Below are 144,179 nucleotides of genomic sequence, written 5' to 3'. Positions count from 1 at the left end.
TTTAGGGTCCTAGGAGGACAGCAAGATTTGGTAAGTTGTTTACCCAGAAAGCAATGGCTGAAAGCAATGTCATTAAGAGTACAAAGTAAAAATTGTGATCAAGAAGAAAAGTAGAATCGAAACCCAGTGAAGCAGTTGCAAAACCTTAGGTATCTGTATCTCTGAAGATATAAGTCAAGAGTCAAAAGCTGAGGTTATCAAGAACAGATTTAGAAGCAGAACGTTAGATAGGTCAAGGGGAAGGATTTCGACTGAGGCCATGAGCAAGGCAAAGGTGACAGGGGCTCATTTTGTAGTAGGCTAGTTTCATGGCTATGGTAGCAATTATTTCACCAACTACATGCCAACTATTTCTAGGTTTCCCACTCCTGGGAATATGATGAACTGGACTTGCTGGCTCCTTTATGGTTGGGTAGAGTCATTTTTCTAGTTCTGAGCCAAGACTTTTAAGCAAATGCCATATATTTCCCTTCTGGGTCAGAGTTTAATTGCCATTGCAAGACTCATCAGAGCTTTTTTCCTCTGGAATGGGGATTAGCAACATCCAAGATGGTGACTGCAACATCAGCCTGGGTCTTCAAGTAAGAAAATGTGGAGCAGAGCACCCAACTGGCCTGCAATGAATATGTAATATGAGCAAGAAATAAGCCTTTGTTGTTATAACATTGAGATTTTGGAGTTATTTGTTACCACAGGAGAATCTTACCTAATCATCTAGTACCATGCAAAGAGATAATTCTGCTGGGTTCAGAGATGAGTGTACCGAATACTACTCACACTTATAAAAGTGGAATCATGGTGTAGTGAAAATAACACTGGATGTGTGAATAGATGCATGGTAGAGATAAAGATATATAAGATGGTTAGGCACTAATGGCTGAAGCATAGGACTAGGACTTAGGGATGCTGGGTTTAATCTTACCTCCTATTAACTGTGTAGTCCTGAGTATCAGTTCATTTAACCTCTCTAACTGAACATCAGTGTCCTCACCTGTGTAACAGAAGAATAAGCATCCACCTGGCCTTCTCAAAGGATTGTGTTGATAATTGTGATCAACAGACTCCAGGTGACCCATTATGATCCCTTCTTCCTGGTGTCCATGCCTTTGTTTAATCCCCCTCCCTTGACTGTGACCAGGACATGTGACTTACATCTAACCAATAGAGTATGGTGAAAGTTACAGGAGGTCATTCTATGATTCTATTATGTTGTGTAAGATTCCATCGTGCTACTAGACTCTAGAAACTCTCTTTGCCAGCTTGATGAAGTCAGCAGCAACCTGTGAAAGCCCATGTGCCAAGGAACCATGGGAAGCCTCCAGGACCTGACTTGTTCAGTAGCTGAGGGTCCAGCACAAAACCAGGGCTCTCAGTCCTATACCCACAGGAAATTAATTCTGCCAGTAACCTGGGTGAACTTGAAAGCAGATTCTTTCCCAGTTCATCCTCCAGATGCAGCCTAACTGAACCTTAATTACAGCCTGTGTCACCTTAAGTGGAAGATCCAGCTAAGTTCTACCCAGAATTTTAACCCATAGAAACTATGAGAAAATAAATGTGTGCTGCTTTAAACTGTCAAGTTTGTAATAAATTATGTAACAGCAGAAAATGAGTACAGTGATTAAAAGAGCTAAGTTATGTCAAAGCACTTAACAAACTAAGAAGTGCTAAATACATGTTATGACATAGCCTCAAAGTACACCAAAAATTTCATGAAGACTTTACTTGGTACAAAGTGAAACAAGTTGTTCATATGCTTTGGGGAGTACACAAGTCATTTTTTAACCAAGTCTTCACACAAACTTTTCCAATTTTCCTTAGTATTATAGCATCTACTCTTTTATTCTGACCTTGAAGTTCTGACATCTGTGTCACTGATTGCTTTTAGTCTATGCTATGCATAACTTCTATATTACTGTCAATAAAGACAAAATCTGGGGTTTAACTGCTCCTCCTTAGAGAAATATGAAAAGCCCAGGCTGTTTTAACCATGGACCAATTTAATAGATATGCTTGAACCCCACATTTCAATAAAATTGCCACTTTCATCATTTTTATTTATCACTCCACATGTTGCTCTGACTATTGAGAGCTCAGTGACTGCTTGTACTTTGTGTCTAAGTTTTTCATCTGGAGGCTTTTAAAAGGGATGTTAGGGAGATACTGTCCATGTCAATGTGCCAAATTTCATCTCAATCACAGGGGTATAAGCGATATGTTCCCAATTTCTGTTGAGAACCAATAACAACATTCCTTGCCTTCTGAGGCAGATCTTCCAAGAATCCCTGCCCCATGTGTAATCAGTGTTGTTACTCTGGGATAGGGCAATATCAAGTTTTTCCCTTAATCATTCCAAGTCTGCGTACGATGATTAAAATAATGCTCAGGACTGAGTAGCCCACAAGTACCAGACTCTTTGCAGACATCCTATCTCATTCTCAGAACAACCCTGCAAAGTAAGTACTTTTATTTCCATTGTACAAATCTGGAAACTCTGGCTCAGGGAGAATTCCTGAGGTCACACACCTAGAAGCCACTCAACCAAGATTTTAAATCAGGTATGTCCTTCCTCTACACCCTACCAACACCTCTAACTCTGAAAACAGAATACATCACAGCATCACTTTAAGAATATTTCCCAATATTCTTCCAATCATTAACATTCCTTTAATGTTCCAGTCCTTTGTGTGTGGTATCTGTATAATCGTCACTTCAGAAAGGGAGTGATGCCTGATGCTGTAAGGGAAGGAGGAAGAAATCTTCTATCAGCTAGTGTTATACTTGACTGTGATTTGGCTGTCAGGCAAAAAGTACAGAATGATGTTGGCTTAAACAAGACATGGATTTACTTCTTTCCTGTTGGCACTGTATGGATTTGGAGACGATTATATCAGGACCAGACCCTCAGGGAATTTACAATATAAAGGAAAAATAAACAACTGCTGATAACAAGAAACTGAATGAGCATTTTGCTATAATAAAAGTAGGAGAAAAGGGCTGGGAAGCACAGTAGTTCTAATTGGTAGAGTCCAAGAAGACACTGAATTAAGCTTTGAAGGCAAGAAAAGTTCCAGGAGACAACAAAGGAGTTAGGGAGACATGTGAGATGCAAGAGGGAAAAAAAGGACATTCCATAAATAAATAATATGAACAACAGAGTCATAACAGTACTAGTCCATTTCCCATTTATAGGCAGAGGTATCGGTCTAGAAGAGGCTCCTTTTTTTATTTTCCCAATATCCATTCTTCCTTTCTTCCATACTAGTAGAATCCTCAGCTAAGTACATGGACACTCAAAATAAAAACTGCATTTCCAGATCCCATATAGCCTGGTGGACCATGTGACTAAATCCTGAATAATGGGATATGTGTGGATGTATCATACAGCAGCTACTGAGAATTATTCTTTAGAAACCAGCTAGCACTAGCCTTGGCCTCCTCTACTTCTTCCCCTCTCTTCCTTCCTACATGCTGAAATGTGAATGTAGTGGCTGAAGCTTAAGCAGTCATCTTAGAACAGGAGATGACCTTGGACATGGGGGTTCCAATATACTATAATTTCCATAGTACCTTTCCACAAGTCTAGACTGGATTTTCATTTGGACTGGGATCAGTGGGGAGATTACTATGCCTATCCCTTGAGATCAGCAATGAGAACGTGCCCTACTCTCTCAGTGTTGAAAAGAGAGCCATAACTTTCAATGTTGAAATGAGACACAGATTGCCAAGCAGACATCAATTCTAAATTAACCCACATTTTTAGTTGTGCTTTTTGAATGCATGAAGGGGATGGGAGTACCTGCTCACCATAACACCTATTTAAATCCTCTTTCCCTCTTATCTGCTTCCTCCCCAGTCCTCTGCTCTCTCTCAATCCCAAAATTTTCCTGAATTTTTCTTCCAAAAAGTTCCTCTAGGAATGTTAGCCCTCATGCCATTTGTCTTGCCATTGGGTTTCAGCCCCAGGCAAGTTCACTATTGATTCAGTGTGACCAAAGAAATGACAGTAGAACATTCTTGGGGCGAAAGAGTTTATTACCCAGCTTGTTCTCCTGGCTGTAGGTCGAGCACTAGAGTTTCATCTTCGTCCAACAGTCTGCGGGTCTGTAATCCTGCTGCCTCTGCCCCCACCCGGAGCACTGGGCAGAGCTCTTTATATAGTGACTCAGTCAATAATAGCTTATTGCCCATGGGGGCGGAAGTGGTAGCCTAGCAACAGGCCAGTTACATCAACAAGTGGTGTAGGTTCAGTGAGGATCCTGGCCATAGGGACCCCAACTTTCCCCACACCATTTCTCCTTCTGTCCCTCTGAAGAACCCAGGCATGTAGCAGTGTGGTAGAGGCATAAGCTACCATATGGCGCTGAGCTGAGGACAGGAAATTTTCCATTTCATAAATAACCCAAACTAGCAAGAAACACAACTTGTCCCACAAAAGTACTTTTATACTTCTGTAGAATTAACTAAGAGGTAGTTTTCAGCCTTAGTCTTAGAAATTAACCCTTAATGTGTCTCTGTTTCAATTAATAGGCAATGAAAGAACCCATAAACAATAGAAAATATATGCATCAGACAATATTGCTTGCCTCCCCAAAAGCCATTTCCCTTTTTTCCTCATTAATAATACTGACTTTATTCATATTTGAGGAAGCAATGTACTTAAGGAAGTATGGACCCTACCTCAGCCTTAGAACATTAAACATAATTAGCTGGGCCAGTCATGCTAATCCCATTTCCTCTACCAGGGACTGGTGTGTGTGTGGGCATATGACCCACTTCTAGTCAAAAGGGCCTGAGCAGAACTTACCAGGGACAGCTCAGAATGATTTTTTTCTCTGTGAATAAAAAAGGAGGAAGCATAAAGGAAGCACTCCTCCCTGCTTGAATTCAGATACGTGATGACAGGATGCTCAAAGCTGTGGCAGCCATTTTTGTGACCATGAAATGAAAATCAACAGAATCACAGAAAAGCTGATCTAGAACCCAGATATCAAGTGTGCTACAGAATGAATAAACCTCAGAACCACTTATTTCCATATTTGTGTTATGTAAACAACAAACTCTTACTTTCAGAGTCTATTAAATATTCTATTTCTTATAGCAAAAAGCATTCTGATAAAATATTCATGAGTGACATCCATTTGCTTCCCTTTCACTCAATATTTCAAGGTTATTGAAGTATAAGCAAAATTATTGAATATTATTTTAAAAAGTCTTCACTTTTTATTTAGGTATAATTATAAATTGGACATAATTCATAATCTCTATTGATAACATTTGAAAGATATAATTAGTGTTCACAGGCATATAAATCTAAATCTTTATGAAAATAATCATGTCAGGTCATTTTACAATGCCTGAAGAAAGTCTTTATCATCTCATTTTCATTTTTTTTTATCTGACTGGCAGAACACATTGGCTGTCCAGTGAAAGAGGGTGGCAGTCCTTAAATCAAGGAATAGTTTAAATGGAACTATAATGTGTCCTTTGTGTATGAGCCACACTCTTGGTGCTTCACCTGAGAGTGGGCATATAAATGCCCCAAGGCTTCTCAACAGAATGAAAGGCCAAGTGATCAAAATAGAAGACCTGCACAGAGAGTAAAGGTGTTCATAGAAACTTTGTTGAAACATTTCAACATTTAATTTAAACATGAGAAATTAACAGTGAGTCTGAACTGCCTTTTCCTAGCTAATGCAGAGTTTATCTGAGTGCCCTAGGACACAGATATGTTTATATGTAAACTTCTTCATAGTCATTTTTCATTATCATTAGCTCTAGAATGTCATATACCCAGCTGTACAATGTACCTGCCCTGATGTGCAACACATTTATTTTAAAATGCCATTTGTAGATTCTCTCAAACCTGCAAAGGACATTATGAGATAATGTGGTGAAAAGTACTTTGTCAGCTGTGAAGTACTATAAAAATGTTTCTATTTTTATTATAACTATAGATTTTTGTTTTAATTTTAAAACGTTAGTGAGTGGTGGCTTTATAAAAATCCTCTCATGGTCCCAGAGAGGCTGCTACTAAGACACAGGGACACGTACCTAAAGGTTGATCTGTGCTAATGGTTTCTACCATTTTTATAGGCTAATATTATGTCAGAGACAGAAACAGTTCAGGAATCCTACCTTCCTCGTTTTCTTAAAACAAGTAAATACATAGTGAGCATTTCCAAACCTGAACAATTAAAGCAGATGTGAAAGGAATGTTAAGGATGTTAAGATGTTAAGGAAACCTACTCCAAACTGGAGTCAGGAAGTCATGAAGGGAGGGTCACCTCATGGCACAGCTTGCATAATCCATCAGGAAGGAGGAAGCTTCCGTCTAGGCCTGGCAAGGGCAAGACGCAGGTAGGGGCCACAGTGAGCTGCCCTCACCTGCAGCCAATGATAGCTGCCACCACTTCAAACTTTCATTTTCCTCCAAAGAACTTTTGTTCAAAGCAATGCCTCCCAGCTTCCTCCTATCCTCTGTAAAAGGACACTCTCCTCCCTTGTTCTCTGGACTTGCCTATGGTTTGCCATAGTTTGCTTGTTCTGAATTGCAATTCCTCTACTATTCCCAAATAAACTCAATTTTGCTGACTGAATGACTTACCTTTTTTTAAAAAAAATTGGACATTTCATGGTGTCAGAAGTCGGAGCCAAAGGAAATGAACCCCTAAGGAACTAATGACCCCTGGAACTGTGTGCAGTACTCACTTGAGCCCCTGGTGCTTTCCACTTTGGTGAGTCATCATCTTCCTTCTGGTTTTTAAGTCTTCTCTCAGAGTTGAGCTCCCTACTTTTGATTGAGCTCTCTAGCTTTATTTGTGATCTGTTTTCTTATGTGCATTGTCCTTTCAGTGAGTACTTTTTGTTTTCTGAACCTCCGGTTTTGAAATAGAGACTTCCAATCCTCTAAATTCTCTCAGGAGGATCCTCCTTCTGGAACCCTGATTAGTTCAATGTTCAAAAACTATGATCCCTCCTCATACACATTCTTAACCAAGTGAGCCAACTAAAAAAAAAAAGGTGATTTAGAACTCCAATGGCAATTACAGGGGACTTTCAACTTCACCAAATTTGTTTTCTTTAGAACCAAATTAGAAGATTGCAGCTCTAAAATTAAACAGACTGAATGGAGCCTATTTTAATTGGTACCTGCAGGCTTCCAAACATATACAAGATTCTAAAATCACCTCTTTACAAAATACCACTTCTGAATTAACTGAAGTGAACAATTGAAAGAAAACAAAAAAGTACCTGAAGCCTGTGTTTCTTCTCCATTGTTCTCTTTCTTGTGCCAGCTTCCTATTCCCCTTCTGCACCACCTCCACCTTCTCTGTGTCCTCCACTGGCTCATTCTAGTCCCCTCACTGAACTTTCCTTTTCTCCCAGCCTCTCTCCCTGCTCCTCCTCCCCCAAAACTATTAAAAGCTGCCCCTTTAAAATCAGACACCCTGAGGATCTAAATGCTAAACCCTGAATTTCTTATGTTCCCTGCACTAAAGCTGAACTTATGAGCCATAGTCAAAGATTCCCCCAAAGTAACTGAGGATCCCCATTGATTTGCTGAGGAATTTAATACAGTCATTCAAAAGAATCAACCTGGCTTCTCTGACTTATATCAGCTAATCTATATGGTTGTCAATGAAAGCCAGGCCCAACTCTGGATAAAAACTGCCAATTGGAATGATTCCAAGAAGTCTTCAGAATGACAACTCGGTGGAAAAGAAAGCCCTGCTGTTTTAATATATAATCAGGCTTGGGGAATTGCCAAGCAACCTCATTTGGCAATTCTTAGGCCTTTCCCAAAGCTAGTCGATTAGAATAAGATTCAGCCTTGTACCCAGAAAGCCAATGAGCCACAGCATGATTATTATAGCCAGCTCCAAATGGTCTTTAAAGAAGATTCTGGTCTTCCTTTGGATGTTGCATCCACTCAGGTAGCCTTTAAAGCTATGTTCATTAATGGGCTGAACTGAGATCTTTCTCTTCTAGTTAAAAGGACTGGGGTGAATGGGAAATTATGTCTGCTCCAGATTTAGTTTATTTAGCAAACCAGCTCACCTGCACCCTAGATGAGTCAGCTAAAAGGAAGGCCACTAAAATCCTTAACTTTCAACTCCAGTAAATGGAGGCCTCTAAAGAGAAACAAACCCCTCCTGGTCTCTGCCATTTTTTTAAAAGTCCAGGACAATGGTTGAAGAGCTTTTTGGAGTTGTCTTTTCTAATAAATAAAACCCCCATGGTTGCAGGGTATGGTGTTAGAGGTCTTTCTCTCCCAGGAGCATGCTGTGAAAAGACTGCTCTACTAGAGCATGATTATTTTCAAGGGATGGAATTAGGCCTTCACAATACTAAAGTATATCTCCTTTATTAGGGAATTCAACCACATGGCTTCAAATTCTGGTTCTACCACTAAGCTCCTGGGCCTCTATATACTCAACTGAAGTATCAGGATATTATTATGATATTCGGTTAATCGCTACAATTTCATGAGGCTTAGTGCAGGGCAAGAGAGCACATCTAGGAACCAGGGTCTCTGGACTCCAGGTCCAGGGTTCTGTTCAAGATGCTTCTCCTAACAGTGTTGTTAGGAGCTTTAAGACCAACAACAAAGCCCAACAAGTTATAACATTAAACTAAAAACTCTACCTCACACTTTTGTTCCTCAAACCTAAATCACTTTGATTACAACCAATTCATGACAATTCACACTAATGAAAGGGAACATTGACATAAATAATTCAGAACCTCACTAATAACTGGCCCAGCTGTAAGGCAGTCCTGCCAAGGGAAGCATCCCAGGAGGCCACCCCAGCTGCACTGGTGGCAGGCGTGACTCCCAGTGAATGCGGATGATCTGCAGTAGAGAAACCGTCTGTCACCAGCCTCAAGACTGAGTCTAGGAGAGCATAGTCACTTTCAGACCCTTTAGCGTGGGGACTGAGGAGCCCTTCAGTATGTGTGGCAGAGACCGAGAGGGTAGCTGTGGGTTTTCAAAAGCTGATGTAACACACAAGTCTGTACAAGTTTGTCTGCTTCTTAATCAAAGCACATCACTCCTTTGTTCCAGGAGCTCTGACAACAGCCACACTCATTCCACACAGCCCCTCGTGGCCTTGCATATTGCTTCAGGAAGATGAACGGAGGAGCACAGTGAGAAAGATGCCAGCGAGCCCTGGAAACCCCAGCTAATGGGCAGTTCTGGGTATTCTCAAAGAAAACGGCTGGGGCATTGTAGAATTGCCTGTTGAACCTGTCCAAGCGGCACGTGGTCTTCCCCTTTGATCCCCTCACATCTCTCCCTGCTAGTGACATGATGTTGTGGGAAAAGCTTCACAGGTGGATCTGCCCGACATCACCCCATCATCAGAGCCACACATCTTTGCTCTCACAACTTGGAGTTCAATTAAAATGATTTCTACCTTCCCTCACCCATAGAGGGGCACCTCTCACACCACAGTCTTTGAAAGCATTGGCAAGCACATCAGTATTACATTAAAAATGTATCCATGTGTGTGGTAATAGCCACAGGAATGCAGTTAGACATTAATTTAGATAAATTGCCAAGTATTTGTGTGCTCGATGTGACTGTGAGTCTGTGCCCCAGCATTTGTGAATGTTGATGAGAGGGACTGAAGAGGGACTGGAATGTCCCAACCAAGACAAGGCCGTTATTGCCCCCTATGTGGGGTGATTTGAAACTGATTGATCCAGACTATAGAAAATGTCCTATTATTTCATTATTATGTAATGATTTCTTGGAGCAATATATGTAGAAGATTACAAGGTTATATATGTATGTAACACCTCTTATGCCCAGTTCATATCCTCTCAGCCCACTTTTTTACCCACCATCTCTGACACAATCAACAGTGCTGAGAGGAAACCTAAACACACATTATATCAACTGCCCCAAACACACTGTCCACTTTCTGCCCCAAGGCTCCTCTGCCAACCATGTGAGATGCCTGCAGACCAGGCACTCTGATCACACAAATGGCTGGAAGTGGGAGGAAGTTAGCAGCAGGGAGCAAACATGGTCAAGGGGACAAGACCCACAACTGTTCCTCAGATTTTACATAGCCTTTCAAAGGGCCCCTGGAGTGATCAAGCGCTGGCATCCCTTACTGGAGACCAGAATGCACCCTTGGACTGGCTTCTCCCCTTCCAACTTTCATGCTTCCCAATATAAACATCCTGAATGTAAGACCTTGTCTCAGGCACAGCTTTTGGGAAGAACCCAGGCCAAGATAGTACTTACCAAAAGCAGCTCTAGAAAGCAGACCTCAAGATAGGATTTATATCCAGTTCTCTTGCAGTCAAACAGGTAAGGACAACAAAAGTGCTGTGAGTCCGGAGGTAGTGACCCCTAGCATGCCGTCATATTGTGGCCGCTGAGTTGTCCCCGTGGTGGATTGAGGAAAGAAGCAAAAAGGAAGTGAAGCGGTGTCTGTGCAGTGGTGACACCTTAACAGTAGGGGGCCCATGGTCATTAAAGTGATTGTGAAGCTGTCTGGTTTGTTTAATTGATTTAGAAACTCTGACAAAAGAAACTGACAGGCTCAGGTAAGCTAACTAGCAATTCAGGGCACAATGTGAAGGTCAGAAAGTCCCCCTTGTTGACTTCAAAGGGACCCTTAAATCCTGCAGTGTGCTGAAAATCAGGAATGCAATTTAACTGTAAGGATAGTGGAGCTACAGAGAAAAACTGAATGTACAACCTCAACAGTCTCCTATGCCCAAGTCAGGGCCCTGATGTGAAGAGAGTGGGACCTAGGCATATAGAAGAGCCTCAGCATGGAGACACTGGCAGGAGGTGGGAGCAGGAGGACTGTGGGTCCTTCTCTGTTCCTAAGGACAGTGAGGCAGCCCCAGGCCACTCAGAACTCCCTGAGCAACACTGTGACCTTGACCATAAAGCCCACAGAGGCTCCTATCACTGAGGTTTGAGTTCTATTTTGTAAATACATCATTATCTTCATCATATCCAAAAAATTACCCTTAGGCTTCATTATATATATAAATATATTCAACCTGTATATTTTAATTTTTGAGGAATTATTTTAAGGGGGGGAGAACTGACAGGAGATAATTTGGGAGATTAGAAAGAGCAAAGGCTTTAACCATACAGAAGAGAGTTCAAATACAAGCCATGCTACTTACTGTTAACCTTAAGCATGTGTTTCCTCATCTGTAAAACAGGGATGATCTTGTTGTGAGTTGTTGGGGTGTTAAACAGCATAAAGTATGTAAAGCTCCTAGCACATAGGAAGCATTCAATACATGCTATCTGTATCACTTTTTCCACTATGTAAACAATTGAGCCATGTCTTTCAATATAAAATGAGCACTGACATTATCAATTATCAATATGATATGTTTGCTATAAATCTGGGAAGTAATTCATTTTGCTGGCCTAGATGAAAAATTTCTTATTTTGAGAATAAAATAAGCTAATTCTCATAGTAAAATGATAGCAAGTCCAGCCTGGCTAATTTACATATAATATGTGAATCAGTTAAACTCATTCTTTAATAACAAAGCTAGCACAGAGAAATTATATTAAAAATCCTTGATTGAAGGTTTGGCTTAATTTTTATGGAATTAACTGCTGAAGAATTTGGACTGTTAACAGTTTTTAATAATTACTGTGAAGGTTTCAAAGTTCCAAAATTGGCAGCAGTATTATTTTACCCTTGAATTTTAGTTCTATAGCATAATGTGGAGTGGAGATATGGCTCCTGTCCAGGGAATCTGATCCTGTTGACAGCTACAAGGCCAAAAACATCTACTTCTGTAGCTAACTGTGTGGCAGCAGACTTTGAATTGGCCACTTCATACTGAAGTTTTCTGGACAATTTTCATGCCCAGGAACATGGTTGAGAAGAAGGCTTGGAGTAGCCCAATCAGACAGTCAGAGATAGCTGCATAATTCAGTCCAGAAACCTTTCTCAAGACAGATCTACAGCGGACTAAATCAGTAGCCTCCAGTTTAGAGGCTCCCCTTCAGAGAAACCATGTGTAGAGCATTTCTTTAAGGGGGATTCTCACTGAGAAAAGTCTTCCAGAAGGACTGTGCAATTCAACCAGCATGTCTCATCACTTACAGGAATTGAGTTTTGAGTATTCAAAAACCATCTTAAGTGAATATTTCTCCCATCTAAGAAAGACAGTCCAAAGCACAAGTTATTTAAAAAAGCGATAGTGGTAGGTTAGAAAAAGATCACAGACTAGGTGATAGACAGGAGATTATAATATTATAAAAACTTTCTTTGCTTGTATCGAAAATGTAGTGCCATTCGTTCTTTCTTTCATTCAACATGTTTAGGGAAAATGTATGCACCAGCATCAGGAAGATAAAGTAAAACATAGTCCTTGCCCTCCAGAACCTCATAGTCCACTCTATCTAAAAATAAACTGATAAAATATCATATAACTATATATGTGTGTGTCTATATATACATATATGAATAGAATGTGAGATTATTGGGAAAATAGAGAAAATAAAGCTATTGAGTTTAATTGAGTTTTGTACACAAAGATGGAAACCATAAAAGGTATATATATTGGCCCAAAGCCAGGTGACTTCTCAGAACACCTGGATTGGGAACAACCTCAAATAAAATAATTGACCATATTGCCTTATTAAATTAATAGCCATGGCATGATTATGGAGCAGCTAAAGTATTTTTTAAGTTATTTTGAGAAGCAGAGGAGTTGAGGAAGTTACCCATATATGATAGAAAAGCAGGTAAAAAATACAGAGGCAGTTATTTCTGCAGCACTCATATTATTTAATTTGTGTATTTTGACTTATTCATTGGACTAGGGGAGAAATTAACCAAAGCTCAGCCAACCAGGTTTCCTCCTTGGGGAATTTTGAATAGGGACCCAGCAATTCCAGTCAATCAAGTGTTTTTCTACCATGTGCTTGGAGAGGCAGAATAAATGAGTCAACATAGAGAAAGGGCAATAAAACAGAGAGAGAAACTGAGTTGTGGCACTAGGCAACTCCAGGAAATGAGAAAGAGTGGACCCTTTGTTCCTGGTGGGTTTCAAAGCCATGGTTCCAGTCCCACCAGAAACCCAGCTTGTGTTGCAGGAGAGAGCCTTGCATCCATCCAATAAATTCCCTTTGGGCTGAAGCCATGGTGAGTGACTAATTTGTAATAAATGATCTCTGCCTATGACACATCCCTCCAGCAAAACTGATCTGTTCACTAACCTCAAAATCCCACTGACATTTTTCAAGAAATGCAAATTTATCCTATCCTTTCAGAGTCCCACCCCCAACTCAAGTCTCTTGCATTCAACAAAGTCTTGTCCAGTCACCGTAGCCAACTTGCCTCAATAATTTTTATATGAACTCCTGGAAAGAGATTAAGGCTGGAAATGAGGTTTTTAAGTCTTACTTCACAACACAGCATCTCCCAGATACACCACAGTGTGAAAAGTCTTTGAAATCTGGTATGCATTTTATACTTACAGCATGATAATTCAGATTAGCCACATTTCAAATACTCAGTCACAACATTTGGCTAATAGCTACCCTATTGGCCAGTGCAGCTCTAGAGTTTGAATCTGGGCTCTACCACTTCCCTACTGTGTGGTGCTGGATAGATTACTTAACCTCTCCAGGCCTCATAAGTTGTTTTGCATATTAAATGATCTTTCACCTGAAAACCCTTTAGCATAGTGTCTGGCACATAGAAAGATCTCAATAAATTTTTAACCACTAAGTTTATCACAAAATACAAGGGTAAACAGAAGGAAAAGAGAAAATTCATACTTCAGTGGCAATAAAATAATTTAGAATAAAGTAGCAAATAAAAATCCTATTATGACTGTTAGAACTTTTGTGTGTTTTGTAGTGCTTAAGAGCTAGTATGAGATTCAGATCCTGGTTCTGACACAAACTGTATGAAATGGGGAAATGTATTTAACCACTTGATATCTCAGTGTCTTCATGTGTAAAATGGGAATAGTAACGGTATCTATAACATATTGTGGTGAGGATCAAATGAGTTAGTAAATATAAAGCATTTAGAACTGGAGTGAACAGTTAAGACAAGCAGTAGTTATCATTATTGTCACCAGCATTATTTTCATCATCAACATCACTATCGTTATTGTTATTCTACCATTCCAAATAGTTAATGCCATTGTGATCACATCAGGTCCTCAGCTTTCACTAAATACGTGCTGACTTTTAGTTGACCCCAAATTAAACAAACTATTGTGTATAATCATGAATTTTCTCTACTCAGTATATACAGACACACAAAATCAAAAGCGTAATTACAACCAACTAGTTAGAAATGTCTGGTTCACAAACTTCAAAATCCAGTTTACAATTATAAGTGCTGAACAACAAAACTAGGATGCTGGGGACTGAACATATGAAATGAAGGCTGACCAGATATCACCTATTGGTCCTGTACACTCCTCTATCCTCTTCTCTGCTCTCCCTTCTACCACAAGGGCTGGAAGCCTGGGAACTAAATGTCACCTACTCAGTGGTCAGCAGGGTACTGGGTATGGTTTAGCCTACAAGAAGATTCAATCATGCAAAACTTAGAAGACAAAAGGGGGATAGAATTACTCTTCTTCCTCTGCTAGCCTTAGTAGATAGGTAGGCATCCCAAAGGGAAATTTTTAATAACAGCTTTCATATTCTCTTGAAATTCACCCCCTTAGGGCTAGAAGGAGCTATGAGGCCGGCAATAGTTACCCAATAGTTTCTGACCTTTGCGTGGCATTAGAATCTCTCTGGCTCCTTGGATGGACAACAGCTGTGGTTGTCCTTCAGTTGACTTTTGCTCCTTCAGTTCTCAATGATTTTTGCAGGCACCTTATTCCCCATATTAAATCTTTTTCTGTTTGAGATACGTAGAATGATTTGTTTTCCTGACTGAACACTGACTGATATTGCTGCCTTTCTATGAAAATTGATCTTGACTCCCAACTCTAGCTGTTGCCTTTAAGAGGTAGTAAAATGTTAGGAATTAACTTTAAAAATTCTAATTCATTGGTAAAGTTTCATTTCAACAGACTAATAACAATGAAAAGCAGAAGCCATCACCATTTCCAAATGGCAAAGTAAATAACTTTTACAATAAAAGAGACTACTTTTTCATGGCTATCACCCTGCCTCAAGAGTCAACCTAAAACCATCTGCTATGGATGAATGTTTTTACCTTCCCCAAAATTTATACATTGAAGATCTCATCCCCAATGTGATGACATTTGGAGGTGGGGCCTGTGGGGAGGTAATTAGGTTTAGATGAGGCCGTGAGGGTGGAGTCCTCACAGTGTTGACTCATGCCCTTATAAGAAGAGGAAGAGACCAGAGCCCTCTCTCTCTCTCTGCTATGTGAGAACATAGCAAGAAGGAGGCCCCTGAAAAGTGAAAGAGAGCTCTCACCAGATACCAAATCTGCTGGCACTTTGACCTTGAACTTCCCAGACTCCAGAACTGTGAGAAATAAATGTTTGTTATTTAAGCCACCCAGTCTATGGTATTTTGTTATAAATGGCCATACTGACTAAGACACCATCTAACACCAAAGCCTATGCTCTTAACCATGAGATCATATCCACTACCCTGCACTATAACTGAGAACCACTGTCACCCATTAGGAAGATAACATTTGACCACATTGACACCTATGCTCAGACTCCAGCATTGGTGTCATGACCATGGAGAAATACCACATCCCATAATGACTTTACTTAAAATCTTGCTTCCTTAATCACAAAAAATATTACACATGAGTTAACATAATCATTCTCATTTCTGGGAACAGAGAGGCTAATATTGAAAGAATCTGTGGTCTCAAAATAAAACTGCATCTAAGGTGGACCCATTTGATCTCAGATTAAAATAAATATGTGATGTGTGATTCCAAGCAGTCACTTTTGACAACCATGCAACACAGAAGGATTTTGTTTCCATCTAATTTAGCAAATCTTACCTAAAAATATCCCAAGAAAAAATTCCCACTCACCAAGAAAACTTCCAGGGGTGAGGGCCCTTCTCTACAGAACTGGGTTGAACAGAGATGAGGTCAAAGCCTCCTGTCTCACTAGGCTCCTTCTGCTAATGAGACACAAAGCAGATGGATAAAGCAGATGGGATTAGAACAGAGTGTTCTTTGAAGCTTCAGGCTTTGTGTTTCCACAGCAACAATATACCTGGAGGAAAGCAGGCTTGTGATGAAGACCAGCACGTCTGTCTCCATAGCAACAAGATCACGGCAGCTTGGCCATGACTCCTCCTTCCTCCTCAGCAGTGACCAGAGTGACTACGTTACACACCCTCATATCCCAGATAGGCAAGTGTCCACCTCTGAACTTCTTTGATGGATGTCTTAGGTTCCCCCAGTGCAGACCTGAGATGAGGATTTATGTGCAAGCAACTTGTTAAAAAAGTGCTCCCAAGAGAAACCAGGAAGGAAGAGGGGGTGAAGTGGGAACAGGGAGAAAGTCAAGCAGCAATGGCATCCCAGGCACAGACCTGCAGAGGGTGGCCAGCCTATGCCCTTGGGCGAGCTCAGAGTTTAAGTTACACCACAGAGTTGGCTGCTCTTACCTTTCATTAGTTAAGGGCCACCCCAAAGGGATGTAATTCCCATGTACTTTCAGCTTTCTGCCTTTTGGGAAAACGAGGTTCCAGGAGCCAGAGAGTTCCAGAGAAAGGCTGTAAGTACTGTCTTTGGAAAGCACAGCAAAACCAGGTGATGCACAAAAATAGTAAAGTGGTATCCAAGCAGATTTGAGCAGAGCACCACCACTAATCCACTACATTTGAGAAGACTGGGGAATGTGGCAAGATAGACATAAAAGGAAAAGTAAAATTGGCAATACCTTCTTTCTCACACATCTCAGACACTGTTTGCCTAGTTACCCATGTTGGGCTTGAAGTACCAAGGTCAACTGGCATCTACTGATTATCGACATTCTGCCTTGCACAGGAGTGGGAATTATAGAAACATCAAATAACAGGATATATTATCGCATACAGTAATCTCAGATTTATGCTACCCAGCGAGGGACCATGTTTTGGTGCAAGCAGCAGGAAATTAGGAACTTTCTTGCATGGCCTCAGTGATGATCAGTTGGATAGGGACACTCGAAAGAGGTTTCAAATGATCAGAAAAGATACTGGAAACTGACATTCAGTACTTCAAAACCTGAATTTGATGCCACCCTAACCCTCAATTTCTATGTGAAATTAGATAAGGTCATTAACATCTTTTAACATCAGATTTTTTTCTGGGAAGATGGAGTGGGCATTATTGTTCTATTCCTTCCATTAAACGCAAATAAAACCTGAACATTAGATATAAAACTAATGTAAGAAGATTCTACAAGGTAGAGAAAAGAAGGAAGACCAACTAGAGATCTCCATGACCAAAAGTATGGCACAGCAGTGAATTCCATGAGTTTTATTTTTGTCTCACATGTCCCAGACTTGGAGGTGAAGATGAGAACTTGAAAACACCAATGAGCACAGACAAAAGAAACAAAAACAAAAGCTTTCTCACTCTAGCCAAAAGACCAGGAAAAGAGTAATTAAGTAAGACAGAAAACTTTCAGACAATGATTACTCTAGTATAGCCAAACACCACAGAAAATACTGTGGCCCACCACCATTTATGCTAGCAAAGGTAAAGTTGGGAGTCTAGACTTTCACACTTGCAAGGTTGTACTGAGGCACTCCAACACAATCACCAGGGGCAGAAACCCAACCAAGAAGAAAGAACTTTCATCATCACCAGGCAATAACAAGCCCTCTCCCTCACTGTGTCTATGCAGATCATGGTATGAATCAGAAATTCCACTAGCATTAATAAGATATCGCCCCCCATCTACTGGGGTGGTGTCAGAAGAGGCCTAGTGGAGAATCAGAACTTTCCTCATCACCCACCAATAATAAGGACGGCCCACCAATGTATCAGTGGAGACCATGTGGGAAGATGTAACTCCCATGCCCATCCAGGAGTAAAGAGGAGAGCCCCATTGCTAAGTTGGGTGTTATTGGAGGCCATTTGGAGAACCTGGACTTCTACCACCACTTAGAAGCAATGAGGTACCACCATGATACTCGTGCCAGAGAACTGTCAAAAAAAGTCAGCTAAAACAGGATGTTTAAATAAGATCCAGGGTCATATAACATAATATAAAAATGTCCAAGTTTCAATTGAAAATCCCTTTTTATGTAAAGAACCAAGATCTCAAATTGAATGATGTGAGATTTTAAAACAGCCATCATAAAAGTGCTTCAATAAGCAGTGATTAACATGCTTAAAACAAGTGTAAAAATATGCCTCAGCAGAAACTTAGAAGATATAAAGAAAAAACAAATGGAAATCTTAGAATTATAAAATACAAGAAACAAAATAAAAAGCTCATTGGATGGTTCACAGAAGAATGGAGGGGACAAATAAGAAACCACAACTCATCCAGTATTAAATAATTTAAATAGCCCTGTAACTGTTAAGGAAATTGAAGTCATAATTTTAATTTTAAAACTTCCAAAAAAGAAATATCAGCAATTTGGTGATTTCTTACAAAACTAAACATATTCTTACCATATAATCCAGCAACTGCAGTCCTTAATATTTGTCCAAAGGAGTTGGAAACATGTCCACACAAAAACCTGCACACAGGTATTTATGGGAGTGTTATTCATAATTACCAAAATTTGGAAGCAACCAATTTTGGAAGTTATTCTACAGTAGGTGAAGGGATAAACTGTGCTAATCAAAAAAATGATAAATAGTATTCAATGCTAAAAAGATGTGAGGACATAAAAAGACATGGAGGACATTTAAATAAATGCATATTACTAAGTGAAATTAGCCAACCCCCAAACTTTACATATTATATGAGTCCAATTATATGACATTCTAGAAAAAGTAAAACTATGGTGACAGTAAAAAAAATCAGTGGTTGCCAAGAGTTGAGCGGGATGAAATGATGAAAACCTGGAGCACACAAGATTTTTAGGGCAATAAAACTACATATGACACTATAATTGTTGATACATGTATGAATTTGCCCAAACCCATAAAGTGTGCACACCACGAGTGAACCCTAATATAAACTATGAATTCGGAGTGATAATGATGTTTTATCAGTTATAATAAATGTACCACTCTGTTGGGGGATGTCAATAATGCAGGAGCCAAAGCATGTGTAGAACAGGGGATATGTAGGAATCTCTGTACCTTCTGCACAATATTGCAGTCAACTTAAAACTGCTCTTAATAATAAAGTCCATTTTATGATAAAGTCTATTTTAAAAAAATATGGGTTTGCTGAAGAATTCCACCAAACATTTAAAGAAAAATTAATACCAACCCTATACAATTGCTTCCAGAATACAGAAGAGGACAAAATTCTTCCCAATTTATTTTAGAAAGCAAGTATTATCATGATACTAAAAACAGTACAAAAAAAATGTCAGACACCAATTTTGCTCATGAAAATAGACATAAAAGTAAGCAATATGTAAAAAGAATTAGACACCATAGTTAAGTGGATTTTATTTCAGACATACAAGGCTGGTTCAATAGTCAAAAATCAATCAGTGTAGACCAAAAGATTTATAGGCTAAGGAAGAAAAACCAGATGATCATATCAATCAGTGTATAAAATGTATCTGATAGTAATATTCAACACACATTCATGAAAAAAACTCTCTGAAAAATAGAAATAGGGGGAACTTCCTCAACCTGATAAAGAACATTTAACAAAAACCCACTCCTAATATTATACTTAATGGTAACAAATTGGATGCTTTCACCTAGGACCAGGAACAAGGCAAAAATTTCAGTTCTCACTACTTTTATTCAACAGTGCTGGAAATTCTAACCAGCAAAATAATACAAGAAAAGGAACTCAAGAGCATACAAATTGAAAAAGAGGAAATAAAATTGTCCCTATTTGAACAGGACATCATTATCTATGTAAAAATCCCAAGGAATCTACAAAAATAAAAATACAAAACAAACCCTCTTAGAACTAATAAGTTATTTCAGCAAGGTCACAGAATACAAGATAAACATAAAAAATCAATTTTATTTCTATATACTAGCATGAGCACATAGAAACCAAAATTTTAAAATACAATACCATTTACAGTCACTCAAAAAATTAAGCATTTAGGTATAAATCTGGCAAACCATGTCCAGGACTTGTATGCTGAAAACTATACAACATTAAATAAAGAAGTAAAATACTTAAAGAAATGTAGAGACATACCATGTTCATGGATTGGAAAACTCAACATAGTATAGATGTCACTTTTTACCAAATAGATATACAGAAATACTTCACTTTATGTACTCTACACATACTGCATTTTTTTTTAAAGACTGAATGTTTGTGGGACCCTGCATCAAGCAAGTCTATTGGTGCCATTTTTCCAACAGCATTTACATACTTCATCATTTCTGTGTTACATTTTTGGTTATTCTCACAATATTTCAAGCTCTTTCATTACTATTATATTTGTTATGGTGATCTGTGATCAGTAACTATGATTAATTGAAAGCTCAGTTGGTGGTTAGTGTTTTAAAACAATAAACTATTTTTAATTAAGGTGTATACATTTTTTAGCCATAATGCTATTGCACACTTAATAAACTACAGCATAGTTTAAACACAACTTTTATATCCACTGGGAAAAACAAAACATTCATTTGAATCACTTTATTGCAATGTTGTGGAACTGAACCTGTGATGTCTCCAAGGTATGCCTGTGTAAAGAACACACAAACCTCAACAATAAAAAATCTATCCAGTTAGAATATGGGCAAGAGACAAGAAGATACATTTCACCAAAGGAGATTTACAAATGGCAAATAAACAGATGAGAAGATGTTCACTATCATTAGCCGTTAGAAAAATACAAACCTAAATCACAATGAGCTATCTCTACATACTTATCAGAAAAGATAAAAATTAAAAAACAGTAAAAACATGAAATAAAATTACAAGAATGCATTCCAAATAATAACAATTAAACAAGTTGAATATTTGTATAGCCTATGCTTTAGCAGTTCCACTCTTAAGTGTATTAAAGTGAATGAACTACAGCAACACAGAACATGGATAAATATGAGTAGCATAATGTTGAGTGCTGAAGTCTCAGAAGACTATATACAGCACATACACTCTTTTTAAAGTTTAAAAACAACTAATAAAAAACAACATATTGTTTATATATATGTGTACACACACATACATGATAAGCAATTTTTTAAAGCAAGGCAGTGATATCCACAAAATGTATTACCTTTGAGGAAAATAAATGAATAAGGAGTGACAGAGAAGCACATAGGTAGATGTAATTGTTACCGTTTTAGTTCTTGAGTCAGGAAGTAAGTTTAAATATTTTTAATCTGTTTTTAAAATCCCACTTAAAAAGGGATGAAAAAGACAAACTAGTTAAATATAAACCAGAAGAAACCCAATATAGCAAATTTAATATTAGACAAAAGTATATATAAAATGAAAAATATCATAAGAAATAGATAGGAGATTATATATTGGCATTAGGAACAAGGGACCTGGACTTCCAGGTGGAAAAGATGGTGGAGTAGAAAGGCAAGGTGAATACCTCCTCCCATGTACAGCCAAGGAAGCAACTACAACAAATACAACTAATCCTAAAAAATGACCTGAAGGCTACAGAACAGGCCATCTACATCTAGTGAAGACAAGAAGACCACATTGAGAAGGGTAAAGTGACAGAGCTGAGATCTATTAGAACCCAAGCCTTCCTGCATCCCAATCCACAAGCAGGAGGGAGAGGAATGGAACAGGGAAGGGATAAGTGTTCAGGAATCCTACACACCTGGTCCCAGAAATCTGTTCTGGTAACATGAGTCCACATTGCACTGGGCTTTGGTGATTAACAGGGCTGGATGCAAGGGTGTGTTGGAGTATTCTGGGAGGCTGAGACTCCTGTTACTTGTGAAGGACAGGCATAATCCATCAGTCCCTCTGAGACCCAACACAAAGACAGCAGTTTGAAAGATTTACCATCAGCAGGAAGTGTGCCAGTAAGGTGAGGATTGGATGGATGCCTGTCCAGAAGAGAAAGAGTAGGTGGATGACACTTACCCATCACTTCCTCAGCTTGGCTGTTTGGATGCTTGCAGAAGCCAGCTCCAAACACACCATCTTCCTTGCTAATGGCTCAGCCCTGTGGCATGCCTCCACACACACACACCTATCTGGCACACTCAGCCAAGCAGCAGTCAAACTTTGTTGGCTGCAGACAGACAGAGACTTTCCCAGCTTTCCTAACCCTCCCTCAGCCCAGCTAGTTGAGTGCCAGGAGGAGCCAGCTTCAAAAGCTGCATCCCTCTCACTGGCAACTCAGTCCCGCGTTAGGCTCCCATGCCCACCCATTCCCCCCCCACCCCACTGGTCCAGAAGCAGCCACCATGGCTGCCCCACAGGCAGAAAGGTGGCCCTGCCCAGAGCCCTCCAACAGCAACTGCAGCTCCACTGCAAAGGAGAACAAGGAACAGGAGAGCAAAGAGTCTTGAGCTTCTGGGCCCCACAGGATACCTTCTTCATAAAGCTATTACTCTCTAGATCAGGAAGCATAGTAGATCTATGCAAAAGAATATGTTCCAAATAAAACTATAGATTACAACACCAGAAAGAGGTCATATACAGAAGAGGAATATGTTCCAAACAAAAATATATACTATGACACCAGAAAGAGGGCTAAATGAAATGGAGACCACCAATCTTCTTGATGAAGCTTTCAAAGTAACAGTCATAAAGATGCTCACTGACCTGGGGAAAAGAATGGATGATCGCAGTGAGAACTTCAACAAAGAGATAGGAATATTTGAAAAAGAGCCACTCAGAGCTGAAGACTACACTAACTAAAATGAAAAATGCTGGGATTGAAAAGCAGATTGTTGGAGGAAGAGGAAAGAATCAATGAAATGGAAAATGGTGGAGTAGGAAGGCGAGAGAACAGGAGAGAGTAGGAGAGGAGGAGAACAGGAAAACAATCAAGCTGAGGAACAGAGGGGAAAAAGAGTCTCTAAAAATGAGAAGACGCTAAGAGAACTGTGTGACTCCAATAGAAACAATATTTGCATAATAGGGGTACCAGAAGGAGAAGAGAGAAAATTAGTAAAAAGACTCTTGAAGAAATATTGCTGAAAACTTCCCTAATCTGGGGAAGGAAAGAGATACATGTGTCCTACAAGCACAAAGAGCCCCTAACAAAAAGAGCCCCAGGAGGACAACAATAAGACATATAGTAATTAAAATGGCAAAGATTAAAGATAAAGAAAGAATCTTAAAAGCAACAAGAAAGAGGCAGACACTTACCTATAAGGGAAATTCCATAAGGCTATCAGCAGATTTCTCAGCAAAACTTTACAGGTCAGAGGAGAGTGGCATGAAATATTTAATATATTGAAAGGGAAAACCTACAACCAAAAATCCTCTACACAGCAACATTACCATTCAGAATTGAAGAAGAGATTAAAAGTCCCAGACAAATGAAAATTAAAAGAATTCACCACCACTAAACTGGACTTAAAGGATATGTTAAGGAAATTCTGTAGATGGAAATGTTCTTAAGCCTAAGTATTTCTCATCAGTGAAAATAAAATAACAATAAAGCTAGAAAATTGATTACTTATCAAGCAAGTATGAAACTAAAAAAAACAAAAGTAGTAAATCAACAGTACACAAAATCAGTCAAGGGATACACATCTTATACATAAAGTATGGAGGAGGAGGAAAAATAAAAAAGTAGTACTTTTATGTGTGTTCAAAATAGAGCAACCACCAATTTAATATACACTGTTATATAAATAGAAACTACCTATGAACTTGATGATAAGCAAAAAATTAAAAAATTTTAAAGAAATAAAAGCATAACACTAAAGAAAAGCATCAAATAACATGAGAAGAGCATAAGAGAAGAAGAAGGGACTAGAGAGGAACTACAAAAACAACCAGAAAACAATTAATGAAATGGTAGTAAGTACGTACATATCAATAATTACCTTAAATGTAAATGGAAAAAGTATACCAATCAAAAGACATGGAGTGGCAGAAGGCATAAAGAAAAAGACCCATCTGTATGCTGCATACAAGAGAATCATTTCAGACCTAAAGACACATAAACTGAAAGTGAAAGGATGGAAAAAGATATTTTATGCAAATAAAAGGAAGTAAAAACAGGAGTAGCACTAGTTTTATCAAATAAAATAGACTTTAAAACAAAGAAAGTAACATGAGACAAAGAAGGATATTATATAATGATAAAGGGGCCAGTCCAACAAAAGGATATAACAATTGTAAATATTTATGCAGACAAACTAGGAGCACTTAAATATATTAAAAAATACTAACAGACCTAAAGGGAAAATAGAAAACAGCACAATCATATTAGGAGACATCAACACCCCACTTACATCAAAGGATAGATCATCCAGACAGGAAATAAATAAGGGAACAGAGACACTAACAACACATTAGACCAGACTGACTTAACAGATATATACAGAACATTACATACAAAAGGAGTAGAATACACATTTTTCTCAAGTGCACATGGAACATTCTCCAGAACAGATCACATATGAGGATACAAAAAGAGCGTCAATAAATTCAAAAAGATTGAAATTGTATCAAGCATTTTTTCAGATCACAATGGTATGAAACTAGAAATCAATTACACAAAGAAACAAAAGAAAACCCAGAAAACACATAGAGGCTAAACAACACGATCTTAATAATCAATGGTTCAATGAACAAATCAAAGAAGAAAGCAAGCAATCCATGAAGACAAATGAAAACAGAAACACAACAGTTGAAAACATGTAGCATGCTGCAAAAGCGGTTCTAACAAGGAAGTACCTGGCAATATATGCCTTCTTCAAGAAACAACAACAATCCCAAATAAACAGTCTAGACTCAATAATTGAAGTAATTAGAAAAAAGAACAAATGAAATCCAAAGCTAGTAGAAGGAGAGACATAATAAACACCTGAGCAAAATAAAATAGAGAAAAGTAAAATAGAAAGAAAAATAAAATAGAAAAAATCAGTGAAACCAAGAACAGATTTTTTGAGAAGATAAACAAAATATACAAACCCGTAGAAAGACTTATCAAGAAAAAAAGAGACAGGACACAAATAAACAAAATCAGAAATAAAAAAGGAATAGTCACAATGGAAATCACAGAAAAACAAAGAATTATTAGAGATTTCTCTAAAATATTACATGACAATATATCAGACAACCTATAAGAAATGGACAAATTCCTAGAAAAGTACAACCTTCCAAGATTGACCAAGAAGAAAAAGAAGGCCTGAGCAAACCAATTACCAGTAACAAAATTGAATTGGTAATCAAAAACTTCCAACAAACAAAAGTCCAGGAGCAGATGGCTTCACAACCACAATTCAAAATGCTCGAATTCTGCCAAACCTTTAAAGAAGAGCTAATAACCACCCTTCCTACTGTATTCCAAAAGTGCAATAGGAGGGAACACTTCCAAATTCATTCTATGAGGCCAACAACAATCTGATAAGAAACCAGGAAAAGACACTACAAAAAAAAGAAAATTTTAGACCTATATCGCTGATGAACATAGATGCAAAAATCCTCAATAAAACATTAGCAAACTGAATTCAAAAATACATCAAAAGATACTCCATTATAACCAAGTGGGATTTATTCCAGGGATGCAAGGATGGTATAATATTCCTAAATCAATCAATGTCATAAACCACATTTAAAAAAAAAGAGTAAAAACCAAATGATCATCTCAATACATGCTAAAAGAGCATCTGACAAAATTCAACATCCATTCATGAAAAAACTCTAAATAAAATGAGTATACAGGGAACACCCCTCAACAAAATATAGTCTATATATGACAACCCCATAGCTAACATTATAGTCAGTGGCAAAAAGCTGAAAGCCTTTCCTCTAAGATTGGGAACAAGACAAGAATGTCCACTCTCACTTTTATTCAACATAGTCCTGGACCTAACCATGGCAATCAGACAAGATACAGAATTAAAAAGCATCTAAAGTGGTAAGGAAGAAGTCAAACTGTCACTGTTTGCAGATGGCATGATAGTATATATAGAAAATCCTGATTCCACCAAAAAACTATTATACCTAAAAACTGGATTCAGCAAAGTGGCAGGATACAAAACCAATAAACAGAAATCTGTTGCTTTCTTATATATTAACAATGAACTAGCAGAAAAAGAAATCAGGAAAATAACTCCACTTACAATTACACCAAAAAGAATAAAATACTAAGGAATAAACCTAACCAAGGAGGTGAAAAAACCTAATACTCTGAAAACTATAAGACACTGATCAAAGAAATTAAAGAAGACACAATAAATGAGTATATATCCCATGTTCATGGATAGGAATAATTAATATTGTCAAAATGGCCATCCTGCCAAAAGCAATTTACAGATTCAATGCAATCTCCATCAAAATACCAACAGCATTTATCAATAAACTAGAGCAAATAATCCTAAAATTTATATGCAAGCACAGAAATCAAAGCAATCTTGAGAATGAACAAAGCTGGGAGGATTACACTTCCTGACTTAAAGCTATAATACAAAGTTATAGTAATCAAAACAGTAGAGGATTGGCTTAAAGATGGCGTCCTGAGAGGTAAGACAGAAACCTCCTCCCAAAACCACCTATAATATGAAAATACAACTGATCCTGACAAAGCAATAAGAAAGAAGGCTACAGCAGACTGCCTACACCTGGGAAAAACAGCAGACCTCACAGAAAAGGGTAAAGTACCAAAGCTATGATCTGGTGGGACCCAAGCCCTTCCCCCACCCCAGCTCACCAGCAGAAGAAAGAGAAATGGAGTGGGGATGGGGTGGAGGCCTAGGACTGCTGAACACCCAGCCCTGGACATCTGCTCTGGGAACACAAATCTACATTACATGGTGCTCTGGAGATTAGTGGGGTTGGAAGGCTAAGACAGGGGAAATACTTGGAGAGACTGAGATTCCAGCCACTTGTGGAAAACAGGTACACAAAACTGGCTGCTCTGGAACAAAAGAAAGGTGGGCACTCTGAGAGACTTCCTAACAGCAAGAGGGCTGCTAAAAGGGAAAGGATTGCAGAGAGCTTGCTGCTCAGGAGAAAGGACAGGTGGACAAAATTGTCTTGGCACACACAGCCCAGCAGGTTGGGAACTTTCAGGAGATTCAGACGAGCCATCCTGATGACTGTCAACACAGCTACAGGCCCACCACCACCACAATGTAGAGCCTGTTGCTCCTTCCTCCTGGTTGGCACCAGGTCACAAACTGGCTGCCCCTACCATCACACCAGGTCAGCCAGAGCAAGGCCCAACCTACAACAGCTACAAGTGTAAAACATAGAGGCTCCTCCCTGGGCAATTGGCCCACTGGCCCTGGTACTGGAAGCAAGCATTACAGCCGGGAAGCAGGAAACAGCTCTTTCCTCCCAACAGGCAACAGCACCACTCACCTGCAACCCCACAATCACTCCAGAGTCTGAGCAGCTCCAGAGAGTAGAGCTTTTGGGCACTAGAGGGCACCACCTACAAATACGAAATGTCAAAGGAACCTGGCTCAAACCAAAACCCCACAAACACCAGAAAGATGGCCAAGTGAAACGGAACTCACCAATCTTCCTGAAAGAGATCTCAAAATAAAAATCATAAACATGCTCACAGAGCTACAGAAAAACATTTAAGACCTCAGGGAGGAATTCAAGAATGAAATATAAACTTTGAAAAATAAAGTATCTGAAAAGAAACATACAATGGAGGGACTTAAAAGCAGATGACATGAAGTACAGGAGACTGTAAATGAAATACAAATTACAGAACAGGAATTCAAAGGAACTGAGGCACAAACAGAAAAAAGGATCTCTAGGAAGGAAGGAATATTGAGAAAACTGTGTGGTCAATCCAAACGGAACAATATTCTCACTATAGGGGTACCAGAATAAGAAGAGAAAGAGGTAGAAAGTGTTTTTGAAAAAATAATTACTGAAAATCCCCAATCTGGAGAAGGAGATAGTCCCTCAGACCATGGAAGTGCACATAAATCCCAACACAAGGGACCCAGGAAAGACAACACTAAGACATATAATAATTAAAATGGCAAAGATCAAGGATAAGGACAGGATATTAAAAGCAGCCAGAGAGAGAAAAAAGATCACATACAAAGGAAAACCCATCAGGCTATCATCAGAATTCTCAACAGAAACCTTACAGAAGGTAGTGGCATGATATATTTAATGCAATGAAACAGAAGGGCATCGAACCAAGAACACTGTACCTGGCAAGATTATCATTTAAATTTGAAGGAGGGATTAAACAATTTACAGGTAAGCAAAAGCTGAGAGAATTTACCTCCCACAGACCATCTCTACAATGTATTTTGGAGGGGAGGCTGGGATGGAAGTGTTCCTAAGGCCAAATAGCTGTCACCAGAGGAAATAAAATCACAGTAAAGAAAGTAGACCAATAAATTATTAAGCAGATACAAAAACAAATCAACTACCCCAAAGTAAGTCAAGGGTGAGACAAAGAGTACAGAACATGATACCTAATATGTAAAGAATGGAGGAGGGGAAAAAAAGGAAGAAAAAACAAAACAGAACCTTTAGACTATGTTTGCAATAGTGAACTAAGTGAGTTAAGTTAGACTGTTAGATAGTAAAGAAGTTACCCTTGAATCTTTGGTAACCATGAATCTAAAACCTGCAATGGCAGTAAGTACATATTTATCGAAAATCACCCTAAATGTAAATGGTGTGAATGCACCAATCAAAAGACACAGAGCCACTAAATGGATAAAAAACAAGACCCATCTAAATGCTGCCTACAAGAGACTCACTGCGAACCCAAAGATGTACACAGACTAAAAGTGAAGAGATGGAAAAATACATTTCATGCAACTAATAGGGACAAAAAAGCAAGATTTAAAGTCCTCATATCAAACAAAATACACTTCAAAGAAAAGAAAGTAACAAGAGACAAAGAAGAACATTACATAAAGATAAAGGGGTCAGTACAACAAGAGGATACAACCATCATAACTATCTATGCACCCAACACAGGAGCAAAAACATATGTGAAACAAATACTAACAGAACTAAAGGGGGAAATACAATGCAATGCATTCATTTTAGGAGACATCAGCACACTACTCAATCCAAAGGACAAAACAACCAGACAGAAAATAAGTAAGGAGACAGAGGCACTGAATAACGCATTAGGCATCTACAGAACATCTCCAGAACACCCCACCCAAAAGCAGCAGGATACACGTCCCTCTCAAGTGCACATGGAACATTTTCAAGAATAGATCATGTACTAAACCACAAAAAGAATCTCAGTAAATTCAAAAAGAATGAAATTGTACCAACCAGCTTATCTGACACAAAAGTATGAAATTAGAAATAAATTATGCAAAGAAAACAAAAAAATCCCACAAACACATGGAGGCTTAACAACATGATCATAAATAATCAATGGATCTATGTCCAAATGAAAACAAAGATCAAGCTATATATGGAGACAAATGAAAATAGTAACTCAACACTGCAAAAAATCTGTTGGATGCAGTGAAGGCCATACTAAGAGGGAAGTATATTACAATACAGGCTTACCTCAGGAAAGAAGAACAATCTCATATGAACAGTCTAAACTCACAATGAAGCTAGAAAAAGAACAAATGAGGCCCAAAGTCGGTAGAAAGAGGGACATAATAAAGAGTAGGGCAGAAATAAATAAAATCAAGAAGAATAAAACAATAGAATCAATGAAAGCAGGAGCTGATTCTTCAAGAAAACTAACAAAATACATAAACCTCTAACCAGACATATCAAGAAAAAAAGTCTACACACATAAACAGAATCAGAAATGAGAAAAGAAAATCACTATGGACACCACAGAAATACAAAGGATTATTAGAGAATACTATGAAAAATTATATGCTAACAAATTGGATAACCCAGAAGAAATGGACAACTTTCTAGAAAAATATAACCTTTCAAGGCTGACACAGGAAGAAACAGAAAATCAGAACAGACCAATTACTAGCAATGAAATTGAACAGGTAATTAAAAAACTACCTGAGAACAAAATCCCTGGACCTAATGACTTCACTGCTGGATTTTATCAAACATTCAGTGGAGACCTAACACCCATCCTCCTTAACATTTTCCAAAAAGCAGAAGAGGAGGGAATACTTCCAAACTCATTCTATGAGGCAACATCACTCTAATACCCAAAACAGGCAAAGACACCACAAAAAAAGAAAATTACAGACAATATCCCTGATGAACATACATGCAAAAATACTCAACAAAATATTACCAAACCAAATTTAAAACACATCAAAAAAAGATAATCCATCATGATCAAGTAGGATTTATTCCAGGGATGCAAGAATGGTGCAATACTTGAAAATCCATCAGCATCAAACACAACATCAACAAAAAGAAGGACAAAAACCACATGATCATATCCAGAGATGCTGAAAAAGCATTTGACAAAATTCAACATCCATTCAAGATAAAAAGTGTATAGAGTGCAACAAATGTGTATAGAGGGCAAGTTCCTCAACATAAAAAAGGCCATATATGAAAAACCCACAGCCAACATCGTACTTAACAGCAAGAAGCTGAAAGGTTTTCATTTAATACTGAGAACAAGACAAGAATACCCACTCTTCCCACTTTTATTCAACATAGTTCTGGAGGTCCTAGCCATGGCAAGCAGACAGCACAAAGAAATAAAAGGCATCCAGATTGATAAGGAAAAAGTTAAGTTGTCACTCTTTACAGATGACATGATACTGTACATAAAAAACCCTAAAGAATCTACTCTAAAACTACTAGAACTAATAAGTGAATTCAGCAAAGTTGCAGGATACAAATTAATACATAGAAATCTATTGCATTCCTATATACTAACCATGAATTAGCAGAAAGAGAAATCAAGAAAATAATTCTATTCACAATTGTATCAAAAAGAATAAAATACCTGGGAATAAACCTAACCAATTAGATGAAAAACCTATGCTCTGAAAACTACAAGACACCCATGAGAGAAATTAAAGAACACACCAATAAATGGAAACACATCCCATGCTCATGGATAGGAAGAATTAATATTATCAAAATGGCCATCCTGTCTAAAGCAATCTACAGATTCAATGTAATCCCTATCAAAACACTGACATCATTCTTGAATGAAATAGAACAAATAGTCCTAAAATTCACATGGAACCACAAAAGACCCTGAATAGTCAAAACAATTCTGAGAAGGAAGAATAAATGTGGGGGGATTATGCACCCCAACTTTAAGCTCTACTACAAAGTCACAGTAATCAAGACAGTTTGGTACTGTTACAGGAATGTACCCATAGATCAATGGAACAGAACAGAGAGCCCAGATATCAACCCAAGTATATATGGTCAATTAATATATGATAAAGGATCCATGGATAAATGGGGAAATGACAGCCTCTTCAACAACGGGTGTTGGCAAAACTGGGTAGCTACATGTAAGAGAATGAAACTGGATTATTATCTAACTCCATACACAAAAGTAAGCTTGAAATGGATCAAAGACTTGAATATAAGTGATGTAACCATAAAACTCTTAGAAGAAAATATAGGCAAAAATTTCTTGAATATAAACATGAGCAACTTTTTCCTGAACGCATTTCCTCGGACAAGGGAAACAAAATAAAAAATGAACAAATGGGACTACATCAAGCTAAAAAGCTTCTGTACAGCAAAGGATACCAACAGTAGAACAATAAGGCATCCTACAGTATGGGAGAATATATGCACAAATGACATATGCGACAAGGGGTCAACATCCAAAATATATAAAGAGCTCACATGCCTCAACACCCAAAAAGCAAATAACCCAATTTAAAAAAAATGAGTGGAGGATATGAACAGACACTTCTCCAAAGAAGAAATTCAGATGGCTAGCAGGCACATGAAAAGATGCTCCACATCGCTACTTATCAGGGAAATGCAAATTAAAACCACAATGAGACATCACCTCTCACTATTTAGGATGGCCAACAACCAAAAGACAAGCCACAACAAAAGCTGGCATGGATGCTGACAAAGGGGAACCCTCCTACACTACTTGTGGGAATGTAAGCTAGTTCAACCATTGTGAAAAGCAATATGGAGATTCCACAAAAATAAAAATAGAAATACCATTTGACCCAGGAATTCCACTCCTAGGAATTCACCCTAAGAATACAGGATTTCAGATTCAGAAAGACATATGCACCCCTGTGTTTATTGCAGTACTATTTACAATAACCAAGATATGGAAGCAACCTAAGTGTCCATCAGTGTAGATGAATGGATAAAGAAGATGTGGTAAATATACACAATGGAATACTATTCAGCCATAAGGAACAAATCCTACCATTTGCAACAACATGGATGGAGCTAGAGGGTATTAGATTCAATGAAATAAGTCAGGTGGAGAGAGACAAACACCAAGTGATTTCCTTCATTTGTGGAATATAACAACAAAGCAAAAATGAGGGAACAAAATAGCAGCAGACTCACAGACTCCAAGAAGGGTCAAGTGGTTGCCAAGGGGAAGTTGTGGGGAAGGGTGGATGGGGAAGGAGGAAGAAGGGGATTGTGGGGTATCATGACTTGTGCACATGGTGTGTGTGTGGGGTCAGGGGGAAGACAGTGTAGCTCAGAGGAGACAAATAGGGACTCTGTGGCATCTTACTACACTGATGGACAGTGGCTGCAATGGGGTATGGCAGGGACTCGATAATGTGGGTGAATGTAATAGCCACATTGTTTTTCTTGTGAAGCTTTCATAAGAGTGCATATCAATGATATATTGTTTTTCTTATGAAGCCTTCATAAGAGTACATATCAACAATACCTTAATAAAAAAATGTAAATGTAAGACATGAAACTATAAAACTCTTAAGTGAAAACATAGGCAAAAATCTCCTGAACATAAGCAAGAGTAATTTTTTTCTGGACACAGCTCTCCAGGCAAGAAAAACAAAATGAAGATGAGCAAGTGGGACTACATCAAATTTAAAAGCTTCTGTAGAGCAAAGGACACCATCAACAAAACAAAAAGGTAATCTACAGTATGGGAGAATATATTCATAAATGATTTATCAGATAAGGGGTTAACATCCAAAATATATAAAGAACTCATATGGCAAAAAAAAACAAATAACCCAATAAAAAAATGGGCAGAGGACCTGAACAGACATTTTTTCAAAGAACAAAGACAGATGGATAACAGGCACATGAAAAGATTCTCCACATCTAATCATCAGGGAAATGCAAATCACAGCACAGTGAGATACCACCTCACACCAGTTAGAATGGCTACTATCCAAAAGACAAGAAGTAATGTGTTGGAGAGAATGTGGCAAAATGTTATCCCTCCTACACTGTTGGTGTAAATGTAAGTTGATGCAGCCCCTGGGGAAAGCAATATGGAGGTTCCTTAAAAAACCAAAAATAGAAATACCATAGGAGCCAATAATTTCACTTCTAGGAATTTACTCAAAGAAAAAAATCTGTGATTCAAAAAAAATATATGCATCCCTATGCTTATTGCCACCTTATTTACAATAGCTAAGATATGGAAGTAACCAAAGTGTCCATCAATAGATGAATGGATAAAGAAAAGGTCGTAAATATACATGATGGAATACTATTTGCCATAAAAAAAGAAAGCAATCCTGCCATTTGCACCAACTCGGATGGACCTAGAGGGTACTTTGCTCAGTGAAATAAGCCAGGTAGAGAGAGACAAGTACCAAATGATTTCACTTATTTGTGGAGTATAAATACAAAGTAAAACAGAATGAACAAAACAGCAGTAGACTCATAGACACTGAGAAGTGACTGGTGGTTGTCATTGGGAAGGGGTTGGGGTGGGGAAAGAGGAAGAGGTGATAGAGACACTAAATTTCAATAATAATATAACTTGGTCATCAGGATAGAAATGCAGCATGGAGAATATAGTCAATAGTTATATAACATCTTTCTATGTTGACAGTTACTGCACTAGTTGGGATGAAGATTAATGTATTTAACAACTGAGTCACTGTGTTGTATACTTGAAACCAAAGAATATCATAGGTCAACTATACTTAAAAAAAAAAACAGGAAAAAGGGACCAATAAGATTAATGATCATAAACATATATGTACTTAATAATACAGTCTTAAAATATATATGAAGCATTAATTAACAGAACAATGAAATACATTAATTAATCTCCTACTTGGAAATTTTTCTGTCACCATTTTCAGAAACCGATAGCCTAAGTAGGAAAAAAAAAGAGCAAAGAGAAAAGATGGAATATTTAATTCCCAAACTCAAACTAAAAAACACATCACTAAAAATAGATGCAAAATTTATATAACCCATTCCAAACTAAATTTTGGGTCTTTCATAGCTGCCTCTTTTTCTTTTCATAAATTTCACATTTAGCCTTGAAAAACCGGAAACTCTTCTAACTGTGGTAAAAAGTCTTTGCAAGATAAGGAACAAATATTTCCACTTCCCCCTTGATACTGCCAGAAAAGCACAGAATATTCTGCATCATAAAACTGACGTGAGAACTTTAATCCTAACAAAGATTTGTAAGACATCCAGACTTCAGAAACCATTGTTATGTTCTGGGGAAATCATTCTTCATCTCTAAGAGGCTCATAAAGCAGGTTAGTTGTTTTACAACGTGTTGCCTTTGTGATATTATTTTAAGTGGCATCTTAAACATAGTTGTTGACTTTCATTGTTAAGCCAGAAAGATCACTGGCATTTAACACGCTTAGGGAATATAAGCAAAATGACTTTCAGATTTCCATTTTACACAGAGTTTGATTGAAACTCTCATCTTATTTAAATAAATGAATAATGCTTGAGTTAAATAGAAAATCACGGGTGGAATTTAATTATAAGCTACTTAGCACTGAATGGCAATGGAAGTACTATATATTAAAATCTGTGAGATGCACCTCTAAATAGTAATTAGAGGGAAATATATTTCCTTGAATATATTGAAGGAAAATTAAAAACAAATTCACTATTTCTCTTTTTCTTCCTCTTCCTTGCCTTTCCATTCTTTTTTCTTCCTTTCGGTTCTAAACATGTTGGATGAGCCCATTTTGAAGAGATGCAGGCATCCACACCATAGGAATGAGGAGAGGGTGAGCCATGGCAGCCGAGAGCACAGAGATGGCATATGAGGAAAGTAAAATGGGCACCCACATGGGGCACTGGCCCAACTTAGCCAAGCAGGGTAAGAGGTCCCCTCTACCCTGATGGTACAGAGGTCAGAGCCCCAGTAGGGTGAGCAAGGCATCCCCACTGAAGGATAGCCAAGTGTGGGAAGTTGGCAGAAGGGGTACAGTGAGGAGGGCATCACACAGGGAAGACATGGTAGAAAAGATGAGAAATTGATTACATAATAGGGGATTAATCAAATAAGTAAATAAATGATGTCCCCAAAGTGTTTGTGCAATTTTAAGCTATAATAACCATAAATTCTACAAATTTATTACAAATTAATTTGAATATTTGAGTATTTCAATTTCTTCTATAATTATATAGATTCATATACTTTGATGAATGTTTGATCTAAAATTTTGTTTCAGTCTCTCTGACTGAAGATGGAAAATATTGACTAAAACAGGATAATATTTAAAATGTATTATTCAAAGTTCACAAAATTCAGTAAGTGTACAATAAATTTAAATAATTAAATTTTCAAATGATGATGGAAAGGAAAAAAGCTAGATTATGCTTTTGATAGAAAATGAAGATATTGGTGCAAAATCAAGGCCTTCAATTTATAAATACAGAAATTAATAGAACTGTGTGTGAGAGAGAGAGAGAGATACAGTTATGCCCTAGCACTGTCCATTAAGTAGGCTGGAAGCAGTGTTACCCCAAATCAGTGGGTACACAGAGCAACCAAATGGTACCATTCTCCAGTACAAGGAACCAGGACTTCTTGGAGAAATGGCTGAGTCAGAGCTGGCACAAGGTAAATGCAAAGATGACCCTAGATCATACAGTTGTGCCAAATGCAAGGAAATACTCAAAGAATGTTAGGGACGTGTTAGGAGAACACATAAGCTATCTTGAGAGGGCTTCTACTAACCAACTGGGAACACTTAGAACATCAAAATAAATAATGATAGAGACAAATTATGTCTCACTGAATGAAATATACAATGAGTCCATATTGATATTAATAAATAAATTGAAAATGTGATGAGAAATGGGCTATTTGCATAGCTTCAGAGTATCTCCGTAAAATATTTATCAAATACAATGAGAGAAATAATTACTGCACAGTGGGGAAGTAGGGCACACACCACATTAATCAAGCCATCAAAGTTTACATCATTAGCAATGGGACAAATATCATGCATGCCCCACCTGGTAGGACACAAGGAGAGCACACCACCAACACAGTGGTGTTCCTGTCAAAGATGCACAACCTGAATCTAACCATGAAGAAACATCAGACAAATTCAAATTGAAGGACAGTCTTCCAAAAACAAACTGGCCTCTAATCTTCAAAAGTAATAAGGAAATTCAAGGAAAAACTAAGGAACTGTTCTAAAGAGACATGACCATTAAATGCACCCCATGATTTTGCACTGGATCCTTTGTTGTTTTAAAGGACATTATTGGGATAATTTGTGAAACTTGAATGAAGCCTGAGGTAACTTGGGAACTTGAATAGTAGTAATATATCAATGCTAGTTTCATGAATTGGATGGTTGTATTGTGGCCATGTAGGAGAATTTGCTTGTTTTTGGAAATAAACAAATAAGACTATTTCTCTGGATCTGTCAGCAATAGGTGTTACTGATGTTACACTCTTTTCCAGTATGGTAGATACTAAATGATATCTCACTGTTACTTTAATTTGCATTCCCTGACCACTTTTGAGTTCAACCATCTCCCATATGATTGCCATTTGGGAAAAATATGCACGAGTACATACATATCCAATACAATTTCTGGATTTCCAGTCCAACTTGAGATGTTTGCCATACCAAGAATGTAGATCATTTTCCCACAATTCTCTTGCAGAATTTTCATTGTGGTTTCTTTTCTTTATTTACATTATTGAACTGTTTTAAAATTCTGTTTGTATATACTGTAATATAAAGGTCAAACCTTATTTCCTCTAGATTTCTTCTAGGCTTAGTATTTCATAAATAATTCTAACTTGTCCCAACATAATAAAATACCAGTTTCTTGCATTTAAAAATCTCTTACATGCTAAGATCTATATCTGTTTTCTCTACTTTGACCCATTTGTGTATTTGTCTATTCCTATGCCACTGTCATATTGTTTTGAATTGAATAGCTTTGTAGTATGTTCTAGTATTTGATATGGAAGTCCCTCCTTTGTTGTTTTCAAACTTTTCTTGACTATTACTAAGCACCTGTTCTTACTTATAAACTTCATGGTAATTTTACCCAGTCCCAAAGAGATTTTTCTAAATGCCCTATTGGTATTCTAATCTAAATTTCATTAAATTTATATTAATTCAGGAGATACTTTCTACTTTATTGCCTTCTCATTTAAAAACATTGCCTTACCATTTATTCAAATCTTATTTTATGTCATACAATAAGATTTTATACTTTTTTTCATATAGTTTCTTTGCTTTTCTTTAAAACTTACTCCTAAGTACTTTATAGTTTTTGTCACTTACGTAAATTCTATTTTTTTCTATTTTCCTTACTTAGTGCTTATTATTAAAATAGAAGAAATGACCAATTCTTGTACCATAACCTTGTAGCAGTCATCTAACCAAATTTTATTATTAATTCTTACATATTTTTATTTATGGGTATCTTGGGTTTTTTAAATATAAAATCATATCATCAGCAAAAGGTGAAAATTTCTATTTTTTTCCAATATTTATACGAATTGTTTTATTTTATTATTATGCTACATCACTAATACCACCCAATCAGTGTTAAATAACAGTGGTGATAGTGGACATCCCCAAGTAGTCCCCAGTTTTAATAAAAATAGTTCTTATGACTTCACTCTAGGATATTTACTGTCAGGTTTTGGTACATAGTCTTTATTTTAGTTAATTCTGTATTAGAACTGGATATAACCAGTCACATTGGTAATTCATGTATAAACAAAGACATAGGACTACAGAGAAGTTACATCAGGATTACACAGGACCAACACAGGTTGGGCTGCGTTCATCCCCTTGACCTTCAGTTTGGACTGTGCACAGTTCTCTACTGTCAGACAAACATAGAGAAGGAGGTCTCATGACATCTCATGTTACAGGAATGAGGGGAATGCCATAAGCATTTTGTAACTTTGGCGATGAAGTAAAATAAGGCGAATTTGTCTGACTAACTAGTTCACTGGGTTTTTATGTAATTAGCTGGTCAGCTGTTTGCAGTCAGCTGGTTAGCAAGTTCAGAACATTTATATTTTATCATAAAGCTAAGAAAACTTAACTTTTTAAGTAATGGGACAAATAATGCTTGTCAGCTAAATGTACTACCCCAAAGAATTCCTTTCTGCTCCTATTTTACTTTAATTTGAATGAATGTTAACTTTCATCAGGTACTCATCCATATCCATTGAAATGATCATATGAGTTGCTGATAAGATATATTGCTAGATTTCTTCCTATTATCCTTAAATTTCTGAAATAAAAATACTTGGTCAAAATGTGTTCTATTGAGTCATTGCCAGATTACTTTTGCTAATACTTGATTTATAATTTTACATCTATATTCATAAATGACACTTGTCTATATTTTTCCCTACCTTTCTCAGGTTTCAATATTAAAGCTAGGATGAGTTCATAAAATCATTTGGAAAGATATCTTTTTATATGGTCTGGAATCATTTGAAAAACAATGGAATTATTCATTCTTTGAAGATTAGATCATTGCTCTGAACCCATCTGTCCCTGGGTTTTCACAATTGATCTTAAATCACCTTTCCATTCTCATCAATAGTAGTTTTCCATTTAATGAAATTGCCTGATCATGAGTTAAACAGTGAAATAAAATGAGAGTCTGCCTCAGAAACTCAGCAGCTTCTCTCTGAGCTATAAACTCTGTTCTTCTCTATCATCAGTCTGAGTTCCTAGATGGCCTTAGGTTGTTGCTCTGGACTGATCAGGGAATGGGTCAGACATAAATGCATTTCTATCTGCCACCTCCTGGCATGTGACCCTCTGTATGACCCCAGTTGAGGACACTCTAATCTCCCCTCTGGACTACAATAGCCTTTTAACTGGTCCCTCTGTGTCTTGACCAACTATACAGTTGATCCTCCAGGCAGCTATGAGAATATTCTTTAAAAGTATAAATTAGGTCAACTATCTTTCTTTAAACTTTCCCAAGTTTTCCACTGAACCAGTAAAAATGTCTACACTTCTTACCACAACATTCAAAGCCCAACATGAACTGACCACTCCCTTTAAATTCTCCAAGTTTCTTACCCAACTTGTACCCCAGCCTCCATGCTCCAACCATCCTACCCCCTTGCTCTGTCCCTGAAGGTCTCTTGCATCTCCCATGCCTCATGCTTAGAATGTATTTCCTCCTTCCTATTTTTCAGTTGTCACCGCAAATATCGCCACCTCAGAGAGGACTGACCTGGCCACCCTAAGTGGAACAATGTTCCCCAACCACAGGCACTCTCCTTGATGATACTCTTCTTCCTAATGCAAACCACCATCTACTTTGGTGCTTATCTGTCTTCCCCACTAGAATATAAGCCCTTTCAATGTAAGGAACCTATCTGACTGCTGTATCCTTAGTGCCTAGAACAGACCTGCCCATAGTAAATATTCAATATTTATTTACCTGTGACTAATAATCTGCTTCTTTCTAGGTAAAAGCTGAATTTCTTATTATGCCAGTCAAGAGCTAACATCATCTGACCCGCTGGTATCCTCAGGCTCAAGTTCTGCTTCTCCTCCCCCTACCCAGATGCAACTGGGAGTCCATGTGAGGTGGGCTGGTCTGATAAGCCTGAAGGAGTATCTCTAAGTAATGGTTTATATAAAATCTTTATCACAATCCAAATACAAGGAAAGAAGGAAGAAAGTGAGGGAGGGAGAAAGGGGAAGGGAAGCACACTTGCCATGTGGTGGGCATGTGCCAGGGTGGGTGAAGGATACAGGAGCAACAAAATAAAGAGTTTGCCTCTCATGCAGGAAGAGTCAAATAACAAGAAGAATTAGAATAAAGGTCAGGGGAAATTTCTATTGCACGTGGAAAACTACAATGCAAGATAGAAGATGTTATGCATTACACACAAGAAAAGCATTCTGAGACTGATCATTTGCTATGCAAGTTTTACATATGCATTTTATTTCTCTAACTAGATAACTGCTCTTCTTGTCATAATATCAACTGGTGATTCAAAGACAAGAATCACCTTTTATCCTTTCTTCCTTTATGTTTGTGGAGTCTCCAAAGCCTTGAGTATAGCATTCTGCATTTAGCAGAAATTCAGTAAATGCTTACTGAACAATTAAAGGAATAGATGAATGTCCAGGGTTCATGGTGGGGAGAGTGGATGAGAGGTGGTAGTGGATGGCCAGGAAAAACTGATGCCTCCTTCTGCAGCATTGAGAACATCTCCATGGAGGTAGTCCAAGGACCCATCCCAAGGCAGAGTCAGAACCAAGAATCATGCTTTAGCCACAGAGGAAAATGCAGTGGAAAATCTTTCCTCATGAGAAAAAATATGACCACACAAATGTACCCATCGATGTATAGAAAAAGAAATCTGTACCTGGCCTGCTAGCTGAAACTACTGCATGCTTTTGGGACAGAGCGATAATTTTCAAGCACCAAAGCTGAAAACACTTTACATAATGATGGGCTGAGAAGCACAGTCATCTCCTTTCTCCTTCCTGTCCAGGGCAAGCAGGAAAATGGCTGCCAGGGTCAGCTGGGAGTGTGAGGAGGCACTGAACCTGTCTGCTTCACCATGTTCCATGGGAATGCATTCCCATAGCATCTGACAAATGATGCTGAGGGCTGGGAAAGACAGGAACTGTTCTGCGCTGGCATCTGAGCAGCACTTCCCTTTGGGCATGTCAACAGCATTCGTCTCCCTGTAGATGAGAAGTATGGATGTTCAAAAAGCAAAAGCATACTCTCAATTTAAAAGTGAGGGAAGGCAAGGGAAGATAAAGTTATTTCTTTAAAAATAAGGAGGAAATCATCCTGTGATCAACCATGTGTGTTCAACCAAAAGGGTTTCATGGACTGAAATGGTCCTGTCCCCAAACTCCTAACATCTTTCATCTCACGGAGGTCACCCCCCCTCAGGGAGGCAAGAGAAGGCACAGGTGCTAATGCCATCCCTACAGCACGGAGTACCAGAGATATCATGATGTGAGGAGGAAAAAGCCAAGCTCCAGGACAGCAATAATGGTGCCAAATCAAGCCAGCATTTTTTAAAAGAGATGATGAAAAGAATAGAAGACATCTGAATACAGCTAGCACAGTAAGGGTATTGCTTCATGAAGCTTTTCTTTAAGTCATATATACACGTGTGTACTGAATTGTCATATAAACTGTATTTCTTATAGGGTTTGCAAGCCACAAAACTTTAAATGTTATGGTCAGGAGGACAAAGATGGTTAAACCACCCAAAAGGGACTGTGAACTCCCATCCCAAACAACTTTGGGCTTTCATCTGAAAGCTTAGAAACTTACTTTCCCTGTTCTTCACATGAACAATAGACATTCACTACGGGTCCTATCCTTAGTGAGACGCCCAGGCCAAAAACATATTTTAAGACCATATAAAGCCATTTTAAAGTTTCACATTCTATCGCTGGTGCTCCCCTCTCTGTCCCAGAGGAAACCAAAGCATGCCGGCAACTCCCTAGACCCCCACTCTGGATTGTCTGTTGGTATCTATAGGCTACACATGCATCTCGATTCATAAGTGTTCATGCAGGAGGCAAAACTTGAGAATGTATGGCAAGAGGTACAAACTTCAAATTGTAAAATAAAATGGTCACAGGAACGGAAGTACAGCATAGAGAATACAACCAATAATACTGTAATATCTTGGTATGGTTACGGGGTAACTACACTTAACCATGGTCAGCATGTAGTGATGTATATAATCATTGAATCACAATGCTGTTCATCTGAAACTAATATTATATATCAACTATTTCAATAAAGAAAGAAAGAAAGTTTTTAAATGCATACACATGGTCTGAAAAGTGTGCTGCTTTCCTGTGGCAATAGTACTGGGATAATAAATACCATGGGTGAAAAATAAAGTGCAAACATTTCTCCATTTGTAGCTGAAGGTTTATTCTCTGCTCGCTGATACAACAAAAGGTTCAGTGCTGAAAGGGGACAGCCTTGTCCCTTGTGAGGATTATGCCTTTTGCCCCCTTCTTGCTTCATCAAAATGAATGGGGTGTAAATTACTTCAAGATCTTGTGACTTCAAATTCCTCAGACTTGGTATTCCCCCTTTTGCTAACAGGTACTCTCATTCTGTCAGGGTGTCTCTCTCTCCTTCCTTTCCTCTCGCCATTTTTTTTAAAACACAACATGAACATACATAATGCTTACTAAGCATGGGACAGCATTCCAAGCACTTTGTGAATCCTAACTTCATTTAATCCTTGTAACATCTCAATGAGGTAGGTGCTAGGTGCCTTCATTTTACAGATGAGGAAACTGAAGTATAAAGAAGTTGCATAGCTTTCCCAGGGTCACACAGAAAAGCCAGAATTCAAAATATGGTAGACTGCCTCCAGAGGCCAGCCTATCAACCAGACCATTCCAGCTGTCAGGGTTATGACCTGCTAATAACTATCTCAGAACCAAATATCTCTAAATGTTAATGTTAATTATGGAAAATATCAAATATATAGGAAAGTGGAGAATAGTATAATGAAACCCCTTGAGCCCATATCTCAGCTTCAACAATTATCAGATCATGTCTAATCTTTTTGAAGCAAACTCCAAGCATCATATCATTCTACCTGGAAACATTTCTTGAGTGCAGTGCCAGCATATCTTTAATAAGAGCTTTATTGAGATATAACTCACATAACATAAAATTTACCCAATTTAAGTGTACAATAGTTTTCAGCACAGTACCATGTGTTACTCTAATAGGAAACAAAAATAACTTTTAAGAAAAACTACCCATAATCTGCATAGTACTCTTCATAACAAGGAAGTAGGTGTTTTTACTGATTTTTATGCAAGTTTAAAGCAGTAATTTATGAAATGACAACATCAAGCCACAATTATCATTAGCATTACCAAACTGATGTAGGGAGCTTCCTCCTAATAGTAATATTCCTGATTTTAAAAAAGTGAATAATAAAATAACCCACAACCCTTAATAAAGAAATGAATCTAAGACAATGATCACCAGTGGCTGCCAGTCATTATGTGTCTCCCAATGGAAGAATACTACACAAACTACAAGTAATCTTGACAAAATTTCTAGGTCTGATCAAGCTTCTAGAGCAAGCCGTTTGTTTATAGGAAATACAGGGACTAGAAAAATATGGTAAATGATACTACAGGGATGCAAAGCAGCAAAATCCAGAATGAGAAAGACTCTTTAGACAAACAACATGGTATCTTCAACAAATAAATTACAAAGGAAAAAAGGAAGAAGGAGGTGGAGGGAGGGATCCTATAGATTAAAAGTAACATAAGAAACAGATTGACTAATTGCAATGGAAAGATCTGCACTGTCCAATTTGATCATCGCGACTAGCAATATGTGGCTAAATTGAAGCACATAGAGTATACATCAGATTTCAAAGACTTAATGTGAGAAAAATCATGTAAAATACCTTATTAAAATATTTTGTGATGATAAATGTTGAAATGATAATGGTATTATTATTGATACACTGGATTAAATAAAACATCACAATTAATTTCACTTTTACTTTTCTAAGAATTCAAAATTACACATACATTACATATTTCTATGATGTACTGGTATTATTGATATTATTCAGACTGATTTAAACACAAATTGTTACATATATGTGTATGTATGTGTATATATATAATTGTCCATTTGTTCCTTTTTTTAAGTATGATAATGGTATTGTGGTAATAAATGTTTTTTAAAATAGTCCTTATCTTTTAGACCTATATCTAAAATATGTAAGGATGATGTATGATAACTGGGATTTTCCATAAAACAATGTAAAGGAGGAAAATTAGTAGGGATTTAGATAAATAAGGTTGGCCATGAGTTGATCATATTGAAACTGGACAATAAATACGGGGCTCATTGTACTAGTTTCTTCACTTTTGCAAATGTTTGACATTATCCATGATAAAAAGTTGGGATGGGGGCAGGCAGGGGAAAGGATACAACTGTGGGCTTACCTTTAAGAAGAGCAAGATGGTAAATAGTCTGCCACAGAACCATGACCAGTCATGTTTCATTATAGGCTCCGTTAAATGGCTACCCCATCCTTTATGTCCAATCCTTCTACAGCGCTCAAACTCTTTTCTGCTTTTAGCTTTGACTTTGGAAATGCATCTGTCACCTAATTCTCCTATCCCAGACCCTCTGACTGATGAACCTTAATTGTATTTCAGTTACTATTGCTGGGTAACAAATCATCCCAAAACTTGGTAGATTAAAACAGCAATCATTTTTTTAGTATCTCTCATGGTTCTGGAGTTTGACTAGGTTGAGCTGGGAAGTTCTCACTCACAGCCTGTCACATGGTTACAGTCAGAGGTGATTGAGACTAGAGCCACCTGAAGGCCTCCTCACTCCTAAGTCTGGTGATCAGTGCTGCTGTTGGTTGGGATGTCAGCTTGGGCTGTCAGCCCCAGTACCTACACATGGGCTTTCCATGTGACCTGGGCCTCAGGTTCCAAGAACTAGCATCTCAGTAATATCCCAGGGAGCAAGTCTATCACCTTTATGACCTAGTTTAGGAAACATCACTTCAACCATAGTCACCAGCCACCCACATTCATGGGGAGAAAAATCAGTTCCCACCTCTTGATGGAAGGAGTGTTTCATTACACACACAATGAAGCACACACAATGAAGATCTTTTGCAGCCATCCTACAAAATTCAATACATTAGATCCCCCTTGGTATGCACATTTGTTTTCCTGGCTCTGACCAGTTTCCAATTATCAACAAGCCAAACAGAACTTTGATCTGCTTAGAACTGTGATCCATCTGGTTCTGCTCAGCTTGTATAGTCCCCATGGCACCAACATTATTCATACCAGGACCAGTGCTGCCTTCACCCAGACTCTGGCCTCTACCCTTTGACTGTCACCACCCCTCCTCCCTCCTCTCTTGTCCATTCAAAATGTATGAGGACATAACATTAGCAGAGAGCATTAGTCATACCTCCTGAAAATACACCTTTACAAACCTAACCCAAGGAATATAAACAAGCAGGTAAGAAACATGGTGGTAACAGGCATGACTAAATAGAATTTAAAATTATTCAATGATTGCACATTCTTGATGTTGGTTTGTGTCTTTATATAATGGACAATAAAACTCCTCAATGTCAGTATCCAAAAAAACCTCTTTTTTTCACCTTTTTTTTCTATTAAGGTATTATTGATACACTCTTATGAAGGTTTCACATGGTAACAAAAACAATGTGGTTACTACATTCACCCATATTATCGAGTCCCCACCAAACCCCAATGCAATCACTGTCCATTAGTGTAGTAAGATGCCACAGAATCACTATTTGCCTTCTCTGTGCTACACTGTCTTCCCCGTGACCCCTTGCACCATGTGTGCCAATCAGAACACCCCTGAATCCCCTTCTCCCTCCCTCCCACCCGATGTCCCCCACCCTTCCCCTTTGGTAACTGCTAGTCCCTTCTTGGAGTCTTGAGTCTGTTGCTGTTTAACTCCTTCAGTTTTGCTTCAATGCTATACTCCACAAATGAGGGAAATCATTTGATACCTGTATTTCTCTGCCTGAGCATAATATCCTCCAGCTCCATCCATGTTGCTGAAAATGATAGGATTTGTTTCTTTCTTATGGCTGAATAGTATTCCATTGTGTATATGTACCACCTCTTCTTCATCCATTCATCTACACTGATGGACACTTAGGTTGCTTCCATATCTTGGCTATTGTAAATAGTGCTGCAATAAACAGGGGTGCATATGTCTTTTTTAATCTGAGAAACTATATTCTTTGGGTAAATTCCTAGGAGTGGAATTCCCAGGTCAAATGGTATTTTTATTCCTACTTTTTTAAGGAACCTCCATACTGCTTTCCACAATGGTTGAACTAGCTTACATTCCCACCAGCAGTGTAGGAAGGTTCCCCTTTCGCCACACCCTCACCAGCATCTGTTGTTCTTAGTCGTTTTGGCGCTGGCCATCCTACCTGGTATGAGGTGATACCTCATTGTGGTTTTTATTTGCATTTCCCTGGTAAGTAGTGATATAGAGGATCTTTTCATGTGCCTGTTGGCCATCTGAATTTCTTCTTTGGAGAATTGTCTGTTGATATCCTCTGCCAAATTTGAATTGGGCTATTTGCTTTTTGGGTGTTTAGGCGTGTGAGTTCTTTATATCTTTTGGATGTTAAACCCTTGTCAGATACGTCACTTACAAATATATTCTCCCATACTGTAGGATGCCTTTTTATTCTGTTTAATCTTTGCAGTACAGAAGCTTTTTAGTACATCAAGTATCATGTGATCATTTTTCCTTTTGTTTCACTTGTTCGAGGAGATGCATTCAGAAAAAACTTGTTCATGTTTATATTCAGGAGATTTTTGCCTAGGTTGTCTTCTAAGAGTTTTATTGTTTCATGACTTACATTCAGGTCTTTGATCCATTTTGAGTCTCTTTTGTGTATGAGGATAGACACTAATCCAGTTTCATTCTCTCACATGTAGCTATAAAGTTTTGCCAACACCAGTTGTTGAAGAGGCTGTCATTTCCCCATTGTATGTCCATGGCTTCTTTATCATATATTAATTGACCACATATGCTTGGGTTTCTATCTGGGCTCTCTAGTCTGTTCCATTGGTCTAAGGATCTCTTCTTGTGCCAGTACCAAATTGTCTTGATTACAGTGGCTTTGTAGTAGAGCTTGAAATCAGAGAGCAAAATTCCCCCAGCTTTATTCTTCCTTCTCAGGATGGCTTTGGCTACTCAGGGTCTTTTGTGCTTCCATACGAATTTTAGAACAATTTTCTCTAGTTCAATGAAGAATGCTGTAGGTATTTTGATAGGAATTGCATTGAATCTGTAGATTGCTTTAGGCACGATGGCCATTTTGACAATATTAATTCTTGTGTGCTTCCATTTATTGGTATCTTCATTAATTTCTCTCATGAGTGTCTGTAGTTTTCAGAGTATAGGTCTGTCACTTCCTTGGTTAGGTTTATTCCTAGGTATTTTATTCTTTTTGAATCAATTGTGAATGGAATTATTTTCCTGATTTCTCTTTCTGCTAGTTCATCATTAGTGTATAGGAATGCAACAGATTTCTGTGTATTAATTTTGGATCCTGCAACTTTGCTGAATTCAGATATTAGCTCTAGTAGTTTTGAATTGGATTCTTTAGTATTTTTAATGTACAATATCATGTCAGTTGCAAACAGTGACAGTTTAACTTCTTCTTTTCCAATATGAATGCCTTTTTTTTGGTATCATTAATTTACAATTACAAGAGCAACATTATGGTTACTAGACTCCCCCCATCATCAAGTTGCCACCACATACCCTGTTACAGTCACTTTCCATCAGCATAGTAAGATACTATAGAATCACCACTTGTCTTCTCTGTGTTGTACAGCCCTCCCCGCATCCAGCACTACATTATGTCTACTAATTGTAATGCCCCTTTTCCCCCCTGGTCCCTCCCTTCCCACCCATCCTCCCCAGGCCCTTTCCCTTTGGTAACTGTTAGTCCATTCTTGGGTTCTGTGAGTCTGCTGCTGTTTTCTTCCTTTAGTTTTTTTCTGTTCTTTTACTCCACATATGAGTGAAATTATTTGATATTTGTCTTTCTCTGCCTGGCTTATTTCACTGAGCATAATACCCTCTAGCTCCATCCATGTTGTTGCAAATAGTAGGATTTGTTTTCTTCTTATGGCAGAATAATATTCCATTGTGTATATGTACCACATCTTCTTTATCCATTCATCTACTGATGAACACTTAGGTTGCTTCCATTTCTTGGCTATTGTGAACAGTGCTGTGATAAACATAGGGGTGCATATGTCTTTTTCAAACTGGAATCCTGCATTCTTATGGTAAATTCCTAGGACTGGAATTTCTGGGTCAAATGGTATTTCTATTTTGAGTTTTTTTGAGGAATCTCCATACTGCTTTCCACATTGGTTGAACTAATTTACATTCCCACCAGCAGTGTAGGAGGGTACCCCTTTCTCCACATCCTCACCAACATTTGTTGTTGTTTGTCTTTTGGATGGTGGCCATCCTTACTGGTGTGAGATGATATCTCACGGTGGTTTTAATTTTCATTCCTCTGATGATTAGTGATGTGGAGCATCTTTTTATGTGTCTGTTGGCCATCTGAAATTCTTCTTTGAGAAGTGTCTGTTCAGATCCTCTACCCATTTTTTAATTGGATTATTTGCTTTTTGTTTGTTGAGGTGCTTGAGCCCTTTGTGTATTTTCTATGTCAATCCTTTATCAGATATGTCATTATGAATATATTCTCCCATACTGTAGGATGTCTTTTTGTTGTATTGTTGATGTCCTTTGAGGCCTTTTATTTCTTTGTGTTGTCTGATTGCCATGGCTACGACCTCCAGTACTATGTTGAATAAAAGTGGGGAGAGTGGGCAGCCTTGTCTTGTTCCCGATCTTAAAGGAAAAGTGTTCAGCTTCTCGCTGTTAAGTCTGATGTTGGCTATGTGTTTTTCATATATGGCCTTTATTATGTTGAGGTACTTGCCCTCTATACCCATTTGGTAGAGAGTTTTTATCATGAATGGATGTTGAATTTTCTCAAATGCTTTCTCAGTATCTATGGAGATGATCATGTGGTTTTTGCCCTTCTTTTTGTTGATGTGGTGGATGATGTTGATGGATTTTCTAATATTGTACCATCCTTGCATCCCTAGAATGAATCCTACCTGATAATGATGATCTTCTTGATGTATTTCTGAATTCGGTTTGCTAATATTTTGTTAAGTATTTTTGCATCTATGTTCATCAGGGATATTGGCCTGTAATTTTCTTTTTTTGTGCTGTCTTTGCCTGGTTTTGGTATTAGGGTGGTGCTGGCCTCATAGAATGAATTTGAAGGTATTCCCTCCTCTTCTACTTTTTGGAAAACTTTACAGAAATTGGTATTAGGTATTGACTAAATGTTTGATAAAATTCAGTGGTGATACCATCTGGTCCCAGGATTTTGTTTTTCGGTAGGTTTTTTATTACCAATTCAATTTCATTGCTAGTAATTGGTCTGTTCAGATTTTCTGTTTCTTTCTGGGTCATCTTGGAAGATTGTATTTTTCTAGAAAGTTGTCCATTTCTTCTAGGTTATCCAGTTTGTTAGCATATAATTTTTCATAGTATTCTCTAACAATTCTCTTTACTTTTGTGGTGTCCATAGTGATTTTTCCTTTCTCATTTTTGATTCTGTTAATGTATGTAAACTCTTTTTTTCTTCATAAGTCTGGCTAGGGGCTTATCTGTTTTCTTTATTTTCTCGAACATCAGCTCTTGCTTTCATTGATTCTTTGTTTCATTCTTCTCAATTTTACTTATGTATGCTCTAATCTTTATTATGTCCCTTCTTCTACTGACTTTGGGCCTCATCTGTTCTCCTTTTTTTTTGTTTTGTTAATTGTGAGTTTAGACTGTTCATATGGGATTGTTCTTAATTTATTTCTAGTTTCATATCACCTTTGTGGTCTGAGAAGCTGGTTGGTACAATTTTCAATCTTTTTGAATTTACTAAGGCTCTTTTTGTGGCCTAGTATATGATCTATTCTTGAAAATGTTCCATGTGCACTTGAGAAGAATGTGTATCCTGCTGGTTTTGGGTGGAGAGTTCTGTAGATGTCTGTTAGGTCCATCTGTTCTAATCCATTGTTCAATGCCTGTCTCCTTTCTTATTTTCTGTCTGGATGATCGGTCTTTTGGAGTGAGTGGAGTGTTGAAGTCTCCTAGAATGAATGCATTGCATTGTATTTCCCCTTTTAATTCTGTTAGTATTTGTTTCACCTATGTAGGTGCTCCTGTGTTGGGTGCATAGATATTTATAATGGTTATATTGTCTTGTTGGATTGACCCCTTTATCATTATATAATGTCCTTCTTTGTCTCTTGTGATTTTCTTTGTTTTAAAATCCATTTTGTCTGAGACAAGTACTGCAACTCTTGATTTTTTCTCCCTATTAGTTCCATGAAATATCTTTTTCGATCCCTTCACTTTTAGTCTGTGTATGTCTTTGGGTTTGAAGTGAGTCTCTTGTAGGCAGCATATAGTTCGGTCTTGTTTTTTTTTTATCCATTCAGTGACTATATGTCTTTTGATTGGTGCATTCAGACCATTTACATTTAGGGTGATTATCGATAGGTATGTATTTATTGCTGTTGCAGGCTTTAGATTCATGGTTAACAAAGGTTTAAGGGTAACTTCCTTACTATCTAAGAGTCTAACTTAACTCACTTAGTTTGCTATTACAAACACATTCTAAAGGTTCTTTATTTTTCCCTCCTTTTCTTCCTCCTCAATTCTTTATATATTAGGCATTATATTCTGTACTCTTTGTCTATCCCTTTTTATTACCTCTAGTGACAGCTATTTAACCTTAGGAACACTTCCATCTATAGCAGTCCTTCCAAAATACACTGTAGAGATGGTTTGTGGGAGCTAAATTCTCTCAGCTTTTGCTTACCTGGAAATTGTTTAATCCCCCCTTCAAATTTAAATGATAATCTTGCCAGATAGAGTATTCTTGGTTTGAGGCCCTTCTCTTCATTCATTAAATACATCATGCCACTCCCTTCTGGCCTGTAAGGTTTCTGCTGAGAAGTCTGATAGCCTGATGGACTTTCCTTTGTATGTCATCTTTTTTCCCCCCTGGGTGCTTTTAATAGTGTCCTCATTGTTGATTTTTGCCATTTTAATTATTATATGTCTTAGTGTTGTCCTCCTTTGGTCCCTTGTGTTGGGAGATTTGTGTACTTCCATGGCCTGAGAGACTATCTCCTTCCCCAGACTGGGGAAGTTTTCAGCAATTACTTCCTCAAAGACACTTTCTATCCCTTTTTCTCTCTCTTCTTCTTCTGGTACCCCTATAATGCAAATATTGTTCCATTTGGCTTGGTCACACAGTTCTCAGTATTCTTTCATTCCTGGAGATGCTTTTTTCTCTCTGTGCCTCAGCTGCTTTGTATTCCTCTTCTCTAATTTCTATTTCATTTATCCTCTTCTCCACTGTATCCAATCTGCTTTTAATACTCTCCCTTGTGTTCCTCAATGATTGGATCTCTGACTGGAATTCATTCCTGAGTTCTTGAATATTTTTCTGTACCTCCATGAGCATGTTTATGATTTTTATTTTGAAATACCTTTCAGGAAGCTTTATTACTTCTTTCTCACTCAATCCTTTTTCTGGTGTTGTTAAGATTTTGCTTTGAACCAGGTTCTTTTGAAGTTTCATATTTGTGTGTGACACCCTCTAGTGCCCAGAAGCTCTACTGTGTGGAGCTGCTCAGCCCTGGAGTGATGTCTGGAGTCACAGAGGAGTGGTGTGGTGCCTTGGGGGAGGAAAGAGCTGTTAACTGCTGCCCAGCTGCTATGCCTATCTCCACTGCCAGAACCAGTGGGCTGGACACACAGGCGTAAGCCTCTATGCTTTGCTTTTGTAGCTGCTGTTGGCAGGGTTTCCCTCTGCCTGGCCTGACGCCATGGCAGGGACTGCCTGTATAAGAGCCAGGTGTGGGCTGGCTGGGTGGAAGGTGCAGCAGGCTGGGTATAGTGATGGGGGGCTTTGGAGCTGTGTAGCCAGCCAGGGAGATGGAGTGCCTGAAGACCATTAAAGTTCCCAAACTGCTGGGCAGAGTACACCTGGACAATTTTGTTTACCTGTCCTTTCTCCTGAGCACTAAGCTCTGTGCAATCCTTGCACCTTAGCAGCTTTTAGGAAGTCTCTCAGACTGCCTGCCCAGTTCAGCCGGATATGGATCCCTGTTTTCCACAAGCAGCTAGAATCTCAAGTCTCTCCAGGTATTCTGCCTTAGCTTTTCAACCCCACTAATCACCAGAGCACCATGCAATGTAGGTTCATGCTTCCAGAGCAGATCTCCCGTGTTCAGCAGTCCCACACCTCCACTCCCTCCCCACTCTGTTTCTCTTCCTCCCACAGGTGAACTGGGGTGGGGGAAGGGCTTGGGTCCCACCGGATCATGGCTTTGTTAACCCTGTTCATCAAGTCAGTTCTTTCCTCCAGGTGTATGCCGTCTGGTGCAGCCTTCTTTCCTGTTGCTCTTTCAGGATTAGTTGCATTAATTATATTTTCATATTATATGTGGTTTTAGGAGGAGGTCTCTGTCTCACCTCTCACATTGCCATCTTTAATCCTTTCCTATTCTCCACAAGCTCTTATGTTTAAGTACCAGGTCAGAAAAAAAATCGTTTTGCACAGAAGATTCCTCTCACCAGAAACACTGTGGCACCCTCTGCTGTTAGGAAACAAAGATTAAAGTCACCCTTCATTTTCCCTGCATCCTTGTACCATAGGCTGCCAATGATCTCATCCAGATGTAAAAACATAAAGCAGAGAGGGGAAAAAAATTATATGACTTAATTCAGGCAATATAGTAAAAGTGAAGAATGGAAATCCAATCAGTGTGTGCAGCTGAATGGCATGAAGTATGAAAGGAAAGGGGAGATAGATCATTTCAAGAGTTAGCAGGTATCAGAGGCATCACAATACAGCTTTGTCCAAACCCTGTACAAAAGTTAATCTTAAGAAATAATGCATGATTACAATTAGCACACATAATGTGGGGTGGGGGCACGGGGAAGGCAGTATAGCACAGAGAAGACAAGTAGTGACTCTATAGCATCTTACCGTACTGATGGACAGTGACTGTAATGGGGTATGTGATGGGGACTTGATAATGGGGGGAATCTAGTAACCACAATGTTGCTCATGTAATTGTATATTAATGATACCAAAATAAAAATAATAACAGAAAAAAAAAGAATGCATGAAACACAGAAAGGTTAAAGAAGTTGCCCAAGGTCACACAACAAGTAAATGGCAGAGTCAAGATACAAATCCCAGCAATGTCTCCAGAACCTGTGTCCTTAACCACTCTGCTCTCTACTGCCTAGTAAATCACTGACTGTTAATGGAAAGGGGTCTTTTCTTTAAACATATCCAGAATTATTATTAGGTATTATTGCTCTTACCCAAAGGAAAACTGATTGCCAGGAAAATTAGTTGCCCTATACTAAGCAGAGAAATTAGGAAGTTAATAACTGACCCAAGGTTACACACCTGTGTTAAACTGACAGAATTTGAATTTCTTTCTCTGCTTCCAAAGTCCAGGCTACTTTATTATATCAAGCTGCCCATGCAACAAACAACTGATGACATGGAATATGCAAACTAACACACAAATACACCTAGATTGTGATGCACAGTTGTGACATGAGGAAGTATAGCTTGGAGAAGATACCACTTCTGTTCTCCTCCCATGTTTCCATTCTTTTCCCACTTTGGTGTCTCCCTTCCCCCAACCCAGATCATCTCTCCTGCTCTGTATGTCTTGGGTAGGTGTTTATTTATTTATTCCAACCTCTAACATATATACAAATGCAGATCCTCAGAGATAACAATACAGAAAATAAGGAGAACCCCTTCTTTTTCAGGCCTTCATAGAAAGCTTGGGCAAGTAAATTGAAGTTTGCTGGACTTCTGTTTGATCAAGCAAAACCAGAGTGGGTTGGACTATATGGTCCTTTTGAAGTCTATGATTCCATTATTTTAAATAAACCTATTAATCTTCACAATGAAATACCCCTTAAGAAATGTATCAATTTACAAAGAAAAAGGTCAAAGGAGATAGATTAATTCTAACAAATACTGCTCTTTGCCTAGGTCATCAACATTTGATTAAAAAAAAGAAAAATTACACAGACTTACACCAGCCAGTGCTGCTTCACTCTCAAGATGGCAGAGTGGTTGGTGCCACCATTCTTGAAGGTCAGGCCAATTTTAGAGTCTGTATCAGGAAGAGGTTAGTTATCTCATGCTCTGCAAATTACACTCAACTCACTGTCTGAACAGATTCAGATTACCTTCCATTCAAAGGATGCCAGGACACCAGAGCTCTCTCAGGATCTTTGGGACAGGGATTTCTCTGTATTCTTGCCTCAGCTAATCATGTTCGCCTCCTTTGGAAATATTAGGAAGAAAGCCTCCAGTGGCTTCCCCACTCATAACAGAGGAAGGAGTTACCTAACAGTGGTGAGATTTGGGGAAAAGCCATTGTATATGCATGGTCTAAGCCCTTCTTGGAGAGGCTCTAGTCTTGCCCTAGGAAAGTGCAGTGTTTAGGAGTCACTGCTCCCTACCCCACGGCAGAAGCTTCACTGTGGAGGGAGGCCTGCCATCAGTTACTATATGAGCAAATTGAAGTTAGAACAAGGAAGAGCATCCTCAATTTGGCCTTGGTTCCAAGCCACAAATCTCCTTCCCAACTTTAGTAGCAATATCTGACTGCATTTACTTCTCAACTGATTGAGAACTTGATTCAGAAGTCCAGATACATAACCCTTTAAAACTTTAAGAGAAAGCATAGATCATATTAAGTTCAGTATCAGGCACTATAGAGTTGCTCTAAAGGAAATTGGACTTCAGCAAGTAAGATTAGTGTGTAAATAATCTAAGCTAGGCAAACTGGAATACATGCCAGAGATTTCAAGCACATGCTCTTTCAACACCAAGTGGGAGGCAGGGAGAAGTGGGTGGTGATAACAATCCAGGGCAATCAGGGATGGGTTTCCAGAAGAAATATTTCAATGTTGTGACCAGGCCCTTGGTGTCCCAAAACTGCCTTCATTTCAAAGCTCTCCAGGTTCTGGCCAGCAGGCTCAGCTTCTCAGCCTCCCCCACACACAAGGGGGAGGAGCCAATCACCAAGCCCCATCTACACCCTCTGATGGCAATAATCGCAATTATAGGAGCCTCTAGACAGACTAAAGGACTGTTTACCATATTAGCCCATTCTGACTCTAAAAATAGAAGAGGAAAAACACGAGTGAAAATGGAACAGAACAGTTGGAAGTAGGCAGGTGATTAAAGGAAGTTTTGACTCCCAATTTGAATATATGTTGTTTGCCTCAAGGGGAAAAAAGATGCAACCAGCCTGATAGATGCTTTGATCCTGATCACAGGTTTACAAAAGTAGATGCTTGGCATGTCCACGCAATAAAATCTGGGCAAGGACAATCCTTAATGAACTAGGAAATGGCAAGTGTTACACCAGGGACCCTTTGTATCATGTATCACACACTGGACCTGTTAACAGACACCCAAAAGGAATTTGAGCTTAAACTGCTTATTCTAAAATAGAGAACCTGTAAGTCACAAGTGTAAACATCTCCCAAAGACCATACTTTTGTAGTTGCAATATGGGAGATCCAAGCCAAAAAGTTGGCTGTTTCTAAGAGTTCCTTACTCATTGAGCCACTTAACACTAATGTAGAAATCAGCAAAAGCATTCCTATCACACTATGGGTCACCCACCCACCTCTCCTACGCCAGAACAAATTGAGGTCATTTACTGTCTTCACTCACTTTTTTTTTACGACCTGTCTGTACATATTTACCTGGCACAAAGCCAGTGCAAAGTAAGCATTTGTGAAGTAGCATAAATGAATAGATGAGCCTAGCAACCAGATTGCAGCATGACTTGATATTGTCTTCTAATTTGAGAAAGGTGTGATACCACATTTCAAGCAGTATGTTCTAGTCCTGAACACTTCAGGGGTTTGTCAAGGAACTTTTGCACATACATGTACACACACACACATACTTCCACCAGACTCGTATATATGATGAAAACTTTAGAAACAAGATTTTTTTGTCTCACTTGAAATTCAACAAATTCTTATGAGCAAAGTATTATGAGATGAAAACCTCCATCACTGTCTTCAGCAACAGGCACTCACCTCTGACCCCTGGGTTAAGGTGCTTCAACAACTGCTCACCTGGCCTATCTCCAGCCTTAGCCCACCCCACCCCCATGCCAGCTTTATCCACAGGAAGCCTTATATACATTGTTTCTTCTAACAACTTTGAAGTGAGGGGAAAGGGAAAAATTGCACATAATAAAGGAAACGCTGTCCTTTAACACTGGTACAGTGTTAAATTTAATTTAATAATGTAAAGGAAGAGATACCAGAATTATGACTATTAATTAGCATTAATGGAGAAAGTAAACTTCAAGCTGGACTACAAAGAAGAGGTAGGCCTTTGTTAACAGTATTTTTCCAAGAATGATTGTTCCATGAGGGAACCATGTGTGCAAAGGTAAGGAGCAAATGTTCAGGGTAGGCGTGTTTAAGAATTATATGTAACGAATGAAAAACAAAACTGAAAATATAAAGTTGCAACAATACTGTGAAGACTACAAAGTGAGGAAGCTGGGCTTAATCAAATACACAAGAAGGGAAGCTGTATATTATTCTGACCAAACTTACAAGTGTAAACTTAGGAAAACTAATCTGGCAGGACAGAGAGGGGAAGGGAGACGGAAAGTGAAATCATATGTAAGGCAACCAGGTGGGTATGAGACTATTATGGGAGTGAAAAAGGGGGTAAAAAAAACAAACAAAGCAGACCTGCCCAAAGGTAGCACATAATCCAAAAGATTTACAGGACAAACACAAGGGAAAATACCATATGGAAATGACACTAAGAAAAAGTCCACTTAGTAAGAAATAAACTACTTTCAATAAATATAATGCAACCAGCAAATATTTAAAGAGAACTTAAGCAGAGATGATTTTTTAAGCAAATGGCATAGAGTTTTGAACATATACCATTCCAAATTAATTTATTCACTATTGAATACCTGTTAAGCATAAGGCACTTATAAAACAGGACTTGGTTCCTTACTACTCACATTCATTTTTGATTCATGACCAATATTGTTTTAAATTAAAAGAAAATTACACAATATGAAAATATTTTAGGTAAGAAAGCTTTATTTTAAAATCTTTAACGTCATAAATATACTACTTCTTTAAACATGAGCTAAAGTTAATATTATACAGAGCCCCATGTACTTTTTATGAAGACTCTAGAAACTACAAAAGAGAAAAAACTTGAAAGACATTTCCTTAATGATAAAAGGAGCCAATGAGCTTCTGTGCACCAGGTATTCAAAAACATATTGAGTTACTGTTTTTTAAAATAAGTACTCTATAGATACAGATTTTCTGTGGCAGGACAACCTGACTTATTTTAGGGACAGTCTATCCTACCATGTGTAAGATATGACTAAGAATTTAACATTCCTATAAGCTTTTTTAAGTCTCTAAGTCTCTATGAACAGAAAGAGAAAAGAATTGAGTCGTCTGTTAAAATGTTAACAGTATTATTCATTTCTGGGAGATGAGATTTGTGGAAGTTTTTTATCTTCTTACCTATTTCTGACAATAAACATATTTTTGAAATCAGAAAAAGCCAAAAAAAGATTATCCATTTTAAGTATTACATACTGAATGCTAAGGAACGTACTGTGAATGAGAACTGTAAAGATTTTAAGCATTGAAGAAACCCTGGGTATTACAGCCTAGACTTCAAGGGCATTTAAAAACTGCTTCAAACACATGACTAGGTATCATTAACAAGCAATTACATACTAATTCCGCATTATTTTGGACAAATTCGGATCCTGAGTTGAAAATAGAAGTAATCAGATTTTGAACTAAAATAAGGTATCTAAAAATGCAAAGTCTATCAAATCATGAGCTCCTCCATGAGAGATAATTTAGCTACTAAGGGTAGTTTAAAAATTAATGAAAGTTTGAATCAAAGGCCGTGCTTGGAGCCACAGACCTGGATCTGATTCCCAGACCCAACATTGACTAGCAATCACTTACTCAAGCATGTCATTTAACTTCTGAATCTTAGCTTTCTCATTTATAAAATGAAGACCTACCCTACAGAATTACCATAATGATTAATGCTAACACTTAAGTCTGGCACACAGTACATGCTCCAAACACAGTTTTGTTACTTTTATATACTCACTCCAACTCCAAGGATCCAATGACTCCATGATTAAAAACATGATTTAAATTAGTTAAGCAGGATGATACCAAAAATAAAGAAGTATTATAAATGGAAAACTACTCTTTCCTTACCTGTACACTGATAGTTAACACCTGGTAAGATATCCCATTCCTTCCCCTAATCCAGAGCAGCACTGCTTCCCTCTCAGGCCTTGGAAATGGACAACCGGGAAAGAACACAAGAGCAGAACACAGAAGACAGGAAGGCAGAATGGAACAAAGATCTATGCCCAAAACTGGAAATCAATCCTGCTGCCTTTATCCAAGTAAAGAGGCTTCAACAAAAGAATAAAATAACCAGGAATGCTAGGGTTTCTATTTACAAGACTATCTTCCTTATTCACAGATCCAACTAGCTCAAAGCTGGAAATATAATTGGTGTTTAACACCCATCAATTGATATGTACACATTACACATCCTAACCTAAAGCTTTTTATAAACAGTCCAAGTTGCATACTGGGATACTACTCTTAAAGAGCTACAGGATCACCAAGCATTTCTGGAAACTTTTTTCCTGAATTAAGAGAATATTTAACATTTAATTCCATTACATGAATCAAAAAAGGGTTATAAAATCAGAGATCTTTCAAGGAATATGCCATGCCCCTTCTATTCACCCATACCTACTTCAAGCATTTAGAGAAGAAAGCATCCAATCATTTACAACAAACATAAGCACAGCAAGCATAAAGAAAAACAAAGATAGCTAATATAGCTAATCAGGTATGAGGGATATATACCACTAAGATATATACCACAATGAGGGTAGGGGCTTTTCTCTGTATTATTCATTGTCTCTATAACATTTGGAACCATATCCAGCATATAATAGCTGCTCACTAAATACTTCCTGACTCAATGAACTATTTTTTGAACAAATAACTTTGGGCAATCAAAACAAAATTATTTTCAGTATCAGTGTTTTTTTTTAAGGCTTGGAAAAGTTCTGTTATTTTACATTTTTACCAACTATTCTTCTGGAAGAATATGTCAAAACAAAGAAAAGAGGATTTACATTGTAAGATTATGTTACCTTACAAAATAGCAGCAGACTCACAGACTCCAAGAAGGGACTAGTGGTTACCAAAGGGGAGGGGTGCGGGAGGGTGGGTGGGAAGGAAGGGAGAAGGGGATTGTGGGGTATCATGATTGGTGCACATGGTGTGTGTGGGCTCACAGGGAAGACAGTGTAGCACAGAGAAGACAAGTAGGGACTCTGTGGCATCTTACTACACTGATAGACTGTGACTGCAATGGGGCATGGGGGGGAACTCAATAATAAGGGTGAAGGTAGTAACCACATTGTTTTTCATGTGAAACCTTCATAAGAGTGTATATCAATGATACCTTAAAAAAAAAAAAAAGATTATGTTACTTTAACTGAGCCAAAAATAACTTACCTTGGAAAAAACCTTCCAAGACACACTGTTTTGATATAATTTTATTAGCAGTTATTACATTAAAATTCACATTTACAGGATCCAAAGGACTATCTTAAAAAATTGTAAAGGAAATGTAATTAATTTTAACAGTAAGATAGAACATATTTGCATTGTATAGCCCTTAGAAAGTCAGGAATACTGATAATTAAGTGCAGTTCTATCAAGAACTATAAATGAACCCTGCATGCACAGTGTCACTTAGAGCAAAGTTCCATGGAAGTATAACACACTTCCATGGATGTGAATTTCAGCAGCAAACATCACCGACTTCCTAACAACCGACACTATAGGAATTTCCAATCAAAATACAAGCACAGTGCTTTCATCCAATATAGAGCTATAATAATTCTATAAAGAGACCCTGAATCCTGAAGTACTTGTAGTATGATTTTATGCTGTGATACCTGTACAAAACACACCAACTCTAATGCGTAGATTCTGACACATTATGACAACAGGATACTAAAGATAGCCTTTTTCTATATCAGAAAATGCTGAGTTTTCCAGTGCAGTATAGGCTTGTCATTGCTGATCTAGTGAAATTCTACGTCCTCCAGCTTGAGCAGTATTGTAGGATTCACAAATATTACATTTCATGCCTAATATATGGAATTGGACTGTAGATCTCCCATTGCAATCATTGCAGAGAATCTGAAATGTGAAGAGATGAATTCAAATTAAGTATATTAAACCTTATAGATATAAAGTGGCATTGTCTGGTCAAAACAATTAAAAAATCACACTAAAGATGTGAAACACATATATGTAGATCTAAAAACTTCCACAAGTAGAAATATGTTTTATTTGTTGACTGAAAAGTCTAAGAGACTATCAATTATAAATGTAGTTTTGAATTTAGAAAATAAAAATGAACCAAGAAGTCTTATTTTTAAATTGTTCCCAAACCTTATAAACTATAGTAGCACAAATATTAGACTTAATGAGATTAACACCTCTACTTACAATTCAAAATAACACATGATTTTATTACTTTACATTCCCACTTATAAAATTATCTTAGTTAATAAAACAAGTTTCTACATACTTATCTTAGTATTTTTGCTTATTCTTTAGATTTTATACTAAGGTCCTAGTATTCTATGCCTCAGGAATGAATTAAAGTCCAAAACAGTAGTCTTTAAAATTGAATACAGAGAAGTTTGGCTCATCTCTAAAATGACAATAAGATGTCATGTAGGAATTAATCTCTTTAAGTACTGAGATCCTGAAAATAAAAAAGGTGTTAACTGAAAACAGGTCAATATACTACCATATGAGAAAAGCATTAGCTTTAAAATAATCATACTATAGAAAGTGGAAAACTTTCAAATTTGCTTTAAATTACATTTGGAAAATAACTGTTTTAAGCATATGAACTAAATGTAGAAAGTAGATCAGTCGTTGCCTAAAGCTAGTGCACTGGGGAATGACTACTAATGGGTAAAGGGTTTCTTTTTAAGGACGATGAAAACGTTCTATAGTTGATGGTCTGCACAACTCCAAGAAGATACTAAAAGCACTGAATTGCACACTTTTAATGGATAGGTTGTGTGGTATATGTATTATATCTCTATAAAACTGTTAACTTGAAATGATCTACACTGAACATCGCACACTGCGGCCTCTAATAATGCATTACATGAATATCAGTTAGTATTCCAAAAGTAATCTTTCATTGACCTTACTACAATTCAATTATCCACGTGAATACAAAGAGTAGTAACCATGAAAAAAACAAAAAGTAATCTTCAGAAGTCAGCAAACATGTTTGCCTAAACAAAATTTTAAGTTATTAAAAAGAAAACATACTTAAAATAAATATCAAATCGGTAATCCACTTCTCACTTACATTACTGATTGACTCTGGCAAGTAATACGTAAATAATTCAGGATACAGCTGTTGCCTGCCATCTAGTGTTGGAAAGAACTGCACAAAGGTATTCTTAGGACTTTTTGTCTCATCTTTTGAGTTCAAAGTAACTAAAATTTATATTTTGTCCTTCCAATTTAAAATCACATTGGCATCTATGCCAAAGCAGGTATTTTTTAGACAGATTTTATCAAAAAGGCAAAATTAACAAGAACATCAACAAGGAACCTGAAAAGTACTGACTCCACTCACATCCACAGTCATGTTCTGATATTCTGATGGCATAGGAGTCTGTGCTACCTCATCATCCAGCTGTCTCCAGTACCTACTCATATCTAAAGCAGAGTGCATACATAATGGACATCGGTAGCCTCTAGAAGAGATAAAAAGATTATTTTCCAAACAGTAAACAGGGAGTATATCAACTCAGGTATGTAAGAAGATGCATGCTAACCAAGTACATAAACCATCTAAGACAGGGCATTACTCTGTATTTCAAGATAACCTGTTACAAACCTGGGAGCTTTTATACTGTTAAAGGTTTCAATTAAATCTTGTATCGTATGATATTTTTAAACTATTTCTTTTTCCTTGGTTCTCTAAAATGGAGAGGTTCCATATTCTTTGCAAATCATATTTTAAAAACCAATTAAGCTTTTTAGCTAAACAATCTCAATTTCTTAGTATACTCAAGCAGAGATTATATTCCTTAAAACTTACTCAGATCATACAATTTTTTTCTAAAAATTCTGAAAAATTCCCTTCTATCTGGCTCTTACATTGAAGTTTCTGCTTCTGATTTTGTAGAACCAAAACATGTATTATCTCCTCTTTCCTAACTATTCTCATCTCATTTTAACATCCTTCCCCCATAATAAAGTCTTAGCTTTAGGTAATCTCATTACCAGCTTTCTTTGCAGGTCATTATATTGGGCCAATATAAAAACTTAACAGAATCTTGAGCAACGCGCCTCAGCAATTTTACAACGCTATGGTTGTCTGTGGTGGAGAACTGTGTTCCCTAGTAAATACAGTCAGAAAATAAGTGGTACCTGTCTCAAGTTGTGGGATGAGATAAGGCATAATACAAATGGGGACAAAGGTGTAGCCCTACATCCTTCAAGATGCTCTGCCCAGTTTAACACTATTCATCTACCCTACACATCTCATGATAACTATCTGCCATGCCTAATTTTGGATTAAGTAATAGCAGCAATCACCCACTTTATCACCCCCACCCAAAAAAAAAAAAAAAGACATCTTAGAAAAACAATTCTTCAAAATCCTGTCAAATACTCACTCTTTCAACATTTCCTCATAACACGTTCTGAAAGAATATATAAAGATACTTTAGTCAAGCAAAAACTATCTCCATTAGTTTCAAATGTTTTGAGGAACAAAAGTAAAAAAAGTTACTTTACCTATGTAAAAGATGTCCACATGGCAAGACATGAGCAACAACACGGGATGTGTGTATGTCCTAGAAAGGAAATGTTAGTCCTTGCATGAGGACAATATAAACATCCAAGTATTTTAAATTCAAGAGGGGATAGTTCGAAAGCAAATAATATCTTAAGCTTACCTCTAAACATATTGGACAGTTCTGCCGGGAAACATTTTCAATACACTGTTTAAAAGAGAAAACCAAATAACCAAACGCTTAACACATGAAAATGACAGATATAACAATAGCACTAATAATAAAAACTAATGATAAAGGAAACAAAAATACCAGCTTGCTAAACATAGTAACACAAATACGTATTTCTTATACATCAGACAAGAATTGAACAGTTAACTCATAACTTCTGAGCTATGCACATTACCTCAAACAACAAGAATGCTCAATAAATCTTATTTACATTATCTTAATTTTATAGATAAGGAAACTCATTTGAGTCAAGATTTACCAAAAATGCAGAGATAATAATGACTGGAACTTTTCTTTTTTATATGTGTTTTACTGCAAAGCTAAGCTACTTAATAATATTGATAATATAAACAGTTCATATTATTGAGGTTTAACTACATGCCACATACTAAGTACAGTATCTATATTAGCTCAATTAATTCTCACAACTCAAAGTACAATTATTATCCCACTTCACAAATGAGGTATCTGAAACCTAAAGAAACTAAATAACTTCCAAAGTTACACACTAATAAAAAGTAGAACTGTATTTGAGAGTTCCAACAGTTTGCCCCAGGGCCTCCCCGCAGTTCTTAACTTGACAAGACGGTGTCTCATGATATGGAGAGGTAAGGGAAAGCACCATACCATGGATGATGTTCTAATTTTTTAAGCAAGCGCCTGAGTAGATGGTGTAAATTAGGACCATTTACTAATAACAGTAAAACATAATTGAGAAACAAAACAAAAATACCAGAAGAGAAAAAGTGCATATAGTTTTAAAGATAACACAGCGTATCTTGCTACAACTCCATATAGTTTTAAAAATAACACAGCATATCTTGCTATAATGCCAACTTAAATCTATAAAACCAAATTCAATCTTTTACCTCCAAGAAATTCAAAACCTATTAACCAGGTACCCTTAAGCCAAGGCTAAAAACCCTGGAAGTCATCTTTACTCAGCCCCATTCTTTTTCCCTTATACCTTGTCACCATATCCCACATGTTCATTATTCATCTCAATTTATCCTATCATTTTACTATTTTAGGCCAGTTATTATCTAATATCTAAAAAACCTCTTTAGTCACTCCATTCTCTAAATTCTTATATTAGTATCAGTACTCTAAATAGTTCATTAGATTTTTTCAACACAATGAAAACTAATGTTAAAGGGCCTGGGATCATGATATAATTTCTATATCCAGATTAAAAGTATTTGTCTAACTATGAAAGGAAATAAAAATATTTTCTGAATTTTCTTGGAATGCTGTACCAATTGACTGCTTAGTACTTCTTCTATACCTCTGCCAACATTTTAGAAGTTATTCTTAAATGCAATACCAATGATAAGAATCCATAAACCTACTTAGAAGTTATCAACATTATGCAAATACAGATACAAGTATTCTTATACACTACAAAGAAAAGAAAATGTAGATTAGATATTCTGAGGCATGTATTTTAGAACATTATTTCTTAATACTGGTTAAAAATAAAAAGCAACACAGCTGTACTTGGTATTACCTGAAAATTAGCATGGCTTCCAAACATATTTTAATCTGGTTCTCAAAAACACAGTAATACTTTGAGTTATACAAACTAATTATATACCTTGTGCTTTCCTTGGAGATTCATAGCCAGGCATAAGTTACATTTCAAACAGTGGAAAAAATCTTCCTTTGGACCAATCCTAAAAAAAAATGAAAGCCAAAAGATTGGACTCATTTTTATTACAATATAATAAATATATGTTTAGTTTCACTGTAAAGAGTGAAGTTTTAAAGACAGTTTTAAAGATAACACAGCATATCTTGCTACAACTCCATATAGTTTTAAACCACACTGAAATATGAAGTAAACCCCCACCTCCCCAACATCACTCCCTACACACTCTAAATGCAAGCATTTTAGGTCCTTTTTTCTATGAAATTGTGTGGTTTGGGTTTTTTTACATAAATGGATTCCTTCTATATATCCTGTTGTGCAATCTTTTTTTCACTTAACAGTAATACATCCTGATGATTATTCTATGGCTGGCTATACAGAACCACTTCATTTCTCCTCATGGTTACATAGTATTGTACAGTATGGATGTATCATAATTTTTAAGAATAGTCCTTTACTGATCTTACTATCTTTAGTTAATATAATGATAAAATAATTATTCTTATAAAGATATCACTTAACCCCACATGTTGATATTTTATAAGATCCCTAAAAGTGAAACCATGCAGTCACAGGGTTTTGCATCATCAGTTTTGATACTACCAAACTGACCTCCAAATAGTGTACCAATTTATAGTCCAACAGTGACAGCACCCATGTTCCCCACACCCGAGCCACCAATGGTTAGCTATGTGACAGACAAATATAATTTTAATTTGCATTTCTCAGATTATGAGACAGGCAGTATGTTTTCACATTCATAAACCATTTGGATGTCTTCTGTTGTTCATGTGCTCTGTTCATTTTTCTACTAGGATGTTTCTCTTTAATCAATTTAAAGGTGCTGTTTGTACATCCTAAATATTAATCTTTTTCATTTGTATACATTACAATTACTTTTCTGGTATGTATTCAATCTTTGTTTTTATTTTTAGTCATATAATCATTTTAATTTCACTGATATTAAAGCCACTGATATTTTCCTTTATGGCTAATGCTTCTGCATCTTGTTTAGGAAAGACTTTAATAACCTAACAGATCATAAGCATTATGAATACTTCTAAAACTTACGGCTTTTAATTTTTACATTTTTCTTTCACCCATTTGAAATGTTATTATATATGGTAAAGGTGATATTGCTAAATGTCCGCAGATTTCTATTATCACCTTCTTTCACAATACAGCATTTAGCTACGCACAGAGCTACCCTGAATAAAGTCTACTTCCCAATTTCTCTGGAGGTTGTGAAGAGATAAATGAAAATTCTTTGCTGCACCCTTAAGACAAAAAGGTATACCTTCCCTTCACTTATTTGCACCCAATACACAGACCAGAACATGAGCTCTTTTAAACTATGCAGACAAGAAATTATCTTATGGATGAGAAGGCAAAAATATAAGAGAAACCTGGACTCTTGTTTAACTACATGACTCACTTTTCCAGGAGAAATGTAAATTTCTACCTTTTTTTGAGCCAGTTATTTTGGATTTCTGTTACATGGTGCTAAAAACCATATGCAAATGAATGAATGCAGTTTTAGTAATCAACTTTTTGTTTCCCAAATGGATAATTATCTTAATACCCTTTCCCAAGCTGAAATGCCACTTGTTATCAATTCGTATGTACAAACAGGAATGTATACATAGACACAGTGTTTCCCCACTGATCTATGTGTCTGTTCCTGCACAAAAAGCACACTATTTGAGTAACTCTAGTTTTGTCATGTTTTAGTATGTGGGAAAGCAATCTTCTCTTTGTTGTTCTTCCTTTTCAGGATCTGCTTAGCTATTATGAATATTCCATCCAGATGAATTTTTGAATCAGCCTGTCAAATTTCACAGGTAAAAACCCTATAGGGAGGCTTCCACTATAGCCCACGATTATGTAACAGAGACTGAATCTACCATCTTGCCGAAAACAGACAAAATATATGAAACAGCTGTTTCCCTGAACAGCAAACAATGAGGGGCAGTGATGTGTGAGAGTCGGGAGACTGTCTCAGTGAGCCCTACGATGCCCTACTACAGTTTTCAGATTGGAGGAACTGAGGCAGAGCCAGGAAGATTTCTTCATTGGGGAGATGACCTGAGAGTCCAGGGAAACCAAGGCACCTAGAGTTCACAGGGGAGTATGAGAAGACAGCTGTACAGAGGAGCCCCTTGAGTATTTAGCAGAATACACACCAGCACATGCATGTGAAGAAACTACACAAGGCCAGGAAAAGAATCATCCAAAAGAACTGGAAAGAACATCACTTAGCCCTCACACACGGCCAGGATCAGTGCTTCCTCCAATCAACCAGACTGGGAAACCTTATAATTCATGAGGTAACAGGTAGAGTACTCAGGAATGTAGACCTTAGTAGTGAAGAATAGTCCTAGAATAAGCACTTCTCTGGGTCACCTAACAAATTATAAAAGCAAGTCCCAGAAGTACCAAACTGTTTTCCAAATAACTACATCACAAAACTCAAGAAGATTTATAGTAATACAAAAATATTCGATACCCAACAAGGTAAAAATCAGTGTCTGGTATCCAATCAACAATGACAAGGCAGGCAAAGAAGCAGGATCAAAATGAAAAAATAAGCAATCAAAATCAACCCAAAGCTGACAGAGATGTCTGAATTAGCAAAGTAGGATACTAAATAGTTAGTAATTATATTCCATATGTTCAAAGAGTTAGCATAGACATGAAAGATACAAAAAAAGATCTAAATCATACTTCTAGAGAGAAAAACTACACAATGGCAGATTAAACATTGATAAGAAAATATTAGTCAACCTGAAGGCATAGCAATAGAAACTAACCAAAATTAAATGAAAAAGGAATTTTAAGTAACCTAATACACACGTAATTGGAGATCTCTAAGGTGTGGGAGGTCAGGGGGCTAAGGGGGCTAAGGTGAGGAGACAAAAGTATCTAAAGTAATAGTGGCCAAAAATGTCCTGCACTCGATGAAAACCATAAACCCACAGACTCAAGCAGCTCAATAAACCCTAAGCACAAGCAACATGAAAAAAACTATACCATGAAACATCATAATCAAACTGCTCAAAGTCAAAGATAAAGAGAAAATCTTAAAAACAGCCAGAGAAAAAAGGCAAGTACAGAGAAATAAGGATGACCAGATTTCCCACTGGAAACAATGCACATGCAAATACAGTAGAACACCATTTTAAAGTACTGAAAGAGAAAACTGTCAGCCCAGAATTCTATATCTAACAAAAACATCGTTCAAAATAAAAGCAGAATAAATATGCTTCAGAACATATAAAAGCTGAAAGGATTACTGGAAGACCCTTTTTAAACTAAAAGGGTCAATTTGGGATGTGACAGGCTCTGCACTAAAGTCTCTCAACCTTAACAAACACACAGTAAGAAATACATCCTGACCCAGTTCTCCCTTCCTCCTCACACATACATACACACACACACACACATTCAAAATGCTAAAAGTTTCACAAGAAAATTATAAAGCATGTCCCAGAATTGCTTACCATTTATCCCTATCATGTATTTATCTCTTATTCTATCTTATTTTGGAACTCACTAGATTTATTTCTTTAAAATGCTACTCTGTATATATATCCTTTTTACTCCCATCCCCAACCCAAGTCCCTATCTCCACCTCCACTGCTCCTTACTCCATTCTTTTACTGTCTTCTCTTAGGCTTGCTTATTTATTTTTATTAATTTATACCTCAGCTCACTTTACTCTATTTGGGCTTGGACTATCCCTACTAAAATTTTATTCAAACTTTCCTACAAAAAGACAATCCCTATAATCTGACAAACTCTGTAATAGTGACTGATTAAGCCCATTCTTCCACAAACAATATAATTTAAGAACAAAAATCTTGCCTTATAATTCAATAGTATTCTACAGAGCAAAAATCTTTCCAATGTTTAGTTAATAACTTGCAGAAATGTGAAAACACATCCTCTCCTTGATTTAAATCATCATTAGTGGATGTTTTACAACTCCAATTCAGTTATAATTTTATATAACTCCTTAAAACTTTAAAAGCATACCTGTTCATTATTTAAAATGTGTAAGACCCAGAAGAACATGAACCAGCAAATAAATATACCAACCAAAACTTAAAATCACTCATGATATCACTACCCATGGGTAAGTACTCCTAATATTCTGGTATATTATATATCCTGACAGATTTTTTTTAACCAGTTTCCCAATTCCTAAATATTATTCAAAAATATTACTTCAAATATGGATTTGCAAATAAAACAATCACCCAAACATACAGCTTGTTTCTAATCTTTCATTAGATTACCATAATACTGTACATAATTCTTGGTACATATCTCTAGTTCCTTGGGATAATCTCCTAAAAATGGAATTTAAAAGGGCTAGAATTTTCTATAAGATCAGAAATCAGAACACAGGAACATCTGCTGTATGCTACCATCATAAACACTAAGTATTCTGTTACTTATTTCATAACAGTGAAAAGTGACATTTCCCCATTTAAAAGAAAAGCTCATTTTAGAAAGGTTATGCACCTATTGCCATCTTTAGGCACCTCACTCTTTGAGAAATCGTATCTTTACAGCACACCAATCTTTGAGAAATATTCCTATAGTCAAAACATAATCTCTATCATCAAGCTACTTTAAAATACAAAATCAGGAATAATATAATATTAAACTCTGTAAGAAGAACTGACTTCTTTACAGCAATTATTGTCTAAAAATCAACCAACAATTTCTCAAGCTCACTCCTCCAGATCAGAGTTAGGGACAGTCTAGAAGTGCTGCCAACACCAAGAGTAGGAGGAATCTGGGTAGGAGAGTTACTCCAGAAAGACAGATTATCCCTGCTTTGCAGATCTGTTCAATGGGCTAAAAGCAGTGACTAAGTCTAAGACAAAAATGTCTAGTATCCAAAAGAGGACTCATTGTAAAAGGCTATTAAGAAGGTATAGTTACAAAGCAAAAAGATATCTTCACAAAAATAAAAGAATTCATACATTCAAATGACACTTTTTTAAATGCTATCATGGGAGGGTAAAGAGCTTCCCTGCCACTGCACAAACATGCTTTAATTTGTCTTTTGATATTTTTGCTATTTAATAAAAGTCATTATCTGAGGGTCATATGTCATTTCTGACTAAACATAGTATTTACCATCTTATTTAATAGATTTTGCTCAAAATATCTTTGAGCAATTTTTCAAAAAATAAAAACAAAGTTTTGAAAATTGTCAAGGGGGCTTAATTTTCAGTGTGCCACAGGCACTCACTGAAAGAATTGTACAATAGATGTCTCAAAGATTTTTCAGCAATAACAACACATATAATGCTTCCTAAAATACCTATGCAAAGTGATCATAATCATTTGTCTACAACCAGGCTCAAATTATTTTGATAACCCAACAACACAGAATACAAAACAACTTTATTAGAAAATTTCATTATTTAATGCACTTTAACTAGACATTTTTCCAGTTACATTCCACTGAACATGATACTCCCAAAAAAGATTCTATAACCAAGTATTAGAAACCCTACGATTTCAGATATTTACACTGCAGTTAGCAAGTTTAAAAAGCTAACCTCCTGAGAAGGAAAGCAGATTAAATGCAGCCTTTACTCTAAAGCTATATGGCTAAAAAAGCCTTTTTCATACAATATCCATTTTGTACCAAGATCCAGTTTCTTTTTTTGGTCATTTCTGTTCTAAATATTAATATGTTATGAGTGTTATTATTTCTCAGAGATCTTCCAAACAACAGTGAAAGGTGACTTTTTTTAAACTATAAACTTGTTCTATTTTGCAATTACCATAGGAGTACATTGAGCCCTGTTTTAAATCTGATACACTATGGCATTTTAGTGATTTCATTTTTTCCTGTATCTTGAAACATTCTGATATTTTAGCCTCATAGAAATTCTTTCATATTAATCATCAATTATTTCTAACTATCCCAACAAAAAAACTAAAACTGAAGCTTTTTAGTTTTCTTTGAGAACAACTAAGAAACCAGAATTTTTCATTTTTCATCCATAATGGCAAAGAGAAACATTTTAAAGTAGAAGATTAATGCAAAGCAGACAGAGCACTGCTGACAGTTGGGCCAGACAATTCTTTCTCGTGGAGGCCTCTCTGGGGAACTGCAAAAGTTTAGCAGCATTCCTGGTGTATATCCAGTAGATGTCTGTAGCCGACTCTCCCAACCCTTTGTTTGTAACAGTGAAATGTCTCTAGACATTGCTAAATCCCCCTGAAGATTAAATCATCCCTATTTGAGAACCACTGTTCTACACTCTACTGATGATGAAATTGATCACATAGGCAATAAATCAGACTACGGTTTTCAGATGATGATATCCTACATGATGGTCTCACTCAAAAAAATGAATGAGGGGGCGGAGCCAGGATGGCGGCGTGAGTAGAGCAGTGGAAATATCCTCCCAAAAACACATAGAGCTATGAAAATATACCAAAGAAAAATCTTCCTAAAATAGAGACCACAGGACACAGGACAACATCCAGACCACATCCACACCTGCAAGAACCCAGCACCTTGCGAAGGGGGTAAGATACAAGCCCCGGCCCGGCGGGACCCAAGCGCCCCTCCCCCCAGCTCCCGGCGGGTGGAAAGAAACGGTGCGGTTTTTTTTTTGGCTAGTGCTTTTTGGAAGCCTTAAAGGGACGGGCCCCCATTGCTAGGGAGCCACGGTGGCGGGACCGGTGAGCAAGTGCCTGAGACCGGAGCCTGAGGACAAAGAATATCCCGCGTTTCTCCCTGCGGGACCGGCGGGCAGGTGCCTGAGACCGGCGCATGAGGACGGAGGAAATCACGCGTTTTTCCCCTTTTTTTCTCTCTTTTTAGCGAGTGCTTTTTGGAAACCTTAAAGGGACAGGGACCCCGGTGCTAGGGAGGCAGGGTGGCGGGACTGGTGAGCGGGTGCCTGGGACCAGCGCCTGAGGACAAAGAATATCGAGCGTTCCTTCCCTGCGGGACCGGTGGGTGAGTGCTTTTTGGAAGCCTTGAAAGGACAGGGACCCTGGTGCTAGTGAGACAGGGCAGCAGGACCAGTGAGCGGGTGCCTGGGACCGGCACCTGAGGACAAAAAAAAAAAAAAAAAAAAAAATCGCGTGTTTTTTCATTTTGTTTTTCCTTTCTGTGCCCTCTCTCATTGTTGCTGTTGTTGTTTTGGTTTGGAGAGTGCTTTTTGGAAGTCTTAAAGGGGCAGGACAGGTCACTTAGACCAGAGGCAGGGAATCTGGGGATCTCTGGGCACTCTAACCCCCTGGGCAGCAGGGAGCACAGAGGCCCCTTACGGAGATAAATAGCCTCCTGGCCGCTCCCCCTCCAATGGGGCTCCACCATTTTGGAGGAACAGCCCCAGCCAGGCCAAGCCCACAGCAACAGTGGAGATAAACCCCAAAGCAACTGGGCAGGAAGCAGAAGCAATGTCTGCGCACAGCTGCCCAGCACAAGCCACTAGAGGTCGCTATTCTCCCAGGAAAAGGCCACAAAACAACAAGAAGGGAAGCTCTTCCAGCGGTCACTTGTACCAGCTCTGGAAACTATCTCTATCACCATGAAAAGGCAAAACTACAGGCAGACAAAGATCACAGAGACAACACCTGAGAGGGAGACAGACCTAACCAGTCCTCCTGAAAAAGAATTCAAAATAAAAATCATGAACATGCTGACAGAGATGCAGAGAAAAATGCAAGAGCAATGGGATGAGATGCAGAGAAAAATGTAAGAGCAGTGGGATGAGATGCAGAGAAAAATGCAAGAGCAGTGGGATGAAGTCCGGAAGGAGATCACAGAGGTCAGGAAGGAGATCACAGAAGTGAAACAATCCCTGGAAGGATTTATAAGCAGAATGGATAAGATGCAAGAGGCCATTGAAGGAATAGAAGCCAGAGAACAGGAACGTATAGAAGCTGACATAGAGAGAGATAAAAGGATCTCCAGGAATGAAACAACACTAAGACAAATATGTGACCAAGCCAAAAGGAATAATATTCGTATTATAGGGATACCAGAAGAGGAAGAAAGAGGAAAAGGGATAGAAAGTCTCTTTGAAGAAATAATTGCTGAAAACTTCCCCAAACTGGGGGAGGAAATAATCGAACAGACCATGGAATTACACAGAACTCCCAACAGAAAGGATCCAAGGAGGACAACACCAAGACACATAGTAATTAAAATGGCAAGGATCAAGGACAAGGAAAGAGTTTTAAAGGCAGCTAGAGAGGAAAAGGTCACCTATAAAGGAAAACCCATCAGGCTAACATCAGACTTCTCGACAGAAACCCTACAGGCCAGAAGAGAATGGCATGATATACTTAATGCAATGAAACAGAAGGGCCTTGAACCAAGGATACTGTATCCAGCACGACTATCATTTAAATATGATGGCGGGATTAAACAATTCCCAGACAAGCAAAAGCTGAGGGAATTTGCTTCCCACAAACCACCTCTACAAGGCATCCTACAGGGACTGCTCTAGATGGGAGCACTCCTAAAAAGAGCACAGAACAAAACACACAACATATGAAGAATGGAGGAGGAGGAATAAGAAGGGAGAGAAGAAAAGAATCTCCAGAGTATATAACAGCTCAATAAGCGAGCTAAGTTAGGCAGTAAGATACTAAAGAAGCTAACCTAGAACCTTTGGTAACCACGAATCTAAAGCCTGCAATGGCAATAAGTACATATCTCTCAATAGTCACCCTAAATGTAAATGGACTTAATGCACCAATCAAAAGACATAGAGTAATAGAATGGATAAAAAAGGAAGACCCATCTATATGCTGCTTACAAGAAACTCACCTTAAACCCAAAGATAAGCAGAGACTAAAAGTCAAGGGATGGAAAAACATATTTCAGGCAAACAACAGTGAGAAGAAAGCAGGGGTTGCAGTACTAATATCAGACAAAATAGACTTCAAAACAAAGAAAGTAACAAGAGATAAAGAAGGATACTACATAATGATAAAGGGCTCAGTCCAACAAGAGGATATAACCATTCTAAATATGTATGCACCCAATACAGGAGCACCAGCATATGTGAAGCAAATACTAACAGAACTAAAGAGGGAAATAGACTGCAATGCATTCATTGTAGGAGACTTCACACACCACTCACCCCAAAGGATAGATCCACCGGGCAGAAAATAAGTAAAGACACACAGGCACTTAACAACACCCTAGAACAGATGGACCTAATAGACATCTATAGAACTCTACATCCAAAAGCAACAGGATATACATTCTTCTCAAGTGCACATGGAACATTCTCCAGAATAGACCACATACTAGCTCACAAAAAGAGCCTCAGTAAATTCCAAAATATTGAAATTCTACCAACCAATTTTTCAGACCACAAAGGTATGAAAGTAGAAATAAATTCTACAAAGAAAACAGAAAGGCTCACAAACACATGGAGGCTTAACAACATGCTACTAAATAATCAATGGATCAATGAACAAATCAAAATAGAGATGAAGGAATATATAGAAACAAATGACAACAACAACACTAAGCCCCAACTTTTGTGGGATGCAGTGAAAGCAGTCTTAAGAGGAAAGTATATAGCAATCCAGGCACACTTGAAGAAGGAAGAACAATCCCAAATGAATAGTCTAACATCACAATTATTAAAACTGGAAAAAGAAGAACAAATGAGGCCTAAAGTCAGCAGAAGGACGGACATAATAAAGATCAGAGAAGAAATAAACAAAATTGAGAAGAATAAAACAATAGCAAAAATCAACGAAACCAAGAGCTGGTTCTTTGAGAAAATAAACAAAATAGATAAGCCTCTAGCCCAACTTATTAAGAGAAAAAGAGAGTCAACACAAATCAACATAATCAGAAATGAGAATGGAAAAATCACGACAGACTCCACAGAAATACAAAGAATTATTAAAGACTACTATGAAAACCTATATGCCAACAAGCTGGAAAACCTAGAAGAAATGGACAACTTCCTAGAAAAATACAACCTCCAAGACTGACCAAGGAAGAAACACAAAAGTTAAACAAACCAATTACAAGCAAAGAAATTGAAACAGTAATCAAAAAACTACCCAAGAACAAAACCCCAGGGCCGGACGGATTTACCTCGGAATTTTATCAGACACACAGAGAAGACATAATACCCATTCTCCTTAAAGTGTTCCACAAAATAGAAGAAGAGGGAATACTCCCAAACTCCTTCTATGAGGCCAACATCACCCTAATACCAAAACCAGGCAAAGACCCCACCAAAAAAGAAAATTACAGACCAATATCCCTGATGAATGTAGATGCAAAAATACTCAATAAAATATTAGCAAACAGAATTCAACAGTATATCAAAAGGATCATACACCATGATCCCAGGGATGCAAGGATGGTACAACATTCGAAAATCCATCAACATCATCCACCACATCAACAAAAGAAAGACAAAAACCACATGATCATCTCCATAGGTGCTGAAAAAGCATTTGACAAAATTCAACATCCATTCATGATAAAAACTCTCAGCAAAATGGGAATAAAGGGCAAGTACCTCAACATAATAAAGGCCATATATGATAAACCCACAGCCAGCATTATACTGAACAGCGAGAAGCTGAAAGCATTTCCTCTGAGATGGGGAACCAGACAGGGATGCCCACTCTCCCCACTGTTATTTAACACAGTACTGGAGGTCCTAGCCCCGGCAATCAGACAAAACAAAGAAATACAAGGAATCCAGATTGGTAAAGAAGAAGTTAAACTGTCACTATTTGCAGATGATATGATACTGTACATAAAAAAACCTAAAGACTCCACTCCAAAACTACTAGAACTGATATCGGAATACAGCAAAGTTGCAAGATACAAAATTAACACACAGAAATCTGTAGCTTTCCTATACACTAACAACAAATCAATAGAAAGAGAAATCAGGAAAACAATTCCATTCACCATTGCATCAAAAAGAATAAAATACCTAGGAATAAACCTAACCAAAGAAGTGAAAGACTTATACTCTGAAAACTACAAGTCACTCTTAAGAGAAATTAAAGGGGACACTAATAAATGGAAACTCATCCCATGCTCATGGCTAGGAAGAATTAATATCGTCAAAATGGCCATCCTGCCCAAAGCAATATACAGATTTGATGTAATCCCTCTCAAATTACCAGCAACATTCTTCAATGAATTGGAACAAATAATTCAAAAATTCATATGGAAACACCAAAGACCCCAAATAGCCAAAGCAATCCTGAAAAAGAAGAATAAAGTAAGGGGGATCTCACTCCCCAACTTCAATCTCTACTACAAAGCCATAGTAATCAAGACAATTTGGTACTGGCACAAGAACAGAGCCACAGACCAGTGGAACAGATTAGAGACCCCAGAAATTAACTCAAACATATATGGTCAATTAATATTTGATAAAGGAGCCATGGACATACAATGGCAAAATGAGAGTCTCTTCAACAGATGGTGCTGGCAAAACTGGACAGCTACATGTAGGAGAATGAAACTGGACCATTGTCTAACCCCATATACAAAGGTAAACTCAAAATGGATCAAAGACCTGAATGTAAGTCATGAAACCATTAAACTCTTGGAAAAAAACATAGGCAAAAACCTCTTAGACATAAACATGAGTGATCTCTTCTTGAACATATCTCCCCGGGCAAGGAAAACAACAGCAAAAATGAGCAAGTGGGACTACATTAAGCTGAAAAGCTTCTGTACAGCGAAAGACACCATCAATAGAACAAAAAGGAACCCTACAGTACGGGAGAATATATTTGAAAATGACAGATCCGATAAAGGCTTGACGTCCAGAATATATAAAGAGCTCACACGCCTCAACAAACAAAAAACAAATAACCCAATTAAAAAATGGGCAGAGGAACTGAGCAGACAGTTCTCCAAAAAAGAAATACAGATGGCCAAGAGACACATGAAAAGATGCTCCACATCGCTAATTATCAGAGAAATGAAAATTAAAACTACAATGAGGTATCACCTCACACCAGTAAGGATAGCTGCCATCCAAAAGACAAACAACAACAAATGTTGGCGAGGCTGTGGAGAAAGGGGAACCCTCCTACACTGCTGGTGGAAATGTAAATTAGTTCAACCATTGTGGAAAGCAGTATGGAGGTGCATGAAAATGCTCAAAACAGACCTACCATTTGACCCAGGAATTCCACTCCTAGGAATTTACCCTAAGAACGCAGCAATCAAGTTTGAGAAAGACAGATGCACTCCTATGTTTATCGCAGCACTATTTACAATAGCCAAGAATTGGAAGCAACCTAAATGTCCATCGGTAGATGAATGGATAAAGAAGATGTGGTACATATACACAATGGAATACTACTCAGCCATAAGAAGTGGAAAAATCCAACCATTTGCAGCAACATGGATGGAGCTGGAGAGTATTATGCTCAGTGAAATAAGCCAAGCGGAGAAAGAGAAATACCAAATGATTTCACTCATCTGAGGAGTATAGGAACAAAAGAAAAACTGAAGGAACAAAACAGCAGTGGAATTACAGAACCCAAAAATGGACTAACAGGTACCAAAGGGAAAGGAACTGGGGAGGATGGGTGGGCAGGGAGGGATAACAGGGGGGAAGAAGAAGGGGGGTATTAAGATTAGCATGCATGGGGGGGAGGGAGAAAGGGGAGGGTGGGCTGCACAACACAGAGAGGACAAGTAGTGACTCTACAACATTTTGCTAAGCTGATGGACAGTAACCGTAATGTGGTTGTTAGGGGGGACCTGATACAGGGGAGAGCATAGTAAACATAGTATTCTTCATATAAGTGTAGATTAAAAATTAAAAAAAAAAAAAAAAAAAAGAAAAGAAAGAAAGAAAAGGGGGATTACTCCTTAACAGGATAAAACTATTGGTAAATCAAAGATCAACGCATGCTTTAAATATCCTTAATGTTGATCACTTAAAGGGTGTCAGATGATCAGCTATGGAGGTACTCTTTTCTGATAATATTCCTTTCTCTTAATTAAAAAAAAAAAAAAAAGCAGATACTGTGTGCTGACCTCCAATGAGTTCTGCACAGTGGTATAGAGGGCATGTCAAAGTGTGGGCAAAGGGTCTGTTTGTTTCTACGCAGAAGATCAAGGCCTAGCTTGGATACCCAGAAAATGAACTAAGATACGATATGAGGAGGAGCTTCCGGCATCAGCACTCTCTGGAGGACTCGTGCCGGGGGATGATCATCAAAAAGCCTCCACAGGGATCCGGACGATGCTGCGGTTGTGGCTGCATCCAGCCCACCGTCTCCTGGACTTGCCATTGGAAGGAGGAGGGAGATGTCTAGGCTGGCATGTGCATACAGTGAGACAACGAATTTGACTGGATCTGTACTGTTGGAACTCAACCAGGAGTTGGGAGGGGTGCAAGTTGTAGCACTCCAAAATCTCATGACTATAGACTATCTATGGTTAAAAGAACATATGGGACGTGAACAGATCCCAGAAATGGGCTGCTTTAATTTGTCTGATGGTTCAAGTACAGTTGGACAATATCCATCATATCATAGATAAATTTTCACAAATGCCTAGGGTGCCTAAATGGTTTTCTTGGCTTCACTGGAGATGGATGGTAATTATAGATTTGCTTTGTTTATGTCACCATATTCCTATTATGTTAATATGTGTGTGCAAATTAGTTAGTAGTTTAAAACCTATACATACTTAAGGTACTCTACAAGAAGATATGTCAAAGAAATAATCAATCCTCCCATGTTTCCTTCCATATGCTACATCTCTAGCTTTTCTTCTTCCTTCCTAATTACAACCCTTAAATAGAATTCGTGCCTCATATCGAAGTTACCGAGTATCATAATTCCTCCAGGTGGTAAAGATACCTCGAGACAAGTGCTGGGCATAGAAGCCACAGGGCATAAATCTGCAAAGAAGTAAAAAGCTAACCTTTGCAAACAATATGGCTTCTCTCTCACTTACCAACTTTACATTTCCCTGTATGGCCCCGGAAGATGACTGGTTAGCCAGAGACGGGTAAGATTCCTCAAGGGAGGAACAACCTAAGACAGGCACAGCCGCAGGGGGGCCATCAGGTGAGAATTCGGGGATCAACAGAGGTGAGGCTCAGAACCTCACCCCCACTGCTTTGAGAGAAATCTTCTGCATCCGTGGATGTCTTGCTGCCCTTGTCTAGCCTGGATTAATACTTGGTCCATAGGCACACACCTGATCATCTGATCATCTACATTTGCCCTCTTACAGCACTAAACTATGTTTTCTACCTTTATCTTGCATCTACCTACCACTTCAGCATTTTATTAAAAATAAAAATAATAATAATAATAGGAGAAATGTGGGATCAACATATAAATCAAGTACAAAAATCAAACGAATATTCATATTTGACCTGATTGTTTATAGGTCATAATACATGATCAAAACCGAAAGTTTCTGTGATCAATGCCCTTGTACTGTTCACCATGTAAGAATTTATTCACTGTGAAGAATTCGTTCACCATGTAAAAACTTGTTTGTTATGCTTCAGAAGATTGGAGACTGACGAGAATTAGGCTTTAGAAGGATTAATGATTGTACATTGAGCATTGACCCCCCTATACTGAATTTTATTGTTGTTAACAACCATTTGATCAATAAATATGAGAGATGCCCTCTCAAAAAAAAAAAACAAAAAAAAAACATATGGGATGTGAACAGACCCCAGAAATGGGCTGCTTTAATTTGTCTGATGGTTCAAGTACAGTTGGACAATATCCATCATATCATAGATAAATTTTCACAAATGCCTAGGGTGCCTAAATGGTTTTCTTGGCTTCACTGGAGATGGATGGTAATTATAGATTTGCTTTGTTTATGTCACCGTATTCCTATTATGTTAATATGTGTGTGCAAATTAGTTAGTAGTTGAAAACCTATACATACTTGAGGTACTCTACAAGAAGATATGTCAAAGAAATAATCAATCCTCCCATGTTTCCTTCCATATGCTACATCTATAGCTTTTCTTCTTCCTTCCTAATTACAACCCTTAAATAGAATTCGTGCCTCATATCGAATTTACCAACTATCATAATTCCTCCAGGTGGTAAAGATACCTCGAGACAAGTGCTGGGCATAGAAGCCACAGGGCAGGGCATAAATCTGCAAAGAAGTAGAAAGCTAACCTTTTCAAACAATATGGCTTCTCTCTCACTTATCAACTTTACATTTCCCTGTGTGGCCCCGGAAGATGACTGGTTAGCCAGAGACGGGTAAGATTCCTCAAGGGAGGAACAACCTAAGACAGGCACAGTCGCAGGGGGGCCATCAGGTGAGAATTTGGGGATCAACAGAGGTGAGGCTCAGAACCTCACCCCCCCTGCTTTGAGAGAAATCTTCTGCATCCGTGGATGTCTTGCTGCCCTTGTCTAGCCTGGATTAATACTTAGTCCATAGGCACACACCTGATCATCTGATCATCTACATTTGCCCTCTTACAGCACTAAACTACGTTTTCTACCTTTATCTTGCATCTACCTACCACTTCAGCATTTTATTAAAAATAATAATAATAATAATAATAATAGAGGGAGAAATGTGGGATCAACATATAAATCAAGTACAAAAATCAAACGAATATTCATATTTGACCTGATTGTTTATAGGTCATAATGTGTGATCAAAACCGAAAGTTTCTGTGATGAATGCCCTTGTACTGTTCACCATGTAAGAATTTATTCACTATGTAAGAATTCGTTCCCCATGTAAGAACTTGTTCGTTATGCTTCAGAAGATTGGAGACTGACGAGTATTAGGCTTGAAGTGGATTAATGATTGTACATTGAGCATTGACCCCCCTATACTGAATTGTATTGTTGTTAACAACCATTTGATCAATAAATATGAGAGATGCCCTCTCAAAAAAAAAAAAAATGAATGAACAATATATTTTGAAGGACAAAAGAAAATATGATATCCTCCCCTAGTCAGTCATTCAAGAGGAAGGACTTTAATTCACAGTATTTTGTGACAGAACCTAAACCATCTCTTTTTTTTTTTTTGGCTGGGAAGTATTTTTTTGTTTTTTTATTTTGGTATCATTAATATACAATTACATGAGCAACATTATGGTTACTAGACTCCACCCACCACCAAGTCCCCCCTCCCCACATACCCCATTACAGTCACTGTCCAGCAGCGTAGTAAGATGCTATACAATCACTACTTGTCTTCCCTATTGTACAGCCTTCCCCGTACCCCCCCACATTATGTCTGCTAATTGTAATGCCCCCTTTTCCCCTTTGTCCCTCCCTTCCCACACATCCTCCCCAGTCCCTTTCCCTTTGGTAACTGTTAGTCCATTCTTGGGTTCTGTGAATCTGTGGCTGTTTTGTTCCTTCAGTTTTTTCTTTGTTCCTATACTCCACATATGAGTGAAATCATTTGATACCTGTCTTTTTCCACCTGGCTTTTTCACTAAGCATAATACCCTCTAGCTCCATCCATGTTGTTGCAAATGGTAGGATTTGTTTTCTTCTTATGGCAGAATAATATTCCATTGTGTATATGTACCATATCTTCTTTATCCATTCATCTACTGATGGACACTTAGGTTGTTCCCATTTATTGGCTATTGTAAATAGTGCTGTGATAAACATAGGGGTGCATATGTCTTTTTCAAACTGGACTGCTGCATTTTTAGGGTAAATTCCAGGAGTGGAATTCCTGGGTCAAATGGTATTTCTATTTTTAGTTTTTTGAGGAACCTCCATACTGCTTTCCACAATGGTTAAACTAGTTTACATTCCCACCAGCAGTGTAGGAAGGTTCCCCTTTCGCCACATTCTCTCCAACATTTGTTGTTGTTTGTCTTTTGGATGGTGGCTATCCTTACTGGTGTGAGGTGATATCTCATTGTGCAGACCATCCCATTTTACTAAAAGAATGTGTAATAGCATTCTTCCATATTTTATGATGTTTGTACACTAAAATGTACTTGATGTGGCTCACAAGTAGCAAGTATGTGAATAAAGTATTTGGAATGAAGCAAATAAGATAAAAATTGAAAAATTTCATAGGACTGATCATTCTAATAGGTGTTTATAAATTTAAAAATAAAAAACATTTGGCCATATTGGAGCTGAGAAGATAGCACCTATAAAAATATTATGAGTTCTCAAATGATTCAAAAGCATTGAGTCTGATAAGCCAGAATCTATTAGGGATGTATTTGAGATCTGCTATCAGTATTGTATTTTGATAAAACAAGTACAAGATGAACCAGAAGAAATTATAAAGCTAGAACCTATTACAATTGTATCTAAAACCTGGAATCAGTTATTTACAAGATAAGACATGTGCTGGATTAGTGCACGCCAGTAAATAAACCAGTAAATAGTTACATTCAAAGGATATCACCAAATTTAGTACATGTATCTCTAAAACTAAGAAAATATGTAATCAAAATTTAGATATGTGATGTTTAAATTCCTATTAAAATTTCTGATGAAGCTGTTTTACAATACCTTTTTTTCTTCCATGTTATTTATAAAAGGACTTAAAAATATTTAAAAATAACATGAATCTATTGGCCTTAGGTGCTAAATATTGATAACAAATTTTCCTCAGAAACTGAGAGAAATCATAATACCAAAAACATTTTGCTACAGATACATGCCTACACATTACTGAGCATCAACTGTATATAAGGCACTCCCAAGTATAGGAATTCAAACTTTTGAAAATACATTGATCTTAGTAAGCTTAGTATTTACCAGGTATAGGAACTTAAAATTTGAAAAATATCTTGATTGCATGAAGCTTAATAAGTTTACTAGATAGGATGAGTGGGTATTTTGCAGTCTCAACAACCTGAAAGTCAATAAATCAATTATAAAATGTGGGTGATTCCATGATTGTGATAGTAATAATTAAAAACTGTGTACAGATCGGACATACAAAATAACATAATTCAACAGTGAAAATGAACAAGAGCTCAGGAACCAAACAGGATGAATCTTAGGAAAAAGGCTGTTAAAAAAAAAAAGCTAGTATGACTTTAAAAATAATCAAAACTAAACGTATATTATAACATCTATGCCACAATTTTAAAGTAGCTTGTATAAGACCTAAGCTCCCACCAAGAACTGTAAAGGCTGGATTTAAAGAAAGAAAAAAAATTTGTTTGAAAACAGGAAAGAACTAAGGGCTTGGGAGTCAATATCTCAGAGAGAAGGGAGATAAAGTGAGACAAAGCTAACATTCTCTGCTGCCTCCTCTTCAGGGTATTCGCAGGCCCCACACCATGCTCTGAGAAGCAACAAGCTAAGCATCAACCAAGAGTCTCAGAAACTACGTAAAGCCTCTGGCAATTTCCTTGTGCTAAGGAGGCAAAACTGGAGTCCAGGTCCCACTACAAAAGAACAGCCCTGATAAACACCCCTGGCTTTAAGTTGTGATCCTTGAGAAACAATGTCCCAGAAGCCTGAGCAAAGAAAAAAAAAATCACAACAGGACTTAGAACTGAGAGCCTCTCATCATTTCAACCTTAATCGGGGAAAGGTGATCAGTCTCTACATTAACTGCCAAACGAAAGAAAAGTAAATTCTCTTTGGAAAAATAGCATCAAGAGCTTACGCAGTTCTTTTATATATTATATCCAACAACCAACTAAAAAAAATATCAAGCATGCTGAAAGGCACAACCAAAGAACCAAACTCCAAGGGGGAAAGCAGAAACCAGAACTGACCCACAAGTAATTAAGATACTAGAGTTAGCAAAACAGCCTTTAAATTATCTATGATCAGTAAGTTCAAGAACAAAACTGTGAAGGACTTCACATGAGCACGGGAAGCTGTGAAGGCTGGAAAATTGAAAAATTAAATGAAAAACTCAGTAGGTTTAATAGCCGATTCAAAATAACACAAAAGAGACCTGCAAGAAAAACTACCAGAACTATCCAATTCAAATGCAAAAAAAATTAAGAGAAATAGGGAACATAGTGAAAATGTAGAGGCCCTGGAGATGCAGGAGATACTGGCCTAGAATATTCCAAAACTGAGAGAAGAAGAGCCAAGAAATGGAAGCAACCTAAGCGTCCATCAGTAGATGAACGGATAATGTGGTACATATACACAATGGAGTATTATTCAGCCATAAGAAGAAAACAAATCCTACCATTTGCAACGACATGGATGGAGCTAGAGGGTATTATGCTCAGTGAAATAAGCCAGGCAGAGAAAGACAAGTACCAAATGATTTCACTCATCTGTGCAGTATAAGAACAAAGAAAAAAATTTAAGGAACAAAACAGCAACAGACTCACAGAACCCAAGAATGGACTAGCAGTTACGTAAAGGAAAGGGACTGGGGAGGATGTGTGGGAAGAGAGGGACAAAAGGGAAAAACGGGCAGTATGATTAGCAGACATAATGTAGGGGGGGGGCACAGGGAAGGCTGTACAACACAAAGACAAGTAGTGATTCTGCAGTATCTTACTACGCTGCTGGACAGTGACTGTAATGCGGTATGTGGAGGAGGGAGACTTGGTGATGGGGGAAGCTAGTAACCATAATGTTGCTCATGTAATTGTGTATTAATGATACCAAAAAAAAAAAAAACCTGACAGAAGACATCAAGCCACAGGTTCAAGAAATTCTACAAACTGCAAGCCAAATAAGTATCTCACACACCTGGGAATATCATGGAAAAACTGCTAAAAACTGATGGCTTAAAAACATCAAAAAAGGGGATAAAAGAGAGAAAGAGAGAGAGAAAAATAATCTTTATCAGTTACTTTTAAACAGAAACCATGGCACCAGAATATGTTTAAAGTGCTCAAAGAAAGTTACCATCAACTTAGAATTCTGTACCAGCAAAGATAAAATTTAAAAATTAAAGTAAAAAAAAGACATTTTCCAAGAGACAAAAAACTGAATCTGTCACCAGCAGAGCCTCACTAAAAGTAATAATAAAAAGAGAATTCTTCTTGCGGAAGGAAAATAATTCCAAAGATAAAGGAGATATAGAAAGAACAGCAATTGAAATGGTAAATGAGTAGGAAATCTAAGAGAATACTAACTGTTCAAAACAATGTCTTATAGACTTTAAAATATGCAGATTAAAATATACAACAATATCATTTGGTACTTATCACCTTAGCGTTAAAGGTTCTTGCTCTCTTCAGGAACTGATAAACATATTACATTAGTAAGTGAAGGATGTATGTTATAATTTCTAAGATAATAACTAAAAGAATAGGAGAATGTATAATAAGCTCATAGAGAACAAAAAGAGAAGCTTGCTAATTCATCCAAAAGAGGGGAAGAGAAAAAGTCAAATAGACAAACATTAAGGCAATAAAAAATACTAAAATCGTAGACTGAAATAAATATATAATAATTATGATAATAAATGAACTTACTCTAACTAAAAGTTTTTGTCAAACTCAATAAAAAATAAAACTGTTGGGGAGCCAAGATGGCAGAGTGAGTAGAGAAGCGGAAATCTCCTCCCAAGAACATATATATTTTTGAAAATACAACAAATACAACTATTCCTAAAAGAGAGACCAGAAGATACAGGAGACAACAGCCAGACTACATATATACCTGCGAGAACCCAGTGCCTCGCGAAGATACAAGCCATGGCCCGGCAGGACCCGAGCGCCCCTCAACCCAGCTCCCGGCGGGAGGAGAGGAGTCGGAGCCGGGAGGGAGAGGGAGCCCAGGACTGCTAAATAGCCAGCCCTAGACATCTGCACCGGGAGCACAGACACACAGTGCGTGGAGTGCTGGATACTAGAGAAACAGGACAGTAAAACCTGCAAGTGGATCCCTGCAGCCAGCACCCTTGGGACAAACAAAAGTGAGTGCTTTTTGAAAGTCTTAAAGGGACAGGGACCCCACAGCTGGACGGACGCATCCTGACACAATCAGCAGAGCCGCTGGGAATCCCAGGGAACTCTGAACACCCTAACCCCCTGGGCAGCAGCGCAGATCAGAGGACCCTCACGGCAATAAACAGTCTCCTGCCCATTCCCTGTCTGGCGCCGCCCCGCCACTGTGGAGCAGAAGTCTGAGGCAAGCCACGCCTACAGCAACCACAGCCAGGCAAGAATCAGAGACCCCCGTCTGTGAGCAACTGCTCAGCTCAAGCTGCTAGAGGGCGCCATTCTCCCAGGAGAGGAAGGCCACAAACTATCAAGAAGGGTCGTTCTCCCAGCGTCATGAAAAGGCAGAAAAATCTGATACAGACCAGACTAACCCAGACAGTCTCCCCTGAAAAGGAATCTGGGGAGATAGACCTAACCAGTCTTCCTGAAAAAGTTTAAAATTAAGGTCTGCAGAGAAAAATACAAGAGCTAACTGAAACAGTAGGAAGGGAGACTGCAGAAATATAACAATCTCTGGAAGGACTTAAAAGCAGAATGGATGGGGTACAAGAGGCCATTGATGGATTAGAAACCAGAAAACAGGAACACACAGAAGCTGATGCAGAGAGAGATAAAAGGATCTCCAGTAATGAAACAATATTAAGAGAACTGTGTGACCAATCCAAAAGGAACAATATCCGCATTATAGGGGTACCAGAAGAAGAAGAGAGAGAAAAAGGGATAGAAAGTGTATTTGAAGAAATAATTGCTGAGAAGTTCCCCAAACTGGGGGAGGAAATAGTTGCTCAGACAACAGAAATACACAGAACTCCCAAGAGAAGAGACCCAAAGAGGACAACACCAAGACACATAATAATTAAAATGGCAAAGATCAAGGACAAGAACAGAGTTTTAAAGGCAGCTACAGAGAGGAAAAAGGTCACCTACAAAGGAAAACCCATCAGGCTATCATCAGACTTCTCAACAGAAATCCTACAGGCCATAAGAGAATGGCATGATATATTTAATGCAATGAAACAGAAGGGCCTTGAACCAAAAACACTATATCCAGCACGATTATCAATTAAATATGAAGGAGGGATTAAACAATTCCCAGACAAGCAAAAGTTGAGGGAATTTGCCTCCCACAAACCACCTCTACAGGGTATTTTAGAGGGACTGCTCTAGATGGGAGCACTCCTACAAAAAGCACAGAACAGAACACCCAACATATGAAGAATGGAGGAGGAGGAATAAGAAGGGAGAGAAATAAAGAATTATTAGACAGTATTTGTAATAGCTCGATAAGTGAGTTAAGTTAGACAGTAAGATAGTAAAGAAGGTAATCTTGAACGATTGGTAAACCACAAACCTAAAGCCTGCAATGGCAGTAAGTACATATCTTTCAATAATCACCCTAAATGTAAAAGGACTTAATGCACCAATCAAAGACTCAGAGTAACAGAATGGATAAAAAAGCAAGACCCATCTATATGCTGCCTACAAGAGACTCACCTCAAACCCAAAGACATGCACAGACTAAAAGTCAAGGGATGGAAAAAGATATTTCATGCAAACAACAGGGACAAAAAGCAGATGTTGCAGTACTAGTATCAGACTAAATAGACTTCAAAACAAAGAAAGTAACAAGAGATAAAGAAGGACATTACATAATGATAAAGGGCTCAGTCCAACAAACAGATATAACCATTATAAATATATATGTACCCAATACAGGAGCACCAGCATATGTTAAACAAATACTAACAAAATTAAAGGAGGAAATAGAATGCAATGCATTCATTATGGGAGATTTCAACACACCATTCACTCCAAAGGACAGATCCACCAGTCAGAGAATAAGTAAGGACACAGAGGCACTGAACAACACACTAGAACAGACAGACCTAATACACATCTATAGAACTCTATATCCAAAACCAACAAGATATACATTCTTCTCAAGTGCACATGGAACATTCTCCAGAATAGACAACAAACTAGGCCACAAAAAGAGCCTCAGTAAATTCAAAAACATTGAAATTCTACCAACCAACTTTACAGAACACAAAGGTATAAAACTAGAAATAAATTATACAAAGAAAGCAAAAAGGCTCACAAACACATGGAGGCTTAACAACATGCTCCTAAATAATCAATGGATCAATGACCAAATTCAAATGGAGATCCAGCAATATATGGAAACAAACGACAACAACAACACAAGGCACCAACTTCTGTGGGACGCAGTGAAAGCAGTCTTAAGAGGAAAGTATATAGCAATCCAGGCATTTTTAAAGAAGGAAGAACAATCCCAAATGAATAGTCTAACGTCACAATTATTGAAATTGGAAAAAGAAGAACAAATGAGGCCTAAGGTCAGCAGAAGGAGGGACATAATAAAGATCAGAGAAGAAATAAATAAAATTGAGAAGAATAAAACAATAGAAAAACTGAATGAAACCAAGAGCTGGTTTTTTGAGAAAATAAACAAAATAGATAAGCCTCTAGCCAGACTTATTTAGAGAAAAAGAGAATCAGAAACACACGTCAACAGAATCAGAAATGAGAAAGGAAAAATCAGGACTGACCCCACAGATACACAAAGAATTATTAGAAAATACTATGAAAATCTATATGCTAACAAGCTGGAAAACCTAGAAGAAATGGACAACTTCCTAGAAAAATGCAACCTTCCAAGACTGACCAAGGAAGAAACACAAAATCTAAACAGACCAATTACCAGCAATGAAATTGAAGGGGTAATAAAAAAACTACAGAAGAACAAAACCCCCGGGTCAGATGGATTTACCTCAGAATTTTATCAGACATACAGAGAACACATAATACCTATTCTCCCTAAAGTTTTCCAAGAAATAGAAGAGGAGGGAATACTCCCAAACTCATGCTATTAAGCCAACATCACCCTAATACCAAAACCAGGCAAAGACCCCACCAGAAAACAAAACTACAGACCAATATCGCTGATGAACGTAGATGCAAAAATACTCAACAAAATATTAGCAAACCAAATTCAAAAATACATCAAAAGGATCATACACCATGACCAAGTGGGATTCATCCCAGGGATGCAAGGACGGAACAACATTCGAAAATCCATCAACATCATCCACCACATCAACAAAAAGAAGGACAAAAACCACATGATCATCTCCATAGATGCTGAAAAAGCATTCGACAAAATTCAACATCCATTCATGATAAAAACTCTCAACAAAATGGGTACAGAGTGCAAGTACCTCAACATAATAAAGGCCATATATGATAAACCCACAGCCAACATCGAACTGAACAGTGAGAAGCTGAAAGCTTTTCCTCTGAGATCAGGAACAAGACAGGGATGCCCACTCTCCCCACTGTTATTCAACATAGTACTGGAGGTCCTAGCCACGGCAATCAGACAAAACAAAGAAATACAAGGAATCCAGATTGGTAAAGAAGAAGTTAAACTGTCACTAGTTGCAGATTATATGATACATAAAAACCCTAAAGACTCCACTCCAAAACTACTAGAACTGATATCGGAATACAGCAAAGTTGCAGGATACAAAATTAATACACAGAAATATGTGCTTTCCTATACACTAACAATGAACTAATAGAAAGAGAAATCAGGAAAACAATTCCATTCACAATGGCATCAAAAAGAATAAAATACCTACGAAAAAACCTAACCAAGGAAGTGAAAGGCCTATGACCTGAAAACTATAAGACACTCTTAAGAGAAATTAAAGAAGTCACTAACAAATGGAAACTCATCCCATGCTCCTGGCTAGGAAGAATTAATATTGTCAAAATGGCCACCCTGACCAAAACAATATATAGATTTGATGCAATTCCTATTAAATTACCAAAACTATTCTTCAATGAACTGGAACAATCAGTTCAAAAATTCACATGGAACCACCAAAGACTCCAAATAGCCAAAGCAATCCTGAGAAGGAAGAATAAAGTGGGGGGGATCTCGCTCCCCAACTTCAAGCTCTTCTACAAAGCCGCAGTAATCAAGACAATTTGGTACTGGCACAAGAACAGAGTCACAGACCAATGGAATAGAATATAGACTCCAAACATTAACCCAAACATATATGGTCAATTAATATACGATAAAGGAGCCATGGACATACAATGGGGAAATGACAGTCTCTTCAACACATGGTGCTGGCAAAACTGGACAGCTACATGTAAGAGAATGAAACTGGATCACTGTCTAACCCCATACACAAAAGTAAATTTGAAATGGATCAAAGACCTGAATGTAAGTCAAGAAACCATAAAACTCTTAGAAAGAAACATAGGCAAAAATCTCTCAGACATAAACATGAGAGAGATCTTCTTGAACATATCTCCCTGGGCAAAGGAAACAAAAGTAAAAATGAACAAGTGGGACTATATCAAGCTGAAAAGCTTCTGTACAGCAAAGGACACCATCAATAGAACAAAAAGGTATCCTACAGTATGGGAGAATATATTCATAAATGACAGATCCGATAAAGGCTTGACATCCAAAATATATAAAGAGCTCACACACCTCAACAAACAAAAAGCAAATAATCCAATTAAAAAATGCGCAGAGGAGCTGAACAGACAGTTCTCCAAAGAAGAAATTCAGATGGCCAACAGACACATGAAAAGATGCTCCACATCACTTGTTATAAGAGAAATGCAAATTAAAACCACAATGAGATATCACCTCACACCAGTAAGGATTGCCATCATCGAAAAGACAAACAACAACAAATGTTGGCGAGGTTGTGGAGAATGGGGAACCTCCTACACTGCTGGTGGGAATGTAAATTAGTTCAGCCATTGTGGAAAGCAGTATGGAGGTTCCTCAGAATGCTCAAAATAGAAATACCATTTGACCCAGGAATTCCACTTCTAGGAATTTACCCTAAGAATACAGTACTCCCGTTTGAAAAAGACAGATGCAACCCTATGTTTATCACAGCACTATTTACAATAGCCAAGAAATAGAAGCAACCTAAGTGTCCATCAGTAGATGATTGGATAAAGAAGATGTGGTACATATACACAGTGGAATATTATTCAGCCATAAGAAAACAAATCCTACCATTTGCAACAACATGGATGGAGCTAGAGGGTATTATGCTCAGTGAAATAAGCCAGGCAGAGAAAGACAAGTATCAAATGATTTCACTTATCTGTAGAGTATAAAAACAGAGAAAAAACTGAAGGAACAAAACAGCAGCAGAATCACAGAACCCAAGAATGGACTAACAGTTACCAAAGGGAAAGGGACTGGGGAGGATGGGTGGGAAGGGAGGGATAATGGGGGAAAAGGGGCACTATGATTAGCAGCGGGGCGGAACACAGGAAAGGCAGTATATACAGAGAAGACAAGTAGTGATTCTATAGCATCTTACTACACTGATGGACAATGACTGTAATGGGGTATGTGGTGGGGACTTGATAATATGGGGAGTCTAGTAACCATAATGTTGTTTAAGTAATTGTACATTAACGATATAAAAAAAAAAGAACTCCACCCAGTGTTTGGGACACAGGAGATGCTGGAGGCAAAGGAGAGCAGATCCTGGAGCAGAGGCAGAGGCTGAAGCCAGAGACAGAGATGGACTTGCTACTTGCAGACTGAACTGGACGCAGAAGGGAGTCTAGTGCTTGACCTGCCACTGTGAGAATAAAGCTTGGTACAAGCTCCTTTTAACCCCGCACCGCCCCCGCCCCCCGCAAAAAAAAGGATATAGATCCAAAAACTAGTCAGAAGAAAGCTGATACCATTCTTAAACAGGAACCATTATAAAAAGAGACATTATATAATTATAAATCAGTCAATCATAAAGTAAAACAGCACAATTCTCCAAAAGCACCTAATGATATTACTTTAAAATACATAAAACAAAAGAACATACATTATATGATTTCAATTTATAAAAAGTTCAAAAACTCAGAAATGTGGTTACCTTTGAGGGAGTATATTAATTTGGGGCATAAGAGAGGCTACTAAGGTGCCATGTATATTCTATTTTATCACCTGGGTGATGGTTAAGAGAGGTTATAGTCTGCTTATGATTTCTGCATCTTTTGGTATGTATGTTACTACTTTGTAACACATCCATGTTACTTATATGCTTCTGTGTATCTCTAATGCTTCAGAATTTTAGAAAGAAAAAAAAATGCTGTATACCATGTCAATAGTAATTTGTCAGTGGGTGGCTGGATTGGGCAGTTGTTTTATTTTTATTCTTTCTACTTTTCTGTGTTCTCCGTTTTTTTTGTGGTTTTTTGTTTTTGTTTTTGTTTTTTCAGAAAACCAGCCTGTATGTTTTGATAATTTTTAAAAAAGAAAAATCTACCCTAATTTTCTACCTCAGCTGACAACAAAATACTTCACATAAAAGCATATTTTATATCCCAAAGTTAAATTTTAAATATCCACATAACAGTAGATGGCTAATTAAATGATTACTGCAAAAAAGGCATTAGGAAACTTTTTAGAACAAGGGAAATGTTTTTTAACTTGATTGTGTTGGTAGTAACAGAGATATATGTATTTGGTCAAAACTTACTTAATTAGACACTTAAAATGAATGCATTTTATAAATGCATTTTATTGGAGGTAAATTACATTCCAATAAACTTGATTTTTAAAACTATAATCATTCAGCTCAGTTAGAAAAAGAACATTTTACATACAGTACCTACAAATTCCACAGTTTTCACAATGATACTGCTTCTTGTCTTTGTCAAACAGATGGCATATACTGCAATAATATTCTCCAAACAATGTGCTACATTCTTCACAAATCTGTTGGGCCTAAAAAAGGCATGCATAATTAAAAATTGGAATAAATTTACCAAAACATTTGATATTACTATTTGAATATCCAGAATTTATATTGAAGTATAAGCAGGTTTTTACAAGTTTTTAAACATTTAAATCAAAGATACTGTTTACTTTATAAGAGTTAAGAAGTCTTAATTTACAACATTAAGTTTTTTAGACCACCTTAGTGAAGCAAGCTTTTTTAAAAAGAAAAAACAGAAATATGTGATAAAACCTTACATGCTGAATTTTTTCACAGTTTATGCACTGCACTTCTTTTACTTTAAAGCGATCTAGCTGATGATCTTCATTGTTATCATGACACAAACGGCAAGTATAAAGCTTGTCACAGCAAGGTGCCTAACCCCCAGGAGAGAAAGAGAGTTATAAGAGAAGACACAACTGTAATACAAAGAGGAATTTAATACTATAAAGATTATATTGTAGTTTGTTTATGCTTATTAATCATCAACTATACACCTGATACTTTAGAGAATGTGATAAATACAAGAGAACCCTTGTTTCCAAGAGTGGCAAAGAATGCAAGTTGTCTACCAAAATCTACTCTCTCCTTCTGGGCATGATTGCCCAGCTGTACTACAGTTCCCAGACTTCCTGTCGGCTGAGGCCAAAGTGAGTAAGTTCTTACCAAAAGAATATAAGCAGAATCAGTACCACTTCTAGGCCCGAGTACTAAGAAAACGGCAAGTACTCTGTTACTTTCCCCTCTCCTAAATGCTCTTTCCCCTTTCCATTAGATGAAGCCTGGACATGGTAGCAACCCAACTGTTAACTATATGCCCTAAAACATGCCAAAAGCATTCAAAGGGAAAAACTTGTCGCTAGAGTGATCAAGTAGAACAGAGCCCCATCACCAAACTGGAACACTCACCTTGGGATTGTTAGGAGGGAAGAAAGAAACTATTCTTTCACCCACATTACAGTTAGGTCTTTTTGTTAAAGCAACTTAGCCTTCTTACCCTAACTAGTACATCAAAAAGTTTCCAGGCAAGCAATTTAACCCAATACTTTCCAGTTACAATGTGAACTTGCAGATCCACTCAGTTTTAAAGACTTACAACACCAATATTTACCATTATACAGTTCATTCCTTAAAAATTTTAACACTGAACTCTCTCCCTTTCTCTCCAACACTACTGCTTGTCCTAATCTTAGTGATCTGCACATCCACAATGATAATCTTTCCAACAGTCTGAACTCAGTTCCTTTCCTTTCTCACTTTCAATGGCCTTGTCCTCCAACCCTTCTCAGCCACATATTCTCACAGTGATACCACAGAACAGTGGCTCTCAAAAGTTTTGGTCTCAGGACCCCTTTACATTCTTAAAAATTGCTGAGGACCCAAAGAGCTTTTGCTTATGTGAATTTTATCTATTCATTCTTTCTGTTATAAATTAAAACTGATACACTTTTAAATATTACTGCTTTTTAGAATAACAGTAACAACCAGCCCATTGCATTTAATCAGTTTTGGTCGAAGTATATGAACAAAATTTGGCATCACATAAATATGTAGTTGGAAAAGGTAGGAGTATTTTACATTTTAATAGCCTTTTCAGAGAATTATGGAAAATCTTCTGATACTATGCCAAAATTCAACAACTCTTCTAAAAGGTTAGTTGCAATATGGACTGTGAAATCATCGATGAATTTTTCTCCATGTTACTTTTCTCCCTCAAAATCCATTGATCTATCCTGCACTTTGAATGGATATTTTACCCATGCATTGATCATCTGGAAAGTATCAGTTCACTGAACTATGTAGATCTTCCAAATGTTCACATATTTGACATACAATTTCAAAAAAAAATCACACTCGTTAACACCACTATCCATCCGATCAGAAAAGTCTTTAGATACTGGGACACTATGAAGTTCACAGAGGCTAATACAAGTTTTCCAAAATTCATATTTTTACATGAAGGCTCAAATTCTATTACCGTCTGTTGTTTTCCTTTTAATGACAGTTTCACTCCCCTTCTTTTTGAGAAAATGTCCACAGAATACCCAAATCTGAATAACCACAGTTCAAGTGAAAAATACTGTTCCATGAAAAATGCAACTCGTTCAGTTCACAATCCAATTGCACAAGAGCTTTTCCTCACAACCACCATCTAAACTCAGTTTGAGGAAGTGCTTGAAGGAAACATCGTATTTCATCAAATATGCAAAAAGACGAGCATTCAGGGGTTGAGATTCTTATAAAATTCGTAGTTTAACAGCTTTAATTTTTATCAATGACATTCTTAAGTGAATCTGGGTTTTTACTTCTGATAAACTATAAATGTAGTTAGTATAGGTCAGTGTCAGTGCTTTGATCCATGCTAAGGTACCAGCAGTTTAAATCATTGCTTTTGTACACACTTGCCAAGACAAATAATGTCTCAGTATTAAAAAGTACTTTTGACCTTGAGGATCCCAAAATGGCCTCAGAAATTCCTAGGGGTCCATTTACCACACTCTAAGAACCACTGCTCTAGAACAAGAACTGACCTATTAGCATCTTAATTTCAAGCATGAAAATCTCTAACTACTATTTCCCCTCTTTCCAACTCACTTCAATTCTGCCTTTGCACATACCCTAGAGCTCCTTCCTTCTCTCTTCTATATATTCACCTACCCAAAATTCCAAATCTGATTAAATCCAACTCTCTCCAACTTAACCTATACAGGAACACCTGGATATATAGCTAAAGAAAAATCACCACCATGCCAACTGACCTCACTTCTAAGTCAAAACCACTAATAAAAAGTGGGCTCTTAATACCATGTCTCCCTTATCGATTACTTCATTTTTCTAGTCTAGGATCTAGGATCTAGATAATTATTTCACATCTTCTCTTTAAGCCTCAAACACCTTTCTCCCTCCTACACTATGCTGACAACCTTGCTTATTTCACTATGAAAACAGGAAGTATCAAAAGAGAACACCTTCTACAAACTCTATCAACCTACTTGCAAGTGCACCTCACACTCTTGTATTTCCTGCTGTTACACAGCCTACAGTTCATGTTTTTATCTAAAGCCAACTCCACTTCTGCAGTGGATTCCATCTTCTCTTTGGCTACTGGAGAACAGTGCTCCTACCTACAGTTTCCCACCCCCTCCTGCATTATAAAATGTTCTCATTTTATTGGGTCATTTACAAGAATATACAAACATGCAAAAATACCTCTCGTCTTAAAAGGTAAAAAAAAAAAAAATCCCATGATCCCACATCTCCCAGCAACCACAACTTTTTTCTTGCTTTTACAGCAAAACCCCAAGAAATGTCTCTAAAGGCTCCTTCTAGTTCCAGTACTCCCATTCTCTCCTGAATCCACTCCAAACAGGCATCGTCCCAATCTCTCCCCTAAAACTTCTCGTTAAGATCACTAGTGGCCTCCTTGCCAAATTTAAAGGTCAATTTTCAGTCCTTACCTTACTAACAGCACCATTTGATACTCAGAGCCAAATACCTTAGCATTATGAAACACAGATGTATTTGTGTGGTTTGGGGTGGAGTGGGGAACATAATATTAAGTTCAGTTATAGACCTCAAGCTTGAAAGAGTAACAGAACAGCTCACTGGAAACATAATCATAAGGATAGCATTCAATTTCTTTACACAACACTAGGTAAATCATCAACCTTGAAAAGCTTCATCCAGTGCAGGGAGATAAGGTCACCTAACCATGGCCCACAGGAAAGGCCTCAGATTTCCCTTACAGGTGTCACACTTCTTTATGAAACAAGAACTTCTAACACCCCTAATTTATATATGGAACACTTGCTCAAAAGCACTGGGCTACTAAGCGGCAGAGCTAAGATTTGGGGATACGGCTGCATGACTCTGAACCTCAGGCTTTTTAAGTGAAATCTTTAAATTGCTCCTTGCCAAAAAAATAAAATCAGTAAACTTTAATTGGATAGATGTCTATTTTTTAAAATTCTAGACTTACTAGGAATTTTTCTAAAAGGAAACAGCAAAAGTAACAATATGCATACTAGGCACCTTGCTAGACATAATTTCCTACTTGGTGGCAATTACACGATTGTCTTCCTATTTCACATACACATTTTCTCCTCGTAGGTTTAGGCATACTCGTAGTCTAAAATAATGCTGGCAAGATGTAAAACTTATTTATCATATGGGTTGAAATCGTATTCTGATTCTCCACTTGCTTATCCCTTCCGTCTTCATTATTCTATCACAAACCTGAACGCCATCCTAGGGAAAGCCAGCACTGGCCAGGGTCTGCCTCAGTCTACTTCCAGGAGCAGCAGACTAAATAAATGTGTGCAAGCCCAGGATCTTCCCAAGCAAGGCTCTACTTGCAAAGCACAAAACAGGACGAAAGGTGGGGACCTTGCCAAAAACGTTCTCTAGAACAGGAACCCAGCCCGAAGTGAAAAAGGTATCCTGATACACTCCCAAACCCATGCCTAGCCTCCTTACCCACCCCGCCCAGAGCCGGGCCCGGGGAAAGTCTGTAGGGGAAAAGCCCATTGAAGTAGTCACCTTTAGGAGACATCCTCTGTCATAGTGCTCGCAGCCTCGGGGCCCTCGCTCCTGACCGCGGGCGCCATGTTCCAGGGCCGAAGTAGCCATCTCCTCCACCTCCGCTCACACTCCGCGGACCCTTCCCCCAAGGATGAAAACCACGCCCAGAGAAGCTGCGTAGCTCCACCACACCCCTTCCCGGCTGCAACTTCTCCCAGAGCCAATATGGCGGTGGATCACGTGGTCCGGATTTCCGGTTCCCAGGGTGACGGGGCGGAAGTGGATGGAGACGCAATCTCTGCTGTCGATGTTAATGCTGCCGTCGCTGCTAACGGTAATAACTCTTAGGTTGCCTCTTCTATTTCCCCCATCGCTACCTGCCCAGCCCCTGGGCGTGGTTCTGGGCGAGGAGGACGGCAGCGGTGCGGAGACGTCCGTGCCCTCTGAGGAAGGGACGCTGCCCGGCCGCGTCCACACCTGTGACAAGGCAGCCCCTCCCTTTCTCCCTGCGCGGCCCTGAGCCTCGAGAAGGGGGCGGAGCTCTGCCGGGCCCTGCGCTCCGCTCGCAGAGGCCCGGGCGCGCGCGCTCGTTGCTGGTGCTGCGGAGTGCGCCGGCACTCACGAGCACCTCGACCTGCTTCTCCCCTACGTCTCTCCCCTTTACTTGCTTTTCATTCCTTCAAAATAATGAATTCACATTTACTATGTGCCAGTCACGGGTTCAGCCATGCGGACACAAAGAAAAAGCACACGCCCCACCATGCCCTCATGGAACTCACAGACTGGTGAGGGAGAAAGACATTAATCAGAATCACTGAAATAAATGTACGATTACAACTTTGAGGAATGCCAAGAAGGAGAAGTTTGTATTCTGTGAGAGTTAGTACTAGAGAGGATCCGATTTAATCTGGGTGTCAAGGAAGGTTTCCCTGGGGAAGCAACAGGAGCTGAAAGAAGTAGGAGTTAGTGTGCAAAGGCCTTGTGGCACAGAGACAGGTGCTTTTACGAAGCAGTGGAAGGGAAATGTGTAAGCCTGTAAAATTGGAATCAGACGCCTCAGAATGCATAGCTAAATATGATTTGCCTTATTAAAGAGCCAAGTCCCTGAAAATTTTTTGAGCAAAGCTGCAGGTGTTGGAAGAAAATACATGCCTTGGGCTTTCTAACATGATCTCACATTACCTAAAACATACTGGGAAATGTTAAGTATGTACCCCTTAGTTTTGAAGTTACTAACTCTTACCGTTTTAATTTTCTTGCAGTTCTGTTACGAGTTCCTAAAATCATGGTGAAATGTTGCTCGGCCATTGGATGTGCTTCTCGCTGTTTACCAAATTCCAAGTTAAAAGGACTGACATTTCACGTGTAAGAATCCACTGTAATTAAGTCAAGAGCTTTTGCTGTTATAAAAAGCAAAAGACGGTTCTACTCAAGTCTTCAATTTTGAACTTTAATTCCCAAGTCTTAAATAACTTTTTCAGATAAATTTAAAGTGACAGTGATAACTTTACATTTCATAATTTACTTTAGAAGTTTTAAGATACCTACCAAGTTATCAGAAGCTGGTTAACAAAAATTTATTTATTTTTACTAATATTTATTATTTACTAATTTATTTTTACTAATTTTATTTATTTTTACTAATATTATTACTTTGCATTTTAACATACAAAGAAATTAAGTATTTTTACATGTCGTTTACAGGCTGAATGAAGAATGGATCTTTGCCCAAATATGTTCTGTCCTTTCTATTTAGAAATAAGTCAAGTTTAGACTGTAAAGGAAAAAATACAAATAAGTTTAGACCAAGGAGTCTTATCAGATAAAGATGATCCTAATTTTGTATTTTAGCCATTCCTCTGACAGCATAAGACATAAGGAATAATAATATTTAATAATTACTCATTTGCTAAAGGTCTATTTTGCTGCTTTTGTGCCAGGCACTATATTTTGTGCTAGAGAAAGATCGACTAACTACTTTGCTAGGGAATGAGGAAATATGATATGTGTACCCTACCTTATTCCAGAAAGGATTTAAACCTGCTTAGAAAATTGGAAAAGATATGTTTATTGGCCTCCAGATATCTCAAAATAGTTCTGATCTCCAGAACTCTGTAGCTATTCTCTGCATTCATTTGCTGACCATTTGTAGACCTGTTGTGTATTAAATGCTGTACTAAGCAATTTTCTGATGCTGACAGAAGGATGAAAGTACAAGGGGCTCTCTTCATGTGGGATAAATTCTGGGTATCACTTCAAATAGGAAAATGCCAAAGTGATATTTTCATCTGTAGATGAAAACTCAATCATGAATCTTATGATAAGGTGTTAAGTATCCATTGAAACTTTTATTCTTTATGAGAAAAATAGAAATGACCATATGTCTGCACCATGATTAGTAGAAAAAATATGACTATTAAAACTGAGTGATACAAAATCTTGATTCATGGTGGTTTCTTGGATATTCCATTTCCCAAGAGTATTAAACTAGTTAAAGAATCCATTTAGTCACAGACTTAATTCAAGGAAATATCAGTGGTCTTTAATTTTAAAATACCTCCTGTATTTTTTTTCTAGATTCCCCACAGATGAAAACATCAAAAGAAAATGGGTATTAGCAATGAAGAGACTTGATGTGAATACTGCAAGCATTTGGGAGCCTAAAAAAGGAGATGTGTTGTGTTCAAGGCACTTTATGAAGACAGATTTTGACAGAAGTGCTCCAAATGTTAAATTAAAACCTGGAGTCATACCTTCTGTCTTTGATTCCCCATCTCATTTACAGGTTTGTTTATGAGATATGGCTTATCATCATTACTCATTTTTTATGGTACTATTGAAGAATCTTCATCACTCTTGGTAACATTGTTATTGTTTGCTTATTCATTTGAAGTCCATTCTTTGAGTTTTTGCATTTGCAAGCTACTGCTTCAGCTTTTATAATATGTTGTAGGAGTATTTTACCAGTTGCCACTCAGAAATATTTGTTCATTACTAAGGTTTGGTGAAGTGGAGTGACTTTAGGAGTTGACATATCTCAAGATTCTTGTCTGAAAAATGGAGGAACATAGAGGGTTGAACTGAAGTTTTGGATTGCCAGTCCCCCTCATAATGGAGCAAAAGTCAAGAGCAGATCCACTAACTGAACCAAAGTATACTTAAATATTAAATTTAAATTTAAAGCCTAGGTAGGACTAGAGGGAAAGCAAAGGAGATAAACACAGGAGAATGGAATGAGAGAAGAGATCAGAAAAAGAAAATAAAAGGTTAATGTAAGTAAACTCTAGCTGAATTCTCTGTAAAATCTCAAGTGTTATTAGTTATGGGTTGGCTGCCTCACCCTCTGTATCTCTCTTGACTTCATATACCGGAAAGTGTATTTGTTTCCAAAAACTGTAGAGGGACTGCCAATGCAAAAAATTCAGGGAGAGCCTGTGGGTTGCCGCAACAATTGTAATGAACCTGCACTGAAAGGTACCCTTCCTAATCACGAAAACGAGAGAAGTACAGATGGTCCCCAGATCAACAGTTTTTTGACTTTACGATGGTGCAGCAGCAGTAACATTCATTCAGTAAAAACCATACCTTGTATTTTGAATTTTGATCTTCTCCCTGGCTAGTGATATGCACTATCATTATGATGCTGGGCAACAGTAGGGGAGCCACAGGAACCATGAGGAGAAACAACTGATACAGCCTTCTCTACCCATACAGCCATTCTCAGTACAGTATTCAATAAATTATATGAGATATTCAATACTTTATAAAATAGGCTTTCTGTTAAATAATTTTGCCCAACTGTAGCTAATGTAAGTGTTCTGAGCATGTTCAAGGTAGGTTAAGCTAAGCTGTGATGTTCAGTATGTTAGGTGTATCAGTGGCATTTTTTTACTTAGGATATTTTCAGTTTATGATGGGTTTGTCAAGACATAACCCTACTGTAAGTCAAGGAAGATCTGTAGTCCAGAGTGTACCTGCTCCCTTACAGTCCTGGTCACTTTCTACACTTGGTCAAATTCCAGGGCCTGAGGGTTCAAGTAGGGACTACTTTACTTTTTCCCATATTAAATGTATAGTATCTTGTGCAATTTGCTCTAAAGGGTTTTTTTCCGTAAATGTATGTAATCTAGCTGTAATGTTAAGAGGACCAAAAGAAATGTGGACATAATAAATAAATCATAAGTTACTAACTTTCAGAAACTTTCTTTTATAACAGAAATTTTTCATTATAGGAAATTAGATAACATAAGCAAAGAGAAAATAAAAATCACATAATCGAGATACTTTTAACACTTTAATATGTATCTTTCCAGCCCTTTGTATGTGTATGTTCTATACAAATTCATTTATATTTATATTAACAAAAATATAATTAGTACACTGGTATATCCTTTTTTTTAATTTGTTCTTTTTTATTTTTTATTTTTTTATGCAGTCTTTTTTTTTTTTTTTTTAGTGTCATTGAAATACACTCTTACAAAGGTTTCACAAGAAAAACAGTGTGGTTACTACATTCACCGTTATTATCAAGTCCCCCCTCATACCCCATTGCAGTCACTGTCCATCAGTGTAGTAAGATGCCACAGAGTCCCTACTTGTCTTCTCTGTGCTACACTGTCTTCTCCGTGACCCCACACACACCATGTGCACTAATCATACCCCTCAATCCCCTTCTCCCTTCCTCTCCACCTGCCCTCCCACACCCCTCCCCTTTGGTAACTGCTAGTGCCTTCTTGGAGTCTGTGAGTCTGCTGCTATTTTGTTCCTTCAGTTTTGCTTTGTTGTTATACTCCACAAATGTAATTTGCTCTTTTTTAAAAAACATTTATATAGGGCTTACTATGTGCCAGGCACTATTCTAAGCACTTTGCATACATATTAACTCATTTAGTCCTCACAACAACCATGTGAAATAAATACTGTTACTATTAAGAAATTTTGTCCTAGAGATGTTGAAGCTTTCACACTAGAATCTACATAAGAATTATCCAGGGAGCTTGCTTAAAATGGAGAATCTTGTGCCCCACTCCAAGAAAATTTGATTCAGTAAGCTTCAGTTGAAATCCGGAAATCTGTACTTTTGAACAAGCACTCCACATGGTAGTGTTACAGAACTATGGATCACGTTTTTAAGAGCAACCTCACGTCAATTTTTATAAGTAAACTTTTTACTGAAGTATAACAAATATATGTGGAAAAGTGCACACATCTTAAGTGTACAGAACAGTGAATTCTCAGAGTGAATTCAGTTGAGAATCTGTTGTCCAGGAGAACACAAGTTTGAACCTCACAGGTCCACTTATATACAGACTTTTTTCAGTAAATATATTGGAAAATTTTTTAGAGATTGTTGACAATCTGAAAAAACATTCTTATCTCTAGCTTAGTTATTTTAAGAATATAGTGTATAATACATACAATACACAAAATATGTGTTAATTAGCTGTTCATATCTGTAAGGCTTCTGGTCAACAGTAGACTATTAATCGGTAAGTTTTTGAGGAGTCAGAAGTTATATACAGATTTCCAACTATGCAGAATCAGTGCCCTAACCCCCTCTTTATTCAAAGGATCAATTGTACACTCATGTAACTCCTCTCAGATTAAGATACAGAATGTTACTAGTGCCCAAAAGCCTCCCTCGTTCTTTCCCAGTCACTACACCACAAGAGGATTACTATCCTGACCTCTCTCACCATCAGTTATGTAGAGTCATACAGTATGCACTCTAGATACTTAAGCTCATCATTTTGTGTGATTCATCCACATTGTAGTGTGTAGTAGAAGTCCATTTATTTTCTTTGCATTGTAGAATTCCAGCTTTGCTTTTGATACAGATCTCCCAAAGGCCCACCAGAATGCTTGTACCAGTCTACTCCCCTACTAGCTCTGCATAAAAGTGTCCACCCTAATCCTCAGTTGTGTTTTAACCTTTGTTAACACTGATAGGTAAAAATAGCTTCTTACTGTTTTAATTTATCTTTGAATATCAGTGAGTTTCTACATTTTTCATGTGTTTCCTTAGACATTTGTATTCCTTCTTTCGTAAGTTACTTATTCAGGTCTTTTTGTATTTTCATCTTTTTCTAAGCTATTTTATAAAAACAATATTGAAGATATGAATCAATTTAATCATTTAATTGCCATTTTTGTCACAATTACTTTTTGTTGTTTGTCTTTAGTTCTAATTATGGGGTTGGTTTAACATTCAAAATGTTAAAATGAAATTCAGACTTTTTTTTTAAGTAGTCAATTCTATATTTTCTTTTGAATTGTCTGACTTTAGCCTTCCCCAGTTTAAGGTTATATAAATATTCCCTTTTTTTCCCTTAGTTCCCCATGGTTTTCATTTTTACATAAATTTTCAGTGCATAGAATTTCATTCATTATGGCTTATTATGTAAAAAGGATAGTACTTTTTCTTAATTAGTTGTTTTTACATGATTTATAGCCTTTCTCCACTTAATTAGAATGCCATTTTTTATCCTAAGGCCCTTTATCTGCTTCATCTATTTCTAGATTTTTATATCTGATCTTAAGAAAGTAGCCCATTATTTTAACTATTGTTACTGTATGATGTATTTTTAATAGTTGGTAGGGCATATCCTCCCCCTCATTATCACTTTTCCTTTTTTAAGGAAAATATGTGTTTCCAGATGAACTTCAGAGTTATGTTGGGGGAGTTCCTTTAAACTAATCTCAGTAGAATTTAAAATGTACTGATTTTTAAAAGCCAGTAAATTTCCATGAAAAGAAATACTGTATAAATACAGTTATGTTAAGAAAGCTATGTACACAGACAAAAAGGAATAAAAATTTAAGAAAGAAAAGAAAAATAATTCTTATTAACTATTCTTAATAGGGGAAAACAGAAGAGCTTCACTGTAGGAAAAACTTCACCCTCGAGACCCTGCCAGTCACAAACCACAATCACCAGTATGTTGGTGCTTCCTCATGTATTGAAGAATTCCAATCCCAATTCATTTTTGTAAGTAAAATTACTAATTTACTGAGCTAATGTTGATTTTTAAGATGTCTTCTCCATTAGAATTAAACTGGGTGCTTAGGTATCTAAGGCTTTTTTTAACATATAATGTCCAAAAATAATAATGCTTCCCAGGGCCATTATAATTTATATGTATATACAATAATAATATAGAGGTAGTTAATCCTTTCATTACATATTTAGTTCAAAGAATACTTTCACAGGATATTTCTACCCAGAAAATGCCATGCTTAATTCCTCCCTCTAGGTAATATATTTTCTATATGCAAATATCTAATAAAGTAGTTATATCTATAGCTTTTCTTCAAAAATAGTCATACACATACAGAATATTCAAGTTTGCACTTGTTTATTCATCTCATTGCTTATCATGTTAGAGCCAGCCTAGAATCCAGGTCTGTTTTACTATCTTGACTACTATAGCTTTATAACAATTATTAAAACCAGGCAATGTTAGTCTTCCTGCTTTATTTTTTTCCCAAGTTGTTTGGGATATTCTAGATATTTTCCATTTTTATATGAATTTAGAGTCACTTTGTAATAATTTCTATAAAAATGGGTGCTGAAATTTTTATTGGGATTGTGTTGAATCTACAGATCCTTTGGAAAGAATTGACATCTTAATAAAACTTTGTTCAGTCTTTCAACCCATGAATTCATTATATCTCTCTGTTTATTTAGGTTTCTTAACTTCTCTCAACAATGTTTTTTAAGTTTTCAGTGTATGGGTCTTTCGTTTCATTTGTCAAATTTATCCCTACGTATTTTAATGTTTGGACATCTATTATAACTGGTATTGTTTTGTTTACTACTAGTATATGGAAATTCAGTTGATTTTTGTATGCCAACTTGTATCTGCCAAACTGGCTAAACTCTCATATTAGTTATAAAAGCTTTTTTGTAGAGGCTGTTAGATTTCATGTCTGTCATTAAAGACGATTTTAATTCTTCCTTTCTAATATGGATTCCTTTTATTTCTTTTTCTTGCTTAATTGCACTGTCTTGAACCTCCAGGGCTATACTGAATATAACTACTGAATGCTGATCTACATGTTTTACTCCTGATTTTTTGGAGGAAGGAATTGTCTTTCACCATTAAATATGATGTTTACTGTAGGTTTTTTGTAAATGCTTTTTTATCAGGTTGAGAAAGTGCCTTTCTATTCCCAGTTTGCTGAGAGTCTTTAATCAGAAGTGAATGTTAGTTTTGTCAAATGCTTTTTCTGTATCTACTGAAATGATAAGGTTTTCCTTTTTTAGTTTGTTAACATGATTAGTTACATCAATTGATTTTTGAATGTTAAACCAGCCTTGGAAAAAACCCTACTTTTCATGATGTATTTATCCCTTTTATATTTTGTTGGATTCAATTTGTTAAAATTTTACTTAGAATGTTTCCTTGTATGTTCAAGAGGGATTATGGCCTATAGTTTTCTTTCCTTATAATGTCTTTGTCTGGTTTCAGGATCAGAGTAATGCTGACCTCAGTGAATGAGTTGGAAAACATTGTCTCCTTTTATGATTTTCTGTAAGAGTTTACATAAAATCAGTATCATTTCTTCTACAAATATTTGGAGAATTCCCCAGTAAAGCTGTCTGGGCATGCAGTTTTCTTTGTAGGGTAGTTTTTTTGGTAGTTGTATCTTCCAAAGGATTTATCCATTTCATCTCAGTTGGCAAGGCTATTAATTTAAAATTATTCATAATATTTCCTTATTATCCCTTTAATATCTGTAGAATCTGTAATGACACCAGCTCTCCCATTTCCGATATTGGTAAATTGTTGCTGTTCTCATTTATTGCTGATCAGTCTGCCTAGAGATTTATGAGTTTTATTAATCTTCTAAGAGAAATAGCTTTCATTGATTTTCTCACTTCTTTGGTCATTTTTGTTTTCTGCCTCATTAATTTCCACTTATCTTTATTATTTTCGTTCTTCTGCTTATTCAGTACTTCTTAAAATGAAGGTTGAGATAATTGATTTAAGGCTTCTTCTCTTTTAATGTGGACATTTAGTGTTATTACTCTCTCCCAAATATTTATCTAGCAGCACTCCACAAAGGAAATGTGGTTTGTTTTCATTTTCATTTAGTTCAGAACACTTCCAGATTCTATTTTGATTTGTTATTTGATCCATGAGTTATTTAGAAGTGTGCCATGTAGTTTCCATATACTGGGGAATTTTCCAGATGTCTTTCTATTAATTTCTACTTTACTTCTGTGGTAGCTGAAGAATATATACTGTATGGCTTGAAATTGCTTGAAATGTCTAAATTTATTGAAAGTTGTAGCCTGGAATATGGTCTATCTTGCCAAATGTTCTGTGTGCATTTGCAAAGAATGTGCATTCTGCTGATGTTAGCTGGAATGTTACAGAAATATCAGTTAGGTAAAATTGATAGTGTTGTTCATCCTTAGTAAATTGTCTATTTGTTCTGTCATTAAGAGAGAGGTGTTTAATCTTCTGGTATAATTGTGGATTTGTCTGATTCTCCTTGGAGTCATCAAGTTTTACTTGTTACATTCTGCAGCACCATTACTAGATACTAAATATTTAGAATTGTTACGTCTTGATAAATTAACCCCTTTATTATGAGGAAATGACCTTTATCCTCTGATAGAAATATACCCATTCTAATTCTCTTTTTTTATTAGTATTATATCCATGTACAGACTGTCCCCTACCTTTGATGGTTTGGCTTAAGATTTCTCAACTTTATGATGGTGTGAAATATGAATACATATTCAGTATAAACCGTACTTTGAGTTTTGGATTTTGATCTTTTTTTAGGCTAGTGATATAGGCAATACAATCCTCTTTCATGATGCTGTGAGGCAGTGGCAATCCACAGCCAGCCTGCTGTCATGAGTGTAAACAACCAATACACATACAACCGTTCTGTTTTTCACTGTCAGTACAGTACTCAGTAAATCACATGAGATATTCAGTACTTTGTTATAAATCAAGATTTTTTTTAATGATTTTGCCCAACTGAAGGCTATGTAAGTTTAAGGTAGGCTAGCATGCTTAAGGTAGAGTAGGCTAAACTATGATGCTTGGTAGGTTAAATGTATTAAATGCATTTTTTACTTAGGGTATTTTCAACTTGTGATGGATTTAATGAGGTAGTAACCCCATCATAGATTGAGGAAACTCTGTATCTCCATCTTACTTTGAACCTATTTGAGTCTCTTTATCTTTGAAGTGCACTCTTTGTAGTCAGCATATACTTTTGGGTCATGATTTTTTTTTTAATTTTGGTATCATTAATCTACAATTACAGAAAGAACATTATGTTTACTAGGTTCCCCCCTTCACCAAGTCCCCCCCCAACATACCCCTTCACAGTCACTGTCCGTCTGCGTATTAAGATGCTGTAAAATCACTACTTGTCTTCTCTGTGTTGCGCAGCCCTCCCCGTGTCCCCCACGCACTATACATGGACATTTAGGTTGCTTCCATTTCTTGGCTATTGTAAATAGTGCTGCGATAAACATAGGGGTGCATCTGTCTTTTTCAAACTGGAGTGCTGCATTCTTAGGGTAAATTCCTAGAAGTGGAATTCCTGGGTCAAATGGTATTTCTATTTTGAGCATTCTGAGGAACCTCCATACTGCTTTCCACAATGGTTGAACTAGTTTACATTCCCACCAGCAGTGTAGGAGGGTTCCCCTTTCTCCACAACCTCGCCAACATTTGTTGTTGTTTGTCTTTTCGATGATGGCGATCCTTACTGGTGTGAGGTGATATCTCATTGTGGTTATAATTTGCATTTCTCTGATGATTAGCGATGTGGAGCATCTTTTCATGTGCCTATTGGCCATCTGGATTTCTTCTTTAGAGAACTGTCTATTCAGCTCCTCTGCCCATTTTTTAATTGGATTATTTGCTTTTTGTTTGTTGAGGTGTGGATGTCAATCCTTTATCGGATCTGTCATTTATGAATATGTTCTCCCATACTGTAGGATACCTTTTTGTTCTATTGATGGTGTCCTTTGCTGTACAGAAGCTTTTTAGCTTGACATAGTCCCACTTGTTCATTTTTGCCTTTGTTTCCCTTGCCTGGGGAGATATGTTCATGAAGAAGTCACTCATATTTATGTCAATGAGATTTTTGCCTATGTTTTTTTCTAAGAGTTGTATGGTTTCATGACTTACATTCAGGTGTTTGATCCATTTGGAGTTTACTTTTGTGTATGGGGTTAGCAGTGATCCAGTTTCATTCTCTTACATGTAGCTGTCCAGTTTTGCCAGCACCATGTGTTGAAAAGACTGTCATTTCCCCATTGTATGTCCATGGCTCCTTTAGGTCATGATGTTTTTTTAATCTAATATGAGAATTTCTGGGTTATTGGGTTATTTAGACCATTTATACTGAATATGATTATTGATATGGTTTTGTTTAAATCTGTCATCTTGTTTCCTGCTTGTTCCATTTTTCCTTTGTTCCTATTTTCTTCTTTTTCTGCTTTCTTTTGGATTAACTGAATGTTTTTATGATTATATATTATATCCCATTTTTGACTTATTAACTATAACTATTTTATTTTAGTAGTTGCTTTTGGGTCTATAGCATCTGTCTTCAACTTATCACAGGCAATATTCAAGTGATATTCCCCTTAACATGTAGTATGAAAATCTTAAAATGATAAGCTGTCATTTCTCTTTTTCCAACCTTTGTGCTACTGCTCATACATTTCACTTTTACCTATGCTATAAACTACATACTACACTAATTATTTTTGTTTAAACAGTAAATTATCTTTTAAAGAGATTTAAATAATAAGGAACAAATTGTATACATTACACATGTCATCACATTTGCCAGGACTTCTCATTTCTTTGTGTAAATCTTTATTTCCACATGGTATCATTGTGCCTGAAGGACTTTAACATTTCTTACAGTGTACTTATAGCTATGCTGTTGATAAATTTTTTCAGCTTCCATATTTCTGAAAAAAGTCTTTTTTTAGTCTTCATTTTTGAAAGAAATTTTCATTACTGATCTAATTCTAGGTTGATAGTTTTGGGATTTAATTCTTTAAAGGTATTTTTCTACTGTATTTTCACATGTATTTTTTTCTAATGAAAAATTACTGTCATACCTATCTTTATCCTCCAAATCTTTATTTGCTTTTAAGAATTTTTATTTTCCAGTGGGTTTGAATTTGATTATGATGTCCATAATTTTCATTTGTTCATGTTTCTTGTGCTTGGGATTTGTTGAATTTCTTTATCTGTGTGTTTATAGTTTTCCTCAAACTTGGAAAAATTTTATCATGATTTCTTCAAACATTTCTTTCTACATCAACTTTCCTTTCCTCCTGGGATTCTAATTATAGGTATTTTAGGCTGTCTCAGTAATGCCACCACTCACTGCTACTCTGTTAACTTTTTGTTTTTTATGTTTTTACTTTTTTAATATTCCCTTTTCTCTCTGTAATCCATTCTGGATAGTTCATAATTGTTTTATTTTCACTTTTACTAATCTTTTCTTCTGAAATGTCTAATCTACCATTAATTCCATCCATTGTATTTTTCACCTTACACACTGTAATCTTTATCTCTAGATATTCCATTTGATTCTTTTTTATATCTTTTACATCTCTTATTTTTTGAACAGAAAGAATACAGTTTTAATAACTTTCTAAATTTCATTGCCAATTCTAACATTTACATCAGTCTGGGTTTGTTTCCATTGATTGGCTTATCTCTTATTATGGTATATATTTTCTCACTTATATGCAGACTTGGTTAAGTTTTGTATGCCTCACATTGTGGATTTTACTTTGATGGATATTTTTGTATCCTGTATTCTTGAGCTTTGTTGTGGGGTACCACTGAGTCATTTGGAAACAGTTTGATCCTTTCAGGTTTTTCTTTGTTAAGCATGACTGGAATGGTGCTCAGTCTGTTCGGAGGCAAGACCGTTTTGTATATTCTCAATGCCCCATGAATCTTGGAATTTTCTAGCCTGGCTGATGGAAATAGTGGCCATGCCCTGTGAGCATAGGGCACTCCTAGGCTTTTCTGGTCATTCTTGATTCAGCCTTAAGCAGTTCCTTACGTGCATGCACTGATCTTACTCAGTGTAATACTAGAAGAGGAGTCTCTAAAGATCTCCAAAGTTCTCTGTGTACAGCAGTCTCCTCTCTAATACTTTGTCCTGTGTACTGAGCTACTTTGATCTCCCTGAACACTTTTCACTAACCCCTCAACTCAGTACACCAAGCTCTGCCTGGGTTTGCCCTCCTTGCACTGAGGCCTAGAAACTCTGAAGGCTTAGAAACTCCCCTAGAGCTCACCCATTTCCGATCTCTCCATAATTGCTGCCTTCCTTGCCTGATGTCCACCTCCAAAACATATTTTTATGTCTTTGTCCATGTGTTGGTTTTTTTCAGATAAGAATCAATCCAGTCTCTGTTTCTTCATCATGTCTGGAAGCAAAAGTTCTCTCACCAATTTTAGTACTAAGTTACAGCTTTTCAAAATTATTTTATAATATCCTTCTAAGATATTTCAGTGTTACTTTTCCTATTTTTGAATGTAAAAAGGTATACCCAGAAAACTTAAGCATAACCGTAATAAATATTGAGAGAGCTTAAGTTACCTCTCTAAAAACCCAAGACCTGAATCCTCTCAAAATCCATAACACCCAGCCTGAGGACCTGGCTCCAGTTCCCCTTTCTTAACATCTGTTTTAAAGTGAACTATTCATCAGTATAAAGTAACTCAGCTAAAGGTTTAACAACTTATGTGTGTTTGATAGTTAAAACTTATATTTAGCAGCCCCACACAGAGGGAATGAAACCTAGATAGTCATTACAAGTATTCCAGTGTTCATAGCAGTTACCTACCCCTCATAAGAAGTGTAAAAGGGTTCTGCGTTCCTTATGTGTGCCTAGCCTTAGACAAAGGAAGGAGGCCATAGGCACTCAAAATAGGGCTTCCACCCCATCCTCTTCCCATCTTCTTTAAACCTCCAGGTATCACCAACTGAAAGATCTTCTCTAAGCATCATAAATGGAGAAACAGCTGAGGCCTAATTATAAACTTTTATCTAACTATTTGTCTGGTTTAATAACTTGGTGTTTATATTTTTAGGAACATAGCTACAGTGTAATGGACAGTCCAAAGAAACTTAAGCATAAATTAGATCATGTGATCAGCGAGCTAGAGGATACCAAGGAAAGTCTGCGGAATGTTTTAGACCGAGAAAAAAGTTTCCAAAAATCACTGAGGAAGACAATCAGGGAACTAAAGGATGAATGTCTCATCAGCCAAGCAACAGCAAATAGACTGGAAGCTTTCTGTTGGGAGTATTGTCAGGAGAGCATAGAACGGGACTGTATTTCATGAAACAATTTCATATTTTACCTAAAATTAACATTGGTACAGCTTTTTAGCAAATAATTCTTATTTACCATATCATTAAATAGTATCCATTATTTCAAGTGCTGCTTTGGATCCTTTGCAGCACCACTTCTGCATTATAGTTCTTTGAAGAGTTCTTTGAAGATGTGCAGATGTGCAGGAATGTGCTAGTTATCATGTTTTTGTGTGGCTCATGACAATTGTGTTTTTTATAGACCAAAACTAGTGCCAGGTAGTACTGTAAGATGTCAAATGATTTAAAAAATTCTGCAGGACTAAGGAAATGGTATCAGATTAGCCACATTTAGTGGTGTTATAAGGAACTAGACACTTACTTAGCAGCATCAGATTTTTGGCTTCACAAATTTTTGAACATTTTTGGCTTTACTTATTATGTATGCTTTGGTAAGTATGTTGACTTATACTTTATACCTGGATTTTACTATAAAGCAGAATTCGTTTATAACTCATGTTTATCTTAGATCCAATCCAGGGTACTTTTGATAACAATAATACCAAAAGATCTTTTTATGAGGCATCCCATGGTACTGAGCCTCCGAATAGTATATGGTGCAGATCTATTGGCTTTTAAAATGGTTCAGAGCTGAGTAAAGATGCTCCCTGATGAGGCCTCAGCTTTTCAGTGCATCACTCCTCCTCAGCACGTCATTCCTCCGCACTAGGAGCACTGTGATGGAAGCCAGCATAGCTTGAAACAAGCAAAAAAAAGTCATAAATCTGGTTTTTAAATGGCTAGTTGCTGACAGTTCTTCTGAACATTTTGTTTAATGGCTGCTAGTTCATCATAAAGATGTATCTTCAAAATCTGAATGCCAGTACCAGCTGAATATTTTTAATGCCACTTTATATTTTACAAAGTAATCTTGCTTATATTTTTAAAAATATAAAGTATAGAAGAAACCATTTAAAAAATGATTGTGGCTCTTCCCATTGAGAGAGAAATTGGAGAAAGAGTTAGAATATTTTCCTTAATTAGGAATGTAGATTAGTGTCCAAGGGCTTTTATTTGGAGAAATAGGCAAGTAAAATAGCAGCTCTCGAATAGCTTCTTACTGAATATATAAAAGATAACTCATTGCTATTTTCTGATTGATCCAAGTGTCAGAAATTTAGCTTTTCTCCTAATTTCTTATTAAAAAACAAGTGAAAAAAAATACATAAAATAAAATAAATTAAAATTAAAGAACAACTGAAATTAAGTGTTATAAATACTGTGGGTTAGAATAAAAATTAGTAGCCCAAAGCCAAATTCTACTTTGATGTACATGTACATATGTGAACCTCATTCAGATGCCTATGTTATAATAGAATTTGAGTATCAGTTGTTTCAGTGTGTTAACTGAAAATGCATTTTGTGCTAAAATGGTCATTGAAATTTTGTGTTATATTAATATCAGCAAAGATATGATCACTTGAATTTTCTTTGCATTTAAGAATTTTCTATGTTAATGCATGCTATATTTTTACGTAGGATTCCAGACCTTCCCTCTAAATGGGATTTTACTCACACTTGAGAGAGAAGCATTATGCTAAGAAAAAAATCACTGAGGTCATATCTTTCTACCACCTTACAAAAACTGTCATTAGCTACCAATTATTTATTTTAGTTATGTAATTTTGAATTCATAATGGACATTCTAATGGGAAGTTTGGGTTTGGATATGATACTAGGTTTTATGAAGATACTGTGATAGAGATGGAGACTTTTTCCCTCACCCTATTTTTGAGTATAAAAATTAAAGTCAGCAGACAATGGAGAAAAGTAAGAGGATAAATCCAAACACAGTATATCCAAATATTAGCTCCCTACTGGCTGCTTCGAAAAAGCAAGTCCCGGAGACCATTCCTAGAGTCAAGTCCCAGTCTCCGCCACTATTACAGCTGCCACAGTCATGTTTACAGCTTGTGTTCACAGTGAGCTCAGTCCTTCTGTTCTTTTTCATTATTAGTAGTACAACTGAGAAATTGGTAACTGGGGGCAAAAATATTGATATCGTCAAGGACCTGGAACTACCCATTTCCTCTTAATTCTTATGGAAAAATGATTATCAGTTGAAATCTGATATAAGAAATAGGGTCCTCCTCACCTGCCACCCCAAACAAATGCCTGAATACAGTAAATACCTCAGTCCTCAGTTCCAGAGATTCCAGCCTAGCCTGGGGAAAAACTGTTCTGTGCAAAGCAAAACCAACCTTCCCCCATCCAAAGTTCTTCAAGCAGCCAAGGCCAACCCAGGAGTCTCATTTTGCTTTAAAACTTGTAGTGGTCTCTGGATCCTGGAACAAACCAATCCACCAGTGCAATCTCAGCACCAAATCAGGTACGAAGGACTTTTCTTGATATGGCACTTTTCTCCATATCAAGTTTAAATCTCTGGAAATAGAATTGGTTGCTAAATATAACCAACCACAATTACACCATAGTCTTTAATTTGAGAAAAATTGAAATGTATTAAAGTATATTTTTAGTGTTAATAAAAAGGTAAAATTATTATAGAAATAACTGAGAATGGAAGAATCCATTATATATTTGAGAAATACAATATTTTCTCCAGTAATGTGCTCTGTGTGGTTTGTATACAGTTGTTCAATAAAATGAGCAAAAAAAAAAAATGAAGAGTATGTATACAGTGGTTTTGCTTTAAGTTCTTTCATATTGTTTCCCTCAACCAATAATGCTAGTATAATGGACCTACTAGGTTAAATGACTCAAGTGGCAGGCTTGCTTTCACCACCATATAGACCTTCCCTTCCTACATTGAGCCTCACTCAAAAATGGCAGCCTTTCATATCACCCAGATCTATAGCCGAGAGCAGTATTCTTAGATGTGAAGTATGCTGCCTTTAGAAGCCAGAGAGGCCTGTAGGCACTATGTTTCCTTCTTCAGAGTGGGAGATACAGATTGTAATAATTTGTCTTTTACTTCAGAAGGAATCTCCTAGCATGCCCCTGATCACTGGACACTCCTCTTCGAGAGTTTTACTGACAAGTTGGCCCCTGAATTTCACAGGTTTTATCTTCACCCTCTAGAACACTTTATTAAGGCCTCAGATTTACCAGTCCCATTGTGCTCATCCCATTGGATTGATAGATTCCATCATTATAGTAAGCTTAGTTCTTTTCTGTAGAATGTCTACCTGGTCAAGGTCTCTTTCAATTATAACAAATACAAGGGAGTTAACATAGCTTATTGTTAATTCCATGTGAATGTGAATTGTTTCTGATCCTGTTTGCTTACAGGGATAGAAAAGCATACACCCACTAGATCAGTAGATTGATACCGTATCCCCATAGCCACATTAACCTGCTGTGGCAAAGATATCACATGTGGCACAGCAGCTGAAGACAGGGCTACTCTGGTTGAATTTGCCCTAGTCCACTGTCATCCTGCAGGAGCTGTCTAAATTTTGCAGGAGCCAGAGTGGTGGATTAAGTAGAGATAATGATGGGACCACTGCCCCTGCATCCTATGTAGGTCTGGCACCTTAGCCAACTCCACAGAAAAATCTGAAGCTGGAGTGGTGTGAAAAAAAGGAGTTAATACAGTAGACCTCAGATTGCTATCCTTACCAAGGACTGCTTGCAAGACACCTTTTGGCTAACATCTGGGGACTTGGATTTCAGGAGGGTTCCCACATTCCCTAAGTGATAATAGAGGCCCAGTGTGCCTAAACCGTACAGTCAGTGTGGCTTACGCTGAACCTCTGCTTTCCTTCAGTAAGTCTGGACTTGGGAATGTGTCTGGCAAAGGGAACCTACATGACCAGCCTCCAATAAAAGAGTGGACACTGAATCTTTAATGAGCTTCCCTGGCAGACAAGACAACATTTCTTACATGTTACAATTTGATGCTTACAGAGGGCCTGACTCTGCCCAAAGGAAGAACCACTCTGTCCTTAGGAATATCAGAGGTATAATTGGCTCAAAGGTATAATTTATCCATTGGATTAATCAGGAGAATGTGATACACACCTGTAGGCCGGCCTGGATGGGGCCTGAGCCATCAGTGCTACCCATTGATTACCTTCTCTATAGGTTTATGGCCTTGCTTTTTGTGTTTCTTCCTCATACGTCATTTCACCTTAGTTCTAACAACTGTCACATCTCCCTTATGGAGATATGCTCAGAACAAACAACTGCCCACTATTCCCACAACTCTCACCTTCCTCCCAGCTATGCTTCTAATCATCGAATTGTGCCTGATGCAAAGCAGGAGCTGCAGAGATGGAAAAGGAAGAAAAAAATGTTGGATCAGGACCAGGAAACCCAGAAGCAGAAGACCAATACAGGTTGCAATCTAAGAACCATACAGGGGTCAACAGTGAGCAGCAGTAGTAACAACAGTCTGAAAAAATGCTGAGAACTTAGCACATTCAGTAATTTCACACATTTTTCAAGTGGCAGGAACAATAGGCCAGGGAATGTTTGAGGCACCAGAGAAACAACAGACTCAGTTCTTGTCTTCAAGGAGGCTGCAGACTAGTTAGAAGTTCCAAAAGCCGTAATCCAGGAATGCTGAAGATTGTATCTCAGGAGGATGGACTGTCTGATGCCTTTTTCCTCACTCTGCTGTTTTATTGAATGACACACATGCTCAGTAGATTTCATCCCACAACATATTAAAAGCATAGGTGTTTGAGTCTCCTGCAGTCTCATTCATCTAATATTTATCATAGACACGTAATGAAGTTTACAGGCTAACATTGTATCCAACAACCATCATATATGTTGCTTTCAGAGCCTCATACAGTATTGTGAAGGACAGAACAATGATAACGGGAAGACATTCATAACCCATAGGAACACACAAGTTTATAATGCAGATATGGAGGAGTGGGCAGTGTGGCAGGACTGTCACTCTGAGACTATGAAGTTTGTAAAAACAGTTCTAAAATGGAATATTAATATGTCACTATGGACAAAGGACGTTGATTCTCTTAGCACTTCCTTAGATGTGATAGTAGGAGACCAAACCACTTGGGAAAGAACCAAACATCAGGGTTTGGCTCCTGCCACTTTATTACATGTGAGACCTGAAAAGTTGCTGAGTCTCTCTGAGCATTTACAATGTAGACAGTAATACCTTTCTCACCCAGTTATGGTGAGTTACATACAATGCTATGTGAAACCAAAACTATACAATGACCATCCATATATTGTTTTTCTTTCTTTAAATCCCATGCTAGAATGATGGGAAAAGGAGATAACAGGAATAAGGGCAAAAGAAAAGCAGGAGGGAAACTGCATTTGACAGGGACTTCTTGATAATGAATGGTACAGGAAACGGTGACCAGGTAGGCTATTTGGGCCTTAAAGAACCTTCCCTCTCTGTGGCAACTGAAAAGCAGGCAAGGAACGCTGTCCCACAGAAAGAGTTTTCTTTAATCACCATACTGCTCTCCATCCTCCCACCTCACCCTGAAAAGCCATTAAATCCATCTTAGGTATGTCTCATTCATTCATTCATTTATTCATTCAATTTCATAAAGCAGCTTAGTGGTACTCAAAACATAGCTCTCAAGTCAGCGTGCAAGGTCACGAGTGGAGCTGCAACAGAATGTAAATGAGTTATATCATGCTGCCCACTGCTTAGTTCAGTCAATATTTTTTCATAGCAAGACTCTCTCTGAATGAAAGAAATTGTGTTGATTTTACATTCTGGAGCAAGTGCTTTCTCCCATTCTGGACCAGGAAAAGGGGTTCACAGGCTAGCTACATTGAGTGGCACTGTCCCAGAGGATGAAGCCACTTACTAAATAGACAGTCTTTGAACTACTCTAGCTCCATGGTGCGTGGTCAGGTGACAGTGGAGGAGTTCCGACAGATTTGTGTCAGATAATAAGCTCCCCACATCCTGTGGTAGAGCTTGTGCAGTGGAAGATAACATCACATCTGACTCAGCAGATCTGGGCCTCATGCTTTTTAAAATAGAAGTGTTTTACTAAACAATGTGAAGTGTACAGGCTGCACAGAGGCTAACCACAGTCCTGAGGATGAGCACTTTGTGGAGATGAACTCAGCTACAGACTTGCTAGCAAAGTCTACTTAACATACAATTTAAATAAAAATAAAGGGTACTGGTGCTTATGAAAGAGGTAGTTTTACAATGGTACAAAATGTTGCCAGGCTACACAGCTGAAGGAAGTTACCTCTGAAATCCTAGGTATTTTTTAAAAATGTTTTGGTCACCATTCTCACTCTGGTGCTTGTAATGGGTCTTAAGAGTAGGGAACATCTTACTGAGATGCACATTTCATGTTTCTGGGGCCATCACCATTATCTGGCCATATTTTTTTTTTAGATGATGGGTAATGGTTTTAACCAGCAATAAAATGTTATCCAAAGGATCAAACTCACCAAGGCCCAATAGGGACTGGTAAATTTCAGAATGAAATCGAAGTGTAAAAACGGTTTCAGCAAGTTATTTTTAAATGTACCTTATGACAAAAAGACCGCATGTGCCCAGAGAAGGCTTTGGGAGCATTGTAAGAGAAGAAAATGTAAAGTAACCCCAATTCCATTGAGTGGTGAATGGATAAGTAAAACTTGGTGCACCCATATAATGCAACAATAAGCAACAATTCAAAAGAGATCAATCTCTATATTGGCATGGAAAATAAAGATATGTTTTAAGTGCAAAAAATAATTTAGAAGGAAACTCAAGTAATTTAAGTAACCCACCTGAATAAAATTTTTTTAACTCCACCAACAAAACTATGTGTATGTGTGAGTGTGTGTGTGTGTGTGTAAATATACACAAAAAGGACTCAAAAGATATATGCCAAATTGTTAAAAGTGGTTACTTGAGAGGAAAGAGGAAGAGAAAAAGGGAAGGAAAGAAAATTATAACAGCATTCTAGAAATTTAAATCAAAATCATTTCATCTGTGAAAAACTCAGAGTTGCTTGTTATCATTACCCTCATCATCTCCTTAAGACAATGGCTAAAGTTGGACCTGAGTCTTGAATTACTACCATTTTTTTGTGACACCTGGATATTTCAAAGAACTGTCTCAACTATTAACCCCTGCCAACTTAACTATTGAGATTTACAAAAACCACTGCCTGGGTAGGTATGATTGCAAGATTTTACTTAGCTTGCCTATGGTCACGTAGCAGAAGCCTAAAAGTAAGTGCCTTTATCTCCTCTTGAAAACGTTCCAATCCAGCTTTTCAGGTAATTTAGCACCTCAGACAACTAAAAAACATAACTTCAAAGTACTGATACCCGACACATGTTGCACACTCTCATAGAGCTTTTCAGTTTTCGTTAATCCTCATATTTCTGCCTTTTCTTTGTTTCAGATATCCAGGTTCTAAAGGAAATATCTGAGGCAGAAAATTATTATTACTCAATAATAGTAATAGCTAATATTTACAAGGTGCAAATCTCTATCCAAAGTTCTTAAATGTTATTAACTCATTTAACTTCACAAGAACCCTATGAGGTAGGTACTATTATTCAGATTTTATAGATGAGGAAATGCAACAGAAAAGTAACTTGCCCAGTTTCTCACAACTGGTATTATGATCATTCTCATCATTATCAAAGAGACAAGTTGTCAACCCTGAGCTACAATGCCAGGCCCAGAGATTTGGATTTACTAAATGCTGAATTGCTGTTGAACATTCCCAGGACCTGAAAGCTAGTCTTCACTCATTCCATCCAGAAACCCCAGTTGGGTGCCTTAGAGGCTGAAGGGTAAAATGTGACTCACTGTGTATCTGAAGGTGGGGAAAGCCCATAGTTAAGTTACTCATTTCCACAATCTGGGTCTGTGTGGTGCTACTGCCTGACACACACAGGGCAGCAGAGCACACAGGGTAAAGTCACCTTACCACATACATAGACAAGACATTAAATATTAGTGGGTTTCACCTGCATAAGAAACTGTCCAGTCACCTGGTCTCAGTTCTCAGGAAGAATGCATGGGATGATGAAATGATTGGTCCTAATCTCTGTTAATGCTTTATCCAACCACTGGAACTGACATTTTTCTATTCTGTGTCTACATCTATAGTTTGTAATCAAATACAGGAGTATAAAAATTAATAGATCTCCTTTCTGTTTAGCAAGCAACACTAGGCTTAAAATAGAATGTTCCCTATATGATTTTCTACTATAAGACTGTGTTTGTAATATTTCAGAATCAGGTTTAGCAAACCACATGCACTATACTGTGTATGGCTTCAAGTACACCTGGAACCAGGGGTTCAAATAATGTCAGAATCTGATATCTCTCCACTCCCCTTTATCAAGCAAGTTCTCCCTTCACATAGGTACGTCTGTTTACAACTTCAAATCCAAAAGGCAGAATGTATGCCTCTCTTCCAGTTACTCTGACAAAAACCCCAGACCCAGACTAGTTTTAACTGGGACTTGGCTTGAGTCAAATGTCCATCCCTAAACCAGTCATTGTTGCCATAGGAATGCTATGCTGTGACTGGCAGGCACCGGTTACAGACAGTCCTGAAGCCAAAAGAGTAGAGAAATGACGATTCCTCAGGGAGTGCTCAGGATTAGGTAAACAGAAGACCAGGGATGGATGCTAGGCTGAGCAAGAAAAACAATGGCAATAGACATCAGAGCAGAGGGTGGGCTCTGAAAGTTGTAGTGGTGGGGACATAGCTTCCAAGTGAAGATTTTTGTGTTAATAAATCTCTTTGTATGCATTTGCCCACCAGGATGAAGGAAAATGATGTAGGAGTATTTTGGTTCTTGGTATGATTATCTTAAATAAAGCTGCCTTTGAATGTACAATTTGGTTAAAATGAGAATATATATAATCAACCTATCATTATTCTTTGGCTGGAAATTAGATTCTATTGCTGATCTTGTGAGAGATGATTCTCCAATTGACTGTAGACCAAATTCAGTATAAATAATAATGATATAATATGAATAAGAAATAAATAGTGTAAGCAATAAATGACACCTTTGGAAGGTGAATCTTCTAAGCAGTGTCCACTTACTCTCTCCCTGGCAACTGTTATTCCTCTCACTAGCTCTGTGAAGTCCCTTGTGCTTTTGACATTTCTGAGAGCATAGAACTTATACAGGGTGATTTTTTTAACTTTTTATGATGGGAAGTTCCAAACAAAAAATAGAGAATATAATAAACTTGAATGCACTCATCACCCAGTTTCAACACTCATTAAATATAGACAGTCTTCTTTGTCTGTGCCCCTACTCTCTCCCCATCCACTGATTACTTTGAAGCAAATCCTAGACAGTGTATAATTTAAATATTTCAGCATCTGTCTCTAAAAAGGTAAGAGCTTTTATTTTTTTGACAAAACCATTTATCATTATTGCATTATTACAATAATCCCTTAATAACATCACATATCCAATGAGTGCTCACATTTCCCCAGTTTTCTTTCTTTTTTTTGCAGCTTGTTTGTTTGAAACAAGACCCAAATAAAGTCCAAACATTGTAATTGGCTGATACATCTCTTAAATCCCTTTAAAATGTAGGCTCCCTATATCTTTTTGTTTGTCTTGAAAAAAATTTTAACAAACCAGATCTTTTGTCCTATACTACATGGATGAATTTTAAGGATACTGTTCCAGAGCTTTTACAGCAATAAGTTGATGAACAGGGTATCAGAGGACACCTAGCAGAGTGATTAAGAGCAAGAATTCTGGAGCCGAGCAGCCTGAATTCATACTATGGCTTTGCCACTTACTAGTCACATGATTTAACCACTCTGTGTGTTAGTGTTCTCTTCTGTAAAAGACGGGCAACAATAGTACCTATTTCATTGGGTTCTTTTGAGGACTAAATGGCTTAGTGTATGTACAGTAATTAAAACAGTGATGCTTAGAATACAGTAAATGATACACACATTGGGAATTTAGGGTCACTGGGGCTGACTGGTCCAAGGTCTCTCAGCTAATCAGTAGCAGGGGAGAGACTCGAGCACTGATTTATCCCACTGTTATCAGTACTGTTTCAGACCATTGCTACATGAAGGCTCTCATGTAGTGGGCATCACTCTGACCCAGACCAGGATGTTACTGCCATTATGTTGTTAAATCACTGGGATGACTGTAGGAACCTCCTTTGGGCCCCATTCTCCTGATCTGCAAAGTTGGAGGAGTTGGAGATGTGTCTATGGTGCCCAAAATCCCTTTTAGGGCAGTCGCCCGGGCCACCACAAAGCAGCACCTTTCAGTCAGTGCCCACCACAGAACCTTTAAATTCCCCAAAGAAGCATCTGCCCCTGGTCTTTCTGACAGAGAACCATGGCCACCTCCAGGCCTTTGGAAAATAAGCCTCCCAGCGCCAGTCACTACTCCCTCAATCTGACACAGCAGGGAGGCCTGGTACCCCCTTCTCCCTGTTACCTGACCCAGGTAACACTGACACACTACAGGCCTAATGGCAGCCTTTCCAGATTACGTACCACGGCCATGTGAGGTGAACGCCTCTCCGTACAGTTTTTGTAGCAAAAGACTAGCCTCACTGGACATAACTGTAGCTCACTTTTGCTTCTCCAAGTCCTTGCAGCAACATAGGGCCTTTTGCCCCACAGGATTGCAGAGATGAGCAAGACAAGGTGCCGCTGATCATTCCTCAGGCAGACACCCTGGTGGGTGCTCCTGCAGAGCCACAGTGGACAGCTAGAACAGGCCAGCCTTTTGAACATTCCTGCTCTGAACTGCTGGTGGTTGGTTTTCTTCCTCTTGGGCTGCTTGCTTCCATTTCAGTTAATACAGAAGGATAGTTTCAAGTGTCTCAATTTGAGCCTCTAATATAAACTACTTACCACAAATCACTTTCATTGTATCCATACCTGTATCTTCAGAGTTCGAGCTCTCTGAAATCCTAAATACATTTTTAAACCACCAGGAAGGAGGGCAAGGGAGACTGATGGGAGGAGCAAAACTGGGAGGTCTCTATGAGATTATCCACAAAATACAGATATTTGGCTTTCAGTTAAAAGACAGGCTGTCCTGAGACAGGGAAGGGCTGCCCTCCTCATGGGCATCTTTCTGAAGTATAGTGTTAAATAAAGTTCAGTGTACACAAACCAGCCTGAAATTCCTGAAGTCATCCCACTCATCTCTGGTCAAGCAGCACTGGGCTGTACCCTTCATTATCCACAAACACCCAGGTTCTTACTTGATTCATAACAGTCCTTTCATATGTGCTTGTCCCTAACCCTGCAGAGTTGGAGTTTCATGCATATTTACACATGAAAGTGAAAGAGAAAAAGAGCATGTGTGTGTATTTGTCAGGATCTCAAGAAACAGAACCAGTAGGATGTGTACCAAAAAGGGAGAGATTTATTGTAAGGAATTGCTTCACATGATTATGGAGGTTGGCAAGTCTGAGAACTGCAGGGCAGACTGGAGACCTAGAAAAGGAACAATGTTGCAGTTCAAGTCCAAAGGTCATCTGCTGCAGAATTCCCTCTGTTCTTTTGAGGTGTCATCTTTTGTCCTATCAGGCCTGCAACTGATTGGATGAGGCCTACACACAGTATGCAGGGCAGTCTGCTCTATTCAAAATCCATCAGAATGTTAATCTTATCCAAAAACATCCTCACAGCATAATATTTGCCCAAATATCTCAGCACCATGTCCCATCCAGGTTGATACATAAAAGTAACCATCACACAGATGGCCAACAGGCACATGAAAAGATGCTCCATATGGCTAATTAATAGGGAAATGCAAATTAAAACCACAATGAGGTATCACCTTACACCAGTTAGGATGGCCAACATCCAAAAGACAAGAAAACAACAAATACTGGTGAGGATGCAGAGAAAGGAGAACCCTCCTATGCTGCTGCTGGGAATGTAAATTAGTCCAACCATTGTGGAAAGCAATATAGAAGTTCCTCAAAAAACTAAAAATAGAAATGCCATTTGACCCAGGAATTCCACTCCTAGAAATTTACCCTAAGAATGCAGGAGCCCAGTTTGAAAAGACAGGTGCACCCCTATGTTTATCGCAGCACTATTTACAATAGCCAAGAAATGGAAGCAACCTAAGTGTCCACCAGTAGATGAATGGATAAAGAAGAGGTGGTACATATACACAATAGAATATTATTCAGCCATAAGAAGAAAACAGATCCTACTATTTGCAGCAACACAGATGGAGCTAGAGGGTATTACGCTCAGTGAAATAAGCTAGGCAGAGAAAGACAAGTACCAAATGATTTCCCTCATTTGTGGAGTATAAGAACAAAGCAAAAACTGAAGGAACAAAACAGCAGCAGAATCACAGACTCCAAGAATGGACTAACAGTTACCAAAGGGAAAGGGGGTGGGAAGGGTGGGTAGTGAGGGAGGGAGGGAGAAGGGGATTAAGGGTCATTATGATTAGCACACATAATGCAGGGGCGGGGCATGGGGAAGGCAGTATAACACAGAGAAGATAAGTAGTGACTCTATAGTATCTTACAATGCTGATGGACAGTGACTGCAATGGGATGGTTGGGGGGACTTGATAATCTGGTGAATGATGTAACCACAATGTTGGTCATATGAAACCTTCATAACATTGTATATCAATAATACCTTAATAAAATAAAATAGAAAGTCACCATCACAGGGTGCCAGCGGGAGAAGAAAGAAAGGAGATGAAATTGCCCTGAGCTCAGATCCAAAAAGCACGACATGGCAGAGAGCTGGAGACCCTGGGTAAAACCACCTTCCTGCCCTCATGTCCTCTCAACAGGGTCTTGCCAGATGATGAGGTGCATGAACACATGCACAGGCAGAGGCCCTTCTCCCACCTACTCCCTAGACATTTGTCCATGTATTCCAAAGCTTTTTATTGGGTGCCTACTGTGTGCCAGGCACTGAGGTTACAACTGTAATCAAGACTCAGTTCTTCTGTGTACTTAAAAATGGTTAAAATGTTCATTTTTATGTTATCTAGCTTATCACAACTAAGGAGTTTTTTTAAAGACTCCTTTTTTTTATTAAAGCATCATTGATATACAATCTTACGATGCTTTCACATGAACAACATTGTGGTTTCAACATTCACCTGTATTATCAAGTCCTCAGCACCTCCATTGCAACCACTGTCTATCAGCGTAGTAAGATGCTACAGAAAGACTCATTCCTTGCCAGCAAGAGTTTAAAGTAAGGAGATGAGGATAGATACAAAGCACAGTTTCAATGGAGAGGATGACCTACAGTAAGACAGAGCAAACCAGGGAACCCAGAGATTCCCTAAGCCACAGAAACTGTGCCCTGCCCATCTGCTCATCTCGTCCTCTCTCTCCTTGTGAGCAAAACTGCTCTGGGCATAAGAACCTCCCAGCACACCACCAACCAAGCTGCAAGCCAGATCCACTTTATTGCCGAAACATGAAAATCTCACTTTTCTAGTGCTACAACTTCACAGTACCACTCCACAGACTAATGACTTGTCTTAAGTTATAAATTTTTTATTATTTCATTCACAGAAGTACCAACGTATTTTTACTCTGAATTTTTCGTTATGGCAAAAGCAATATTATAACAGTTTAATTCAGTTATACACTCACTACCTGATTGCACCCAACCACAACAGTCAAATGCTCAGACCAAAAACTGTGCTGGTATCTATGACTCCCCTGTGTTGTCTCTCACACCCTACCAGTTCACCAGGAAATTGTGTCAACTCTACCTTCATAATAGGCCCAGAATCTGCCTACTTTACACAGCTCTACTGCTCCCACAATCTATCATATCATCTCGCCCCACACACTACTGGTATAGCCTATTCTGACTAGACTGCCTGCATCCACCCTTGCCCCCCAACCATCAGTTCTCCACACAGTGAACAGAGGTGTCCTTTCAAAGTATAAGTAAGATATCACACCTCTCTGCAGAATCCTCCAGTGATTTCTCATTTCACTCAGAGTAGAGATCCGGCCTTTGTTACTCCTCGACCTCATCCCCTACTACTGTCCTCCTGACTCGCTGTGGCCCAGCTACATCGGCCTCCTTGCTGTTACATGCCATGTCCATTCCTGGGTCAGGGCCTTTGCACCAGCTGTGCCCTCTGCCTTATACACTGTTCCCCCAGAGAGCCATATGGGATAACTTCCCTACCTCCCTCAAGTCTTTGTTCAAATGTCATCATCTGCTTAAAACTGCAATGCACTCCAACATTTATTATCCTGATTACCTGTATTTTTCTGTAGCACATATTAAAGAATGTTCTAACATTCTAGCATATTCTAACATGTTACATAGTGTACTCTTTTGCAATATGATTCATTCTCTGTCTCCATCCCACTAGAATGTTAATTCCATTAGGGCAGGTATTTTTGTCTGTTTTACAGTATCCCAAGCCCCTGGAATAGTGTCTGGCACACAGTGGGCACCTAATAAATAGTTGTTGCATGAATCATGAGAACAACAAAATGCACATCCATAAAGCAACGCTTTCCCAGGCCCACACATTCTGCTTCTCTGGGCTCCAAACCAGGGGAGGAGAACATGAAGGACTTTCCCCAAAACTTTCACAAAGCCATCTTAGACAAGTGTCCCTTCTGTGATGACATGTGTCACTACTATATGTTGGAAACTTTTTATCAGGGCAACCCAGATAGACTAGACAGACATTGGACAGAATGAAACCAGAGTCACCTGACCCAGGCTTGGCCAACCAGAATTCTTCCCTGTGTCATTTCTAAGTGGTGCTGACAGAGAAGTACCTCTTTCCACTCAGACTGTTAAGCCAGAGGATACAAAACAGAAGTTCATTAAAACAAGAATACAAATTCATTAATGAATTAATGAGTAAATCCAAGAATGAAATTTTAAAGCAAAGTAAATATACTAAATTAGAAAAAAGAATATAAATTTTAGGAGTCAGAAAAATCCCAGTTCTGAGTCTCAGCCTTACCACCTAATATCTTGGAGTCTTTGAGAAGGAGATGTAACTTCTCTTATATCCTACATCACTTCCTCATAAAGTTATTGTAAGGAAACACCTAACACAAACTAGCTACATAGGCCCTTCCCTCTAACACATAGGATCCACTACAGTGACCCAAAACCATCATAGCTTTCTTGACACTGGGCATATGGAAATTAGAATCTCATTGATTGGACTTCAGCTAAATGATAAAGTTATGATTTGTCGATCTTTATATGACTGCAAGGATATTTTTTATCAGAATTACTGCATGTGAAATAAGCTTTTAGAATATTTCCCCTTTTTTATGATAAATATTTTTGCAAATGAATCCAATAATCTGATAACCTTATAATAGCTCATTGAGTTTATGTGTTGTTGAACACTTGGATTCACTCTACCAATAACATACAAATAAACAAGATATGGCAAGACTTAGGTACCCAACAATACACCAACAATAAATAAGTTAGAATTCTCTGTCAACTAAGAATTTGATGGGATTTTTTAAAATTTCGTTTCTTTTGATCTTTCCTTCCTTATTTTATACATCTCAGGACAATAGATACAAACAGGAAAAAAATTGCATGAGTTTGTTTTTGGTTATTTATTTTCATCAACATTTAAATGGAAAACTCATCTGAAAGTCAATACAGAAAAGAAAAAGGGTCAGAAGAAATAACTAAAAGTTTGGTTAAATAATTCACAACAAATTTATAAAATGGAACACTGAGCCATCATTAAAGAGATTATGGGATGGAATTTTATTGGCATGGCAATGTGTTTACAATGGAGGAGACAAAGTCATATATGTAACACACATCCACTGATGTAGAATTAGCGATTATGTTTCTCTGTTTCTCTGCTCCTGGAAGCCTCCAGGACTTCCTCTCTTAATACTCAAAACCCTTTGCTGTTATTCTTTAGTTAGTATTTAATGTCCCTGCCAGACTCTTCAGTCCCAGTGCTTAGGCCCATGTCTGGCACAGGACGACATGGCCAGTAGAGAGCTGTTGGATGTGTGGGTAATGCCTTGAGCTGCAGAACTGAGTTTGTTCTGGATGATCCCACTTCCTTTCCAAAGTGCTGGCAAATCATTCTAGAATTTTGCCTGGATTTTCATCAGGCTTGTGGAATTGACCACTTTCCGCTTTGTGAGTGTTTGCATTCTCATTCTTTACACAATGTCCAGGAAAATGTTCTGCTCAAAGTGGAGGCCTTTTGAGTGATTGAATGATTTAGCCAGTATCACCTTAAGAGAACAAATGAAGAACTGGAGTCATTAGAATTTGAGACTACAGCCATTCCCTTTCACAGGCCAGCCACTGTGGTTGGGGCTCTGTGTCAAAGGCCCTTTTTATTCACCAGAGCAATCCTCTGAGGGAGATACTACGTGCCCCGTTTTAGATGAGGCGACTGAGGCTTCAAGTCTCAGGGACTCACTCACAGCCCCTAAGCGAGGAAGGAAAGAAACCAACATCGCAGCCAATTTTTTCTAACCCCAAGGCCCATGCTCCTCATCGCTGGGACCATCCCCTCCTCTTCCTCTGGCAGCTGACAGTCCCTCTCAGGAAACAAAGCAGGCAGATGTATCGTGTCCACCTCACAGGCAATTTGATGAAGCAGAAGGAGCCCTGGGAGGAAGCTCACGAAGTCCATTGCCCCAAATGTTCGTGTGTGCTCAGTCAGTGACCGTGATAGCAGCGGGAGAAGACAGTTTTCTGATTCTGCTGCCCTTGGCTCCGGGACCAAAGCAGAGAAGAGAAACAGTAGCCATACTCCCCAAGCCAAGGCCTGTGCACAGCCTCTTCAAACCACCTGGTCATTAAGCCTTGAGATAATGTCCTCCCCACCCCGTATGGCATTTGTAAGTAAGTAGCTACATAGAAGGAAGCACTGCTTGCATTTCCTGAACGGATTCTTTCTCTTTCAGAGGGAGACCCACTGCGCAAGCAAGGAGAAAGCGCTAACAGGGGAGAGGACCAGAGGGAATGACAGTGACAGTGAGGCTGCGGCTGCCCTCAGCCTGACTCCAAGGACAGATGAGTGATGTTTGCTGTCATTACAAGAAGTTCCTGCTTGATAAATACTGTCTGGTATGTCCTTTCTGATTTCTTACCCTCATAGGCAGGCCCTGATCGCTGTGGTTCACTAGGCAAATGCTAGTTAACTACTGAATCCGACTGCTGGTGACTCAGCAGCCCCCCCGCCCCTTTCAAACAAAGTTGGGTTTAAGGCAGTGGTCTGCTGGTGGGAACTGTGGCAGGAGGGTTTTGTTTTTATTCTACTGTGGGTCCACTAATTAATAAGTTGGGTGAAAAGACAAATTTTGGCTCCATGATTATACATATCCCCAAAATGGAAATATTTATGTCAGTTGCTATCGCCATGTGTGATTAAAGAGAGACTGAGCTCCAACATCTGAAGACCTCAGCCCTGGTCTCAGCTCTGGCTATGCGACCTTAGACATGCTTAATCTCTGACACCAGCCTCTTCATATGTGAAGTGACAGTATTGATAGTATCCATTATTCTGGAGATTGTAAGGAGCAAATGAGGTACCAGGCAAGAAACGCTCTTGAAGCTTAAAACACTGGATGCACACTAGTTATTATTGTTATAAAGCTAACAGCTTCCACCCTGCATTACAGCATTGCGCACCTCTTTATTTCCCCAGCAGCACACTAATTTGCACATGATGGCTGTCTAGTCTCTGTTAATTGCTTTAATTAATCACACTGAGTCATCTGTGTCTTGGTGCTGCTGGGCTGAGCAGATTTCTTTCTTTAGGATATTGAATTCAATTTCCTCATTTTCTTAAGCACTTTCCTTTTCCCCACTACAAAATTTCCAGGTGGGCCACACCTTAGATTAGGTTTGCAGATCCTAAGGAAAGGAAAGAAAAGGATAGAGAAGAAAGGTGGGAGAAAGGGAAAAGAGAGGGGGAGATCCTGGGGTACCTGGATCTGTTCTTTTCACCGTTTACCTTAGTTCCAGAAGTAGGTGCTGTTCAAGAAGGAGAGGCCCAGAAGTCAAACTGGGTCCACCACCCCTTCCACATGCCTCTGGGGGCTTTGCAGGGGCTCAGCCAGCCTATCTTCATCCCTAAGTCTCCTGTTCCCATCACAGAGGGGGACAGAGACAGAGACTTCAGAGCTGGTACTGAGACCACCAGAAATCAACTTGTCCAATCTCTGCATGAACCCTGGAAATCAGAGGGCAAGGAGATACAGATTACAGATATCCCTTGCCCCAGTTCCCAAGACAAGGCCCCGGAGTCACCTGCTAAAAGTGGCATCTAAAAGAGGCATCATAAAACAGAACTAACCACCTGACATCTTCGAGGTTTCTTCAGAAACTTTGTAAGTATGTAGCTAAACAGTTATAATGACATTACAGATTTATTCACCTCTAAAAAAACAAACATGAGATTTGATTTCTCAGTTTAGCTCACTCTTCCCCACTGTCCCTTAGATTGGCATCCAAGACCTTCAAATGCAGCTTCACTTTGTCCAACCAGCCCTAGTCTGTCCATCACTGGCTCACACACTCCCCAGCTCTGCCACACAGGGGCACATGTGGATCTCCAGATGCGCCTTGTTCTCCCCCCTCCAAGGCAGCGGCTGCAGCTGCTTCCTCTTCCTGCTTCCACCTGCGACTTTCACATGATGACATTTAAATGGCACGATGGTACTGCCTTCACAAAGACTTTAAGACACACAATTTTTAAATTACAGTCTCTCTCTCTGTCATCTTTGAATTCTTACAGCAATTTGTGTATCACCCACAGCACCAACTGGATTCTGCTCTGTATTATAAATCTGTGGATTTGTAGCATCTCACTTCCGGAGTGCAAACCCTGAGTCTTTATCATCTCTGTATTTTCCAGAGCACCAACTGCAGTAACCTGTGCACTGTTGAAATGACTCAGCATATAGCACTGAATTGAGAGAGACCTGTGGAACATTGGCTGGGCTCGAAATTCCTCATCTGCAAAATTAGAGCTTTGGCAAAGTAGCCAGTCATTCTGTGGGTCTACAAAATGAAATGAGTTTCAGTTATCGTGAATAAATGAATCACAGGACTTATATTTCTTTCTGGTTCAACCCTGAAAGCACATGAGAATTTTTCTAATACTACACATGCCATGTAAAGGAAAAACTGCATACTTATACATCAAGTACAAAACTTAACTCTCTTAAAAATCGGTAGAGTTCACTACAAACCAAGTATTGTCTGCTCCAAAACCACGGGCTACAGGTAACTATTTAAGAAAAAAAAAGTACTGGTTGTTGGTATGCTCTGAATTTCATATCTAAAATTGATACCCAAACTCAAGCAATATTTTGGCCTGATTTTTTTATTTTAGTCTAATTTTAAATATAAGTTATTATTATGAATTTTCTGGACCTGGAATAAAATGCTCAGTGGGCTTCACAAAATCTAGAGTGGAACGTTCAACATCTGCCTGACCATTCACCCAATTTATCAACTACGTGCTGGGCACCACTCTAAGCCAGGGACATATCAGTGACCAACAGTGTCAATAGTCCCTGTCTTCATGAGGGTCCTGTTCTAATAACATCTGTATCCTTTAGTCCTATCAATGGTGCACAGATTTTGTGTATAAAATGTAACCAGATGGACCCAAGAAAATGGGGCTCATGCTAACAGAATCTTTCCAAAATGTTAAAGATTAATAATAACACTAGCTAACCCCTACTAAGTGCATACCACATGTCAGGCATGTTCTGAGCACTTTCCCTATCTTATTTCAATTAATACAACAAGCCAGTGAGATAGGTAGTAGTATTTTCTCCCTTTTACATATAATGAAAAGGAGACTGAGAGGTTAAGGAACCTGTCAATGGTCACAGAGTTACTAAATGGCAGATCTCAAGGAACCTGGCTGTAGTTCCTATGCTTTTAAATATTATGCCTTCAAAGTATCTTCAATCTGCATTTAAATATTTGACCTATTTTGGTCTGATTAAGGTTGCAGAAGCACTCCCATCTTTGACATTCAGTCCCTTAGGTGGCATCTCAGTATGTTACATAATGAGAAATACTTGCTTATTGATGATCACATTATCCCTAAGAAGTAGGAACATGGTAACTTTTGCAATTATAGAAACAGAGATTTTCTCCAATCAATTCAGCTCCACTGTAGGCACTGTGCTGGGACAAAGAGACATAGTCTTCAGGATGGTCATGTCACTATTTCAGTAAAGGAGGAATAAGTAATCACATGACTGACAAGTACTGTGAAAGTGAACTCAAGATGCTATGGAAGCATTCAGCAAGGGACTTTAAGCCTGCCTTCGGATAGGGAAGGTTTCTGAGAAAATGAGACTGAAATCAGCGTAGGAGCAAGCCAGGCAAAGAGGGCAGGAAATGGTGCTCTAGGTATTTGGAAACCAACTTTTTTAAAGCCCAGGACTATTGATGACTTTTGCCAATATAGTTTTTGTGGAGTAGAGAGAGCAGAGACACAATCCAGTGGATTAAAAAATGGGAGTTAAAAGTGGAGTCAGAAGTGTATAGGCTTCTCTTTGAAGTGAGAGAAGCAGGAATCAAAGAAGTTTATGGAAGTTTTCTCTGTGGAATATGAAACTCAGTAATCTACTTAGAAAGGTAGAGAATTTTGAAGAGAATTCTTCAAGTGAATCAAGAAAAATGAGAATTGTGGAGGGACTTTGAAGAGAGTATCAAAGGTCTAGAAGACATAGGAACAGAACCAAACAAGGATAAACTAAAGGACTGAGAAGCAGTGTTATCTCAGCTAAAGCTGGCAACCATGAATGGCATCAGCCCACTCACTCAGGTGTGCGTCCTTAAACTTGTAGGGAACCTGTGACAGTTTCCCAAACCAATCCCTGTGGCTCTCACATTTCAGAACACTTCTGCTAGCCAACCAGTGACCTGAAATTCTCCGATTGAAGGACATTTGCATTGTTTCCAAATTTAGGCTAATATGAATAAGGCTGCTATGAACATTTTGTAGATATGTACTCACTTCTCTTGGGTAAATTCCCAGAATGGAATTGGTGGGCCACAAGGTGTGTTCATGTTTCATTTTATCAAACCTTGTCAGTTCTTTCAAACATGCTTTGAGACTTCTCAATTTCTCCTTTCCAGTCGTTCTCCCCTGCTCCCACCTGAAGTATCCCCCTTCTGCTTCTACTGTCAGGTCTGTTTCCTGACTTGCATTTTTCTTCTACCCACAGGAGAAAACAAGTAGTCACCTCTCCTGGAAGGTCACAAAACAATGTAGACCCCACAGGCTGCCAGATTATTACACTTACCCCTCCACCTATCACAAGGAGACTGGAGACAGGGATCCAGCCCACCACAAGGACACCCAAGTGTGACGTCCTTTTCTTTTCCTCACAAAGGCCCAGAGTCCACATTGCATTTCCACAGAGACCTTTCCTCCTTTCAAGGCGCAAACACAGTTTCCAGCTCCATCCATTTTTTTGCCACACAGTCACCTTACTCCTTATTTTAAATGTTTCTCCAGAAGAAAACTCCAGAGACGAAGCTCATCTGAGGGAAGCAGAGAGAAAAGAGAAGCCCCTGGCATGCTTAAGCAAAAGAAGCCAATGCCTCAGAAAAGACTATAAAAAGATATGTTTTCTTTTTCCAAACTAAAACTGTTGGATTTGAAGATTCAGTCTCTGAAACACTACCAACTAGAAATTGATCTTGTCAGCAGTTAAAATAATTGGTTTATAGAGTATTCATGTTTGCAAAATAAGTTTATTCTTATCCCCAGATTTTTATTACAGGATATTTATGCAAATAAAATCCCAAAATGGGCGTTTCCAATAGTTACTATCCATACTGAGATGCCAGAAGAATCAGCTCCCTCTTCTAAATTAGATGAAGATTAATCTAACTTAAGTAAACTTAATAATCTAATTTAAATTAAATAAATGGAGATCATTATAAGCCAAATGAAGACACTAATGGTACCCTTTTATACTCAATGGAAGACTTGCCGAGCCAGGAGCATTTACAAAGTGAACTTTAAATAAATTATAGAAAGCTGAAAGTTTTATTTTATTCTGTTTGACAGTGGTTAGGTTAAGATATTTATTCATTTGGTTTTTATAGAAGAATAATTAACATAACATATTTGTTTTCAGGTATACAACATATGTTTCAATACTTGTATATGTTGCAAATGATCACCACAATAAACACAGTTAATATCCATCACCACACATAGTTACAAAAATTTTTTTCTTGTGATGAAAACTTTCAAGATTCACTTAGTTTTATAAAAACAAAAAAGAAAATATAAAGATTAAAGCAGGGACTCTGATTAAAGATGGCAGCCTAAGAGGTGAGACAGAGATCTTCTCCTAAAACCACATATAATAAGAAAATATAATTAATATAACTAATCGTGAAAGAGCAACAGGAAAGAAGGCAGCGCCAGACTGCATACACCTGGAGAAAAGAGCAGACCTCACAGAACAGTATAACGTACCAAAGCCATGACCCAGCGTGACCCAAGCCCTTCCCCCACCCCAGCTCACCAGCAGGAGGAGGAGAAACAGAGCAGGGAGGGAGTGAAGGCCTGGGACTGCTGAACAAATAACCCTGGAGACCTCCTCTGGGAGCACAAACCTACATTGCGTGGTGCTCTGGGAATTAGTTGGGTTGGAAAGTTAAGATTGCTAAAGGGGCAAGGATTTCACAGAGCTTACTGCTCAGGTGAAAAGACAGGTAGACAAAATTGTCCAGGTGTGCTCTCTCCAGCACACTGGAAACTATCACGATCTTCAGGTGCTCTATCCCCCTGGCTGGCTACTCAGCTCCAAGGTGGCTACTCACCCCCAACCATGATAAGCAGCCTGCTGCACCTTTCTCCAGGCCACCCAGCACCTGGCTCACAAACCGGCAAACCCTGTCCTGGCATCAGGCCTACCAGAGGGAAGCCCCGCCCACAGCAACTATAATCACAAAGCATAGAGGCTTATGCCTATGTGCTTGGCCCACTGGTTCTGGCAGTGGAGACAGGCATAGCAGCCCAGAAGCAGGAAACTGCTTTTTCCTCACCCCAGGCACCAGCACCACTCCCTTGCGACCCCCAGCTTCACGCCAGAGGCTGAGCAGCTCCAGACATTTGAGCTTCTGGGCACTAGAGGGTGCCACATACAAATATGAAACATCAAAGGAACCTGGTTCAAAGCAAAATCTCAACAACACCAGAAAAAGAGTTGAGTGAGAATGAACTAATAAATCTTACTGAAAGAGATTACAAAATAAAAATCATAAACATGCTGCTAGAGGTACAGAAAAATATTCAAGAACTCAGGAATGAATTTAGGACAGTGATCTAATCACTGAGGAACACAATGGAGAGTTTTAAAAGCAGACTACATATGGTGGAGGAGACGATAAATGAAATTCAAGTTAGAGAAGAGGAATACAAAGCAGCTGAGGCACAGAGAGAAAAGGATCTCTAGAAATGAAATAATATTGAGATAACTGTGTGGCCAATCCAAACAGAACAATATTCATATTACAGGGGTACCAGAAAAAGGAGGGAGAGAAAAGAGGATAGAAAGTGTCTTTGAGGAAGTAATTGCTGAAAACTTCTGCAATCTGGAAAAGTTTTTCAGGCCATGGAGGTAAACAGACCTCCCAACACAAGGAACCCAAGGAGGACAACACCGAGAGATATAATAATTAAAATGGCAAAGATGAAGTATAAGGAAAGACTATTAAAAGCAGCCAGAGAGAGAAATAAGATCACATACAAAGGAAAACCTATCAGGCTATCAACAGATTTCTCAGCAGAAACTTTATAGGCCAGAGGGGAATAGCATGATGTATTTAATGCAATGAAGCATAAGGGCCCTGAACCAAGAATACTCTATCCAGCAAGAATATCATTTAAATTTGAAGGAGGGATTAAACAATTTCCAGATAAGCAAAAGCTGAGTGAATTTACCTCCCACAAACCATCTCTACAGTGTATTTTGGAGGGACTGCTATAGGTAGAAGTGTTTCTAAGGTTAAATAGCTGTCACCAGAGGTGATAAAAAGGGACAAAGAATACAGAATATGATACCTAATATATAAAGAATGGAGGAGGAAGAAAAGAAGGGGAAAAAAGAACCTTTAGATTGTGTTTGTAATAGCAAACTAAGTGAGTTAAGTTATACTATTAGATAGTAATGAAGTTAACCTTGAACCTTTGGTAACCACGAATCTAAAGCTTGCAATGGCAATAAGTACATACCTATTGATAATCACCCTAAATGTACATGGATTGAATGCACCAATTGAAAGACACAAAGTCACTGAATGGATAAAAAAACAAGATCCAACTATATGCTGCCTACAAGAGACTCACTTCAAACCCAAAGACATACACAGACTAAAAGTGAAGGGGTATGGAACTAATAGGGAGAAAAAAGCAGGAGTTTCAGTACTTGCCTCAGACAAAATAGACGTTAAAACAAAGAAAGTCAAAAAGAGACTAAGAAGGACATTACATAATAATAAAGGGGTCAGTCCAACAAGAGGCTACAACCATTTTAAATATATATGCACCCAATAGAGGATCACCTACATATGTGAAACAAATACTAACAGAATTAAAGGAGGAAATAGAATGCAATGCATTCATTCTATGAGACTTCAACACACCACTCACTCTAAAGGACAGATCAACCAGACAGAAAATAAGTAAGGAGACAGAGGCACTGAACAACACATTAGAACATAAGGGCAAGGCATCAGGCAAGCAGGAAAGGACTTTCTTCTCCCAGCTGACATACCTGCTGCCTGCCTACAGCCAATGCTATCACCATGAAAAGGTAGAAGAATTTAGTCCAGTCCAAAATAGTCCAGACAACCCCAGAGAGAGGACCTGCAGAGATAGACATAACCAGTCTCCCTGAAAAAGAATTCAAAATAAAAATCATAAACATGCTGATGGATCAGAGAAATATGCAAGGGCTAAAGGAGCAAGTACGGAGGGAGACTACAGAAATAAAACAATCTCTGGAAGGACTTAAAAGCAGAATGGATGGGATGCAAGAGGCCATTAATGGAATAGAAAACAGAGAACAGGAACACATAGAAGCTGATGCAGAGAGAAATAAACGGATCTCCAGAAATGAAACAATATTAAGAGAACTGTGTGACCAATCCAAAAGGAACAATATCCGCATTATGGGGGTAGCAGAAGAAGAAGAGAGAGAAAAAGGGATAGAAAGTGTATTTGAAGAAATAATTGCTGAGAACTTCCCCAAACTGGGGGAGGAAATAGTTGCTCACACAACAGAAATACACAAAACTCCCAAAGGAAGAGACCCAAAGAGGACAACACCAAGACACATAATAATTAAAATGGCAAAGATCAAGGACAAGGAAAGAGTTTTAAAGGCAGCTAGAGAGAGGAAAAAGGTCACCTACAAAGGAAAACCCATCAGGCTATCATCAGACTTCTCAACAGAAATCCTACAGGCCATAAGAGAATGGCATGATATATTTAATGCAATGAAACGGAAGGGCCTTGAACCAAGGATACTGTATCAAGCATGATTATCATTTAAATATGAAGGAGGGATTAAATAATTCCCAGACAAGCAAAAGTTGAGGGAATTTGCTTCCCACAAACCACCTCAACAGGGTATTTTTAAGGGACTGCTCTAGATGGGAGCACTCCTACAAAGAGCAAAGAACAAAACACCCAACATATGAAAAATGGAGGAGGAGGAATAAGAAGGGAGAGAAATAAAGAATCATCAGACAGTGTTTATAATAGCTCGATAAGTGAGTTAAGTTAGACAGTAAAATAGTAAAGAAGCTAACCTTGAACCTTTGGAAACTACAAACTTAAAGCCTGCAATGGTAATAAATACATATCTTTCAATAATCACCCTAAATGTAAGTGGACTGAATGCACCAATCAAAAGACATAGAGTAATAGAATGGATAAAAAAGCAAGACCCATCTATATGCTCCTTACAAGAAACTCACCTCAAACCCAAAGACATGCACAGCTTAAAAGTCAAGGGATGGAAAAAGATATTTCATTCAAACAACAGAGAGAAAAAAGCAGGTGTTGCAATACTAGTATCAGACAAAATAGACTTCAAAACAAAGAAAGTAAAAAGAGATAAAGAAGGATACTACATAATGATAAAGGGCTCAGTCCAACAAGAGGATGTAACCATCATAAATATATATGCACCCAACACAGGAGCACCAACATATGTGAAACAAATGTTAACAGAATTAAAGGAGGAAATAGAATGCAATGCATTCATTTTGGGAGACTACAATAACCACTCACTCCAAAGGACAGATCCACCAGACAGAAAATAAGTAAGGACACAGAGGGACAGAACAATACACTAGCACAGATAGACCTAATAGACATCTATAGACCTCTACATCCAAAAGCAACAGGATACACATTCTTCTCAAGAGCACATGGAACATTCTCCAGAATAGACCACATACTAGGCCACAATAAGAGCCTCAGTAAATTCCAAAAGATTGAAATCCTACCAACCATATTTTCAGACCACAAAGGCATAAAACTAGAAATAAATTATACAAAGAAAGCAAAAAGGATCACAAACACATGGAGGCTTAACAACATGCTCCTAAATAATCAATGGATCAATGACCAAATTAAAATGGAGATCCAGCAATGTATGGAAACAAATGACAACAACAACACAAAGCCCCAACTACTGTGGGATGCAGAGAAATCAGTCTTAAGAGGAAAGTATATAGCAATCCAGGCATATTTAAAGAAGGAAGAACAATCCCAAATGAATAGTCTAAAGTCACAATTATGAATTGGAAAAAGAAGAACAAATGAGGCCTAAAGTCAGCAGAAGGGGGGACAAAATAAAGATCAGAGAAGAAATAAATAAAATTGAGAAGAATAAAACAATAGAAAAAATCAATGAAACCAAGACCTGGTTCATTGAGAAAATAAACAAAATAGATCAGCCTCTAGCCAGACTTATTAAGAGAAAAAGAGAATCAACTCACATCAACAGAATCAGAAATGAGAAAGGAAAAATCACCCTAAATGTAAATGGATTGAATGCACCAATCAAAAGGACGGACCCCACAGAAATACAAAGAATTATTAGAGACTACTATGAAAACCTGTATGCTAACAAATTAGAAAACCTAGAAGAAATGGACAACTTCCTGGAAAAATACAACCTATCAAAACTGACCAAGGAAGAAACAAAATCTAAACAAACCAATCACCAGCAAAGAAATTGAAGTGGTAATCAAAAAACTACCCAGGAACAAAACCCCCGGGCCAGATGGATTTACCTCGGAATTTTATCAGACATACAGAGAAGATATAATCCCCATTCTCCTTAAAGTTTTCCAAAAAAATACAAGAGGAGGGAATACTCCCAAACTCATTCTATGAAGCCAACATCACAATAATACCAAAACCAGGCAAAGACCCCACCAAAAAAGAAAACTACAGGGAGGGAGCCAAGATGGCAGTGTGAGTAGAGCAGTGGAAATCTCCTCCCAAAACCACATATATCTATGAAAATATAACAAAGACAACTCTTCCTAAAATATAGACCAGAGGAGACAGGACAACATCCAGACCACATCCACACCTGCAAGAACCCAGCGCTTCACAAAGGGGGTAAGATACAAGCCCCAGCACTGTGGGACCCGAGCCCCCCTCCCCCCAACTGTTGGCAGGAGGAGAGGAGTTGGAGCGGGGAGGGAGAGGGAGCCCAGGACTGCTGAACACCCAGCCCAGCCATCCGCACCAGAGTGCAGACACAGTGCATGCGTGAGGTCCTGGATACTAGGGAAACAGGGCAGCAGGAATGGTGAGCGGGTGCCTGAGGCCGACGCCGGAGAACAAAGAAACGGGAGCGGCCATTTTTTTTTTTTTTTGGTGAGTGCTTTTTGGAAGTCTTAAAGGAACAGGGACCCCAATACTAGGTAAACAGGGCAGCAAGACCAGTGAATGGGTACCTGAGGCCGGCGCCTGAGGACAAAGAAAATCGTGCGTTTTTCTTTTTCTTTTTTTAAAAATTATTTATTTAATTTTTGTTTTGTTTTGTTTTGTTTTCTGTTGTTATTATTTTGGTTTGGCGAGTGCTTTTTGGAAGTCTTAAAGGGGCAGGTTGGGACACTTAGTCCAGAGGCAGGCAATCTGGGGATCTCTGGGCACTCTAACCCCCTGGGCAGCAGGGAGCACGGAGGCCCCTCACGGGGATAAATAGCCTCCCGGCCACTCCCCCTCCAATGGGGCTCCACCATTTTGGAGCAGCAGCCCGCACCAGGCCACGCCCACAGCAACAGCAGAGATAAAACCCATAGCACCCAGGCAGGAAGCAGAAGCCCTGTCTGCACACAGCTGCCCAGCACAAGCCACTAGAGGTCGCTGTTCTCCCAGGAGAGGAAGGCCACAAACCAACAAGAAGGAAAGTTCTTCCAGCCGTCACTCGTACCAGCTCTGCAAACTATCTCTATCACTGTGAAAAGGCAAAACTACAGGCAGACAAAGATTATAGAGTCAACACCTGAGAAGGAGACAGACCTAACCAGTCTTCCTGAAAAAGAATTCAAAATAAAAATCATGAACATGCTGACGGAGATGCAGAGAAAAATGCAAGAACAATGGGATGAAGTCCAGAGGAAGATCACAGATGCCAGGAAGGAGATTACAGAAGTGAAACAAACCCTGGAAGGATTTATAAGCAGAATGGATAAGATGCAAGAGGCCATTGAGGGAATAGAAACCAGAGAACAGGAACACATAGAAGCTGACACAGAGAGAGATAAAAGGATCTCCAGGAACAAAACAATACTAAAAGAACTGTGTGACCAATCCAAAAGGAACATTATCTGTATTATAGGGATACCAGAAGAAGAAGAGAGTGGAAAAGGGATAGAAAGTGTCTTTGAAGAAATAATTGCTGAAAACTTCCCCAAACTGGGGGAGGAAATAATCAAACAGACCACAGAAATACACAGAAACCACAACAGAAAGGATCCAAGGAGGACAACACCAAGACACATAATAATTAAAATGGCAAGAATCAAGGACAAGGAAAGAGTTTTAAAGGCAGCTAGAGAGAAACAGGTCACCTATAAAGGAAAACCCATCAGGCTATCATCAGACTTCTCAACAGAAATCCTACAGACCAGAAGACAATGGCATGATATATTTAATGCAATGAAACAGAAGGGCCTTGAACCAAGGATACTATATCCAGCATGACTATCATTTAAATATGATGGTGGGATTAAACAATTCCCAGACAAGCAAAAGCTGAGGGAATTTGCTTCCCACAAACCACTTCTACAGGGCATCTTACAGGGACTGCTCTAGATGGGAGCACTCCTAAAAAGAGCACAGAACAAAACACCCAACATATGAAGAAAGGAGGAGGAGGAATAAGAAGGGAGAGAAGAAAAGTATCTCCAGACAGTGTATATAACAGCTCAATGAGTGAGCTAAGTTAGGCAGTAAGATACTAAAGAGGCTAACCTTGAACCTTTGGTAACCATGAATTTAAACCCTGCAATGGCAATATGTACATATCTCTCAATAGTCACCCTAAATGTAAATGGACTTAATGCACCAATCAAAAGACACAGAGTAATAGAATGGATAAAAAAGCAAGACCCATCTATATGCTGCTTACAAGAAACTCACCTCAAAACCAAAGACATACACAGACTAAAAGTCAAGGGATGGAAAAACAAATTTTTGGCAATCAACAGAGAGAAGAAAGCAGGTGTTGCAGTACTACTATCAGACAAAATAGACTTCAAAACAAAGAAAGTAACAAGAGATAAAGAAGGACATTATGTAATGATAAAGGGCTCAATCCAACAAGAGGATATAACCATTCTAAATATATATGCACCCAACACAGGAGCACCAGCATATGTGAAACAAATACTAAGAGAACTAAAGGGGTAAACAGACTGCAATGCATTCATTGTAGGAGACTTCACACACCACTCACCCCAAAGGATAGATCCACCGGGCAGAAAATAAGTAAGGACACAGAGGCACTGAACAACACACTAGAACAGATGGACCTAATAGACATCTATAGAACTCTACATCCAAAAGCAACAGGATATACATTCTTCTCAAGCATATGGAACATTCTCCAGAATAGACCACATACTAGCCCACAAAAAGAGCCTCAGTAAATTCCAAAAGACTGAAATTCTACCAACCAACTTTTCAGACCACAAAGGTATACAACTAGAAATAAATTCTACAAAGAAAACAAAAAGGCTCACAAACACATGGAGGCTTAACAACATGCTTCTAAATAATCAATGGATCAATGAACAAATCAAAATAGAGATCAAGGAATATATAGAAACAAATGACAAAAACAACACAAAGCCCCAACTTCTGTGGGATGCAGTGAAAGCAGTCTTAAGAGGAAAGTATATAGCTATCCAGGCACACTTGAAGAAGGAAGAACAATCCCAAATGAACAGTCTAACATCACAATTATCGAAACTGGAAAAAGAAGAACAAATGAGGCCTAAAGTCAGCAGAAGGAGGGACATAATAAAGATCAAAGAAGAAATAAACAAAATTGAGAAGATAAAACAATAGAAAAAATCAACAAAACCAAGAGCTGGTTCTTTGAGAAAATAAACAAAATAGATAAGCCTCTAGCCAAACTTATTAAGAGAAAAAGAGAATCAACACAAATCAACAGAATCAGAAATGAGAATGGAAAAATCATGACAGACTCCACAGAACTACAAGGAATTATTAAAGACTACTATGAAAACCTATATGCCAACAAACTGGACAACCTAGAAGAAATGGACAACTTCCTAGAAAAATACAACCTTCCAAGACTGACCAAGAAAGAAACACAAAATCTAAACAGACCAATTACGAGAAAAGAAATTGAAACGGTGATCAAAAAACTACCCAAGAACAAAATCCCCGGGCCGGACGGATTTACCTCGGAATTTTATCAGACACACAGAGAAGACATAATACCCATTCTCCTTAAAGTTTCCCAAAAAATAAGAGGAGGGAATACTCCCAAACTCATTCTATGAAGCCAACATCACCCTAATACCAAAACCAGGCAAAGACCCCACCAAAAAAGAAAATTACAGACCAATATCTTTGATGAATGTAGATGCAAATATACTCAATAAAATATTAGCAAACAGAATTCAACAGTATATCAAAAGGATCATACACCATAACCAAGTGGGATTCATCCCAGGGATGCAAGGATGGTACAACATTCGAAAATCCATCAACATCATCCACCACATCAACAAAAAGAAAGACAAAAACCACATGATCATCTCCATAGATGCTGAAAAAGCATTTGACAAAATTTAACATCCATTCATGATAAAAACTCTCAGCAAAATGGGAATAGAGTGCAAGTACCTCAACATAATAAAGGCCATATATGATAAACCCACAGCCAACATCATACTGAACAGTGAAAAGCTGAAAGCTATTCCTCTGAGATTGGGAACAAGACAGGGATGCGCACTCTCCCCACTGTTATTTAACATAGTACTGGAGGTCCTAACCACGGCAATCAGACAAAACAAAGAAACACAAGGAATCCAGATTGGTAAAGAAGTTAAACTGTCACTATTTGCAGATGATATGATATTGTACATAAAAAACCCCAAAGACTCTACTCCAAAACTACTAGAACTGATATCAGAATACAGCAAAGTTGCAGGATACAAAATTAACACACAGAAATCTGTAGCTTTCCTATACTAACAATGAACCAATAGAAAGAGAAATCAGGAAAACAATTCCATTCACAATAGCATCAAAAAGAATAAAATACCTAGGAATAAACCTAACCAAAGAAGTGAAAGACCTATACCCTGAAAACTACAGGTCACTCTTAAGAGAAATTAAAGGGGACACTAACAAATGGAAACTCATCCCATGCTTGTGGCTAGGAAGAATTAATATCATCAAAATGGCCATCCTGCCCAAAGCAATATACAGATTTGATGCAATCCCTATCAAATTACCAGCAACATTCTTCAATGAAATGGAACAAATAATTTAAAAAATTCATATGGAAACACCAAAGACCCCGAATAGCCAAAGTAATCCTGAGAAAGAAGAATAAAATAGGGAGGATCTCACTCACCAACTTCAAGCTCTACTACAAAGCCATAGTAATCTTGCCAGGTACTGGCACAAGAACAGAGCCACAGACCAGTGCAACAGATTAGAGACTCCAGACATTAACCCCAACATATATGGTCAATTAATATTTGATAAAGGAGCCATGGACATACAATGGCAAAATGACAGTATCTTCAACAGATGGTGCTAGCAAAACTGGACAGCTACATGTAGGAGAATGAAACTGGACCATTGTCTAACCCCATACACAAAAGTAAATTCAAAATGGATCAAAGACCTGAATGTAAGTCATGAAACCATAAAACTCTTGGAAAAAAACATAGGCAAAAACCTTTTAGACATAAACATGAGTGACCTCTTCTTGAACATATCTCCCCGGGCAAGAAAAACAACAAAAATGAACAAGTGGGACTATATTAAGCTGAAAAGCTTCTGTACAGCAAAAGACACCATCAATAGAACAAAAAGGAACCCTACAGTATGGGAAAATATATTTGTAAATGAC

General features: G+C 38.0%; 3 protein-coding genes across 6 annotated transcripts; 2 read left to right on the top strand and 1 right to left on the bottom strand.

The window, feature by feature from the left end:
- Positions 1 to 59,843: 59,843 nt before the first annotated feature.
- Positions 59,844 to 97,385, bottom strand: RCHY1 (ring finger and CHY zinc finger domain containing 1). Of its 4 annotated transcripts, XM_037003275.2 has the most exons (9): positions 97,247 to 97,385; positions 92,965 to 93,084; positions 92,600 to 92,715; positions 64,978 to 65,056; positions 63,315 to 63,359; positions 63,154 to 63,212; positions 63,033 to 63,059; positions 61,985 to 62,105; positions 59,844 to 60,513 (listed from the first exon to the last, which is right to left on the bottom strand). In XM_037003275.2, exons 1-9 carry the CDS (start codon positions 97,334 to 97,336, stop codon positions 60,385 to 60,387), a joined length of 786 nt encoding a protein of 261 aa, XP_036859170.1. In that variant the 5' UTR covers positions 97,337 to 97,385; the 3' UTR covers positions 59,844 to 60,384. The 4 variants fall into 4 exon arrangements, with proteins under 4 accessions (XP_036859170.1, XP_036859174.1, XP_073093567.1 ...); XM_037003279.1 differs by lacking the exon at positions 92,965 to 93,084 and having other exon boundaries at positions 97,247 to 97,382; XM_073237466.1 differs by lacking the exons at positions 92,600 to 92,715; positions 92,965 to 93,084 and having other exon boundaries at positions 97,247 to 97,378.
- On the top strand, positions 97,313 to 114,264 carry THAP6 (THAP domain containing 6). The gene is made up of 5 exons (XM_017662617.3): positions 97,313 to 97,562; positions 98,491 to 98,593; positions 99,806 to 100,013; positions 104,091 to 104,216; positions 111,340 to 114,264. The coding sequence occupies exons 1-5, from the start codon at positions 97,313 to 97,315 to the stop codon at positions 111,592 to 111,594; spliced, it is 942 nt and encodes a 313-aa protein (XP_017518106.1). The 3' UTR covers positions 111,595 to 114,264.
- ODAPH (odontogenesis associated phosphoprotein) lies at positions 104,091 to 140,581 on the top strand. Its single transcript, XM_017662619.3, is given in 4 exon segments — positions 104,091 to 104,216; positions 128,442 to 128,604; positions 132,735 to 132,982; positions 132,985 to 140,581. Coding segments are annotated over 3 exon segments (441 nt in total). The 5' UTR covers positions 104,091 to 104,216; positions 128,442 to 128,557; the 3' UTR covers positions 133,131 to 140,581.
- Positions 140,582 to 144,179: the final 3,598 nt, after the last annotated feature.

The sequence above is a fragment of the Manis javanica genome, chromosome 5 (genome assembly GCF_040802235.1).
Source record: "Manis javanica isolate MJ-LG chromosome 5, MJ_LKY, whole genome shotgun sequence".
NCBI classification, from domain to species: domain Eukaryota; kingdom Metazoa; phylum Chordata; class Mammalia; order Pholidota; family Manidae; genus Manis; species Manis javanica.
Note: the sequence above shows the minus strand (reverse complement) of the source record. Positions and strands in the feature narration are given on the sequence as shown.

Excerpts from the sequence above, each read along its gene's own strand:
- THAP6 (XM_017662617.3), top strand. The coding sequence starts at position 97,313 with ATGTTCCAGGGCCGAAGTAGCCATCTCCTCCACCTCCGCTCACACTCC. Across the intron at positions 98,594-99,805 it reads AAAGGACTGACATTTCACGT|ATTCCCCACAGATGAAAACA; the intron begins GTAAGAATCCAC and ends TTTTTTTTCTAG. Across the intron at positions 104,217-111,339 it reads TCCAATCCCAATTCATTTTT|GAACATAGCTACAGTGTAAT; the intron begins GTAAGTAAAATT and ends TTATATTTTTAG.
- RCHY1 (XM_037003275.2), bottom strand. The coding sequence starts at position 97,336 with ATGGCTACTTCGGCCCTGGAACATGGCGCCCGCGGTCAGGAGCGAGGG. Across the intron at positions 92,716-92,964 it reads ACTGTGAAAAAATTCAGCAT|GCCCAACAGATTTGTGAAGA; the intron begins GTAAGGTTTTAT and ends TGCCTTTTTTAG. Across the intron at positions 65,057-92,599 it reads GAAAACTGTGGAATTTGTAG|GATTGGTCCAAAGGAAGATT; the intron begins GTACTGTATGTA and ends ATTTTTTTTTAG.